The sequence below is a fragment of the Tachypleus tridentatus genome, chromosome 13 (genome assembly GCF_004210375.1).
Source record: "Tachypleus tridentatus isolate NWPU-2018 chromosome 13, ASM421037v1, whole genome shotgun sequence".
Taxonomy (NCBI): Eukaryota; Metazoa; Arthropoda; class Merostomata; order Xiphosura; family Limulidae; genus Tachypleus; species Tachypleus tridentatus.
Window position 1 is genome coordinate 247,102,211 of NC_134837.1, and position 144,179 is coordinate 247,246,389.

At 31.0% G+C, this 144,179-nt stretch overlaps 2 protein-coding genes and 1 long non-coding RNA gene across 3 annotated transcripts in view; all 3 read right to left on the bottom strand.

Annotated features, from left to right (window-relative positions):
• Positions 1 to 953: 953 nt before the first annotated feature.
• Positions 954 to 58,463, bottom strand: LOC143236502 (uncharacterized). Its single transcript, XM_076474801.1, has 7 exons — positions 58,403 to 58,463; positions 18,780 to 18,961; positions 12,281 to 12,361; positions 10,642 to 10,663; positions 7,333 to 7,458; positions 5,103 to 5,243; positions 954 to 1,102 (listed from the first exon to the last, which is right to left on the bottom strand). The coding sequence occupies exons 1-7, from the start codon at positions 58,461 to 58,463 to the stop codon at positions 954 to 956; spliced, it is 762 nt and encodes a 253-aa protein (XP_076330916.1).
• LOC143236504 (uncharacterized) lies at positions 58,409 to 61,561 on the bottom strand. Its single transcript, XR_013019576.1, has 4 exons — positions 61,551 to 61,561; positions 61,230 to 61,306; positions 59,136 to 59,276; positions 58,409 to 58,576 (listed from the first exon to the last, which is right to left on the bottom strand). It is a non-coding gene; the product is annotated as an uncharacterized LOC143236504 (long non-coding RNA).
• Positions 61,562 to 65,244: 3,683 nt separating this feature from the next.
• The window catches only part of LOC143236505 (uncharacterized), a 147,855-nt gene continuing 68,920 nt past the window's right edge, over positions 65,245 to 144,179 (bottom strand). The window contains exons 19-24 of the mRNA XM_076474802.1: positions 76,423 to 76,628; positions 72,338 to 72,530; positions 70,745 to 70,892; positions 69,332 to 69,507; positions 66,841 to 66,920; positions 65,245 to 65,505 (exon numbers count right to left, since the gene is read on the bottom strand). Of these exons, the coding sequence (XP_076330917.1) occupies positions 65,245 to 65,505; positions 66,841 to 66,920; positions 69,332 to 69,507; positions 70,745 to 70,892; positions 72,338 to 72,530; positions 76,423 to 76,628 (1,064 nt within the window). The remainder of the gene's footprint in view (positions 65,506 to 66,840; positions 66,921 to 69,331; positions 69,508 to 70,744; positions 70,893 to 72,337; positions 72,531 to 76,422; positions 76,629 to 144,179) is intronic.

A 144,179-nucleotide genomic window follows, 5' to 3' on the forward strand; every position in this document is an offset into this window, starting at 1 on the left:
ATTGCAATTTTACTTCCTTTATTTTTTTACGTAACTTATTTTTCACACTTAACGTGTTTTTGATTAGATATTCTGATATTTCGCCATTACCAATCAATAATCCAGAGCAACTAAGAAAGTAACACTCAGTAGTGACCAATATTAATTTTAGGCTCTCAACACTATTACTCGGAACAGTTGTTTTGCTTGTAGTGAAGATCGAAGCTGCACTCAGGGTCGTTTGTATTGTGCCCACCTAAAGTATCGAAATCCCATTTCTAGCGGTTTAAGATCTCACACATAACGCTATGTCACTGGAGGTAGAGGGTGTACTTGAAACAGACGTATACTTCACAGAACCAAAAATGATTCTTTAAAATATACTATACAAGATTCCTCTCCTAAACAGGTAGCCGTCTTTAGTCCGAATGACCGAAAGTAAACGGTTTATGTGAGCGTGCGCAAAAATTTGGGTCAACATTGAACTCTTTTTGTTCAATATATTTGAACGTACACCTAATATTCAGAACTCATTTTACACTCAATTGTAAGTTATAAACATTATCAGTGCATGAATTTAAAGGTAATTATGATTTTTATGAAATAAGTTTACTGTGTGAAATGTGTATATCTTCTATGCATTTTTGATGGATTTAGTGAAGTAGGAGTCCAGTAGGACACTTCCTTTGAAAATATGTTGTAGTATGTATTACTACAATCTGAGCTACATAAAGTGGAAAATAGCTAAACTATAACTTTTGTTAATAGTGCACTTTATTGTACAGATTGTTTTGGTCGAACGACACAGTTATATGTCTTTATATTTGTAATATCTTACTTATACAAAACATATTCTGAAAAAGGTACGTTGGGCAATACATACTATGTTTCGTTACAAAAGTTTGTTATTTCTTTAAAAAATAACAGAAAACGATGTAATTTTAAAAATGAAATGAAATACTTTCTTTAACATTTTATGACAAAATTTGATAACACTTACTCGAATCAAGAACTAATATTCTTGAGATCACAGGAACGTCTTCATAAGCAGTGAACCGAATGTGATCCATGACATCTATTTCAGCTCCGGCATAAAAATCTTTCCATTTTGTGCTGTTTGATGCTGTAAGAAATATGATCATTTTAGTGTTTTTTTTTTATTATTTTCCAGAGTTTTGCTGAGAAAAAAACTCTACTTACGTAACTTTGTTATTCTAAATATAATTCGATTTCATCAGAGTTATGTGATTTTACGCAATAAAGACAAGAACGCCACCACAATTTTAGTCTTGCAATCGAGAGTATTCTTGGACATTTGTTAATAGTTATGTTATTAAATAGTAACATAGTGAGAAAAATATAAGAACACTCTTAAATGTAAAGAGGTTTCATCTTAACTGAAACACTTTTAAAATATTATTAATAGTAAACTTTCTGTAAAAACGCACGTCGATTCTTGCTTTTTGTCTCGTAGTTCTTGTTTTACGAATCATATATATTTAAAAGAATGGACAACATCACATAAAAATGTGTGTTTACCTTTCTGTTGTAGACAATATCTTTTTACGTAAGAGAAAGTGAAAGAGAAATACGGCAAATAGTGCAGGAATTCTTGCCATTATACCTGTGGCTCACGTGATTGTTACATATAAGTTTTATAAAATGAACAGATTATTGTATAACGTATTATGTAAATTTGTAATCAATTAAAGAAATACATATATATACATATGTATATACGTAATTAGTGGCTTGAAATTTCTTTACTCATTTAGTCGTTTTGGCAAATGCTAATAAAGAGACAACATAGTACAGTTTGTATCCTGACTAGTAATAAAGAGACAACATAGTACAGTTTGTATCCTGACAAGGAATAAAGAGACAACATAGTACAGTTTTTATCCTGACAAGTAATAAAGAGACAACATAGTACAGTTTGTATCGTGACCAGTAATAAAGAGACAACATAGTACAGTTTGTATCGTGACCAGTAATAAAGAGACAACATAGTACAGTTTGTATCCTGACCAGTAATAAAGAGACAACATAGTACAGTTTTTATCCTGACTAGTAATAAAGAGACAACATAGTAGAGTTTGTATCCTCACTCGTGTGAATACCTCTCTTTTTTTTTCGAAAATATTGTTGATTGTTTAACGTCTTATAATTTTCATGTTAAGGTACGTCAAAAAAAATTTATTTGCATAACTCCTCGTATATTGGAACTGATAGCGCAGAGTGAACGCAGCTATTCAACAGCACCCTTCGCCCACTTTTGTGCTACTCCAATCGAATAATAATTTTCATACACATACATGTTTAAGGGTAATATGTAGGTTAAATTTTAATTATTTAGAAATATTAACGTGCGTTTAAAATCTATGCATAAGATTTTAGTTTCATAGAGTCGAATACATCATATTAATAGGCTTATATAACTTCATCACAATTCATACTCCCATACTCTTTCCTGCATCTTTGAACTACCCCTACAGTGCAGTTTCTATTATAAACGTCTTCATCGTAAGGCTTTTTGGCCAAAGCACAATACTTCTTCCTAAGAATATCTTCATAAGTATAAAAGAAATTTTTCCCAGAACCCGGTTTAACGGTGGGATCATACAAATATTTATAGAAGTTGAATCCAACGACTTGAAAAGTATGCACTCAAATGGAATAACATGAATATACCCCTTTCATTCTTCATCTGCTTTAGGCATTCAGTGATTTAACGGGAAGTTTCCACAGAAACAACCTTTTTATTATTTTTCCCCAAGAAGGTAATTCTGTACTGTTGCTCGAAGAACGTGAACTACAAAATTTTGAATCCGAGGACTCTCAGCTGTTACAAGAAAATGTCGTACTCTTTTTACCATTATTGAGGTATGTCTTGTTGCATGTTTTTGATGTTTTTTTTTATAGTCGTGGTAGCCATTGTTTAATACATTTTCATTTATTTTCCGTTACCATAAAGCACGAAAAATATTCCCATTTCGGAAACTCCAAATCCACAACGTTAACACAACCATGTGATCTAAGTATAGAAATATTCTGTATTAGAAAGGACCACTGTGTATCATTTCCAAAAGCGATCGAAAATATTATTCTTCAGTTTTTAACTTATCATAAGACATTTACGGATGAGTCGTGTGCTTTGAACATGACAGCCTAATGACGGAACTAAACATTGTTAAATTTATATTTTGCATACGTAAGATCACTGTTTGATAATTTATATCGGTCGTGGTTGTCTTGATACAAAATAATGATTTTAGTCATTAATTTATCCTGAAGAGAAACAAAAAAGTTACAAGACCGGTAAAATGAAAATCATAAAGGATTATACAGAACTCATTCTTTTGTTAATAACTCATGTCATTCGAATCCAGTTTGTTTTGTGTACTATGCATATTTTAAGATTTCAGCTCTCACACGTTAAATATAACAAATGACAACTTAACCTATCAAAATATCTTTGACAGCCCATCTACCAATGAAGTTATCTCAAATTTCAATCTAAAACATTAACACATTTGAAGTAACTGGTGAAAATATTTTGGTTTTAGTGATATTTTTAGTTTTTGGTCTAGCATACCGGTTCCGGATGCATCTTTAATCAATATGTCTCATGTCTAGTCGTTGCCAGCTTTCTTAATAAACCTTAATGTACAAATATATGATTTATACCCCGTTATAAAACTGTTCACTAACAATTTGCCGTTCAGTTCTACAATATTTTGCAGCAATTATGTGTAAAATTGTTGTCAAATTGAGTTATATATACATATCAAATAAGTCATAGAGTACCTTTAAATCTAGATATGTTTTTTTAAGTACATCATCATAAAAATGTTTAGTTAAAAAACACTTAAAAGTCCCTTTTCAATAACACATAAAAACATGATTTTGACGCAGGATGACATAACTCATTTTATTATTTAACGAAAGTAACAGCTCAAATTCGGTTATGTCAGTCATGTCATATGTTGATGTTCGAAAAGCTGAAGAAAACGCAATCCTTAGGCTATTTTCACCTGTACGTAGTTATTGCAGTTAAATGTAGTAAACGTTATCACAGTAAAAAATCAAGTTTCTGGTATTTCTTTCTTACACATACTTTGAATCCTTCTTATATATATTCGAATTTTTCGATGTATTCACTCTTCACGTTAAAATTATCTGTGGTGCAGGAAACCATTTTAAACTTTCCACCTTTAACCTCTTTTTCTATTTCTCTTAGTTTTACTGCTCTTCATCTATATCTCTTTAATAGCGTACTTTCAAGCTTAAATGTTATCCTAAAATAAATAGAAATGAAGAAGTAGGAACCCAAATTCTTACAGAGAAAATACTCTGTGCTGCCTTTGGTTATACTATAGAATTAATTGACCAGTATATGTTACGTTACTTAAATCAGTATAGATATATTGCATCTGTATTTACAACCTTGACTATTTTCTTGATTAGTTTTAATTGGTGACTTGTTTGTACTTTCACTGAAATAATTTAAAGACCTTTAGATCTGTTAAAATGTAATTTTGTAATTATCGTACGAGTACTTAAAAGACTTTCTTATCAATACCATGCAGGACATTAACCCGATATCTAATTACATACTATACGATTTATAGATACCAAAAGGTGTTAATTATCCAAATGAAAGGAGCAGACAACAAAATCGGCTATATTTGTCGAGCCAAGGTCTTAGATTTTTCTAATTTAATTTATAAAGCCATGAAGTAGATATCAAAGATTTCTTAGTTATTATTAGACATGAAGTGCTTTTGTTAATTCGCAAATTTCATTAAAGTATTTGAATCTTAAAAATAAAGAATAAATCATCAAATATGTCTTCTACATACGTATATTTATCAAATGAATTTAGTATTTTGTTAATGCAATCAAAATTTTATTATGACTAGATATACTATCATAAGTTAATTTTTTGTGTTCAAAGACAACAAAAATAATTTTTCTTTCCAGTTTCTGAATTTCCTAATACATTTTATCAGAATCACTTTTAGTTTCATTTAGAAAAAGACAAAATATATTAATTTAAAAATTATTAACCTCGCATTTACTATTTCTAGTTTTGTCTGATTTTAAAAAGAGTTCATACTTACGCAGATATTCCCATTGACCTTGTCTGTAATCAATACCTAAAACAGTAATGTTTTTCATATCTTTTTCTGACCAAAAGCTCTCTAGTTGAAATTCTTCATTTCCTGATGTAGGACCCACCCAGTAACGATCTCTAACGGTATCTAAAGAAATATATGTTTAATTGTTTTACCTTTCAGAAATAACAAATCAACATATTTTACTCTAGTCAAAGAAATGATAAAACTCTATTATATATGGCCTATCTTTCTTGGAGGAAACTTTTGTAAACTTTGGAGGGCACTATCATTGTGTATCATCTTTCTCAATGTAGAAAATAAAAGCTTTTATAGATACGTACATCAGTATTAACACTGAAGAGTTTTTAATAATTCTAGTTTTTTCTTTCTTTAGCAGACACGTTTTTGGGTATATTTGAAAAGGTTTTAGAGAACAATATCCAATCTTTTTATGGGGAAAGAACTTCTTTAGAATACAAATATGGTGTAGAAAATTTTCTTTTTCACAAATAACGACCGCACGCAACTTTTTGTTTGAAGTTAAGCAAATAGCTACACAAGAGACGAACTGTACTTTGCTCACCACGAGTATAAATATCCGTTTTATAGCGTTGTAAGTCCCTAAACATTCCGCTTTGCTATTGGGGGAATCTGATTTGTATGTAAAATATTTCATAATTCCACGTGAAGTGATTAGTTTAATATGTGCATATACTACACCACTTGAAATAATATTTATTTTATTTTTATCTGGTATAATGAAAGGTTTCAGAAAAAAAAAAGTATATAAGGAGCACCAGAAATCAAATTAAGAGCGGAAAAACCCTTGTATAAATAAACAGATCAAAAAGGCAGTTCATCTTGGATTATTTGTGGTAAAATCGCTTATATTGATCGATTACTCCAAGTGACAAAAACATACCCCTTTCAAACTGTTATGGAGAGAAGTGGTACACAGCGACCACATTTGTCACATGGACTATAATGTTTAAGTGAGAAAACACATTATGATGATATAATAAGTTGGCAAACAAAGATTTATAAACGTAATATTCATATTATTCAATGGCTTGATAATCTCTTTAGCAATATATAGCATAAAGTGGTTTATTTATTTGTTTGTTTGAAGTAAAACGTACCTTCAATATATTTCACGTTTTTTTATGTACGTGAATTTATTTCGAAATAGTTCTTCAAGAACAGTTATCTATTTCTGGTTCTTTATCTTGCTTGTAAATTTGACCTTCGTAGGTAAAATAAATGTTTTTTTTTTTTTTTCAGGGGTATCTTGTAAAGTTGATAAAACGTCTGTTATAAGATTGTCTTGTTCCAGTGTTTCTTTTAAACAGCTTAAGGCTTATTCAAACGGCTTTTTGAGGTAAAGAAATATTTAATGTCCAAAGCCACCAAAATAATTTTGTTTTAATTGAGCGTGCTAAATCCTACTACAAAGGGTGGAGAGTTTTATGAAACGATAGCAAGAGAGTTTAATCTCTTAACTAAGAAGTTAGCAACGTTTTGAACTGGAAACTTTATGCTGGGTATTATTTATTTTTCTGTTGTTTTCCTAACAACAAGCAAGTATACCTATAGTAACGTCATAATGTTTGAGTTGTTAACATTTAGGTTATTCAACAAAAATGTCATGAGCTTCATTAATATTTTATTATATAATTAAATATCAGCGTAAACGTAAGTCTGATAACATTAGATTACTAATTGTATCTCATTACTATTAGTATATATATGTGTGTGTATGTGTGACTCTGTAAATTGTTTTATGGTTTGCCGTTGCAAAAATTTAAATTATAGCTTCTACTTATGTCGTTAGAGTTACATATTAGTATTTCTAAAATAAACTTTTAATTTTTTTTTCTCAAATACTATACCAAAGAAATTGTTACATAAGTGGTTATATGTAAGTAAAATAGGAAATATTCTGAATGGATACTTTTCGTTGTTGGACTAAAAATGTTTAAGAAGTCAATTACTTGTTAAACTAATTGTGGAATTTGTTGGCTTCTAGTTAAGCAAAAAACTACACAACGGATTATCTATGACATGCCCATCAGTGGTATCAAAACACGATTTTCAGCATATCACTGGGTAAGGGCGATAATTTTGTAACATACGGAAAAGTTTGCTATATAAGAATTTATTTTGAATAAACTCTTTTTACAATAAGATTAATCAGTTGAAAAAAGAACTGACATATTTTCAAATTGTTACAAACCTGGACATAGTGTTGTGGTGTTGGGAGTTTCTTCCACACAATACTTAATTTTGGGACAGTATACAAAGTTGACTGGACAAGAGAATTTTTTGTAATGCTTCGTCCACACTTGATGGAGGGCAAGTCCTAAGGATAAAGCATCCGATTTCAAAACAGTAGAAAATTTCATTAAACGATATTATAATAGTTAAAGAAACTGTCAAAGAGTGTGATCATACTTTAAATAGTAATGTGAACAAATACAGGAAATCGGTTTTATAGACATTTTTACGATTTCTGTTGATATCGTCACAGATATAAGTGAAAAATAATAATCATGGGCAAGTGTGTGATGTGCAAATCAAAATCACATCAGTAATATTTGGCATTATTATGTAAAACTTATTTGTACTGGAATATTTATAGTTTTTTGAGAAATGATAAAAACAGCATTGTCCAGTTCCAAAGATATTTCTAAATTACAGTTAAAGGCACTTGGCTGAGTGATTTTATATTGATTGTGTTTTTCGAGTTGAGTTGAATTGTTATGAGGATAAGACTTTGCGACTTGTGTTAAGTACATTTAACAATTGACTCCACCTCTAAATACTCAAAAACAAGAGATTAAATACAAATGTTTTTAACAACTTTGCCATTTTTTGAGTTATCTGGTCACTCTGTTTTTCTAACAATATAAGGGCCCTGCCATGTACAATGCCCGCTTGGTTTAAAAATAACAATGTCAACATAAATAGAACATTTGTTTCTTTATTCGTTTGAACTTCGCGCGATGCTAAACGAGGTTTGGTTTAAAATGTACTCCCATCGAGATCCCAGCTCTGAACTTCATGATCTATTTATTAAAAAATGTTAAGAAATATCAGGCCACAGTTTACAATGATTGCTAGGTAACCAAGCATTTTAAACGAAAAAAAAATACACAAACTCCATCAGATTCCGACAGAGTGCCAACAATTATTAAGGCAAAGAACTTTAATACATAGTACAAAGATAATATTCAATATAACCCTTCTACCTTTGTTGACTAATTTAGCTACATACTTTTAAGTAGGTTTTTTGATATGAAATAAAGTAAAAATTCACAAAGTTCTATTTGAAACATGTCATTACAAACACATATCGTCGATTTCTTTATATGACAACTATTTTTAAATATTAAATTTAGAAAAATTACACCAAAACAGCAGCTGATATAAAGTTGGAGTTGTATTACCAGAATGATGTTACCGAAAGGCAATAAGTTTTCAGACGTAAATATTACATAGTATATTTATACACTCATATCATAAAGATCTTTTACTACCGGGGACTTAGAAGCTCTGTGATGTTATTTTTTTTTCTACTCAATGTCCTTAGAAAACAAAGGAGTATTGATCAAACTGGGAAAGCAGGACCACGTAGGGAAATATTAAAAATGATCATCCTCTAGTTTTAGGGAAAGTGTACAGCGTTTGGTAAGAGGTGACAATCATAAGGCGTGAGTGGCAAAATCTCTCCACGTTTACAAGCAACAGTAGGCAACAAAATCCAGTAAAACTTCATTCTAAAAGATCGACAAAGATATAAAAGCTGTTTATATGACATATTTATTGAAGCGTCATTTATCACACATGAAGCAGTTGGGTATCCATTCTAATCCATACACCAATAAACCGCGTGACCATATATTGAATGCATTATAAAAAGCCGTAGAAAAAATATAATGCATTTGTTCACACATTGACTTTATGACAAAACGTTTTTTAAACAAAACTTAGCTGCATGGATATTGTAAAATCAATAGTTCTTAGATAAAACGTGAATGGATGTAACGACATATATTTTAACGATGTAGTGTGTTTCAGATATATCTATCTGAATATGGACTTTTTCATATACAAATATATGCAATAATAAAGCTTTAAAAAACTATTCTAAGTTAACATCTTGTCAGAGCAAGAATGAATGAAGCTACATTAATATATTTTAAAAGTAATAAGCTATTTTTTTATTTAACAGAAAAATTAGATTTCCAAGTTTTTCAACTTCAGGTGAAATGAATAATAGAGTTTCTTACGACGTGATTATAGTTTAATCATATATAAGGTTCATAATGCTTATATATGGTATAACAAGATTTGATATAATTAAATCTTAAAAAAGAAATTCTTTGTAATTAACATTTATTTCATAACGAATTCTGTACATATAAACACATACACAAAGATATATATTGGTTAAATTGAGTTAATTCAGATAGTTTTAAAGATTTTCCTTTTAACACTTAATTTAAACACTAGGTTGAAAAAATTTATACCTCGTATATTTATGTTCCTTCACCTCTTTGTCTGCTGCTGAATTTGCTAAAGAAGGAAAATGAAGGTTCAAAACAGGCATTAAAATTATGTGGATAAATTATTAACGTATTTTATTCTGGATGGATGCAATTTTTACTATTCAAAAGTATTTATTTCTATACGAGAATAAATGCAGTCATTTTGGTTAGATACTATTTTTTTTAATTTGAGGCAAAAGTATGTATGAAGAAAGATACAAAAACTAAAAAAAATGGAGTTTCATCCATAGCATATCTTTGTGCCAATCACATATCTTTCGACATAAATTAATATATTTAGATGGTTCTCATTTACAAAAGAAAGTTTTAACTATTACTCAAAATAAACATGATTGAAAGTTCAATAATTGTTTTATTTTAGGTACTTTGTTTTATTTTAGAGCAAGCCTACATAATGGACTTCGTGTACTCTGTCCTCCTACGGAGATTCGAGCTCGGAATTTTAGGATTGTAAGTCCGTAAACTTAAAACTGTTTCCCTGGAGATCTTCCAGGTGCACATAAACATACAAGGAGGAATTTTTTCACATAAATATAATTCAGAAAAAACAACTGTTTCATTAGATAAACCAGAAATATGAATAAAATAGCTTAAGAAACGTTTACCATAATCACATTGACGTGTGACATAATTAGAATTTAGTGTCTACATTGCTTTTATCTTTGGTGAATTATTTATGTTGCATAATTATTTCAGTACATAATAACTTAATTTTACCGATATTTGTATCATGATTTATTTTTTACTAAAACAAGTGCCTGATAACAGCCACTTATCATCTAGCCCTTAAATAAATATTTCTGACGTATATTCATAGATCCCTGATATTAGATCTTAAGTTTTATTTTATTTTGTTAAACAAAGTTTTACAGTGAACTTTCAAAGACATACTTTACTTAGGATTTCTTTATCAAGACCTTAAGTATTTTGATAATACAATACACGTGTGATTAACATAGGAAAAATAATCTCACCTTCATTTGTCTTGTTGACACCCTATAAAAGTCATAAGAATTTATTAAGATTCAAGTGGTGAGTAACTAATACATACATATATATATATATATAATTTAAAATATGTAATATGAATAGAAGTAAACAACTAGTGTTCCAAAGACAAATATTGCACAAGACTTACTAACTGATATGAGAAAGAATGATTTCCTACAATATGTGTAAAGTATTTTGTAACCAAAAATACATTTATCTCATATGTAATGATATTAAGTTTGTTTTGTTTTTGAATTTTGCGCAAAGCTACAAAAGAACTATCTGCGCCAGCCGTCCCTATATAGCAGTGTAGGACAAGAGGGAAGGAAGCTAGCCATCACCACTCACCGCCAACTTTTGAACTACTCTTTGATTACCAACCAAGAGAGCGATTACCATCACATTATAATGCTCCCACAGCTGAAATGGAAAGCATGTTTAGTGTGACTGATATTCAAACCCATGATCATCAGATTACGAGTACAGCGCCTAACCCACCTGGTCAAGCTGGGCATTTATAAGATGTTCCAATCAAGATATCGAGAAGGTTTTTGATTGTTTGGAGAATGTTAACCACAAAGCTACATAATGAGCGACAGATTCTCTGCCAAATATATATATATATATATATATATACATATTTGTGTATTTACACATATTACCGTTTTATATAAATACACACACCCATATTCATAATACAAATTCTAAATTTTTATTCTGTTTTAATATGGTACAAGTGATAAGTAATATTTTTCTTGGAATTTAATAAAAAAACGAGGAAAGATGTCCAGTAATGTAATGTTATAGATAGAGGCACGAACTTTCCCCTTTCGAACTTTCATGCTGTATTACACTAATATTTCATCCAATGGAAACGTATACGTGTTATGTTTAGTAATAACGCCATTTTTGTTTGTCATTAACAATATGCAATCCACTATCTTCCTGCTCAGTTCGACCAATTCCTTATACCTTTACATTGAATTTTTAGGATGTCCAACTGATCTCTCATACCAAATATAATCGCGTTCTCAACTAACGTTATCACTGTGTGAAAAAGAAAAAGTATCAGTTAATGATTGTAAAGTAGGTCGAAAACTATAGTTTACTTAACACATTCACTCCCAAGATTATATTTGTGAAATTTCGCTCTGGTCCACTATTTTCAACAAGAATTAATAGTTGAAATTTTTGTGATTTTTATATATATGTATATACACATACATAATCACTTTTTTGTATTGTGATGTATATTATCTCACTGCTTTTCTGCCTAAATATTATCTTAAAACCATAGCAAAAGACACAAATATCTCTTTAAAAATTTAAAATACTGTGAATTGCAGTTGACTAGCATACATTTAAAAACATATTGTGCCTCACTCATATATGAATCATTCGGTACGATACCGAAAAACCATGTCGCTTAAGATAGTGAAAGTTTTAATTTTATTTTCGATAATTTGAGCTTTTTCATAAAAAAAATAACATTGACTATTATGTAATAATTATATCGGTTCGATTATAAAAAGTATTCCATTGCTTCCCAAGTTATATCTTTCATTATCTTGTAACAATATTTTATATACATATATTAATTTGGGTAGATGCTCATATACTTACGTAATTCTTCAAAGATCTTGAGAGTTTCACAAAGAGAAATCCAGGATCACATTCACATATTTGTCTCGTTCTTTGTTCTTCCTATGGTACATATGTTACATGAAATAATTATATTTGCTAAAACGATGAAATTTAGGGGAAAAATTCTAATATTGCATAAAAAATGTATCAGAATATCATTCTAAAATTCGAATGATTAAGAATTTGATGAAACATAGTTAAATGAGCGCCAACTGCCTCTGCAAGTGTAGAAGGCGACATTTCCAAACCCTTACGTCTTATGTCTTCAGTTTAATATATGTTAATTATATCATTAATAAGCCCTATATTATCTCGCACAAAAGATGCCGCCACAACTGAATTCATTAAAGATGATGAGGTTAAAGCTCCACGTTTTCTCAACTGATGGCGAGTCGTAAGGGGCGCGTTGCGAGGCTGCTTTTACACGCGGCCGTAATTATGAAATGGTACCAAACTAAACTAAACTAAACTAAACTAACGTGGCAGGGGTTCAGTTTAGAGAGAGAGAAATCAGAAGAGTTCTCTCTCCAACTGGGGTGTTCAGGAACTTTGTAGTTCCTCTTCGTCCCCTTTCGTGGATTGTTATTAAGATTAAGTGGTGGTTTTTTGTTTTGTTTTTTTATTATTATTATTTTAATAAATTAATTATCGTTATTATTCTTGATTTTTTTGGGTGGAGGCAAAGGCAGCAGTGAAATGGTACCAAAAATAGACGACGTATTTATAGGCAGCAATCACCCATACCATGCATTTTTTCAATATTAGCGAAATTAATCCGATTGTAAATTAAATCTTTTATAATTAATTCATCTTAAAAAGGTGCTTGAGACTAATTACTTAAATCAAATATAATTAATTCAGCAAATAATTTATAATTAAAACAAGTCTTGAAAAATAACTCTTAGCCATCATTCAATTATAATTAAATCCACTTCTAAAAACATTCTCTTAGTACTAATTTATTAATTCATTTATAATTGTTTTATCCCATAAAAGAAGATACAATTATTTAAACTTGATCAATCAAGTATTTTCATTGAAATGGATTATTATTTATTAATTTTTGATTTAAATCAAAAATTGTGTAATAAATAAAATTTATATAAGACAATCGTGAATAAAACGTTTATTATGTAATAATTAAAACGTTTGTTGGTATGTGACAAGATATTTTACCCTTATTACTCGACATTTTCACATGTTAAAACTATTATTTTAGCGACTGTCGTAAGGATTGTATACAAGTCATCAATATATAAGTTTAATCATTGTTATAAAACCATGATCTGTCATAAAAATTTTAAATGAGTGTCTTACTACTTATTCGTTCATTTTCTAGATAAGCATTTATCACCTACAAAGACATATAAATTTTGCCAAAAGTATGAAATACACTTTTTTTTCAAAAATCATACACAACGGATAATCGAATTTCAATTGAATATAATAAATGATCTAATTAGTGATTACTATTATTTCAAACGCCAAAATTTTCGGACTGTCTTTCGCTAAACACACATGCATATGTCTAAATGCCGTTTATTTTATACGTTCACAAGACTAACAAACTGATGTCTGTGTAACATTACTTCAAATATCAGAAGAAGGTATTGTTACCGTGCTCTGGACATACTGAGTGTCAACAAAACTTAAGAAACTAAATTACTAGGCATGACTGGCTCCTTCAACGTTACGAATAACAAAAGAGAAGTTCTGACTTGACCACGTGATTTGCACTTAATTGTACTGTAACGCTAACTTAAAAAAAATAGATGTAAGGTTGGTGCCACAGAAAATCATATGCTTAGAATGAACAAATAAGTTTTGCAGGACTACATAGCAAGACCATAAAATCAAGTGGTTAAAACTTTGATAACAATTCAGTGTTAATACGAAAAACGTTGGTTACTGTAATCATTTTATAACAACAAACTCTAATTTCACTTTCACCAAATACCATATCAGGTGTACAAAAAATACTCCTTCACCTTTTTTCGTTTGACTAATATTTAACCTTTTGCTATAACTAAAATTAATAAATTAAAATCAATGGCTTACTGATTACACATATATGTTCTTTTAAAAGTTCGATGAAAACATTGAAACTAACTCATAGGACCATACGATTTTCGCTTGTGTCAAAAGTGATAATGCGTACACTTATGCTGTAAAAGAAGGATCATGACATCATACTCTCAACACGTCATCAGTGGTATGAAATAAAAACCTGTCACTATTTTAAGGGTCGTCACATACTATTTTTTTAATTACTTTACTAATACTTAACATAGAAAGAATTATAAATTTCTATAGATAATTCACTTTAAAACGTACCATAAAATAAAACACATAAAACTTTGTAGCCTTAATTCCATGTCACTGAGAGCCACTGAATATGAAAAAAATACAAAGTTATTTTTGATAAGTAACATTTTAGTCAACCCTTGACGCTTCTCTATCCTTAGGTTATCTTAACATGGTCACTGACACAACACTTGAAGGTAAGGTATGTAGTAACTGCTGTATATACTTGTTTTATCACATTATGAGTCACATAGAAAAACACTACAATACTGAAACTTTAGTTGATAATCATAATAGTAATTCAACCTTTAGTTATAGATCAAGTAATTATTCTTCGACTATTCAAAACAATACAATGAATCATCAAGCTTCAATCAAGAACATTACCATAACATTAATATTAATATACAGTAAGTATCAAACTTTGATGCAAAATCTAAACCCTAAAAAAATATCCAGTGATGTTAGTATTAACAGGCCTATATCGCTACCAGTACTTAGAGTCTCTGATAAAAGTGTTAAAACACATCCCACGTTAATAATGGTATAAGAAATTTAAATTTTTGATAAAAATGCCCCCAGTCACTTCTTACGCATCCGGTTTAATCCATCTCTAAGTGCAATGTTCATTCCGATCTTTTGGAAATCAATCATTATTTGTATTGTCCCCATAAACGTTGATGATATTAGCAATCAAGCAAATTACAGGATTATGAGTATTTTAAAATGGATAGAAACGTTATATGAAAAGCAGTCACAACAACTTTACTGTTTCAGGCAAATCAAATAAATTATGGACTGACATACAAAAAAGTGTCCAGAAATGTCAAACCACTAATCACTCGGTCAAATTAACCGACGCTGTCCACCATAACTTCAACAAATATCATGTAACAACAGTCTCATTTCTTGATGTTTAAAATTCATTTGATAGTGTTTGGCACAATGGCCTTGGAAAGAAACTATCGAATAATAATAAAAAAAAATTATTCTAAAGCTAAAATAAACAACATCTCCCTCCTAAATTACATGTAAGAGTCCAACAAGGTTCTGTATATAAATTTTCCTGAATTTACTGAACATTTCGCTTCGCTTTATTGCAATGAAGTGGTCATTTGGAGTACGTCACTTGACCCGCGTATAGTAGCCCCCCCAAAAATACAAGTCTTCGTAAATTATATAACTAAATGATGTAATACTTGACAAATATTACTAATACTATTAAAAATTCAAATTACAGTATGCAGCTGTACTTAAAGGAAAGATGAAAAAGTTAATCAAATGAAGCTCATTCTCTATGAAATACACTAATTGAAATAAATTTAAGCGATAACATTCATCAACAGGTTTATATGGAATTCTCGTATTCAGGAAATAATTTAAAAATTAAACTAAAAAGTAAATTAACTGAAGATAATAGTTGGTTGAGCTAAAAGATGTGATGCTCAAACACATTAATAATCTTCAAAAATGTACATTAGATCATTTTTAGAATATAGTAGTGCCATTGCAAGCAACATGTTCCATAATTTATACCAATTATTGGGAAAAAAAAACACAGCTAAATGCAATTACAATAGCATACCGTCTTACCATTTACACACCAGGTTCATAGATTCATAATATCATTAAGATTAAACACAAAAAAATTAAATGTTGTAATTCCTGCTCAGTAAAATCAAGAAATTAGCTGAAACTTTCGAATCAATGAAAGAACACATATTCCTCTTCAACACAAATCAAACACTTAATAATACAAACAAACCATTATGAGCAAATTTTACTTTTCCCTAAACCCTCTCAGTAAAGTTGTAGAGGGCTCGACATAGTGCTTCATCTCACAAAATACGAGATCCATTCAACTTTGCGCAGCTTCTTCAAACTGCTTGATGCGGTCAACTAGAATTAGAAAGTAATCATTCGCTCCCAAAAAGCATTAAAACATTATCAATAAATTATAAAAAACATGAAATCACTTAGCCGAATGTGGAGCCAGGATAAATCCAAATTTCTGTACATTCTTGGTTTAAATCCAAATATCTACCTCGATAACGAATGAACACACTAACCAGAAGACAAAAAACAGAAAAACGATTTTAAGTGTAGTCTCCTACACTTGTGTTTTCAACAACTGGCAGTTGACGTCCTTTCAATTAAGCTTCGTCATGAGTACTCTGCCCAAACAATCTATCAAATGTTACGAACATGTTTCTGTTATTCAGCTTCATCGTATTTTGCACTTGCTATTTTTTCGAAGTTTGGTACTACACATACAATCTTCAAATTTAATCATTATATATTCTGTAGATGGTGTAACTAGTGGTAACTCATTTTGAAATATTTGGTCCATATATTTCAGTTTATAGATACACGGCCACATAGCCAGAATGATACCAGTCGTTCTATCCAAGGTTATGGAACGACAAATAACCTATATAATAAATGTTATCTGGGATTATTCCACTTGAACAGAGTAAATGTGGAAGTATATGGTCATAAAAATATTGATCTCTCATGGTATAACCAGGAAAAAAAAAAAAACTTGTAAATTTTAATTCCTCTTTGTGTTACTTGGAAATGCTAACTCAGCTGAAAACAATACATAATGTATCAGTAAAACGTGCTATAGTTACAATTACTGTCCTCACAAGTCACAACATATTTATTATTGATGAAACAGAAATCCCATAACCCGAGCGCTTTCGAAAAAAAGGAATTTTCTTCTTCAGGAGCAAAATGGTTATTTATATTTACTTATCACATTAAAATCCTTCGAAGAGATAAATTATATGTGAGAATTGTTTCAATAAATAAGAAAATATTTACCTTTTAATGTCATGTAATTCTAACTGCTCCTCTTGAAATGTTTTAATATTATAAAGAACGTAGTTAATGAAATGCCAACAAAAACTGTGTTAATGTACAATAAGCAAATGTATAAAGCTGATTTAGATCTAATGAATTATAGGTTCATCGTATTATTTCTGTAACAACAAGTTAACAACATTATAAAACCATAAACTGTCTTTTAATGTCTTAATAGCTTTCAGAGATCAATACTTTTATTTTTAAATAACATAAAATACATAATAGCATGTTCTCACTCAAGTATCATAAAACGGAATGATTAGAGAAAGACATGATTGCATTGAGTTATTCATGTCAAATAGCTAATTGCTTAGACTACCACAATCTTTCCATAATATTAATTTTTATAGTTAAGTTTCCGGTGAAGCATAACACTACTTTAATAGACAATAGAGTTTATTGCTTACCTGACCTGATACGGTTTGGTTTTTTCAATTTTGCTCAGAGTTACCCGAGAGCTATCTGCGCTAGCCGTCCCTAAATTAGCAGTGTAAAACTAGATGGAAGACAGGTGGTCATCACCACCCACCGCCAACTCTTAGGCTACACTTTTACAACGAATAGTGGGATCGACCGTCACTTATAACACCCCACGGCTGAAAAGACAAGCATGTTTGGTTGAGCTGGGATCCGAACTCGCGACCCTCGGATTAGAGTCGAACGCCTTAACACGCTTGGTCATGCCGGGCCCAATATATCAAGAATGATGCTCGGAACTTGCAACTTGGGCGTTGTTGGATCTTTAAGCACGACAATGACCCAAAGCACACATCGAAATATGTGTAATTTTGCGACCTTCGGATTACGAGTTGAGTACCTTAATCATCTGGCCATGCCAGACCCCTACCTGATACGTGTAATGTGAGTTTATATTTGTTTATCTCCTTTTCAGAACGATTGGTCTGGTAGATATTTTCTATTCATTAGTGTGAGTAGAAGTATACTCAATTTGTGAATTTAGTATTTTAGTATTATGTATTAGTTATACGGGTACATACCAGCGATAAACGTATTGTCGGTAATCCTTAATGCTGTTCACGACAATAAATAACTTTTTTAAAAATCCGTGGCCTCTTTAATACTCTAATGATAATTCGTTGGACAACGGTAATTACTACAAATGATAAACTTATCCAATAATTTTGTCTTCAACCTATAACTTAAGACTGTTAACTGCGAATCTGTTTCCGTTTGGAAAAAAAACAAAAAGTTCCTAATCAGTCCATTTATCGATACATTATCTCTTTCAACCTAGAAGTTATATGGTTTTGTATTAAATTAATCCATGTTTTAAAAAAAAACTTACTTTTCGAAGTAAACAAGTCTTCCAAGCGTCCAGCAACATGTAATGTTGATCCCAAAGATAAGGAGTCTGGTTCTTTATAACGATATCAACAGTGTCACGAGAAAAGGAAGGATGTTTATCGACTTTAAGGTTTCCAGAAAGTAGCATCAATCCATTTGTGAAATCATTTGATACTACTGCTACTGTAAATAAAATTGATGCAAGATATTTACAAATATTATACGTGGATGATTGTTATATAATCATTTGGTTCATACTTTGAAGACATTGGTAAAGAAAATATAAATAACAGAATAATACCATTTTTACACTTCTTTTACAATAAAAATTGTAAATGAATGAATTATATATAAATTATATAAAATATAAAAAAAATTAAAGTTATTATTTACACCTGCTTAAATAGGAAATTCTATATTTTAGATTTAAATTAAATAAAGCAGAAGTTAGTATACATATTTGTAACACTCAAAGTATTTTAAGCGATAGATAAATTAAAGTTATTATACTATGGATTAGCTTCATGAATCATAGCTTCGGGAGCGGCCGCCGAATCAATACAATTGTACTTAACCATACTACAGAAATATCTAATAAGGATAATGATCAAAAAGAAAACAATGAAAGCATCTATGCCTCTTTTTTAAGCAGCTGCCTTTATTAAATATCAAGGAGAAGTTTTTCCAAATTGCGTTGATTATATTGAATAGTGGGAGACATCCGGTAAGATGGCTAAATCATTGTTTTAACATACGTCCCGTAATTATGGGTCGACACGAGTTATCAAAGAGAAGAGCTGCAGTGAAGCCTAAAGATAAGTATTTTGTGTGTGCAAAACTTTTTAATACACTTCTGGAACAAATAAGTACAATTAATAAACCAATTAAAGACACTCTAAAAATATTTTATTCATCTGAGTTAAAAATCGCACGTGGAAAAGTAAGTGAAGATAATTACATAAATAATTATTGTAAATAACAATCAATAAAAAAACATTAATAACTGTAAGAATTTATTAGAAGAAACATGTTTCTTTATATAAATAATTGAGTTATTATAAATTTATTTCGAATAGTATCTATTACGTATTTATTTACGAGTTAAATCTTATTATATTATGTTTATCATTTTATTTTGTTTATTTTTATTTTTTAAAGTATGAAATATTTGTCTATACAACACAAGCCCTGACGTAGAAGGTAATTTATAATTAATTTTATTTTCGTGTTAATAATGTAAAATATCCCAGTAGAGAATTTTATTTTGAAAAATCAATACACGTTTTTTTTTTTTTCATATAACGACTCGCTGTGGATGAATATTCTTTTTTCTGAACATATAGAAAACAAATAGAACCTACCTACTATGTTCGAGTTGTCCTTAGATTTAAAACAATTTCCAGAGAATTTTGCTGTAAAGTTGTTTAGAAGATAGTGAAAAAAACAATAAACATTTTTTTGTTGTTTTAATTTTGAAGAAAGCCATTTTCGAAGTGGTAGACTAGACAGAAGGGAGTTATTACCATTCGTTTCCAACTCTTGGAATAGCCTTTTTCAACGAATAGTGAAATTAACCGTCACCTCATAACAGTGAAAGCGGTAAGGGATTGAGTCTCTTAATTCACAGACTTAGAATCGAGCATCCTAACTACAAGGCCATAGCAGGCCAAGAAGGATGAGAAAATTTATGAAGATATGACTCACTACTAGATTAAATTAAAATATTATGCAATTTGCGTATGTTTGCTTGTAAAACTTCAAGTTTGAAATTTAAAAAGAAAATTGTTAGAATAATTAGAAAATGCACAGACAGAAAACCTCAAGCAATGTCAAACTCGTAAGAAAATGAATATAGTAATAGTAGGACTAAAGTGTGATATATACGGCCGAGTAGGAATGGCCTCAAAGTCCTAATTTTGGAATCGTTAGTGTCTTATACAGATAACTGTTAAATGTGACTATTCTGTCAAAAATAAAATCTTCTCATTCATATAATAAGGTAAAAATTGGCTATTACTTAACATCGTTTTATTTCGTAAGTAGAAATTTACTGGGATAAATTTGAATTTATGAAAATAAACTACAAGGAGGATGAATGAAGGAAGCCAGATGTGTTAAAACAACAAATTATTATCAAAACGTATCTCCAGTTGTAACAGTGATACAGTAGATATTAGCAAATTGACGGATAAAATTAAATAAGAAACTATTGTTTTAATTTTATGGTAGAGTTAGGATAATAATATTTGACGTGTATTATCTATGTGAAATATAAAATAAAGATTATAATATTCAAATGATTTCTCGCCATAACTTAACTTGAAAGCGAATGTTTAATAAATAATTTGTTTAATGAAACTGAAAATTTATTTTTTTGTTCTCGCTTCTACAACTTTAAACTAATGTTAATGTAGTGTATACAAAATCTATAGTTTATATAGAACGTCAGTGTACAAAATGTGTTAAGTCAATTTCAAATTTTTCTAAATTTTTAACATTGTTTCCTATAAACGTTAAACTCTTAATTTTAACGCTAAGATCGATCAAGCGTTTGATATCCTCATCAGAAATTTAATACTAAATGCACATTAATTTTTTAGACGCTACTGAGAATTAATTGCCAGCAATATCACTGTTTTTCCTCTGAATCTTCGTAATTCAGTTAATTACCAAGAAACGATTAAAAATGAATTGCTATTCACTATTAATAGCCGAAAAATACTTGATGATCTACAGTATAAAGTCAATAAGAATACTGTTTTTCTTTTGTTATTTCAACTAATAAATAACGAAGTATTTTGTCATGTATTCACTGCCAAGCTAAAACAGTATGAAACTCCAGGTAATAATGAAACGAGCATTCTTATAATTTACCTGCAATCACCTAGTTCATCACCTCTATCAGAAAAATATAATATAATTACAGATAATATGTGTATACAGGTATATATTATGTGTATGCATAAAATGTTTGTGTTTACTTGAAGTCGAGCATAAAGCAACAATAGTCTATCTGTAATCTGTCTAACAAGGGTATCGAAACCCAGATTATAGCGTTTTAAGTCCGCAGACATACTGATATGACAGTGGGATTGTAATAGTTATCTACATAAAATTTTGGTCTAAAATGTTAATGCAATTTTCAACAACCACTTGAAAAACAAATATAAAAGTATTCTTTAAAACCAGCTCACGTCACATGAGTGTCTTAAAAAAAGCATTTCGTTCATCTAATGCCCTAAGCCATGTGATACTTTATTTGTCGTTTTCTATCTTTATAATAGTAAAGTATTTATGGAATAATTTCATGTTGGTCTTTTCACGTCCCTCAAAGGTCGGTGAAAACGTTGTTATATCAACCATTAACGAAACAGTAAGTATATTTTATCAAACAAAAAACACTGAAAATATTTTAAAAGCATTTTAATTTTTCAGCAGAAAGTGAAAAGTCGAGATATAAGTACTAATGGTGAACTGATGCATGAAGATGGTTACAGGTAGCAACTACATAATCTAACACAAGGCAAGTATCAGAAACATATATTGTAGAACAACAATCTTTACATGAGATGGTATACATACTTATAATTTTGAACACTTTAACCTTTATCAGTACACCTGAAGTCCATACGGACTCGACGATGACTATTTTTAAATATTTTTTATTGACCAGTTATATTTTTATTTATTTTTATGTAATTGTCACATTATTATTCTCTGATACAAAAAATTAAAAAGTTTGATGTTTTGCAATTGAATAATTTCTGTGAATAAAAAGTTGCTTTGGGTCCGTGCCTAAGAAATATACAGAGTTGGAGCTTCTATCTTCATCGGGCATTGTGTGGATTGAGTCATAGAGGTTATCCATTGTGATAAACAGTGATTACGTATTCACATCTATCCTGAAGTGAAGTAATGCGCACGAACTACTTCAGAGACATCACCAGACGTCTGAAATGCAGAAAGGGGGCAAATCTGCTTTTGGAAATCTAGGATTGCTTGACACAAGACAGCATGCTGGTCAAGGTGTTCCAGTAACAAAAAAACGATATTATCTTTTTGCCCAAAAATCTCTGACAGCAAAGTCCATTAAACCTGTGAAGCATGTAAAAAACCATGTCTGCGCTGATCACTCTACACTTAGTGTACGGTATGATGAGTGTTTCTAAGATGAGAAAATTTGGAATTAGTTTATTTCTGAAACAAAATTTGATGTAGTTAGACATCTTTGGGTACATTTGGACCCCAATCACATTGTCGTACAGTTTGGAGTTTTTTGTTACATATTCGAGAAATTTGTTTCTTTATTCAGTATTTTTATTAGTTTTAATTGCGAGATGTCAATTAGAGAAGAAGTGGACTTATAGTATAGAAAGCTATGTCAATAATGACAACTTTTTGTTTAAATATGAGAAAATGGATATAAGTAAATTTCATATTTTGAAATAATAAATCGCATATTATATACTTATGGTACTCAGCCTTTCTTACAATTTATCTGCACAATAGTGTTAGAAGCCAGTGTGCTAACTTTTTAACATATAGATCATAGCTTCAACATTTATGATCATTAAATATATGCGGGATCCGTATGGACAACAGGTGTATAGAAAGGTAGATATTTTAACGTATACTGATGAAGGTTAAGCTGTATTTCATTCATGTTATCATTGTTCTCGAATTTCTATGTGTACTATCTTTTATAAAGTATAGAAATGATATGCTAGAGAATTTGTCTGTTTAAGAGCAATGCCACATTAGACTATATGATTATCCATACAAATGAAATCGAACCCTGTTTATGGTTGTCTTTTATCTGAATATACTAGAAGGAAAGAGAATATCAACACAATTTACGACTAAAACTTATAATCACTGATGACGAAAAAACTCACTATGTAAAAACGGCCGGTTTGGGTTGATAAAATGTTTATGTAGAGAAGCGAACAACGTTTCGACTATCTTCGATCATCGTCAGGTTCACAAAGAAACAAAGAGGTAACTGACCGATAGCTGACCACGTATTTCAAGAGGATTGTGTAACTGAGTGTAGGAATGTAGAGGGCGTACTTAGATGTTTGATTATATTTGTTAATAAAGGTATAAAGGTGTTCCTTTGTATTGGTTTATTTTGGGCTTGAGTTGTTGAATAAGTAAGGCTTCTTTAATTTTGCGTTTGTTTATGTTTGTTTCTTTATTTAGTACAGTATACCCTCACCTGTTCGCGGTTCCCCATTCGCGGCCCCGCATATTCGCGGGTTAGGCTCTTAACCCTATCGCATCGTATGCCGGTATACCGGGCTAGCGTCATAACGTCATAAAAACGAATGCTCGGTAAACCGGGTTTTTGTAGGTCATAGAGACTAAAAGCGCTTTTCGAGGGTATGTCTGTATTTACTCTCTCAAGCAGTTTTATCGATTGACGTCTTTATCGAACAATTATTACTGAATTGTACTGTACTGTATTATTATTACCTGAACTGTGCGTACTGTATTTATCTCTCTAAGTTTGCTTTTAAATTTGTTCCACTTTCTGTCAATTCTAATACTTGTGTTGTACGCATAGAAAATGACTTTACGGTACAGTAATACAGTATGGGTAACTATACAATGCGGTGTTACTGTCCTCCTGTACTTACGTTTCTTTTTGATTAAAATATTGTTGCAGTACAAAATTAAAATGTGTTTACATTATCATTACTACATTAGTGAAATACATGACTGCATGCAATATTACTACATTATTACTGTATTAATGAGTAAGAGTGTCTTCAGAAAGTGTCTGGGAAGCATTTAGTACCGTATATAATCTCATACATAGAAGTTTTAAAACTGTATCCAATATTCGCGGTTACGTTCTTTACCCCCCGCGAATAGCGAGGGAATACTGTATTTGAGTGTTTTCTATGGTTATGCTGTGTTTATTTGATTTGCAGTGTTCGAAAACGTGTGAAGGTGACTTTTTTGTGTTCTTTGAATCTGGTTTCCATTTTTTCTATTTGTTTCTCCAATATAGAAGTTGTGGCAGTTATCATATTGTATTTTATAAATAAAGTTGGCGTGGTGTTTGTCAATGTAGTTTTGACATTTGTAGTATAGACCTAAGTTTTGTGTTTGGTTTTTCAATAAATTTGGTTTTAACTGGAATGTCATATTTTGTTAAATAAGTGTTCAATTCACATAAGTGTTTGTTATTTTTCTTCTAATGTCGGGAATATATGTTATGCAGCAGTATATGGTTTAGTGATTTTTTAATTCGTGGGATATATTTACTTGTGTTTGTTTGTTTGTTTTTTGTTTGTTTTTCGAGTTTCGCGAAAAGCTACTCGAGAGTTATCTGCGCTAGCCATCCCTAATTTAGCAGTGTAAGACTAGAGGGAAGGCAGCTAGTCATCACCACCCACCGCCAACTCTTGGACTACTATTTTACCAACTAATAGTGGGATTGACCGTCAAATTATAACGCCCCCACGACTGATAGGGCGATTATGTTTGGTGCGACCGGGATTCGAACTCGCGACCCTCGGATTGCGAGTCCAACATCTTCACACACTTGGCCATGCCGGGCCCTTTGGTTAGTTGATTTTGCTTTTTCTCTAGGTGTGTGCGTATAATGTTTTCTACGGTTTGTGAAAGAAACTTGATGATGTTGATGAAATATTGTTTTGTTTAATTCGTAGTTAATTTTATATCTGTGTTTATTTGTTTTCTTAGTGTGCTGAGTTTTTGTTTTGTTTCGTGTGCTGAGTCCCAAGGAATGTATAGTCCAGTATGGGTGATTTTTCTGTGGATTTCTGTTTCAAATTGTGAATCGGTTCTTGTAATTTTGAGGTTAAGAAATGATATTTAATTGCTTTTTCCTGTTCACATGTGAAGTTAATGTTGGTATATATAGAGTTGATGTGATTGAAAAAATTAACTATGTGTTCTGTAGATTTGAATCCCGCAATCGTATCGTCTACATATCTCTGCCAATATAGTGGTGGATGTAATGCTGTGTTAACTGCTTGTGCTCCAACTTGTGTCATAAAAATATTGCCTAGAACTGGTGATACTGGGTTGCCCATGTTTAGGCCATTTGTTTGTATAGTTGTAGTTGTTGAACATGAAGTTTGTCTTCATCGTGGTGAATTCTATGAGGGTTGCTAATTGGTTGCTTGGAATGTCTATTGATGGATTAGGGCCTCGGATATAGAGTTCTAAGGTTATTTTGCAGGCTTCAGCGGTTGGGACTTGTGTAAAGAGGGATATAACATCGAAACTGGCCATTAAGGCTTTATGATTAAGTTGATTAAGATTAGACTTGAAATTAAAAGAGTCTTTGAGGAATGAGCTGGCTGATGTTACATAATTGGAGAATGCCCATGCAATGTATTTACCAAGACTGTAATTAAACGATTCATATGTGGATATTATTGGTCGTAATGGACCGTAATTGGTCGTAATCTGGTTTATGAGGTTTGTGGATACCATATATTTGTAGTTAGTCGGTCTTGCGTAGATAGGAATAAAGTGATTTTGAAATTGTGTTGGCATTTTTCATTTTTAATAGTATTTTGTTTAGTTGCGTTTCGTGTGTCTTTGGTGGACATGTGTGTATTGGTTTAAATTTGTTTGTGTCTGATATTACGTTATTTATTTTTTGAGTGTATTTATTCGTGTTCGTTATGAATATAGCGATTCCTTTATCTGCTTTTAGAATTTCATGTTTTTGTCTTGTTTAAGGTTTTTAATGGAATTAATGTCTCTTTTTGTAAGATTGTTTTTCAGCTTTCTGTTTTGTGAAATTATGTTAATGGTTTTGTGAGAATATTCTTTGAAAAAATCGTTTAAGATGTTGTTTTTAGGTGTTTCTGGAAAATATTATTTTTATTTTTTTTCCGGGAAGTTTGGCTGTTATCCAATCTTCCCAGAAAAATTGTAGAAGTTGTCTTCTTTCTGTTGGTTGTTTTCTTGTTTTTGTTTTCTGTGGAAAGTATCTCAATTCTCCTGGCCAGGTCTTATAAACATGTTTTAATTTCTAAGGCTGGAATGTACTTAGGTACATATGCGGAGTTTAGTCTTTTGATAAGTTGATGTATCACATCTGTGTTTAATTGTCGGTCGGATCTGTTTATTATGAGGTTAGTCAACGATTTGTCGTGTTGGTGTCTTTTCTGTTGTTTACATCTTAGTTTCTCTACTTTTTTGTTGTTGCAGATATTTTTGTCTCTATCGTTCCTAGTGTTGATTTGGTTGATGTCTCGTTGTATAAGTCCGTAAATCTCTGGTTTAATGTAGCATGCCAGTTGATGATCGAGGTTCATTTCTTTGATTTGGTAAGTCATGGAGTTCTTTGTATTTCGTGTTCAACATGGCTTTAAGTAGTTTTTCTGTAAATTTTGCATTGATTACATTTTTTGATAGTTTTACCTTTACAAAGTTTGGGGTTAGTTGTTCCTTCCTACATTGTTGAATGAAATATATGTCATTTCTTCTATTGATAAATCTTTGGTTTACGTTTCTTAGTTTCTTTACGATCGTACGAGCGTGTACTGGTAATAGTGGCGAAAGGAATGTCAGTTCAAACATAATTGTTACATAGATAAGTGGGCCTGGCATGGTCAAGCGTGTTAAGGCGTTTGACTCGTAATCTGAGGGTCACGGGTTCGAATCCCGGTCGCATAAAAAATTCTAGCCCTCCCAGCCGTAAGGGCGTTATAATGTGACGGTCAATCGCACTATTCGCTGCTAAGAGAGTAGCACAAGAGTTGGCGGTGGATGGTGATGACTAGCTGTCTTCCCTCTAGTCTTACACTGCTAAATTAGGGACAACTAGCGCAGATAGCCCTCGAGTAGATTTGCCCGAAATTCAAAAAACAAACAAACATAGATAAGTACAAATGCATAAACAAAACACAAAGACTTACACTTCTCGTACAATCGCCGTGATAAAATAATAATCAGTGATGACAAGAAAACTCACTTGTAGAGAAAAAAATCAAAACTTTCTCAATCCAAACCAATCGTTTTTACATATGTATTTTTCTTTACAACTAGAACTTGGTCTCCTCGTGTCATATCAAAGTATATAATTTGACTAACTACCTTTATTAATCGATTAATGGCTACAAACTTCGACAGAAGATGTTTTATTTCAAATTTCTTACGGCTGCGGGATGCGAATATCAAACACGATGATCTGAAGCGCAAGAAAAACAGCTCGACTGAATTAATTTCGTCGGTTTATAATAAAATTGTAGATACTGTTCTCTCATCCTACGATACTGAAATATTGATTAGATTACCACTTTTCTCTAATCATATAATTATATGAATGTTCACAATTCCAACTTGTAAACATTGTTAATATTATCATCAAATATAAACCAAAGTGTGATCCGAGTGAGGTACGTTTCTTTGGATATCACAATGGTCGAAGTTTAAATATTCTAATTTACAAAATCTTGATCAACACATGCAATATCCATTTAAGTGAAAAATAACGAAATTTTAAATGTTTTGACTGATAAATAGAGATGTGATACTTACAACAATTAACGACTGCGAAAAAGACAACCGTCCAAGTAATGGCAATAAAAAATTCTTGCATTTTGACTTTATCACCTCAACTTCTGTTTAGTTCAGTTACGTACACCAATTTATATTTCCATTGTAATATTACACGAATAGATGTTCCAGGGAGAGGCTGGCACACTTTTTCTCGCTCTTCCATTGGTTAATATCTAAATGAGTTGGCGCTTCGGACTTTTCACATTTCTCCGATGAACTGACAAAGTGCCAAATGTAAAACCACCAGGTGGGCCCCTGCAGGTCATTAAGTAAAAACGATTTTCTATAATTTTTTGTTTCTGATGCTAAAGTATAAAAGACTTCTATCATGCAAGTTCATGAAATACATAGAACACATGAAGTCTCCTTCTTTGTCAGTAAATTACTTAATTTACGAGAACAAAAATTACACGTGCTTACATAAACAGTGAATTTCATTAGATAGACAATAATAATAATAGTACTGTTGTGCTACAGAAATAATTAGAATACGGCAATGTTTTTATATCTAAATTAATGGTCATCAAATAGACTAATAAAGAACATAGTGATGTGGCCTTTAAGGACGTATTAAGACTACAAAACTGTTTTAATATATCGTAATCAGCCTCTTTATACTAAGCTTAATTCTTTGTATGGAACACTGAAAACTCTATTTCGTTATTGTTTGACACTACATAAACTTGTTTCAGTTAGGTTTTTCAAAGTAAAGAAAGAAAAAAAAACATAATTTGAGGCAGTAGAAAAACTTCAAATGAGATATTTCAAACTTTCAGCCATGAACAAATGAATATAATGTATAATAATATTATATTCTTTAAATATCCTTTACAGATAACAATACTAAATTTAAAGTTCATTTACTGTTGTGGCTACATCATAGATAGCTCATTGTGAAACTCTGTTCATAACAAAACAAATAAAATCCTTTAACCAAGGTTTTAATGTTCACAGCCAATAATGAGAGTCTAAATTGTGAAATAATTTGGTAAATACTTCAAGTAAAAAGAAGAAAAGTTATTTATGTAAGGAAAATGTAAGTAGGAATAAGAATATATATATATATGTACTATTCATTTTCACTAATATATCTTTAAACTAATTATTACAGAGATATATTGAAGTACAATTCTATTGAAAATTGACGACATTTTTATTACATAGTACATCAGAAGAGGTATAATAATAGTTAGGTTCATTACATTGTTTATAAACTGAAATAAACTTTCGTTTTGCTTTATTTTTTAAAGCTGTATATTTCTGAAAACTTTCATGGAAAGGTTTAATCTGAAAAACATCTAAGTGTTTCAAACCCATTTCATGATAACATTTCGAATTTCGAACTATTAGCACATTGTTTCATATTAAATTGCTTTTGAGTCTACTCTTCAAATCCACGAGAAACGTAGATCCCCAATCACAAGATAAACGGATTCTCTCAAACTTTAAACTAAAATGTAAAAACATTAGAATTATTGAAATAAATATTAGTTTTTTATGTCTTAATTTCGGCAAAGTGAGCAATCCATAAACGTACTCAGAAAAGACAACATTTGACTTTTTTCTCCTCTAAGAATCAAGTTAACTTCCTTTATTTTAAGTATTATACAATTTTAGTTATTATGTTAAATTATTAATGGATTCTATATCTTAAGCTAAATAATATGAATTAGGTTCAGAAATAGATATACCTTCTCTAAGCCGCTTTTTCCAGAAATGTAGAAAGCAAATTAATACACATGTTTACAAAGCTCAAAATTATCGTTTCTTCACTTTTGCTAATCCTAGAATTTGTTAATCAGTAATTCTGCTATATGAAAAATCAAATATGCTGGAAAAAATAGACGTTAAACACAGAATGGCCTTAATTAACATAATTTACTTTCACGAGGTATTATAGAAGAATATGCTTTTCGTATTTTCAAAGATAAAATATACAATTCACGTTCACGTTTCCTTCTTCCTAAATAATTTTATTTTAGTCAACAATTCAAGGATATAAATGATAATTTCTATTTTCGGTGAGAAACACCAATAACGTTCACTTTTTAAAATGAAATCCTTTTTTTATGATACTGTGTTCTTTAGATTGAAATATACAATTCATTGGAGAAGAAGAAATGTTCATACTTCTGACCATTAAGTAAACAATTTCTCTACTAACTTCTTTCCTAACTAGGTGGTTATAGGTCTCCTAAGTATTTAGCAACAATTTTTATATGCAACTATTAAATTCATTTTTGAATAACTATATTTACTAATTATTATTATACGCTATTATCGATATATTATGTACTAATTTTAATAAGATTACTCCATTTAATATTGGGTTGAGGAATAATTCGTGAACGTTTTTCAAGTTAAAAAATATATTCATAAATGAAACGCTTTCGCAAAATATTTCATGTCATTTGGTAGATAATTTTTGCTCTAATAGATGGTGTGTTTGATTTTCATATGTCTTTAATTTTTGCTTTCATTTTCAGCTCATTAAATGGAATGTCAAGTGGACAAAATCGAGCATTTTCGACACCATCTGCTTTTCGCATTTAATGTCTTGCAATTTCGTTTAAAACAATGCATACTATATACCTAGGTATTACATGAAATAAAGTATCATAATAAATGTTTTGGGTGTAATGTGTTCATGCATTGAAGTATTGTATAGTCTTGCATGTAATGCTTGAATGAAATTATTTAAAAACGCTCACGAATTATTCCTCAACCTAATAATATCTAAACTATTAGAAAAAAATTAGAGAATGTGAGATGATATTTTGCATAATATACATTTAATATTATTCTTAACTTTATTTAATGCAAACTTAAGTTTATAAAGAAAGATTTCCATAAACGTAAATAAAATCACAGTCTATATTTTTACAATATGTTTATTACCTCAATAATTCGTTTTGCAGCATATTCAAGAGATATCGATATTCTACAAGTTTATTAATCCTGTTGAATCTGATTTTAATAAATCAGGATATTCCGATCTACACTCAACAGGATTAGTGAACCTGTAGGATATCGAAAGTTCTTAACGATGTTGCAAAAGCGAATTATTGAGCTAATAAAGTGAGATTATGGAAATACAGATTGTAATTTTGTTTACGCTTATACAAATACTTTTATAGTATAGCAAGTGACGTAGCTTTTCGAAGCATAGGGAAAACATAGGGGTTTTTTGGGTGAAATAAAAGTTCTGACCTGAGAATCTATCTCCTATATGTAATTCTTTGGAAGACCTAAGGGTACATACCAGAGTTAGTGACATTTAAACGAACAGTTTACCGGCTATATGCAGACATACACATAGAGTAAGATAATTCTGTTAAATAAATGTATTTGTTTGTTCGTTTTTTTTCTGTAATAAGCCCCAGAGGCACAGCGTTATGTCTGTGGACTTATAATACTAAAATTCAGATTTAAATACCAAACGTGGACAGAGCACAGATAGCTCTTTATGTAGCTTTGTGCTTATTAGCAAACAAACAACTCTACAATAAAAAAGTATTTCAATGACATTCATTGATAGAGGTTATTTAAGATTTGTAACCGGATAACATATCAAAACTTCGCTATGTTTTCGCTAAGTTTAGCATATTTACTTAGGTTTTACTTATTCTTATCAGACATTGGCTCATACCAATGTAAATATTACTTGTTTATTAATAAAATCTCTACATTATTGATTATTGCAATTAATGAAGATAAGTTTGTTTGGGTTTTCCTTACTAACGTGTCCGGCATGGCCAGGTGGTTAAGGCACTTGACTCGTAATACGAGGGTAGCACGTTCAAATCCCGTCACACCAAACATATTTACCCTTTCAGCCGTGGGGGCGTTATAAAGTGAGGGCCAATCCCACTATTCGTTGGTAAAAGAATGGCCCAAGAGTTGGCAGTGGGTGGTGATGACTAGCTGCCTTCCTTTTGTCTTACATTGCTGAATTAGGGATGGCTAGTGCAAATGGCCCTCGTGTAGCTTTGCGAGAAAGTTAAAAACAAACAAACAAATAATACACACAGTAGAAAGGTAAAATTTCCACCAAAATTGAAAACACTAGCAAGCAATAATAATAACTGTTTACATTGACACTTTACTGCCCTAGAGAATAATTAGCACAATAGTTTTTAGTAAAATATCAAAGTGATCCTGGTTGCACTTATCCACAGTCTTGTAAAAGGAATGTGATTGCTTTCAACAATAATTTCGATTAGCATGACTACGTTGTTAATTACTTCTCGTGTCTCATTATTAAATGACTCAGCAATAAGGAAAACTGAATATGATTAGCTCAGCAAAAGTGAATTGACCAATCATAGACATAAAAATTTTAAAACCATCTAGTGTTTCTGTCAAATTATACATATTTGATGAAATATGAACAGGAACAGGAAAATTAACAGGTATTTTTAAGGTTGAAAGCATCTGTCAAACAAAAGAGTTAAGTTACCTCACATGAATTATCAGGTTATTCAATAAGCAATTTGGATAAAATGCTTTCATCACATAACAATCCAAGACAAGTAATTATATAATTAAATTAACATTTCTGTCATTATAAGAATAACACGAATCTCATAATTTGTAAACATGGTTATTATTTTAGTTTAATATAGACAAAATGATGTAACATTGTGAAATGGGAAATATTTGATCGATATTTTGACAGTTTAGCCTCCGAACGTCTTAATGAAGTTAAGAAATTCTGGCTAGAAACTTACACTAGAGTTTTAAATTGATTTACTGATAAAATTACTTACAACTACAAAACAAGCCAGATAACTGTCAAAGTAATCGAAAAACAAGATTATTGTGTTTTCTAAACATCATCCTAACTTCTGTTTACTACTGTTACACCATTTTATTCTTTTACTGTAGTATAAATATTATTATGCTAAACAAACTAATGTACAAGGGAGGTACTGACACTTTTAATTCATTTTCCACTGTTCGTTAATCAGATTAGTTGGTACAATTACGCTTTCTCCGAAACTTTGTTTAAATAATAAAACGTCATACTCTTCAGGTGGGCTCATGTTAACCAACAGAACAAATAAGTTATTTTTGTTGTTCTTTCTGCATGACGCTTGAAAATCGAAAAAAAAAACAACAACTATTTTATGCAAATTCTAGAAGACACACGCCTACGTTTTCCATTTATCAACCGATCTAGTGCTTAGGTTACATGTTGGTAGACAAACAGTTTATATACAAAAGGCACAGTAATTACAGTTATATTTTGTTACAGCTGTTTTAACAGTCATTTATATTAGTATTGCTTAATTAGACGAAACTTTCTCTGTGTTTGATTCGATTTAGTAAATAGAGATGCATTTTAGTCTAATTAAGCAATACTAAAATGAATGATTGATAAAACATTTTAGCAAAAAAAATGTAAAATTCTAAATGCATTCATATATTTAGAACTTTACAATTTTTTGCTAAAATATTAGTTAACGTAAGTGTACTCTCCCAAGATCACCTTCTTAAAAGTTATCTTGTTATCTTCACCATCGAAGACGGACGGATGTTTTCTTCTCAGTGTGTGTTTGTCAAAGAAACTTCTCAAAAACGACTGAATGGATTTGAACGAAAGCTGATACACATTTTAGCTCTGACTCAGATTAGAAGTGATTAGTTTTTGAAGGCGCATGGTTACAAGCAGTTCACTAAAATCAAATAAAATATCTGTCTGTTAACAGGAGGTAAAATTTTTCATACTATTATTGTTTTATAGGTCAGTCATTTTAAGAAATTTTAATCAGTGAATGTTCTAAAACAAAAACTAAAAACCTTATTTTTAACCATTTTTCCGGCTAAAGACCACGCAGATCTCTTGGTACATTAATATTAAAAAAAATTGCATTTTAATATACCTCTCTGTCAATAATAACTTTGCAACTCTCTCAAATAAAGGAAGTTCTATTTTTAATGTCGACAAAATATACTCTGTCAAAAAACGTGTTGTTTAATCTATATACGTGACTGCTTTATGACAATCGTAAACATACTTCTTTGGTTACCTTGTTATGCGAGAAGAATCCATGTCATTGTCTCTACCTTGTTTGATATGAAGCTTATATCTGACAAAAACACAGAATAATTATACAAATAACAATAGTCTAGTCATTTCTGTCAAGTAGATCATTTCTTTTATTCCGTTAATCTTAAAGCACATTGTATTAATATGTTTAGTTTCATAATTACTTATTTATTTCCAAAAGTAACTTTCCCAAAAGCACTTTTTACTGATTAACATTATATTTTCACGAAATGTTGTAAAATACGGGAATTTTCTGATTATTATCGATTTCACAATCTAAATATTTTACTTCTAATATGGAACCTTATTACGGAGAGATGTGGCACAATATTACATTAGCTTTCTATTTCTTATGTTATTAATGTTCACAATCAAATTTAATAAACAGGTGTAGGAAGACGGTTATTGATATCAACTATATTATTGTTCCAGTCGTGTACAAGGGAAGTTCACAACAGAACAACTGCAGCTAAATACAAAATAAACATATAAGAAGGAGATATATGATTTATTAAAGGATATAAATTTTGTGTTGTTCAAATGATCTTTATTCGGAGTAGGATGTAACTGAAAATTGTTTTATTTCGTTCCCAAGTAGTTTTATCGTATTTCACGGTAGGATTATATAATATTCATCGACTACATGTTATACTAAGCCTTATTTATTTTGTTTGTTTTTGAATTTCACGCAAAGCCACTAGAGGGCTATCTGCGCTAGCTGTCTCTAATTTCCGAGTGTAAGACTAGAGGAAAGGCAAGTAGTCATCACCATCCATCGCCAACTCTTGAGCTACTCTTTTACCAACGAATAGCGGGATTCACCGTCACTCTATAACGCACCGACGGCTGAAAAGGCGAGCATGTTTGATGCGAACGCGCGACCCTCAGATTACGAGTCGCACGCCTTAACCCACCTGGCCATGCTGGGCCTATACTAAACCTAAGCAAAATTTGAAGGTACAGTTAAGATACATAACGTTGCGAGATACAATGTAGTTAACTGTACTGGATTTTGTAAGTACATTGTTAAAATATTTTCAATAAGAACACCAATTATTTATACCAACTGATAATGACTTTTTCCTAAACGTGTATTCTATGAATACTTTATATGGAACGTTCACGCACTAGCCATCCTCTGAAAAATCTGAGATACACAGATATGGTGTTTTCTGTAATTTTGAACAGAACGTTTTATGAACACAGAATATCATTAAAAAAAAAAGAAAGAAGAAATACCACTCACTAGGCATTCCGTGGCTTAACTGTAAGTTACAAAACATTCAACGCTAAAATTCGGCTTCCGATACCCGCAATGGGCAGAGCACATATAGCAAATTGTGTATCTTTGTATATAACAACAAAACAAAAACTGTGTTGACTCCTGTCAGTTGAAAATAGTATAGTCATTGTAAATATTATCCTTTAATTCATTTACCCTAAATTTATTAGTTATTGACAGTACCTTTAGAAACAAACAACTTTGATCACTTACTGAACATTTTTATATTGTGATTATCATGTTGTAAAGTACTAATATTAGTTCCTCATATATACTTACAATCTTATAAATTCCACTAGTGAAATACTACCGACGGAGTGGTTAAGACGCTCGATTTGTAATCTAATGGTCGCAGCGAATCCCCGTCGCACCAAACATGCTCGCCCTTTCAGCCGTGTGTCTGTTATAAAGTGACGGTTAATCTTACTATTCGTGGCAAAAGAGTTGGCGGTGGGTCGTGGTCACGAACCTCCTTCACTCTAGTCTTACACTGCTAAATTAGAGACTGCTACCGCAGAAAGTCCTCGTGTAGCTTTGTGAGAAATTAAAATCGAACAAACGCGTGCTGCGTCCGGTTACATGAAAAGTATGTTTCTGAATGAGGTACATGGATATCCGTTACACTTTCCAGCTTTTTGGTGTATAAAACGATTGAACATACGCGCTCTTTTATAGATTTTACAGTTGATCCATATCCCTTTTTTTTCTTAAATGTCATTAACTACAAGATATATTTTGTACTTAAAACTTTTAACTCCTTGATGTGATAATATCTTTGTGAAAATATACATAGTTTGCGTTGTAAAAACCTTAAAACTTCTTTATCAGTTTTCATTAACACCTTACAACCTACACAATTACAAACTGTGGTAAAATTTAGTAACAATACGGGATATTCCGTCGTGGCCTGTAACTGTAATATAGCTTTATTATTTGCATACTGAAATTCATATTGATATGACTTTCTTAACGTTTTGTATGTTACCAAAGCGTTGTCAAATTGTTACTGAACTTAAAATCAATTTTTAATATAATTGTAATTGCAGGCCTCATAATAAAGTTTAATTCTTAACAAGAGTTGTCCCCCGCTGGTACAGCGGTAAGTCTAAGGATTTATAACGCTAAAATCAGGGGTTCGACTCAGCAGATAGCCCTATGTGGCGTTGCTAAAAGAAAATACACACACATAACAAGAGTTTACAGAAATTGCTATTTTGTTAAAACGTTGCAATCGCAATGTTTCAACCAATTTTGTAAACATACATTTTCAAAATAATTTTACAAACATATTTATGATATGAATAATTGTAATTATTTCTATAAAACAACAGTACTACTATTATTATTGCGCTTTTAAGGAAATCCATTGTTTAGGTAAGCTTGTTTGCATGCTTGTTTTTAACTCTTGCGAAAAGCTACACGAGAATTATCTGCGCTTGCCATCCTCAGTCATCACCACCCACCGCCAACTCTTAGGCTACTCTTCTACTGACGAATAGTGAGACTGACCTCACATTATACTTCTCTCCCCACAGTTGAAAGAGCGAGCATGTATGGGTGAGGGAGATTCAAGTCTGCAACCGTCATATTACGAGGTCATTTAATTAATCACGTGTAAATTATGTATTCATAATTTAGGTAATCTGTTGGCAAACAATTAGACTTAATGTATTCCATGAACTTGCATGACAGAGGTCTTTCATACTTAAACATCAGAAACAAAGAATTACAGAGAAAAACATTTTTACTTAAAACTTGCAGCGGCCCTCCCGGAGTTTATAATATTTACCATTTTGTCAATTAATTGGGCAAATGTGAAAAGTACCAGGTGCCAACTCATTTAGATATTAAGCAATGGAAGAGAGAATAAAGTGTGCCAGTCTCTCCCTGGAACATCTATTTGTGTAATATTGTAATGTACATATAAATTGGTGTACGTAACTGAACTAAACAGAAGTTGAGGTGATAAAGTCAAAATGCAAGAATTTTCTATTGCCATTACTTGGACAGTTGTGTTTTTTGCAGCCGTTAAAGGTTGTATGTGCCATATCTTTATTTATCAGTAAATACCCTTAAAATCGTACTAATTTTAATTGCATGGGCATTAATACTTATAAATTAAAATATCTACACTTCGATCATTGTGATCTCCATACTTTGGTTTATATTTGATGAGCCCGGCATAGCCAAGTGCGTTGAGGCGTTCGACTCGTAATTCGAGTCGCCCTATCATGCTCTCCCTTTCATATGAGGTGGCGTTATAATATGACGGTCAATCCCACTATTCCTTGGTAAAAGAGTAGCCCAAGAGTTGGCGGTGGGTGGTGATGACTAGCCGCCTTCCCTCTAGTCTTACACTGCTAAATTAGGGAGGATAGCGCAGATAGCTCTCGAGTAGCTTTGCGCGAAATTCAAAACAACAAACAATTATATTTGATTATATTACTAACAATGTTTACAAGCAGTAAATGTAGAATATCATATAATCGTAAGAAGACAAAAATGTAATGAGATATATTTTAGTATCGTAGAACGAGAGATAGTTATCGACAATTCCATTCAAAACTAATGAAAGTATTTCAGTCGAGCAGGTTTTTTTTTGCGCTTTAGACGTTTGCAGGTTCTTCATAAAATGGAAAATATGAATACATTTATTTAATTTACATTAATCTGTAGAATGCGTTTGTAGTCTATATGGTTTTGGAACGGGAAAAACATACAACAGTATCTGTCATTTTCCAGTCCTTTACGGTATCGTCAAATATACACAAAACTGTAGATCTACGTGTCCAATATTCGCATCCCGTAATCTTAAGACGTTTGAAATCAAACATCTTGCTTCGAAGTTTATAGCCATTCGTCTGTTTATAAGTGTAATGGTCAAACTATACACTTTAGTATGACAGGAGAAAATCAAGTTTTGGCTGTGGATTGTTTTCACCATCTGCTTTCCATCCAGTATTGTTCCATAGTAAGACAGCTGTAAACTTACAAACTTACATTATTATTTCCTTCTATGCATGCATAAAATAATGTAGCTTTGCTCTGAAACAGACAAAATTGTAATATATCATTTCTAGACTTAACAAAAGATAGCACACATAGAAATTCGAAAACAATGGTAACGTAACTAAATTACGTTAAATTCAGCTAAAAGTGTTCAAAATTATATGCATGTATACCACATTTTTTAGATCTTTCTCTCGCGTAAGTGTTGTTGTTCTACAATAAACGTGTCTGATCTTTGACTTGTATCGAATTATGTTCTTGCTACTAGTAACCAGCTTCATACGTCAGCTCACCTTTAATAGTTATATTTCGACTTTTTAATCTCTGCTAAAAATTTAAAATATTTTGAAATATTCTCAATCTCTTTCTTCTTTGATAAATATACTTATTGTTTCGTAAATGGTTCATAAATGGGGTTTAAATCTGGTAATCTGGAGGGCCAGGGAAGAACGTTGATGTTGTGGTGTCTCAAGAAAACAGTGGTGAGTCGGACTGGGTGAGGACGGGCGTTGTCATGTTGAAAAACGTCGTTGACGTTCACCATGATGGGTTGCACATGGAGCCTAAGAATCTCGTCGACGTATCGTTGAGCCGTACGATTCCCTCGAATGTGCAAAAGGTCTGTTCTGGCATTGTAGGCGATGGCAGCCCACATCATGACGCTGCCACCACCAAATCTGTCAACATCCTGCACACAGTTTGCTGCAAAACGTTCACCTCGGCGACGGTAAACACGGGTCCTTCCATCCTGCCTACGAAGCATAAAACGTGATTCATCGCTGAACCAAACATGCCTCCATCGTCGATGAGGCCATACCCGATGTGCCCGAGTCCACTGCAGCCGTGCTTGACGATGTTCCTGGGTGAGGATGACGCCACTGACTGGACATCGAGGTCGGATTCCTGTATCTCGTAGACGGTTGCGTACGGTCTGATTGGAAATCCTACGCAGCCTTGGTATGGTTGAGGCAGTAGACGTCGCAGTGGTGGTCCTATCCCGAAGGTGACGTAACCGGATGTAGCGATCTTGTGCGGGCGTGGTCACATGAGGTCTGCCAGACCGTGGACGGTCACGAGTTGATCCATGTTGTTGGTGACGATTACATAGCCTTGTGATGGCGCTTGGGTGGACATTAACAGCTCTGGCAACATCTGATCGAGATTCGCTTGCTTCCAAGCGACCAATGGCGTTGTCGCGTTGTGCTTCAGTCAGTCTTGGCGTAACTGTATTGCGTGTCGGTGGCTTAACACTGAGCTGTGGAAACCGAGAACCCGTCACTTTTATAGGGATTTTGCACATGTTGCATTTGCAGAACATACAGATCTCTCAAACAAATTTATTGGACACACATGCGTTTTGGCGAGAAATCCGATGTTTTCCTCCGTTTTCAAAGTGCACAACTTTTATTGTCATTTTGGTTTGACAATCAGTGCCTTAACACGTGTAACATCACATACTCTGAGCTTGTAACGTTATTACATATATTTCTCTTTAAAATAACAAAAATATCCCTTTCGCGTTTCTTGTTTTGAAGAGTATATTTAGAGGAATAAAGTGGAGATTACCTTTGACACTATATATATATATATATATACTACAATCAGAATTTTTTCTCAGATTTTTACAGAGCTTCATACGAGTGTTTTAAGTTCTTCTAGTATTTTCATTGGTTATTCACTTCCAGTTCATGTTAAAATGCTACGTAAAAATACAGCATTGTATTAATCAGTAACCTTTTCCTTCTGGTAACTCAGCTCTAAGCTAAATATTGAATTTTAATACCTACTGTGGGCAAAGTCCACATAATCCATTATACAGTTTAGCTTAATAACGAACCCTCAATTACCCCTTAAGCAAAGTATGAAATGGCCTAGAGCATTACATGAATGAAATGGTGTTTTTATGACACTCTCTGGAGATGAACTGATTTTAAAAGAATATCTTTATATCTGTCTTTTACGTGGTTATTCAAAATTGCATCAAAATATTAGACAAAACTTTCATGTACAGATATCGTTTAGCCTTACACTGGCACTTCCGTATATCTGTGGACTTACAACGCTATAACGCTGAGAGACAGATTACAGATAGATCATTGTGTTACTTGGTGTTTAACTTCAAACAAACAAATAAGCACAAAACTTTTATGCATACATATACACCTATTATCTGTAATTCTGTGGTCCTTTTCAATAAGATTGATGGGCTAGGTAATTGCAAGTGAATTATGAGAGTGCTTCTTTCTTTATAACCAAGAGTTTCATACTGCTTCAGCCTTGGTAATTAACTGAATTGCAGAGGTTCAGAGTAAAATAGAGATACTGATGGTAATTAATCCTCAGTAGTGTCCAAAAGATGAACCTGTCTCTTGCATTAAGTTTCTGATGAGGATATTAAACGTTTGATCTATTTAAGTGTTAAAATTAGGATTTTAACATTTATAGAAATCAATAATGACGTTTACAAAAGTTTGAAATTGACCTAACACATTTACATTTTGTACTTTGACGTTCTATATAAATTATAGTTTTTTTGTATTTGTTAAATTGAGGATACTTTGCTAACGTGTAAGGGTTCACCACATGGATATTAGTGTATAGTTGTAGAAGCTAGTACAAAAAACAAACTTTCAATTTCATTGAACAAATTATATATTTAACATACGCCTTCAAGTTGAGTTATGGCGAAAAACCATTTGAATATTTTAATCTTTATTTTATATTTCACACAGGTAATACACGTCAAATGTTATTATAGTTAGTATCGTAACTCTACCATCCATAACATTAAAACAAAAGTTTTCTTTTTAAATTTAATTTTACCCGACAATTTGCTAATATCTACTGTATCACTGTTACAACTGGAGATACGTTTTGATAATAATTTATTGTTTTAACACATCTGACTTCATTCATTTATCCTCCTTGTAGTTTATTTTTAATAAAGTCAATTTTATCCTAATGAATATTTACTTATCAAATATAACGGTGTTAAGTAAGAGCCATTTTTGTTCCTTATTATATGAAGGAGAATACTTTATTTTCGACAGAATAGTTACATTCAACAGTTACCTGTATGATGCACAAACGGTTCAAAAGTTTGAACCGGAAAATATCCAAGTATAATATTTTTAAAATTTTTATATCAATTTTGTTTACAGTAGTATTAAGAGATTCTGGATATAGATTAGTGACAGTTTTTCAAAACACTAAAGTCGAAAAACATCCCTTCCTCCCTCGTGACACTGTGGAGGTTGTTAAAGAGAACCAGACCCTTTATCTTTGGGATCCGCATTACAGTTAGCTGGATACTTGGAAAACTTGTTTTCTTCGAAAAGTAAGAAATTTTTAAAACATGGATTAATTTAATACAAAACCATATAATTTTCGTGTTAAAAGAAATTATGTACCGTTAAATGGACTAATTAGGCAACAAGTGCACAGTTAACACTTTTAAGCAATGGTTTAAATAAAGCATTTATCGAGAAGTAGATCAGTTGTATTAATTATCGTAGTCCAACAAACTATCATTAGAGCACTAAAGGAGCCACGAATTTGTTCTTTTTGACATTTTATTAGCTGCATTCTTTATAATATTAAAATATTTCAAGAGGAACAGTTAAAATTACATGACATTAAAACCTAAATATGTTATTATTTATTAAAACACTTTTAAAATAGAATAAATTTCTTTGAAGAATTTTGATGTTACAAGAAAGTTAAATAACAGTTAAAATGACCAGAAAAAGAAACGTCTAACCTTCGAAAGCGCTAGGGTTATAGGTTTTCTGATTCATCAATAAAAAACATGTCGTGACTTGTGTAGTAAGTTAATGTAACTACTGTAGGTTTTGTTGTATAATACCAAACTTTGAAGAAGGACCAAGTGCAAAATACAATAAAGCTGAATGATAGAAACATGTTCGTAGCCTTTGATAGATTATTTGGAGAGAGTATTCATGACAAAACTTAATTGAACGGACGACAACTGCCAATTGTAGAAACACAAGGGCAGAAGACTATGTCTCTAAATTCTTTTCCTCCTTTTCAGTGATGTCCTTTTGTCTTCTAGCTAGTGTGTTTGTTCGTCATCGAGATATTGATACAAAATAAACATTTCACCAAAGATAAAAACAGTGCAAATACTAAAGTCTGATCATGTCATACGTCAATGTGATTATTGTAAACTATAAACTATCTAATTTATGTTTCTGGTTTATCCAATGAAACAGTTTTTTGTGAATAATATCTATGTGAAAAAATCTCTTGTTTATGTTTATGTGCACTAAGTAGATCACCAGTAGAACTGTTGTAAGTTTACGGACTTAAAATCCTAAAATTTCGGGCTCGAATCTCCGTATGGGGACAAAGTTCTGGAAATTCACTATGTAGGTTTGACCTAAAAAAATCTTATTCAATTTTTAGTAATGCTTACTTTGAGTTAACAGTTAAAACGTTCTTCAATAAATGATAGTCATCTGAATATATTAACTTATGTCATTGGTACATATATATACTATGCATCCATAGCCGTGTTGTTACAGCTAAGTGATTTTTCTTGATTAACTTTTGATAAACGATTTTGCATACACTGATATTAAAAAATGTATGCGTTTTCTTAAAAAATCGCACACCCTTTCTAAATAGATATACGTAACTATAAAAAAATATATAAACATGAGATCCAAAAGTGTAAGATTCTGATTGAAGCTGTTTATTTAAATTTGAAATTTACCTTGTCGAAGACCCGAGTTCTTTTATCAAATAATATTACATGAAATGTCTTTATAACTCTACCTGAACAATACAAAATAATAATAACAGTACCAAAAATAGATATGAATACTTAACATAAACATAAAAAATAATCATTTTGTGACTTAATCGTATGTCCATATATTCTTATTTATTCTTTTGTTTAAAACGGAATTTTTGAACTTGAATAAAATTAATACATTTTCTTATCTTTGTTATGCTTTTCTTTTCACTAGAATAATTTTTTGATTATTTTACTTTTAATTTTAATTGAACAGAACATTTCTGTTAAATAGAAATTATGTTTTACTTTGAATGAACTATGTTTAATAAATTACGAATTTTCGGTATAAGATAGGTTTCACCAAAATCTGGTCTTGATTTAATTACGCAAATCACTTTGGTGCTACTCAAGGCTAGCTCAAGGGAAGTAATAACCATCCACTGAGTTACAGACTTGTTTACAGGAGATATAAGATCACTGAAGAGATAACTATAGCAATAATGAAATGTCACATTCCAGGTGTAAATAAAGTCAGAATGCCCTGTGGTAAGTGTTACTTTTATTGAATTTATGTAATTTGTATGAAACTAATGTTTTACATCTTTTGTAATTCATAGCGACTATAAAATATGTCTTTTTTGTTGTCCATTTTTTAACTTATCTTAAATATACTTTAACATTGTCATTTTATATTACCGTACTCATTTCTCAAAAGAAAAAAAATTAAATTAACTTATGACATTCTCTGACAATCTATTTGGTTGATAATATCCAAATATGAGTTATTTTCAAGAGTTTATGTTATATTTTAAACAAATACAATTTTATTTTTGTCATATAAAAATATACCGACTTTTTTCTTTAAGTTTAGGAATATGAACATCTCTTATTTATATAACTTCCACTAACCACTAACACAGCGGTGTTTCTATGGGCTTACAAACTAAAAACAGAGCTTTGCTAACCGTAGTGGACATACTACAAATAGCCCATTGTCTAGCTTTGTGTTTGACTACAAACAAACATACAATTCCCAAAAAATGTTCACTTATATTTGTTGGCGTATTTGCTAACATGTATAAAAAAAACAAAAAACAATGTGTTGTCTGTGTTAACCATATTCTTGTGCTACTTACATATTGTTATACCTTACCCATTTTCGTAGTCCAAGGGTTTCCTGTATTAGGATTTACATTCCTTTGGTTCTTTAAAATTTATTTTCTTATCATAAATGTTTTAAAAAAGAGACTAGACATGCAAGATTTTAAACCGATTCAAGTGTCGTAACCATAAGGCCGACGTACTTCATACATGTGACGCGAAATGTGTAGTGGTCTCAAATAAGTAATAATTCTGTTTAAACTTCCATTTTTCGACTTAAATTCTCACTTGAGTGGAATGTCTTGAACGCTCAACAATAATGCAATCATTTTTACTGGCGAGGAAATAATGCCAGTTAGATTTCACTTTAGTTAAATTTTCTAGTGCAGTTTTTAACATGTAGAAATTGAACTTAACACCAAAATTGAGTATAGTGGAACTAATTTTATCCAGCAAAGAAGATAGAAGCAAGTCTTCAAGCCATAACGAATGCTATTAAGCTTCACTTGTCTGCTGACTGAAGAATACTAATAATGATCAAATGACTAGAGCCACTCTATATTAGCTGATCACAAGATATTTACAAAAGTTTCAGAATATAAGCACATGATTGTAAGTTCACAAAAATAACTCAATATGGTGCTATTATACAATAATATTTTAGTTTCCTATTTTAAATTCGAGTTCATTGGCATTCCCAGTTCTGGCAACCTTGGATGATACTATTCATTCCATATGTTCTCTACCATTATCAGTATCTCAACTTTGTGGAAGATCTGGTTTACTTTGAAGTATCAACTAATTTCTTCACTAATAAAGTTTATCCCGACTTTGTTTTTCATTTTTTACAACAACACATACGGATTTAGGTTGAATAAATGTTAACGGTGATGAAAATAACTGTCATCTTACTCAATCTATGTTATAGAATATTCCTAACAAACCTGTAAAATGTTGATATGTATTTATTAATCAGATTCGAAACCGAGTTAATTAAAGTTAAAATTAGTAGTATTGCTTAATAGATGATTTACAAATTTTCAATATTTACAAACATAATAATATTTTTTTCGTTACTAATAATATTGGAGTTGAAATTTCCAAGAGAAAAACCAGATGCTCCAAAATACAAAATAATTTACGGTTAAACAGTTAATTGTGCTTCAGCATGCTTTTATTTGGCCCGGCATGGCCAAGCGCGTAAGGCGTGCGACTCGTAATCTGAGGGTCGCATCCGAGTCGCGCCAAACATGTTCGCCCTCCCAGCCGTGAGGGCGTTATAATGTGACGGTCAATCCTACTATTCGTTGGTAAAAGAGTAGCCCAAGAGTTGGTGGTGGGTGGTGATGACAAGCTGTCTTCCCTCTGGTCTTACACTGCTGAATTAGAGACGGCTAGGTGCAGTGGGCTAACAACCTACTCACTCAAAAACCAGCCTGTCACAGAAACCGCAGTGATTGCGGCCCTATGATTCCTTAAGGAATCGAGTGGCAGATGATGATGATGATGCTTTTATTTAAGTCATTTATCTAGAGGTATAATAGTAGTCATTGAAATAACGCAATATAATCATTTACAAGATGTTTTATTTCAAATATAATTAATTATCAAACAAAATTCAAGAAACTTGGATACATAATTACAATATATTGAAATATTCAACGATCAACGTTGCATAATAATATACACTTACGTTTTTATTTAAAAAGCAATAGACTGTCCTAAAATATAGCACTCTACATATTTGACGTTCTCATTAGGAATGTGAAAAAAAACAGTTGCTGCACAACAGGTAAATTCACAAACGTGGTGGTCATGTAAATAATAGTTTACGTATTTATCACACACACACACCCCAGGGTCTAAGGAATATATACTCTACAATCTCTTTAAAAGTAAATTCAATCCGGACTTCCAAAGAGGGTGGTTTTGGTCGTATTTTTTTTGGATAACGTTTCGTTTGTAAATTGATACATTTTAAATTCAACTACAGCATCCTCAAATCTCGACACTAGCTAGTACTAAACTGTACTCATTGGGAGTAAACTCAGGATATGTCAATAAAGCCCAAATGCTCAGCATCATTAATTAAAAAATTGCCAGTCTTTTATGCTTCCGCTATCACCATTTTATGTTTAGTTTCCAACTAAGAAACTAACGATTTCTCCTTCGATTCGGAAAGTAAGGTGGAGCATCACGACAGTCAGCAGTAGGATGAGCAGTTAGAAACACTTTGAAACCAGCTACAAGCATAATATTGTACAGTATCTACCAAGATGGTGCTAAACGGTTCCTGAATACCTCTACGTGTCATTTCAAGGCTTCCATGCTTTCTGTCACCTTACCACTTTAAATCACTTTTCGCAACGTTGAAATAGTTCAGGAAATTCCTTCTTTTTAGCCAATAAATAAACAGGCTTAAACAACCTTCATTTCAAATAAATTAAAAACAAACTGGGTAGTTTTCTTTCAACAAAAATATCATTTACTGTTTCATGAAAGGCCTGTTAAAAATCGCGCCAACTACTCACTTTTTGATTTAGAAACCCTTCATCTGTATTTAAGATAAAATTATTTTTATTGTGCTTCATTATTTCTATAAGTTTTCTTACATTTATAGTCGTTGTATCATTCGCATAAATATTTTTTCCTCACTGATTAACATGATTAATATAATTTACATGCTCAACTATAGTGTAGTTTTCGCTTTTGTTCTTAACATTTTTCTTAAGTTATTGACTGTAAATTTTAAATTTGTTCTAATTAGACCAATATTAACACCATCACACTCACATTTAATTTTATAAATACCCATTTCTCCATTAGATTATTTTTATCTTTAGTTTTATTTGACATTTAAACTATTCGTCACATTACTGTAGTTTGTTTTTGAATTTCGCACAATGCTACACGAGAGCTATCTGCACTGGTCGTTCTTAACTTAGCAATGTAAGACTAAAGGGAAGGCAGCTTTGTTATCACCACACACCGCCAACTCTTAGGCTACATTTTATCAACGAATAGTGAAATTGAATCACACGTTATAACGCTACCACGGTTGAAAGAGCGAGCATGTTTCGTGCGACGGGGATTCAAACTCGCTACTCTCAGATTACGTGTCGAGTATCTCAACTACCGGCCATGTTGGCCCTCATGACTATGGAAGTTTGTATTTATATATTGCACAGCAGCATTCCTAAGGACAACGTGATCGATGTCAAGACATATAGAGTGCTATTTTTATAACCGTTGAAGGTTTTTTTTAAAAAAATTGTATATTATATATCGCTGAGTTGAGTATTTTGATGTATTATAAATCAAGTGATAATGCAAGTGAACACATGATTTTTAATGACAATGTATTTTCATAACTATTAGACAAAAATAACCAAACTGCAGCTAATATACACATGATTTGTAGAAAGCCAGGAGTTACAGCGGAGAAATTGAATGAGTTAGCTTTTTAAGTGAAATCAGGTGTATCAGGTAATTAAATTACATAACACACATAGAAATTGTAACAAACCATGATGATAGATATGTTTGCTCTATAGAAAAATGAATAGCTTAGTGTATCTAAATAAAGTAAAAAAAGATAAAAAAGGTAAATTGATATGGTGGGTCAAGCATTGTACTTTGCAGCATAAAAGAGATATGCAAGTATTTCCAGTTCATGGTCAAAGACACTGATAATGTACGGAATTAAGAGGATTTTAAACTTGAAATCACTAGCCGAGAAAATAACCTTAATTAGAGACCAGTGACACTCACTTTTGCATTAATATAAGTAGGATATATTATACTTGTCCCATTTTAATGTGAAAGAAACGACCTACGAGTTTTCATGACTAGAAACCTATTTTCTAGAAAACACACTTGAAACATTTCTTAAATTGTTAGTGAAAAATAGTTTATTTCAAATGAACAATGTTTCGACAAGCTTATGCCACCATCAATCATTGCGCACTTTATATTTAGTTACCTTATGTGAGGAGAGAAAATAATTTTACTGTAAAAAAGTACCTTTATAAATTTTATTTCTGCCACTTCAGAAATCAGTACATCTCTCGAGTATCGAATTCTGAATACATTCTCCGTCGTTAATAAAATTGATTCAAGTGGTTTCATGTTATGAAGAGTAACGTAATATTTACATTAATCCATTCTCAAATTTCATTCTATAAGCTTGAATTAGCCTCTTAGTAAATGTCAGAATCGTCAACTTACAATAAACCTGAGTGTTAATACAGAAAAATATTTGCAAATAATGAAGGAATTTCTGTAGTAGCACTACTTTCGTAGATGACACACAAAAAAACTTGGGCCTGTGACAACCCTAAATCCTTTCTGGAGAATTACAAAAGTGTCAGTCTAAATTATAGCTTAAATGGAAATATGCTTTCTCTGTCTTTTTCATTCGTGAAAAATGCAAAACAGAAACACGACACACTATTTGGAGTTATGGTTTCTGAGTTTTGCAGCAGTTTCTTAATTTTTCTCAGAAAGTTCATTGTGAATAGATTTTTAACACATCTTTCCGTAATAGGTTCTTGAATTATCAATAATTATCAACTGAATTATTAATTGAATTATTGATAATTTCTGCTTGCAAAAGCACAACTGAATTTTGAAAATAATGCTTTGGACTTAAAAAAAAGAATTAAGCAAGAAATATCTATTCACTCCAAATCTATGCAAAGAGCAAGAGAAATGGTTTAGTAATAAAATGACTCATTTGATCTTTATTCAGTCCCAAAAAGAGATGACATAGCTAAACATCAAAAGTCACGGTACACTCTTCTTCTGCACATCTATTTTAAAGTTATTGTTGTGGCGCCATATATTTTACAAGACAGTTCTCTTTCAGAATATCTTAAATGTCACACGTACCAATCCCAATACATTATGGTAATGAATAAATACATAATCACTGCCGTTACTGCAAAAAGTTTATTTCAGGTACACTTTTAAATTGAGTAAGTAAAGATAACAGTGAGTTAAGAAGCCAAATTAAGGTAGCAGCATCTCGCAATATCACTCTGGCTGTCTAAAAATACGGGTAAATGATAAATACCACATTAATCGTTTTCCAACTTTCAACCTGATTGTGGAAATATACATAAACGAATGAAATGGTCTGGGAATTGATAGACTACAATTGCTTATAGATAGTGGTACAATTTAGTAAGTAAGGTTGTAAAACACGCGGAATTTGTTTTTCAACATTAAATTGAGATATGTTACAGAAATAAGGTATCACTTGTTTTAAAGAATGTTTGATTTGTTTATACACACAGAAAATGGCACTGGTGTAGTCAGGTCGACTCCTGAATTTTAAATAGTAAATTTGATTAATATGTATGTCATGTTATATTACTATTCTAACTGTTTTAAATAACGTGACTAATGTTTCATTTTTTGCAATGTAAATTAAATAAATAAATAAATATATGTATATATACAAGTGGAAAATAAATTTAAAATGAGAAAATGTAGGAATAGTTGCAACAAAGTATAAAGAAACAAGGTAGAAATGGGCGTGGTTTAATTGCTTGTTTTTTGATTTTTTAATTTTGAGTAAATCTACGCGAGAGATATCTGCGCTAGCCGTCCGTAGTTTAGCAGTATAAAACTAGAAAGTAGGCAGCTGGTCATCACCACCCACTTCCAACGCTTGGGCTACTCTTTTACCAACGAATAGTAGGATTAACCTTCACATATAATGCTCCCACGGCTGAAGGGATAAGCTAGTGTTGGTGGGCTACGGATTCAAACCCACGACCCTTTCATTACGAGTCGAGCTCTCTAACTGCCTAGCTATGCCTGGCCCCGCGTGTTGTTAATAATACTTTCTCCGTTCAGTCTCACAAGGAAAGCACGTCCAAGAAATGGTCCATGCTTATTTCGTTTATTCCTTTTATCGGTTATTCACAAAGCCAAGTGAACTAAACCTATGAAAATTGGTTATACTTATTATACAATGATTAGACGTTTCTGTGAATTGAATTACTTTAGACAACACATGTATGTAAGTTATGTTTATAAGTCATAAGAATAATCAGATGTTTGTGTGGACCCAAAACTTGTACGCTTTTTACAGCTTGTTCCTTCTTTTGCGTTTTTATGTATGCTTTTTTTCCTATAGCAAAACGCTTCCCGCTATTACAGCGGTATGTCTCCGGATTTACAACGCTAAAATCAGGGTTCGATTTCCCTCGGTGGGCTGAGCAGATAGCCCTTTGTGGCTTTGCTATACGAAAAAAACACACACACACACACTTATAGCAAAACCACATCATGCTATTTGCTGACATCCTTTTGCAATTGTGTAAGAAGGCAACAGGATTGCGTATATTTTTTACACAGGTGTATTAAAATATAAAGGTAAGCACTTGTACAAGGCTTGTGTATGTAAGTAATAGAATCGCTACTGTCAATATGAAAGAAGAATCACAGACATTTTTCTATGTATCCATAGGTTGTATTATCATGAACACAGAAAAACGAAATAGTCATTGACCCGATGTTGTACACACCCCCTTGTTATGTTTTATATAGAAAGTTTTATTCCTAGTGTTTCACATTTTAAATATGTTTTCAATTGTTCATGCACTTTTTCAAAAAAGATGACATGACATTATGTATTATTCATTGATAACAACAGAGTGGATATGAAATATATTATTAGGTAACGTATTAAGTGCTTCATAATAGCAAACTTGTTTTACTTTACAAAATATACAATAAATTCTTTACAAAAGATCGTAGCTTTTCTCTGTGGCCCGGCATAGCCAAGTGGGTTAAGGCTTGCTACTCGTAATCTCAGGGTCGCGGGTTTGCATCCCCGTCGCACCAAACATGCTCGCCCTTTCAGCCGTGAGGGCGTTATAAAGTTACGGTCAATCCCACTATTCGTTGGTAAAAGAGTAGCCCAAGAGTCGGCGGTGGGTGGTGATGACTAGCTGCCTTCCCTCTAGACTTAGATTAGGGACGGCTAGTACAGATAGCCCTCGAATAGCTTTGCGCGAAATTCAAAACAAGCAAAGCTTTTCTTCTAGCCCAGACAAAAGAAGCATTTTTTACACCTAAATTTCCAGTCAACACTATTACACACCAAGAAAAAACAAAAGACTGGAGCACTCATCAACTGGTAAAACATATCACTGTAACAGAAGTAGTAACTGCTATTTACAACACAAAAAACAAAGCCCCTGGAGAAGATGGTATTCAAGCTATCCTCCTAAAACAAGGCACTCGGAGATTATATGAACACCTAACAGCGTTATTTAATCTCTCACTATCAGCTGGATATATCCCCGTTTCTTGGAAGGAAGCAATAATATTAATGTTCCAGAAAGAAGGAAAGCCAGCGAATAAACCAAACAACTACCGCCCGATTAGCTTAACCAGTTGTATTGGAAAGTATTAGAGAGGATAATTAGTAATCGTCTGTCAGTTTACTTAGAAGAAAATTCAAAATTACCAGAAATTCAAAACGGATTTCGAAAAAACCGCCAAACTACAGACCACCTGATTCGACTTACAGAATCAATTACCGACAGCTTCAACAAAAAAGAATGCACTGTAGCTTGCTTTCTCGACATTGAGAAAGCATTTGACACAGTGTGGCATAACGGTTTACGACATAGATTGCTTGAAATGGCATTACCCCAGGAAACTATTCGCTGGCTGTCCAACTTCCTGGATAACAGAATGTGTAAAGTAAATGTAAATGGGGCCCACTCAAGGTCCTTTTCACCCGAAGCAGGTGTCCCGCAGGGAGGGTTTGTTAGCCCCTATATTATTTATCATGTACGTGAGTAATATGCCTCTGTCGGACCTAAATTTAGGTTATGCATCACAGTTCGATGACGATGTAGCAGTCTGGAAAAGTCCCCCACTCCGTCAATAGCAGCAACGAACCTACAACCAGTCCTAAATAACATCGAAGAATACTGCCAGAAATACAGAATCAAAATTAATATTCCAAAAACCCAAGTCATAGTATTCAGCAGACTGAATAAGCTGAAAAAAGATCCACCAAAACTCTATATGAATGGATCACTTTTACTGACTGCTACTTCTGCTAAATTTCTAGGTCTAACCTATGACTCAAAATTAACGTGGCTACCACATATTAAAAATGTACTGATACGAATCTGGAAAAGAGCAAACTATGCAAGAAGTCTTTAGGTAAAATCCAAGGAACATCACCAGACAACATACTTAAAATCTACAAAACGTACATTAGACCAACAATAGAATATGCATCAGCTGCCTGGATTAACATAGCACCCACACATGTACAGAAATTTCAACGTATACAAAATTCTGTACTAACTTCAGCATATAAAGTACCACGTAGCACCTCAACCACATTCATGCACAAGTATGCAAACATAGATACAATAGCTGAAAGACTCTTGCATAATTCTCTAAAATATTTCAATAAGAATTGGCATAAAAATGACTTAATATGTGATCTCGACAGATATCACGTACATGATGTAAATGGTCCTAAATACCTCTCCCCTATTAACATATATTTAAGAAATGTAACACAAGCTGGCCACTAAGCACTAGACATTTAGTCCTTGTTTTTTTAATTATTATTTTCTTTTTTAATCATTATTATTATTTTTTTATTATTATTATTGTTTTTTGTTTTTTTTCTCTTTTTGAATTATTATTCAAGTATTGAATAATGATAATTATTATTACTTTCTTTTCTGTGTGAGTGTTTGTGTTACTACAAGTAGTAGTAGCATTCTCTCAATCGAGAAAAAGGAGAAAAATACAAAGAAAAAAAAATATATATGTAAATACAAAAAATATATATATATGGAAAAAATTAAATGAAAAAAAAAACTTTTGTTCGTCCATGTATGGACTGAGCCCTGAAATGCACCTGAGTATGATGTTATACTTTTACTCTGGCCCAAAGCTTTAAAAAAAAAAAAAAAAACCCTAAAGACAGATGCTATAATCGTTCGGGAGGGAGGAAGAGGTCAAATGTACCTGACCCTCCTGGGTATTTAACAACATCAATACCCAAATACCCACACAGTCAAACTAGCCCAGACAATGTACTCTCAAGCTTCCTTCAAGGGTCAACCCACGTTGGCACATACCCCATACTACTCACATTGTTAGTTGACCATATTTACTCAGCATACGGAGCTTTTCTTTTTGGGGATGTTTAGTATAGAAAAACAGTAGCTACTTTTTTATTGTGCTATTGTTCTAGTGTAAGTCCCTATGCTCTTATAATGTGGTAAGTGTGTTTGCTACATAACTAGAAGCGTCCAACAATACCAGTCAGTCAGTGGGATTGAGAAATTTGTGGTTTATCACTTCAAAGTGTTTTTCAAACACCTTTGAGGATTTTTTAAACTGTAAACATGATTAAATAGTTGACTATCCGTTCTACTCATACTATAAGTACTACTGTACATATGATAATCTTGAAATTATGAAAAAATGGCTAATGTTTTTATAAACTCATTTAATTTACACTACACAAATAAAATGAAAGTATCATAAGAATGTCAATATAAGAACTAAGAGAAGAAAACTCATTGTTATAAAGAAAATATCATTTTAAGTTTATTATTATAAGAATCTGTCTCTTGAGTGGAAATTAAAATGATTGGCTATCTAATCTATTCTATAAATAGAATACCTCACATGATTCTTATAAAATAATATTATTAACTGCACACACCTAGCGTTTACAAAAGATGAATCTTTCATTTTCAGGGTTAAACTGGAGAAAAAAAAGAGAAAAAGAGACATCTTTCGAAAGCTCTCAGGTTATAGGATATTGTATTTTCGTGTAAAATAATAAGAATTACTACACTACATTACCTTTGGTTAATAATTGTATGTTAAAAACATGTGAATTTGATAAAAAATTTCTATTATAAGTGCTTTAAAAATTCAGCCATGAACGTCTGTTACCTAATATAAGAAATATTTTGAACTAAAGTATGCGCTTATTGTTCAAACTGTCTCTTTACCCAAATACATTCAACTTTTACACGTGCATAGCTTTACCTTTTACAAATGATATGAATATGCATCTAACGAAGCAACAGCATCTAAAAAATATTATTATTACCATACATCAATTCAAGACTTTTATTTTAAGCATTTCATGTGAATGTGATGTATATTTCTAAAAAATAAAGCTGTAGAAAGGTAAAAAGACTATTTCAACAGGTTTCAAAGACGCTTGAATGAATTATTACGAGATGGAAGCTCTCTTCCTAATATATGTTGTTTGGAATAACCAATGACGTGGTTAATCTGAGAATTATGGTATAAAACTTTAGATATAGTTTCGGTGTGACATAAAAGTGTGGTACTTTGCTATCACTTCTTTCATCATTTTCATGAATAAATGTGCATCATTCTCTTATTGGTTTCTGTGTGTAAAAGGTTATGGATCAACTTGTAATAAATTGTTACATAACGATTTCGTTGTGAAGCGAGAAGTACTAGAAATTAAAATCATTAGACTTTCAAAATTACTGGAATATCAATATTTTTAGTCTTTTAACAATCTGGGCTCAAACCAGAGATTTGAGTTCTAGAAATTGTTCAGAGAATTTGTTAACGTGTTCATGGATCTAAATTGTAATTTCAGTTATACAGAAATTATACACCATCATATACACACATCGTATATCTGTCCAGTAAACATATCTCCCATACAGGCTCCCTCAGAAAGTTGAAGCATGTTTCAAGTGTTGACTTGAAATGGGTATTGAAGGAATGGAAATAGAACGTTCAGAATATTTTATTTCACTTTTAGGACGAAGTAAGAAATAGCAATAATTTGTTTGAAATTTATACTCTAAACGTGATAACTGAAATTGCATTCTTCCTGTGATACATACGTAAAAGTAAATATTTATGTGCAGTGCATCGAGAGGTGGCGATAGCTCATTTTGTTATATCAGGCTTCTTATTGAAATAGATAATAAAATCATCCATGAAACTGCTGTAAACACAATAAAAGGAGGACTATGTGAATTCTGGACCAAAACATTTGGATTGTGTCACGTATCTGCTACTTTTGAAAAGTTGATGTAGCTTACACAAAACAATTGCTGCAATAGGAGACAAACATTTCATTCCTGTGGATAAAATACAATCTTTGGAGTCATTTTCTTTCCCAAGTAATACAATTTAGTCTAAATATTTGAACAGGAAAAAGGTAAGTTAACATTCTAAGAAAAGGGTTTTCTGAATTATATACTAGCTACGAATGGAGTTTACACTAGTCCTACAAAAACTGCACTAATAAAGGACTGGCTTCAATGTGATATCAGCTTCAGCTGGGAAAACATTGAAAGTGTTAATAACAATTCGTGTGTCTTGAAATGCAGCTTGATAGTGACAATATTTAGTTATTGGTATTATTGTTGAAGATGAAGTTAGTTCACACTTTATGTGGATGTTAAAACCTAGAAAATTAAAAAATAAACACGAAAATTTAATAGATCAAAAAAAGTATTTTTTCTTCTGCATCAGACCATACATATATATATATATATATATATTTATGTGCCTTGCTCGTATCTTGTATAAAATAAATGTCAAATATCTGTTTACTACAGTATTATAATCTAACGATCAGATGATTATATTTAAAATAAATTTGTTGTTTCTTGAATTTTTTTCTTTTTTCATTGTAATTTTGTCCACAACGATAGATTTTGGGAAAACCACTCAGTCTAAATTTAAATAAACAACAGTTTTGAAAGTTATTTTATAAATTTTCATAGATCTATGTTCTCGTTACTAAGCAAAAAAAGAATTCATGTTAATGTGTTAACAAGTGAAGTTCTTTAAGCTATTCATGTTTCCAAGACTTATAATTTACCGTTAATGACGTTCATTTTTTTTCCAAGTTCTTCGTAATTTATTTTTCTCAGCGCATATGCTCTTGGTTACAGTGGTTAACTCCTTAATTTACTCACATTCAACCGACAGTTCGTATCCATATCAAAGTATAGGCTATTTCCAAATATGTTCCAACTAATCGTTTACCTTAACGTCTCCTAGGATACACTTATTAATATTAAATGATTATACATCCAATAATGACCACTATTTAAACTGATTCAGTAACTGCCTTGATTTTTAAATAAATTCAAATCAAGCATTCAAATATAATAATGAATCACAAGTGTGTATATGTTCAATAGAACAAACACGTTAACGCGTTTTATTAGATATATTATGATTCAAATGTAAAACAATCAACATGGTTATCAAAAACAAACACTAAACTGTCACTCAATTCGTAAAGTGTTAAATATATGAGAAATATATCAATCTCTATTGAATGTATCATCACTATAATTTAGTATGTGCTCTTACAACGCTAAAAAGGTTGCTTTCCTAAATTGTTATTGTGAAACAATGTTTTCAGGTTTCTAGTGATTTACTGACTGTTTTGCAATATTTATACGATTTTAGTAGCAGTTAACTATTGCATACTAATTCATCAATTATCAGCTTCAACCAAGTATAACACTACATCATGTTGTGTGCTAAAATGTAAACCAATCATGCACGTCTTGTGAAGACAGTGTTCATTCCGGTAGGTATGGAATTAACACCAATCCTTTCTCTTCGTTTTATCTTCTTCCTCAGTGTTATTATTATGCTGCACATCAGGAAACTTACTACGACTAGTAAAGATACTAGAATGTAAGTAATTGTACCATCTGTCGTTTTGTTTTCTGAAAAACACAGAAAGAAGATTCTTTTCACTTTGAAATTAATATAATTTAAGTTTAGTGAATTAGTTTTCTTTTACTGAACCAAATATATATGGTCTTTGTTTATTACGCTCACTGCAACTACAGAATAAATATTATGATTAAAAATTATATTTTTCGGTAATTAATACATACTTTTGTCAAATATTTGTAATATATTGGAAGTAATTTAAAGCTCAACAGACTTGAAAAAATTACAAATAATTAATTTATGGAAGACAAAAATATTAAAAGGCTAGTATTAATATTTCTTGTTTCTTGCATAAATAGTGATATAAAGTAGAGATGTGTATATCGATAAATATACGTTTCTTAATGAGTTTATAGACATGTCTACTCTTCAAGTAAATTACTATATATATATATTTATTTAATGATAACTTTTCTTAATATCATAGCTATTGCCATACCTTTCATTCAGAAATTGAACTACTCAAGTAAACAAAATAGTCATAATATATCAAATTATTGTTATTTTAAATTAGCGATTTTAAACGGTTTACTTTAATTTTATCTGTGTTTTCACATTCATTAATATGTACTGGAGTTGAACTGTTCATAACAGTATTCAATATCTACAGTTTCAAATATTAACTTTGTTATTCTCTTGACAAATTTTACACATTCTAGCAATATTTCATCCACTATCTTCGTTTAGTGCAATTTGAAAAGGTACTTAACAAGTTCATTGATGAATTATTTCACTCTAACTGATAAATTTTGAATTGGTGACTGGATGTTGATGTGTTATTCTAGATAATGGTTATTGATTAAGTGAATCACTCAAGATTTACAAGCGAGGAAACTGAAAGTTTCATATTTTTGACATATTTATATAGACAGATATACGTGTTGTTTTAAGTTCATTTTCGATCTTGAGATAAATTTGTCAAATATCTAAACACTCTCTCCTCACATTAATATGCTTCATATACATAAAATATTAGTGAGCAGTGGTTTTACATTGTAAACCATTCTCAGTTTTTGTTGACATAATATTATATAAAAATAATATTGTTATGAATTACACTAACGATGTTTTGAAGGCGAGAAACATGAGGGTGAAAGTACTTACCCGACAATGTAGGTAAAATCTTATTTTTAACAGAGAATAGATGAGGAACTACTTCCACCATATTGCCGTTTTGGTTTACTAGGCGTAATTCCTTGTTTCTTACAAGCTCTTCAAGTCGACTTAGAACTCTAGAGTTGTGTTATAATTTTATGACAAAGGTGACTACTTTGAAATCTGAAAAGAGTTGTAAATTTTTGTAATGTACAATAGTGACACCTCATGTTCCACAGAATTAAACTAAGTATGCGTTTTAAGTTTCTACGAAGTATCACTAAGGCATAATTAGTTTCGAATTACGTAGTGTTCAAATTTACATGGTGACTACCTACAAATATTTTTTGGTTGTATATCATCACACACTAGCAGATAGAGTTTTTATATCACATCAAAAGGAAGGCTTGCAAACAAAGAGAGAATATGTAATATAATTTTATACTATGGTTAATACTACTAATTTATTAAGCACTACTTCAGTGTTTTTCAGTTTCTAGTAGTTTTTGAAACAGATAGACAAGAATACTGTAAATTTAGGATTCTTAGAGAAATGACTTGAATATTGTGATATGTTTGTTTTTTCTGCAGAATTTTGTTTGTATTTTATTACCTGTGGTAGTATGCTAGTCTTCATTTTAGCTACTAATACTTCTCTAAATACAACTAATTCATATTTTCTCTTTTTCTAAAAGTCAAACCTTCAGCATGTATGGTTAATTTTAATTAAATCGTGTTTTACCTGATAATAACTCAAATTCCATTATTCTTGACTCTTCAACCTCCAGGACAGTAGCTAACTGATATCTCATATGTAATTCTATCTCTCGATCTTCTGCCTTGATAGTAGCATTGAAACCTAAGGTCACTTTGACTGCTTCTTCTAATGGAGGAAGTCAAAAACATTTTAACATTTTCATTACAGTTACAGCCTTTGTTTGATAGAATAGGGTACATCATGTACAATGGACATGAAATGTTAAATGACGAAATGTGACATCATTTTGTAACACGTAAATAAGTGCATGTAATGTTTGATTGTCTAAAATATCATATTAACACCAGTAATTCTTATCTCCCTTACATGTTTTGATATTTTTCATCAAAAATGAACGTGGTACTGAACATTCAGTTGGATCCATTGTCTGGACGTTTGAAGAATTCTGTAATATTGAACATAGTGATCTTCGTCAAGAAGAAATACTTCATACTGATAGTTTCACAACACAGAAATGTTTATTTATAAAAACACAATAAATAATCCAACAACAAGGTAAATGTGTCGAACCGATCAGAGAAATTTGAAAGTTTTAATCAAAAGCTTAGGTTTTAAGTGGAATTAACATTTGTGATGGATGGCTCATAGAATGTCCTACCAACTGTGTTATTTGTTTCTTTGAATTTCGCGCAAAACTACACAAGGGTTATCCGCGTTAGCTAGCCGTCGGTAATTTAGCAGCATAAGACTAGAGGAAAGAAAGCTAGTCATCACCACCCACCGCCAATCCATTATCAACAAATAGTGGAATTGACCGTCACGTTATAACGTCCCCATGACCGAAAGGGCGAGTATGTTTGACATGACGGGATTCAAATCCGTGACCTTCGGATTACTACTCGAGAGCACTAACCACCTGGATATGGCGGTCCCACTCACAGTGAATGTGCTAAATTGTGGTATAGATCCTTAATTAATACTGTAGGTTATGGATATAAGTCTTAATTTATTGGAATGAATCACAGCGTCTGTCTATACCTAAATCTTTATGCCTTCCTCTTCTCGCTCATTACACACAAATGATATGGAAAAAGAGTACATTAGCGAAAATACCTCGAATGCTCATACTATGAGATTTCAATCTCATATTCACTTGTTTTACAGGGTATGTATCACCTAATGTCAACAACAATCTTTTAATGGTGTGTATTTAGCTTTTTTATATTTCATTAAACCTATTTACACGAAATTCGAATAGAAATTGAAAGTAAACAAGAGATAATCTTCAATAGTCTAGGAACTTGAAATCCTCTTAGATGGGGTTAGAGTAAATTAGTCTAAGAGATATTTATTTTTACTCCTTTTATTAGCTGTGTATTTGCGCGTCAGCAATTCCTAGTATAGGGCGTGAGTACACCTGATTCAATTTCATTACACATTAGTATCTTTACCACTCTATTCTCAAACTGACATTTTGTTATAGACAGGATTAGAATAAATTAATTTATGAGACCTTGGGAGTAGCCAAGTGTATCAATCGAAAGGGCTTGACCTCCTGAATCCAAAACTAATTAAGTTGTAAACTGGTCAAGAGATGACGGGGCTATGAGTTAATGGTTTGTAAATGAAAAAGAAAATAAAAACAACTCAGTACTGATCTATGAATCACTCTATACCGTATCTAAAATGTTAATTACCAGCTAAAGGAATATTCTCGTATGACACTTCTGGTAATTTATTATATAGTATTTAACGAATCATATTTGTAAAATAAAACATGGCTGCTCCGTACATGTTTACAAAAGTGTGTATTATCTTATGTACTGCAAAACTTAGAGGTAACTAAAATGTTGTGTATATGAGATTTTAAAGCAAGACTATTTAAAAGGTCTTCTTCTAAAACGGAATGAGCCACCAAAATTATTGGATATGCTGTTGTAATCACATTCATTAGGATTTGTTGTGTGTCTTAACTGAAAATAAGTTTAGGCTTTAACGAGTCGTAATCACCTCAAATAAACTCGTCGTTACTTACATATCATGAACAATCACTTTTTTCAATATGAGTATACATCCACTATTATGTTTATTAAATGCTTGTTTAGGAATCCTACGTACCTAGTGATAACTTCTTTAATACATGCGAAATTATTTCTACGTAAGTGGAGTCACGTTTTTCAGACCTTTTAAAAACCCTGCAAAAGGAAACATAAGTGTTAAATAAATAAAATGTATAAAAAACACTGCAACTGTTGGTGCTAAATATGATAATAAATTTAATATTCTATAAAAATCTAAAAAAAAGCTTAAACATGAATATATAATAACAAAGACTATAACGTTTTATTGAATTATTGTGGTAATTTTTCCATGGAAATAACGGAAATGTAGAAAGAATTAAAATGTGTTTTACTGGTATTATTTACGATGCTTATTAACTTTGAAAACATTATTAGCCATTTCGGTAGTTGTTCAACGATATGATTAAGAGGATTGTTGGTTTACAAAAATTATAAAATGTTCTCTAGATACTTTCGAACTTCCGCAGTCAATGATAATTTTTAAGGCTTATAACACCAAAACATGGGTTTCAATAACCGAGGTATGTTATTTTCACTTCAGAATATAAATAAAATGTTTTCATAAGTTTCTACATGTTTAGAAAAATTGAACCCAACAAGAATTGGAACTAAAACACATTTCCTTATGCAAATTTCAGAAGAGAAAACAGCAATTCTGTATTCTAAGTAATTTGTAAACCCTGCAAATGACTAGGGGCATTATTTAAGGAAGACTAGCACGCTAATGACGCTACTGTATTATTATTATTAATATTACTAAAAATGTGTTGTTATCCAAAGTAAAGAAAGAGAAGGTTTTGAATTATTGTTCGGTTAAGAACAATCATTTGTGATTAAAATATATTTTAAAATATTTAAAGCGGTATGTTAGCTCTGATACCTTCAGTAATCAGACCCGACATGGCCAGGTGGGTTAAGATACTCGACTCGTAAACTGAGGGGCGCGGGTTCGAATCCTCGTCGCTCCAAACATGCTCGCTCTCTCAGCAGTGGGGGCGTTATAATGTGCGGTCAATCTCACTATTCGTTGGTAAAAGAGTTGGCGGCGAGTAGTGATGACTAGCTTCCTTCCCTCTAGTCTTACACTGCTAAATCAGGGAAGGCTAGCGCAGATAGCCTTCGTGTAGCTTTGCGCGAAATTCAAAAAACAAACAAACCTTCAGTAATATTGGAGAAACAGTGCTCTTTTTTATTTTGGCGCTAATAAGCGTTATAATCAGCAAAAATTCTTAAAAATAAAGGATTTTTAAAAAGTAATACTTGCCCTATGTATTTTTTTATGTGACAGTTGCATTCAAAATTTCGCTGAACAAATTTAACATTCAGGCATGGTACTGCTTCCCAGATATTTTTGTTCCAGGTCACACACTAAAAGAAAGTAAATAATGTCTTGTTAAATATATTAAAAGAATTGCACATTACGTATTTATGTTGTAGTTTCTACTACAAGAGATCTAAAATTTATTCATTAATAATACAAATTATTAATATATGCTTTCGGATTATGTGTTAAAGGCAAAATCTTTTATAATCATTCTGCACGTAGAAACCTCTCTGATACCGTGCCTTCAACTGTTAATTGTACATAATATAATTTTACATTGTAAAAAAAAATAGGTTTTGGAGACCACCACACTTCATCCAAAATAAGAACAACAACACAACGCTGAAAAGTACATAAACCATTTTATGAAATTATATTTGTATAAATACGTATAAACTCAGTTTTTAACACCACGAGGTTTTGTATTTCTTGTATAGCTAGGAATTGGGATTTTCAGCATGAAAGAAAATAGGGTTAAATGAACATGTCAGCGGTATTTAACTTAGTTTCTGATGTAACTGTTTCTAATTTTAATATATTAACTAAAAGGACCCACCGTTACAAGGAATTTGTATGACATTTTACAGTGCACAAACATATGTATACACAGAGCGTATTTAATGTTGAACCATCTATCCTGCTAGATATTCTAAGTCAGGTCTACTGATTATTACACTTAACGCAGTTGTGGTTCACATAAAACAATGTGACAAGTTTATGAAATGTTTGATATCATAATCTCTTGACGAAAGTTTCAGAATGTCTTTAATGCTCACTTGAAGCGATTCATAGATACTAATTCAGTGATAAATGCTTCAAATCTTTAATATATCTTATTTATTTCATACATCAAATAAGTAAAATTTAACATAACACATTTAATACTGAATGTTGTATTTCCGTTAATTAATGAATATAGGTTTTTTGTTTACTATTACCATATTTTATGTTGTTGTTGTTGTTTATGATAAAGTAAAGATTACTTTCGTGTGAATCCGTTTTAATGAAAATTATGAGAGTGTCATCAGTCATTCTGCAATTAAGATTATGTCTATAGTATGTATGTCAATGGCAAGTTTCAATTTATCGTGCTTGCATAGTTTCAACCACATTTCATAGCATAAAGAAGATCTCTCACTGAAAATTTTCAAATTTAAGCCAGAAAGGAAGATTTTCTTCAGAAATAAATCTAAAACATTTGTGAAAAAATGCGGAGGCGGGGAGCATTGAGAAAAGCTTTCTCTCTCGGTGTTATATACAGTTTGAACGTTGGTAATCACGATTTCTTTGGGTTCTTATCTTTGGAATATTTCAGAATTTCAGTGACAGTGGCACCTATCTATTTGCTTATTCTACTAATGTAGTTTAACCTTGCTGTTTCTCGACTTTTTTATTCTCTTCAACTGTGTGGAAAGGTTGTATGTAATTGTTATAGTTTGAAGTTCTTTCTTTCTCATTATGTTTTCTGGGAAACTCAGTTGTCTTTCTCTGATGGTTATGATTAGCTTCCTCTGTGTTTCTGCTCTTTTCAATAATTCCTCATTCGATATATTGTTTGCCAGTGGAACCTGTAGCAAGAAAATCACATTTCTGTTGCTTCAAGTCGCTTTTCCAACACTCACTGCTATATGTAATGATGGAGTACCATAACATATATAAAAACGTAAATCTAATAATCAGAATAATTTCTAATGAAAGATAACGTAAATGAAGTTAACTTTCAAAAAGAATATATATAGAGAGAGATCAAAAGAAATAATTAAACAAAAAATGAAACTATGTAGAAATGAGTAATATTTAATAATGCTGCCTATATTTTAGCAAAACGTAGACAAAAGTTAAAAATACATTATGCTAAAAATAAATCGACAATGGAATTTAGCAGGTTCTAATATGCACAAAAAAGCCTTTTAAAACTGACATGTCTCTGTGAGGTGGGTATGGCAAGACGATAATGAAATAATTCAACAGAACTTTAGAACTATTGGTTTTTGATGGGTCTACCCTTTCAATTCGTTTTTACTTTTAACTCTTGTTTGTTTCAAGTTAATTATAAAGTTACCAAAGAGGATACTTGTGCTATGCCCCCGATGGATATCAAAACCCGGTTTCCGGCATCGTAAATCTGCAGACTTCAATATGTGAGTATCATACAATTTTAAAAATGAATAGGTTGACATGAGTAGTATACTGCTTTGTTCTGAAAACTTGAAACTAACCTGTATTTCATCCACTTCTTCTATACTAGTCAGATTTGGGAAAGATATTGTAACACTTTTATTCTTGAGTTCGCTTTCTAAAGCATTGTCAAAAGTCCACATCTTGAGGTGTACAATATGACTCAGCGGTTGTCCAAGAGATGCCTTTCTTAAGTCACTTATTTTCAGAAAAGAAGAAGGTAAATGGATACATATAAAAGCGTTGAAACTGTAAAGACGACATATCTCTTCATTTTTGCATAGCCAGGAATTTATGTCACCTCTTAATCCACTCTTCTGAAATATCAAAGCTACGAAATTAATTCAATGGGGAATGTTTAAAAAAAAGCTAATGAGAATGATTTTTGTTAACAGAATGTTTCATGATACATTGCTTTAAATTATAATCCAGATTTAACACACAAAAAGATTAACAGTTCCGAAAGGAATAATATCTGCCATTTTAAATAAAAATATTTTTTAATTTTATATTCTTACTTCATTTTCTTATAAAAGAGCTTACCACATAATTATATTTTCTGTTTTTTAGAGATGATAATATTGAAAAGTTCATTGTTCAAGGTTGAGGTATAAATCTGAGTGGCATAAATTACTGTGTTTCCAGAGGTTGTTGACAGATCTATTGGAGAAGAGTAGTCATTCTCCACGCTGGTCAGCATTAAGGTGAAAAGTTCTTCACTGCTGTCTCGTTGGCTCGTCAGACAGTTATATCTTTCGTATGACGTTATTTTCTTCTTCAGCAACTCATAAGCCGTTAGGAGAATTTTTATCTGCAATTGTTAAAGGTATTTGCACAATAATAATATATCAATTCTCTTTCAGTTTGAGATAAATCAGCTCATTGAAATCAATAAAACGTTTTTTTTGTTAACAATGTCAAAAGGCTATTACATTCCAAGTCAAATATTTTTATGTCTTCTGTGCTTGTTTTTCTCAGTAATAAGATAAATACTTTAACAGATTTTACATAAAAAAGGTTGAATCATGGTTCATATATCTGGATTGTCATTCTGACTGAAAACAAATAAACATGGACAACGTTTCTTACCTTAAACTTATCAAATTAAAGTTCTGAAAAGTCGTCTACATTTAACTCTATTTCTATATATTTTCTCTCAATCTTCGAAACGTCTGATGAATACACGAAGTGTATAAAAATACTCTTTATATGAAGGACATGAATTCACCGCTCGTAATTAATTACCCGAATACTTTTAATCATTATATCAGTAGGATTTAAGTACACCTGTGAGCTAGTACGACGACAATACTCTTAATAACAGACCGTTGAAACAGATGTTTAATTTATTTAACACAAAAACATTAAAATGGAAGGATGCAATCCTAACGTTTTTAAAAGAGGTCCAGGCCAATTCTGGGTGTAAATATACAAAAAGTGAACTAAATAAAAAAGTCTATCACGAAAAATTACATTTCATTAAATGAAATATACAAAAGGTGAATTAAATAAAGAAGTCTATCACGAAATATTACATTTCGTTAAATTAAATGCCCCCGATGGGTCAGGAGAAAAATAGAAGGTATATTACGATAAACATTAGAAGTCAATCTGTCTAAGAGGAAATAACTCAAATGCCCAATTATGTTTTCTATCTATAACAATTAAAAGAGATTAAAAAATCCAAAACAATAAATTTTAATACAGATGCATAGTAAATAATTAACAAATTATTAGTAATAGATATAGTCTGAAAAATGTTTCAACTGCTATAACGAATTGGTTTCCATTAAAAAATGTTCTTTTTCCTTGTGGTAAAGCAATAAGCCTCAAGGAATATAATGTTAGAAATCGGGTTTCCATTCCTCCTTGTTGGTGCAGCAAGGGTAGATCATTGTGAAACTTTTCATAAATGAACAATCAAACGAAAAAACAACCCTTTACAAAACTAAACTATTTTAGCATGATACAAATTGCACATTATTTAAAATAATGCAGTCGTTTTTTTACTTCCATGGTATTAAAAATTCGTATAATGGATTTATTTGATTTTTTTTTAATATTTACAAGGAGGGAAAAATAAGTTCTGTGAATTCGCATATTTAAAAAGAAATTTATTTTACAAAGGTCAAATACAGAGGCTTACTTCTTCTTCTGATAAAGAGTAACAGTCAGCAACACCTGGACGAATTAAGAGGCTGGTACCCGCCGATATCTGCCAGAAATCTATGAGAGAAAAAAGAACATTTAGTCTGTTTATATAATATTAAATTGCGGAGTAAATATATTGAAGACTACGTGATACGCGAGTTTTTTCTTAAATCGATCGACAGGGAAATAATTCAGTGTGACAGAAAAAGCTAAAATATACATAACCATCAAGTTGGTTTTAAGCTATTTTTACAATGGCTTTTTTTTAAGTTTTATCATATATGACTTTTTCTAACTCAATTGTTTCTGTCAAAGATCCTGTGTCAATTCCGACTAGCCTGTATTTATTTGTTGTATAATAAATTTGCACTATTATCTTTTAACTTTATTCATATAATCTATTCAATAAATTAAGTAACTATCAATATTAGTATTTTAATTTAAACTGGATCGACAATATTATTTCTCAAAGAATCAGTTCTTTTCAGTGTTTGTGAAACAAATGCCTGAAAGCTACTTTAAAATTATGTAACTGTACTAAGAAAATCAAACTGTGGCTAATGTAAATATATGAGTAAGAATGCCAATATTTTTGAAGTCATTTTTTTCTTTCTTACTTATCGCTCAAAACTAGTCATAATTTTATACTATTACTGAAGTATTCATTTTCAAATCATTAGTTACTATCTAAAATATTAACTTTTGGAAAACAAATCCATGTTTTAAACTGTTAATAACAAAATTTTATAAACATAATGATTAAGTTTTCTATATGAAAAACTGCACATTTAGAAATAAAGTTCACAAAGTTTGTAGAGTTCGGTAATTTGCTAGTAAAAAATTCTCGGAATAAGCATATTAAATATCTTATTGTGGTACTTTATAAACGTATGTTATTGTGAAAAGAAAACTTTGTTTAAAGAAGTTTCATCGAAGTAGCTGAACAAGTATACTTGTTATGAGAATATGTGTATATGTTTGTTTGTTGTTAAGCGTCAAGTTGCAGAAAATCCTATCTATGCTGTAACCATCACAAGTATGGAAAGCTTTTTTTAAGCGTAGTTATACTTACCTCTGGGCCACTGGCAGACAATAATGAAAATAAGTATCATATGTCTATAAATACTGTTTTTTTACAGGACAATGTGTTTATTACAAAAGATGTCATTACATTATTAAAACTAAATCCTTAATTTCAATATTCTATACCCTTATTCCACAATAAATGAATGTTTTATAGATAATTTGAATACGTATTACATCCTTTCTCTTCTCACCAAGTTTTCCTTAATATTTAACTTACTACAACAAAAACTAGTTTGTCAATGTATTGAGAAAGAAAGTATCTTAGATTGTTTATTATTTTCTATGAAAAAATACAAGCTGAATTAAGTAATAATAATACACGAAAAAACGTTTGTTATGAAATAGGAACGACTAACATATCGTTTGGAATAATGTAATTTATTAATTAATTCCTAACAGATTGCCAATGTTTAAATTACAAGATAAATATTAAAGTATATCAGCGAAGGAGGTACGGTTGTAATAGCAGCAATATAGTTGTAATTTCTTAACGTAATTCAATATAAGAAAAAAGAAGCTAAGTCATTAGATGAAGTAAAATTAAATAATTCTTCAGTGGGTCAACTGTAAGATTCCAGACGTATGGGACTGGTTCCTTGCGGTGGACAAATGGTAATAAATTAATTCAAGTAAAAGTAAAAATTGCTTGTTGGTGACTATGATCTTAATTTTGAATAGAAAAGTATTCACTCTTAAAATACAAAGAGTAAGATAACGTAAAAATAAACAGTCTCAGTCCTATTTCTTTCTACTGCACCCTATTGGTAAGATAAATATTTATAATCTAAAAATTGAATAGAGCATAAATATCCCATTGTGTTGCTTTGTGCTTAATAATAAAAAGCAAACAAAATGTTTTCACTGTACCTTTATGAATTAGATTATTTTTTTCTATATTTTAAAGACAATTAAAATTTAATTCAAGTAATATGTTTATAAAATTAAATATATATATATTTCACACTTTCATTTCAAAAGATATATTATTTATAAACCAATATTTCTAATTTCTATTTATAATTTCAATATAAAAAACCATTCAACTCAAAACTGTGTTTATCTTCTTTAAGTTGAGGTCATCTACAAGAAAAATAGACATACATTTGTGTGTGTTACTTAAGTACTTGACCAACTTAATGCTTGCATTCTAAGTTTCCACCAAGTAATAAAAAATATGTAATCATTACAAATGTCCTACTGAAGAAGCAATACATGGAATACTTATAAAGCTCTAAAGAAGGTAATAATTAAAATCAAAGCTTTAAACTTACTTTGCTGAGCACAATACCTTTATTTACGTACTTTATGGATACGTTTTCAGAAGCAATGTTTGAAGGAATAACGAAAAAATCTTTAACACTTTATACAAAAGTTTTTCACCAAAAATATCTCACTCTTACCTGAAAATGGTGACATTCTACGACACCGTTTGTCTTTTAATAACTCAATCATTACAAGAACTAGTCGATGTAAAGCAGTCTTTATTCTATCTGACATAGCTTCCCTCAAAAATATATTCATTACGTCTCTCACAACATCAAATGCTTCATTTACAAGATACGGTACTCTGAAAAGACTACAAAATATAGAGAAAATATTCCAACTATCAAGTTAATAAATACCTAAGACGAACTTGCATCTACAATTTCTCTTTGCTACTAAAAGTGTTATAAGCGAATAAATACGTTTAGAAGTATTTTATACATAATAATTTTTTTCTTATTTAATGAAATATAACATTCTACAACAGGTAAATGAACCAAGAATATTATAGTTTAAAATCATTTATATTTTTACTTGAAATATGTTGAACAAATAAAATAATTAAGAGTCAATACGAACCAATATTAAATTGTACGATTCAGCATTTTTTAGTAAATCGCTACTGGCAGGTGCAAGTATAATAATATATAATCCAAAAAGTAAGTTGATTTCTTTGTGTCCTGTTGTGTAGAAAGCTACACAGTAAGTTATCTGTGTTCTGTTTCCCGCATATATCAAAATTTGTTTTCTATGTTTTAGGACGTAGACATTGACTGCTGAACCACAAGGGGCCTAAATAACAATAGAAAGACATACCAGTACCAAATAACTGATTTACAGAATGCCGCAAGATTTATTATCCACGTGATTTTCTTGATATTTAATCTGCTCAAATTGCTACCTCAAGAAAGCGAGATCAAAACCAATCGCCGAAAAGTAGCCTGTTATTTATTAGACATAAATTAATCTTGACAAAGAATACTTTTGCCCATCTTAATCTTACACCATTGTTACAGATCAAATCATAAGTCATTGGTAAATCATTTGTTGCTTTTTACCACAACGGTTTTGTTTTCGATTTATTGTCAGAATTGGTGTTTGCAACAATCAGTAGAATAAGACACCAAGGTAAACAAGTTAATGAGTATCAGTTTAGCTCAAATTCATTTTGCATATGTCAAAACTCTTTTTTTCTTCTGAGATTAAAGGACATATTTACAACGTTATAGTTTTGAAAACAGTCTTTGTTTTGGAAATTTCATATTGTAACTTATCACTAAGTTAATTATATTTAATTGTGAGAAAGAAAAACAATCAAGAGACACAATCATCCGCCAACTTCGATTCCGGAAATGGTTAGAAAAATTAGCATCGATGAGTTATTCTAACGAATCTTAAAGATAAGAAAATTAAGATACTTTAACGCTCTTACAATGAATTAGGTAACTTAATATTGATATGGTTTTGTTAAACGTTCCACATCTATTTTATAGGAAAAGATGATAATCTTCAACATTAAAGGAAACATTAATGTTGTTAAGAACATTTACCTTCTGCTGTAAAATTCAAGAATAATTATAGTCGCTTTAGAACATAAGTTCGTTTGCCGTTTTAACAAATCCAAAGTGGAAAGATCCTGTCTCCATTCAAACGTCTTCATAATAACGCTTGCCAGGGCCAAACTACGTTGGAAGTTACCTGTTTATGGGCATGTATATAAAACATAGATATTATTCTTACCTGCTAATTTAAGAGTACCAATATAATTTTAGTGGTATTCTTAAGAGAAAGACAATGAAAATGAAATAATGAAGGACACTGTTGCACAAGAAACCTTTCAAGGTTGTAGAAGTTCAATTGTGCTTTAGGTTGATTACCAAATTATAGCTTTTCCGGTCATTTGGTTCAAAGAAATTGATAAAACAATGTGTCCCTCAATTCGTTAAATATCCAAATTAAGGGAATTCTATGCTTGGATTCTTAGGTTTATTTAATCCGTCAACTTAAACCATTTTAGCATGAAATGCAGTTCATGTTGATAAATGTTATTGTTTTACTATAAAATGTCTTGTTATTTGTAAACATATTAGCGAATACTGATAGGATTTTTTTTTCTTTTTATGATTTTTTCGGCATTGATATATTGTAAATATTTTATGAACGTTGTGTTCATTGGCGATGAAAAATGTCAATAAAATTACTTAAACTGTAATGGAAAGCTAGAGCAGTTACTGCTAATTTCATAAATTTATAATAAAACTATATAATAACAATATTTCTATTAACACTGAGTCTCAGTTTGATCTTTAAAACACACAAAACAAAGAAACAGGATATGGATAATACTCACGTTTGTTAATTTCTTTTTGAAGTTCATTTGCTACATCTGTTATCCCACTGTTGGTGTCATTGTATAGACACTGGACGGTCACTGAAGTTGATGAGCCAGTACAAATTTTATTCCAATTGCATACATAAACAGAGAACAACAGCATTTCTTTCATATTTCGTCCTGTTTTAAAATGAGGCACATTTATAACCATATAGTGAGTTATATAACAAAATGATCTATAGGACTACATACATTCGCTACAACATTATGCTAAATTGTAAGGCGTGAATTGCTTGTTGATTAAACGATTTGAGAGGCAAATTGTGAACAAACATTTATGGTTAAGCTCGCAATCAGAACGAAATTTAATTTGTGGAAAAACTATATTCACTTTCTACAGCTTAATTACCTTCAAAAAAGAAAAATATCCACATTTTTCTAAACTAAAAATATAATTGTCTGGGACATTTGAAAACTGCGAATTTCAAAAGACTGTTTAAGAGAATTTTTATGTTACACAGGTGGTTAGAACTTTTCACTTCTATTTTGAGAGCCGCGGGTTTGATTCCCCATCACATCAAACATGCTCACGCTTTCAGCCATGGGGACATTATAAGTTGTGGTCAATCCAAATATTCGTTGTGTAGCCAAGAGTTAGCAATGGGTGGTGATGACTAGCTGCCTTCCTTGTAATCTTACACTCGTAAATTAGGAACGGCTAGCGTAGATAGCTCTCATATAGCTTCACGCAAAATTCAAAACAAACATAAACTGCCTCTCTAATACACAAAGCAAATAAAACAAAATTTACCACAGGGCATTCTCACGTTATTTAAACGTGGAATGTGGCCTCTCACGGTTGCTATGGTTATCTCTTCAAGAGTGCGTTGAAACCGGTAGACAAATCTGTAGCTGAGTGAATGGTTGTCAGCTTGTGTGAACCAGTCTTCAGTAGCATCCAATGTAAATGGTGTAACGAAAGCAAGACCAGATTTTGGTGAAACCTGTGTAATACCGAAAATTCATTATTTATCAAAATATAGAGCGTTCAACAAAAAGTAAAATAAGTGCGCAATAAACCAGTAAGAACTGAGTGTTATATCATCATAAATATATTCTGATGAAAAAAAGAAGTAAAAGAAAAGATCTTTAAGAACATTAATTTATTTCATGCTTAGGAATCAGTGAAATACGGACTTATTTAAAATATATATTTATTAGTTTTTAACACAAATATAATTTTATACCAATCCTATTAAAATTTTAGTACTTTATTATATTCTTTTATAAATATCTAAACTACTCAGGTAGTTATAAAATCCACTTGTAAAACATATATTAAAAATATCTTAACGAAGATAAAAATCAAATATATACAATATCAATCAATATTTTTTTACATTGGATCATGTGGTTATTATTTTCATTGTTACACGTATTTTTTATAAATAGAGTGTAAAGGTTTTTGTTAACTTATAAATGTAACTGATTTACTGTTATATGTTTATTTTAATACCTACACTCATATCAGTATAGTTTTCTGTTTTTGAATGTGATGTATATTTTTAATGTGTATTGCCTTAATCCCTCTTTTTCTCGAAATTTGCAGAAGACTCGAGATTAGGAATTAATAGTATTTATCCTAACAAAACGATAGTGAATTTTCGAACATTGTGGAAACTTCGAGAAACTTGCCTGATTCGTATAAACATCCGAGAAGCAGTAAGAGAAGATCATTATTATTATTTGTCAGCTGTAATCGGTGTATTATAGGCCTCGGAAGCTATAATTGTTATTAACACCTATTGATGCGAAAACTGCAGAATTTGACCAGGAATGCTATATATTCAAATATTACGAACCATTTAACTTCAGTGAATTACCCACAGACGTTAATATTTCGACGAGGACATTAAATATATTCTTCGGTAAAAAGCCAGCGTTGTGAGGTCAGTCTAGCTAACTAGCTTAAGAAAAGTGTAACAATATCAACTCGGAATTAATTTTCCCGTCATGGATATAACACCGGATATAAAAATCAGTATTAATGTTAGTTTGTTGAACTGTTGTACATAAACAATAATTTTTAGTAACTATTAACAATAACCGTTATTATAAATTGTATTGATTTTTGTTTGTACAATAAAATATATTTATGTTAAAAAAGAAAATTATGTGTATCAAACTTGTTGGTAAATAACATAAATCTGATACATATTAACATTTAAGAAATAATTAGATAATTCAAATTTCCATTTATTTAAAATAGTAATACATAACGTACGTAACATTTTAACTAGGAAACTCGTCCAAGAATAAAGTATCATACCTAACATTAGGTCATTTTAGTTCTGTATAAATACCCAGCCCGACATGACCAGGTGGTTAAGGTGCTCAACTCGTAACCCGAAGGTCGCGGATTTGAATCTCCATCACACCAAATATGATCCCTCTTTCAGCCGTGGTAAGGACTAGCTGCCTTCCCTCTAATCTTACACTGCTAAATTAGGGACGGCTAGCGCAGATAGCCCTCACATTGTTTTGCACGAAATTAAAGAAACACAAACAAAACAAAAATACAGAAGCATTATTCAAAAGAAACCAATACAACGAATTACTGTAACAGCGGAACTCCCACAAATAAGTCTATTTTGCTTACTCCATTACATGTTCATTCACATTTACAATTTATAAAGAAGACTCTGTGTGTGTTTGTGTTTCTTAGAGTAAAGCCACATAGGGCTATCTGCTATGTTCAACGAGGCAAATCGAAACGGGTATAGATGACAACATTATTAGTTGTGTAAAATTTAATACTATAGAAATGTAACGTGGGTGTTTTGTTAATTTTATTACGTATCAGAAATTATGTTTTGGAATCATATTGTTCAATGTTATTGAGGATCAAAGCACTGATTGTATATCTGCATTTATCAATGCAGCTGAAAATGTTGTGTACATAGCAAGATAGATGATAAACTATATATTTCAATATTTTTGAGAAAGCTCAAAATACAAAAAAAATACAATTACAATTCCAGCGATTTTCACATAGCAGGTAAAAAACAGATCAATTACTTTTGTGGGGAACAAACAACAATTTTAAGCTCATTGAAATGTACACAATAAAGTTCACACGTATAAGTAAAGAAATATAAATTCTTAAATATCTCAGATTTGATTTTTTGATGTAATTCATTTCATATTTGATTAGTCATGTATCACATTTAACTCTTACTCAAACAGCTTTCCAGAAGCTGAACTTTTGAATTGATTATTTATTTTCATTTTATGTTTAACTTCATTACAAATTCACTATCACTTGTGTGGTTATCATCAGATAACTATCGTATATTGTGTGAACTACTCGAGCATTGTGTTCTATATTGTAGATGCAGATACATTTCGTGATGATGCAATACTGTCTAATTATTCTTTCAGAAACTATATAACTGACTGCTGCATCAACTTTTTTCAGCTATAAAGGTTTTTACTTGGAGTCAGTTTTGAAGCTTGTCTTCTACAACACATGTGTGATGCTACCATGGCCAAGTGTTGCGAGTAAACTCTACGGAAAAAGAAGTCATTGTTTCTTTGAATAAAGATGGACTTTCAACAAGGCAGATAGTGGAAATCCACTACAAGAAACCACGTTTCGATACACGTGATAAGCAGAGCACAGATAGACCATTGTGTAGCTTTTTGCTTAACTACAAACAAACAAACAAACAAACAGATCTCAACCCTATAAAAACTGCTAAAAGGTAATAGATAACAAAGAAAAGCATTTAGAAACTGCGGATAGCTCTAAGCTGCGTGTGACAATATGAACTCACTCCAGCCTACATTAAGTCCCTCGCCCAAGTTATGCGACATGAATGGCAAACAGTTAAAAAGGCCAGGTGGGAAACAACGAAATATTAAAACAAGGAACAGACTTTGTGACTATATTTATTTTTAAAACGACACTGATTTGACAAGCGCAAATCTTTAAGCTCTGTTCGTTGAAGAATGAATAATTAGTGATTGCGACATTTATTTTTAATTCGATTTGCAAGTAGTACGAAAACACAAATCTTGAAATATATAGTCAGAGCTCAGCATGTAATAGCGCTTAGACTGTGTAATTTATTGTTTGGTGTACAATAATTTAGTAATTTGATTATGAAGAGATTACGTATTTGCAATTGTATCTCGCACTGAAACACATTCCATGGACGACTACTAAAATAGATTCTCAGCAAAGTCCGTCTGAAGTAATGATACTGGGACAAATGATCAGAAAAAAAAAAAGGAAGAGAAGAAAAGCTTTTAATCTTAATATAACCGATATTATGGTCAATTTTCAGAAATCTTTTGTTTTTAATGAACAAAAGATCAAAACCAAGCAATGACCACAATGTACAGTATTTTCCAATGTTTCCCTGAAGATGGCTGTATATTAACAATCGAAATGTAAAACTATTTAATCGTTAGTTTTAAAAAAAGAACAAGGAGTGATTTGTAATTTTGGATTAGGTGATTTATTTTTAATGATATTCACAACGACTGATATCAAATCGCCACAACTTATCAACACTACAAAGAAAATGACTTTTTTCTTCACATAAGTTCTAGAGTTAAACGTTATATCTACTTATTCTGCTGTACTTGTACCCATTAATATCGAACAGTTATTTTGTGTCAATTATATTAATAAACATTAAAATAAAATATTAAAAACTTCTTCAAAAGTCAAAAATTTTCAAATATACATTACACAGTATTTTTATTGGGTTGTAGACTATCTTATTTTTTTATTAAATCACATGGGTTGGAGATGGAGTAACCCAAATATCGCTTTCTTATTTATTTACCTTAATGACTTATTTTAAAATAGAGTCTTCAGTTTCTTACCTTTAAAACTTCGGGCCAGGGACCAGTCCCATAGAGCACTTCCACACATTGATCATTATATGATAAATCGTTCTGGCTCTTAATAGTAAAACATTTTATTTTCTTAAAGTTATTATAAATTGAAGAGGAATAATGAAGAGGCATAGATATGAAGCCAAAGAAATTGATTATTCTATAATCCTTCAACTCAGGAGTAGCAAAAGAATCTGAAAAAAATATTGACAAAAGTAAAAACTTTTCTTATTTCACGATGCAATGCTACAAAATAAAAATATTAATTATAAAGAGCGTTATAGTCCTTGAAGACACATTTAGCCATATTTTTTCTGACAATATACTTGCAAAGTAGTTTCCATTTACTAAGTAAACAACTGTACGACTCTTATGCCAAAGTAGTCTTCACCTTGTTGCTTAATTTCATATATCATATAATATGCAATAACAATGGTTTCCCAGCACCCCTTTAATCGCCCTATTACTCAGAAATCCGTTGTTGCAGCATATATTTACTTAACCACTGTGTCTTTTCATGGAGCATCATCAATATCCCATTCATTCTCTATCTCTTTGGGGTATGCAGCGGTTGAATGTGAGGTACTGCTAAAATCTTTATATTGGTGAGCAAATAATTGATTAATTTCTTTTTCAGAAAGTGATCATTCTTGGTTACGTTACATACTACAAGCGTGGCTTAGACTTGTGGACAATTTTGTACTAAGCTATGCATTCATACGTTCTCACATGCAATAGGATACCAATTTCTTATTTTTTTACAGCAATATTTCTGGATGGTCCTTACAGCCCAAGCTGATAGATATTCATTTGTTTTCCAATGTCTTTAAGTACAAGAAAAAGGGCCCCGCTTTGAAAATTCTAACTTTTGATTTAAATGCATCTTTTGATCTACATACATGAAAATATTTGTTTTAAAAAAGAAAATTGTGTAAATACCATAAATTTGAAGCCTGTTAACATTTTATTAACTTCTAAATATAAATTAATGTTTAATTCAATTAAAGCTATTTGAACTCGTAATACGTAACATAATAAATTAGAGGCTTGTCTGAGATAAATTATAATACGTAACACTAGCAACACTTATTTTCTATAGCGTATTCACTTGAAGTACAAAACATACTACACAGTTAAGACTCGTAAGACCTTGCGATTGTAGAATACAGGTATAAACAAACTTTATTCTGTAATAGATATTGTTAGAAGTCGCGTACGTGCTTATTTGATTGAACGTAGCTTCCAATCTTAATAAAATTTTAGATAATCGACAACAGAAACAAACTTAGTTTATAAACGATAATGTATAATTATTGTACTTCAACAGTAAGGTTAAATTGTGCCATTTTCAGACAAAGGTTTGTAACGTGTCAGTTAAGAACATTTAGCGTAGAATAATTTTTCATAGTAAAGATAGTTTCACTATGATCGAGTTACTTCTACTTTTAACTTTTATGATATGTAATAAGACGTAAACACTAGAAGAACTTTACTGATACATGAAATATCCGCTCTACGATTTCATTAAACAACAAATTATGTACTTGAATGATAACAGAATTATTTCTTTCTGGATATTGTTGATAAAATAGTTCACAAGTTAAGAAATTGATATTTATTTCACATATTAAAAAGCTACTGGCCGTATGTTATAATTGTTCATTAATGTTTCAGACCCAATATTCATTTATGCTCTGTACAGCTACGTTAATGACTGGGATCCACTGTTTAAATTATTCAAATTTCGTTGAAAAAAAGTGATACCTTTCTTAATTAGTTACAACTTTCTATTTTCCAAAGTCCTTGAACTGCCAAACATGAGTATTCAAATTATTCCCTTAAGTTGTTAAAGTAACGTTAATTGTCGTTGCTAGTAGGAAAGGCGTCAGAAGAATCAGGCATTTTTCATGTTTTTATAACAGAAGTTCAGCTGGCACTGTCTAAATTTACGAACAATGTTAGGAAAAGTTTGAATTTTACTGATTAGTGAGTGTAAAATGGTTTTGTTGCAAACCATTGTTGAAATACAAGTAAACATTCTTGTTTATAAACTATACAAAAAATCTTACATATTGAGCTGAAATGAACAATAGTAATATGTACATAATTTACAAAAGTTGTATGAAAGCTAATCTACTCTTTTAATTTACTTGAAGTTTTGTTAAGTGTCTGTTATATTATTTGCATATAATAATGATTGAATGCTGGGCTATGACGAAATGTGACTTTTATATAAGAAAATCATACAACAATAATTTGTAATTTATTATTGTTATATATTATATGATCTCTCTATAAAATATAATTGAAAAATTAATGCATCGTATATGACTGAAACATTGTTTGAAAATCTGTGTTAAGAAAATATCACCTTTGAAATCGTCAATGAACAATAACTAGATTTATGATTAAAGTTCCTTTTAAAATTACGACCGTCAACGCTTTAATCGGTTGTTTTATTGGTGAAAAATGTATTTGATGGCTTCGTAAATTAATAAGTTTAAATGTTACACCATAGATAAAGTAAGGTTTTAAAGGATACGGAAATAGATACAGATGATTAAAATGGTCAAAAGTTTTCTAAATTTGCCATCAGCTAGCATGTGTCAGTGATGTGTTGAAATAATGACCTACCAGCCCAGTTATTATGTCCTTAACTTTTATTGAAGAAGAAAGTTTATTTATACCTGCATTGATATGTTTCAATAGAAATCAATTAGCTAATTCATCAATACACAGTTTTGTAAAAATACTATCGCAACAATAGTAATAGTTAAAACACAGTTATTTACATAAATCTTTTAAAATTTAGCAATCAACTTATAAAGCTAAATATTAGATTTAATTAAATATAAGTATTCTTTATAGGGGAATAGAAATTGTATTTTAATTATAAAAAATAATTTGCGATAGTTGTTTATATTTACAGAACATCAGAAAATGTAAAAAGGTATGATTAAATATAGAAACAAAAACTATTGTCAGTACCTTAAATGTTTACGAAATCTTAAAAACACGATCAGTCGTCTCGTTCAGAATTTATGAAAACGAAACATTATGTATTACAAAAACATTTCGACCTAACATAAAATATTTTACTAACACTAACCTCCTGCCTCCCGACCCCCAAGTGACACAGCGATATGTTTGCTAATCGGGTTTTGGTACTCTTGGTGGGCAAAGTACACATAGCTTACTGTGTAACTTTGTGTTTATTTATATACAAAATCTATCCTCGTATAGAAACACATGTAATATATAAATAATAACCGTAAACATAAGAGGTTTGTTTTGTTTGTTTGTATTTTTGAATTTTGCACAAAGTTATTCGAGTGCTATTTGCACTAGCCGTTTCTAATTTATCAGTGTTTGTTAGTTTTGGAATTTCGCACAAAGCTACTCGAGGGCTATCTGTGCCAGCCGTCCCTAATTAAGCAGTGTAAAACTAGAGGGAAGGCAGCTAGTCATCACCACCCACCGCCAACTCTTGGGCTACTCTTTTACCAACGAAAAGTGGGATTGACCGTCACATTATAACGCCCCCACAGCTGGGAGGGCGAGCATGTTTGGCGCGATTCGGGCGCGAACCCGCGACCCTCAGATTACAAAGCTCACGCCTTAACGCGCTAGGCCCAATTTATCAGTGTAAGACCAGGTGGAAAGCAGCTAGTCATCAGCATTCACCTCCAATTCTTGAGGTACTCTTTTACCAACAATTAGTGGGATTAGTTGTCACTTTATAACACCCCCGCGGTTGAAAGGGTGAGCAAGTTTGGTGTGATAAGGATTTAAACCCGCGACCCCCCGGATTACCAGTCGAGTACCTTAACCATTTGGCCATGCAGGGCCTAAACATAAGAGAAGACAAGAGAAAATTTGTATGCACTTCTACAGAAGCACAGTAACACCTTTCACATGTAGAAACACTACCCGCCTCTCTAAAATATAAGTTTACCAACCAAATCTGCAAAAAGTAAAATGTTTTCTCAAGAACTAATTCATTGTTATCAACAATATAGAATACAAATAATAGTGTTACATGTAATTAACTATGAACATTCATCCTACGTTGAGACAGCCAACAGTCTTATTGAACTATCTTTTTATAGAAACACTATCCGCCAAGATATTCACAATAGAATCTCAGTGTAAAAAAAATTCCTTTTATAATCTTTCATTTGTTAAGTGCTTCGATTTTTAATATAATTATAGCTTAAATACGCTATTTTTAGTTGGTAATATGATATAGTAATATAATATTTAACTGTGGTGTTCCAAAATGTAACTTTTTCTTGGATGTTTTACCATCAAAAATAAAAACACTAGTTTCCAATTTACTGCTACAAGACAAACGCGTTTTGATAATGAAGACCATAATATTTTTCAGGTCAAAAAATAGTCTGTTTTACTTTGGACAACAATAAGATCATAAAATATTCAGATTTTATTAAGAGTCGCAAAGCTGTTAATTACTAACCAGATATTTATATTATTTCCTGTACGATTTATTATTAGTAGCTATCATATATGCTGTTTGTTTGTTTTTACTTGTTATCAGGTCAGATAATGTTTACGAAGACTTTTAAGAATCTCTCTGTTGTCAAATTAATTCGATTAAAACAATACAAAATTCCCCTACCGACACAGCGTTATGTCTGTGGGCTAATATTGCTAGAAACCGGGTTTCGATACTCGTGATAGGCAAAGTACAGATAACTCTTAGTGTTTAATTCCAAAACAATAAATCACTCAATCAATCAATGTTAAATGATATCATAAAAGGTAAAAACTGTTGATTTCTCTAGCTGTTTGATAATTGTAATGATGCATAAGGCACAAAATAAAACACATTAAAGTTTATAATTTTACTTTACTGATAACTCTTAGCTCTTCCTTTCTTTTAAACATTAAATTTGAAAAGATCTTATATCTATTCAACATTTATAAAAAAGAAAACATTTTGATCCAAATCCCCATTTTACCATTAAATTATAAGCTCTTGGCCTTAATCAACTAAACTATCAGCAAAATTTATTTTTATAATTTGTAGATAATATCTTAAACTTCAGACCAAGGGAATTTTATCAAGTATGATACTTTTCTTCCAAAAGTAACGACCAAAGTAATGGAATTAGGAGAGCTGCTTTCTGTTACCCGCTTTCAACATCCAGCTCTTAATATCCTACTACAGTGTTTCACATTATTAATTAAATGATGGTCAATAGCCGCAGAAGTATCTTAAGGACCAAAGTTGAAAGCCACAGTTCAAAGTAGGAACTGGGTATAATTGAAGAAAGGGCTCTTAATATCAGCTTTATTGTAGCTGTTGAAATACAAATGTCAGCTCAGTTTATGTATTACTGCAGTAGTTACTTCCATTTTGTGTTATTGTATTCCTCCAAGAGAGTTCTAGCGCACTCACTATGACATATAAGACACTTGTGTCTTATACACCACACCATACGTATTTTGGGCTATAGAAAATTAATAAGTGAATCAATAAGTCTCTCAGATATGTTTAACTAATTTGTTGCATTGATGTAATTAAGAAAAGATTTCCAATTCTTACCAGTTTGATCTAAATAATGACTGTTAAGTAATAAATAGGAAACACTAATTCAGTTAATTAATGCTATCCAAAGTATATAAGATCAACAAAAAGTTAGCTTAAGAAAATAAACCCAACAATTACTTTAATGATATTGTAACAAGACTGCAAATAAAACAATTTATATTTCTTACTTTTTGGTTTATGTTGTTATCTGTATTAATAACTTCGTCATTGTTCTTGTGTTACTAATGTTTTAAAACAGACCTAAGCGAGCGGTGGCGAACAACTCAAATTGACATTACAAAGAAAGTTGTTCAAAACAAAATACTTAGTCCTTTAATATTGCTCTACGAAGGTAATAACATTTTTGCTTGTTTGTTTCTTTAAAATTTCGCACAAAGCTACTTGAGGTCTATCCGCGCTAGCCGTGTCTAATTTAGCAGTGTAAGACTAGAGGGAAGGCAGCTAGTCATCACCACTCACCACCAACTCTTTAGCTACTCTTTTACCAACGAATAGTGGGATTGACCGTCACATTATAACGCCCACACAGCTTAAAGGGCGAGCATGTTTGATGCGACCGGAATTCGAACCCGCGACCCTCGGATTACAGTCGAACGCCTTAACCCACCTGGCCATGCCGGGCCTGAGATTTTTGCAAAGGAATTCAAAAACGTACAGCAAGTAATGTGTAGCGTAAACGTTTATCTTTCCGTCGAAAAAAAAAAAGCGTGCGTTGTATATTAAAAATTTTGATTTATCACGAAAATATTTGTAATATATGTAATAATATTCGTAATTTTTTATAAGTTATAGATATCATAAAGAAAGATGTAAAACATAAAATATAAAACCAATTACCTCAAAAAATTTATATGTAAGTACGTTACTTTTAAAATCTGAAACTTCAGTATTTTAGTGTTCTCAGAGGAGCACCGGGTTGTTTGAATGCCTAATTACCTAAGCAAAACTCGAAGTTAGCTTTTAAGTAACTTCTTTTGAAAAGCAAAATGATATAATTTTATTTTTACTCTGTGATTTTAATGTACATTTGCTTAACATGCCCTTAAATTTTATGTTACTTTATTGTTACATAATTTAAAAGTTTTGAAAACACTATTTTTGCTTTTTTCCTAATTACGCAAACTTACGTTGTGAAGATGATAAAAAGATTAATGAAAAGTGCTTTCATGCCTTTATTTACAAGAAAGATACCATTTATTGAGCAACTCGACTTGAAACAAGATCTTTTTCAACAATGATAATAAATCACACGTATTAATATAACTGTCATAATTGACTAGGTGTTATTAAATGCTAACCAAGCCAGTATGATGATAAAATAACATTATTCGCTTGAAAGCGGGAAAGTTACAAAATCGAAAGTTGCACAGTGCGAAACGCAACCAAAATAACCAAAACAAGTGTTACGGTACTGCAAAATCTTGGTTTCTTCTATGATCGTTTGCAAGAGTTTGGTATCAAATGATTATCTAGTAATACGTAACTGGCTGGAACAAGGTAAGAAATATATATTCATATTCTAATCATTGGTTTCTTTTGAATTTTGAGCAAAGATATTTGCACTTGTCCATAACTTAGCAGTGTAAAACAAAAGGGAAAGAAAATAGTCATTACCACCTACTGCCAACTCTTGGGCTACTCTCTTACCAACAAATAGTTGGACTGACCGCACTTTATAACCTTCTCGCGGCTGAAAGGGCAAACATGTTTGGTGTGAACGGGAGTCGAACGTGTGACCCTCAAATTACGAGTCGAGCGCCTTAACTATCTAGCCGTGCCGGGCTTCAGCAGCTGTGACCAGCTCTAGAACGCAGAGTACTATGAAGTCCAATTAACTTTAAGAGCTGAAACTGTTCTCAGACTTATAATTTTTTTAATGTCTGGCTTCCTAGAATTCTTAAAAAAAACAAATTAGTAGACAAAGAATCTTAATATATATTATTCTCATAATGCAGGGAAAGGACGTTCCTTGTATGCATATCGTTTTCCGATCAATAAAATGCAAATAAACTATTCCACTTTTGCGTCCTTACAAAAGTAGAATTTAACTTCTGTTGATGGAACATTGACCATTTACTTTAGTAAAAAAAGGATCTTGTTTATTTTAAAGCAAAGCTATACAATGGGCTCTCTGCACTCTATTCATCAAGAGAAATCAAACCTCAGATTCTAGCGTTATAAGTATGTAAGTTAAACATTGTTTTAATGAGGGCTCCAAAGAAAAAAGAATCAATGCAAATATTTGACTTAAGTAATAATTCTACAGATAAAATAGCAGGAATATAACTGATATATGTAAATATGTGATATATAGTGAATAATAACTCGTGTAATTGCAATGCTTGGTAAGAAATAATGTATTTATTTTTACATTTACCATTGTATTTTAAAGTGAGAGACAATTTAAATAATAATTATTTAACATTTAACACAAATTTATACTGCGAATCATTACTATAACTGATATGTAATATTTTGAAATTACTGACGTAACAATTTATTGGATTTTTTTATGAACTAATATACTGAGCCTGAAGTTATGAACTACCGTGGAGAATTCTCTTACACAGATTACTGAAGACACAACAGAAATTGTTTTGAAGAATTAAATGTTTAAATGTGAAAGTATTGAAAAGAATCAATGATATATTTGTTTCAGTAACCAGAAGAACACACAAACAGGTGATGATAACACAAGACCTTAGACAGTACTACTTTGTAAATAAAGATAAATATTAAACACCATAATGTCTGCTTTAGACTAAGTACATATTACAGTAAGTAACTTATTCAGATTGTACTTGCCATTCACAGATTTCCCGGAACCTTCATACAATTAGTATGATAGAAAAACACTTTTACAAGACTGATGAATTATCCAATGAAATCTTACACGGTGTTTTCCAAATCATCAACGCACTCAAAAGCAAAAAGAATATCCAACAACAATTAATGACAAACATGAAAATAAAGTCATGGCATACTTTATTTAGTTGATTTAGCTATAACTTGGACATCATGTATGTTTTTCATGAACGGAAATGTGAAACTAGTTTCAAAATTCTGGTAAACTAAACCTGTTCACGGAAAAAAGAAACCAACTCGAAGTAAAAATTTATTCTCGAGACGGATGGTATGGGTATTAAAACCTTTACTAAAGTAATGTACAGAACAACAACGTCTCGACCTTCTAAGGTGATCTTCAGGTTAACAAAGAGAGTTTGCGGAAACTGAAGATGGCTTTAGAAAGTCGAGACGTTGTTGGTCTGTACATTACTTAAATTAAAGTTTTAATAGCGATACTAGCCGTCGTGAGAATAAACCTGTACTCCTTTCTAAGCGGAAAATGAAATAAAACGTGGTATTGTATACATAACACAATATATTTCAATTTATACACATTTCTACCTACCCATATCAAATTGTGATTTTTAAAATAAATGAAATAACAATAAACACATGGTATTTGAAGTAATTGTGAAAACATAAAGGTGATACAGATACAAGCTTGATAAACAATGAGGAATTGCAATGAAATAAACAACATTGGCAAAATACATTGTTACAGAAATTACAAAATGAAAGTTAATAAGTTATACAAACAATAATGGTTTGCGTTTGTTTTAAATAGAACAATTTATTTTGTTTCCTGCTGCATTAAGCTTATGAAGTATCTGTATTGATACTCATGTTTCAGACGTTTGACCTTTACATGCTACCAAGTAGGTCCATAAAACATTAGTATTATTCATTTTGGTACTTAGTGTATGTTGAGACATGTTTACAATACTCCATTGCCCTCTTTTCTTAAGGATATAGTCTACCATTTTTCCTGTATAGCTTGGGGTCACTGTTTCGTTAGACGATGAATTGCTACCAAACATTTCTTTTTTCTTGATGGAATGCTAGGAGGGATAAAAGTCTGAATGGTGTCATTGGTTGTGTATATTTCACACTGATGTGCAACCCACTCTTGTATTGATCTAAAAAACTCTTCTGTGTTGTCCATGATACTATACTCTTTACCATCCAACAAATTATTATTGTCTGCTATCGAACATCTAGAATTTTTATTCTTCTGCAAACTATCATCAATTTATTGCATTTTGATTTCAATTTTAACCTTTCGGTTAAGCTGTTTATCGTAAGGAGTATCTTTAAACAACTAAACATCAATTTACAAACTTCATGCTGGAGTTAACATTCGCATTCGTAGCTACAGTTAGGTAATTAGTAAGAGCTATATTGAAGTTTCATATGTGATACGAAGAATATATCCTGTCATTATTTAACAATATATATGTTGATGAGTTCCACGAATCATCTTCAGGTTTCACACAACTTCTACTGAAACATGAGATTTTTGCTTTAATTAATTACTTCGGATAGACTTCAACAGCCAAATACTTTGATTTTATACTGAGATCTATGAGTTTATTTATCACACTACTTGAGAAAATCAAAACTGGCTGAATCTATTAGACATAATATTTGTGTGTCATTATCTGATTAATTTGGTGAGAGCAAATAACTGAAAAAGTTATTTACTCTTATGCCTTTAATTTTCATGCAATGGTGGTGGGGATGGGCAGTTGATAACATCACATAATAATCGTATCTTTACCACATATTAACACATATATATTTTATACGTATGTGTGTATTATTGTACATGCTGAGGTTATCTCAACGACTGCCTGATACCTGATGGGAATTCACCGAAGTCTAGACCACTACTCATGTTAATGTCTCAATAGCTAAGTTACTCTTCATCATTTAATTATATTTAAAGCCTTATGCTTGACTATTTCTCACCATCACAAAATGAATATATGCATGCATTCAAATTCCAGCATTAATTAATTACGTGTGATATATACTATGTACAATTCTACCAATATGATAAACATACTATCAGCAGGCCGTTAATGTCACATACAAAATTCTGCATAATTCAGGAAAAACAACAACTATATTTTTCTCTATGGTTTACTATATCCTAGCTTAGGACATATCTTTCTCACTGTACATTAGGAATTCATGTATAGGTCTTATATAATAGTGTAAAAATCAATACTGAAAATTTAAAACTACGAAAAACAACTTTCAGCTGGATTTTTGTGTATAGACATCCCGTCAACGTTTGATATAAAAGTTCATCTAAGTGATTAGAAGGTATTATAAAACCTTATCAATTGTTTCCAATACTTCCAATTGTACATACAGTAAAATCCGATTGATGTATTGTGACTATTATGTAACATATAGAACTTTCTATGGATAACTCCAGACGTTCAGATCACATTGAGCTGTCTGCAACTAGCTATCATGTCAAGTCATCCAAATTTCTAATCTTCTATGTTTTATACGTACTAATTCTTCACAATGAAACCTTATTGATAGCTTGAAAATAAAAAAACACTATTCTCTTACCCATTAACGTATTAATCGAATTACCATTATGAACTGCAAATCTAGACACTGCATCCTCTCTGATCATTCCTACATTCATGCTGCTGTAACATTGGTAATTCCTCATTTGATTTATTTCAGACGTCCAAATAAGCATCCTACTCCAACTTTTTTCTGAAAAACAAATGTACAATGTACACGTTTTTTTACCGAATTTTACGTATTTCTACGTATTGTACCAAATTAACACTTAAATTGTATTCATCACTATTTAACAAGATGTTTAAATGGTAGCCACTAATATAAAGAGAAACAATATGCAGATCAAGATATCAATAGTATTGAATACATTATTAAGTAAATTACTTAAAGTTTGAAAAAAAAATGTGTTAGTTTAAAAGTAAAGATTGCCAGAAATATCTTACGTTTATGGAGCTGCTTCTATTAGTAGAATACAGATTATTTTGAAATATTTTCTATTAGATTTTACAGTTTTGAGAATCACAATTTGAAAACTATGCACATTGAGCTCTTTTTTTTCGCATTCTTACCACTAAGTAAAAGCCTATTAGTAAAATTATGTTGATAATTGATACATATTGGAATATTAAGAGTTATGAAATGTCCTTGAAATTCACGTTGATTTGGAATCAGAACTAAATAAAGTAAAATTTTGTCTAGCTATTTCACAACTGCGTAATTTTCTGGTTTGAATTTCGCGCAAAGCTACACCAGGGCGATCTGCGCTAGTAGTCCAACCGTCAATTCTTCGGCTACTTTTTTATCAACGAATAGTTGGATTGACCGTAACATTATAACCCACCACTGCTGAAAGGGCGAGCACGTTTGGTATCAACGGGATGCGAAGCCGTGACCCTCAGAATACAGGTCGAGTGCCTTAACCATCTGGGTATGACGGGTCTGTAATGTTCCGCCTAAAGCAAAATATTTGTCATTTTTAATCAGTTTACATATTTTATTAATAACAAAAATATTACGTAAAAAGAAAGTATTATGGAAGTATTATGATTATAAATTACCGTTTTTTAAACACATACATTTATGAATTATCTTATAAAAGTATTTCCTACCTGCAATATTTCCATAACTTACCGTCTTAGCTCGCAGTCATAAAACTTTCAAATGGGACTTTATATGTAGAACCTACGCAACCTACTACAAATTGAAAAAAAACAAAAACAAAACGCTGATATTATGTAAGTTAGATTTTACAAAGAACAATAGAATATTTTCAATTGCATAAGTATTAAACCCCTCTGTTATTGCAACCATAAATAAGTTCAGGTAGAAAAAAAAATAGTTTGAAAGATCACAAGAGTGATATAAGAGTATCTGTCTTTATATGATCAAATTGGTTAAGGTTGACTTCAGTGTTACAACTCATATAGTTATACAACAAACAAACCATGAAGATCAAGAAACTTTTCAAACTAGTCAAGGATAAAATTGTAAAGAATTAGCATCTCTGATTATATCTTTGAATTCGGTAAATCTCCATTAAGAAGTGGAATTTACTTCATACTACCCATTTTCCATCCAGATAATACCGTCTTTTTAGCATAAGCAGCGATTAAAGCAGAAAGGTGTTTAAAGAAAAGGACTTTAAAAGACTTGCAAGGGTCTGTGTCTGATAGGGAAATCAGTGTTCGAACATCTAACGTATCCATGTCCCTACACAAAAGTGGTCTATACGGAGGAGTGGCAAGAAAGAATTCATTATTGAAAAGGAATTCTCTTAAATCCTGTATGAAATTTGCACACAAAAAAGCAAATCATCAACACTGTAGATGTGTTGCAGAAGTTTTTGTGATCAGGTAAAGCAGAAATTTTAACTTTTGATCTAAATTGGAAGTGTTACGTCTGGCGAAAACCAACAGCACATTAGCGAGTCAACAACCTTCCTACCCGTCAAGAATAGTGGTGGCATGATCAAGTTATTGAGACGCTTCTCATCTTCAGGAACTGGGAAGCTTGTCAGGATTGAGTGGAAGATAGATGATGTAAAATAAAGACCAATCCTAAGGAAAGCTTGCTTGAGTGAGCAAAGAATTTAAAACTTGATCGAAAATTCACATTTCAGCAGGACAATGTTCTGAAGTGAATGTTATGGAGTGGTACAGTCAAAGTCTTCACTTGAATCTTAAGAAAAAATGTGATGTGAATTGAAGATTTCATTTAATCACCGCTGTACAACAAATTTATCAAAATTAGATCGGTTTTGCCAGAAAGAATGAACAAAAATACACAATTTCATTGTTAACAGCTGGTACAGATCTATCCGAAAAGACTCACATCAGTAGTTTTGTCAAAGGTACTTCTACAAAGTATTGACTTCGGTTGCTGTATACTTATGCAATTTGCCAATCTCAGTTCATACATATTTTCTTTGCAGGTTTAATTGACATTCAACCTTATTCACATATAAGTGTTAAGTTTCATCAGTGGAGTTCAGAATATAAGTAAGTTTGCTAAATAAATTGTCTACATTATTTGTATTTCATCAAAATGTGACATTATCAGTTGGGGTGAAATATTTTGCAAGTCACTGTGTACATATTCAGAACTCAAGCTATACCACGAATATACTGCATTTATTTTGATTAATCCTTCCGAATATTGACATTCAAATTGCGATTTCTCAATCTGTTTATACCCATGTTTTCTGTTTTTGCTCAGTGTATAATGATCTTATAAAATATACTGTTTTAGGTTGGTTTTGTTTATTTTGTCGACAGAATGAAGAAATATTATTCCATATGTACGAGCTATGAGTGTTTTACTTTAACGATTCATGTTTGTAATATTATTTGTTACTATGGTAATGTAATCATTAATGTTTTAATGTTTGCGATATTGTATTTGTAGCTACAGACAAAGCTCCTCCATTTCGTAAGTCTGTCCAGCATATTTATATCATTGATGTTAATTGATCTGGTAGAGCATGGCCATACATGGCAATCACGGATGTCTCTATCCATTAGGATCAGGTTTTCTTGCTAGATAGCTTATAACCTTTATTAAATCTTGGTCATTATAGTTCCCCATAATCCTGACATTATCTGAACGTAACATCAGAGCAAAATCTGTTCCAAGTACACTAGCAAAAGTAGTAACAGTTAGTTATGTACAACATATATTAGCATCATTATATCTCTTCACCTCACATCATTACAACCAACAATGAACTTATCGATTTCGGCACGATATCCAGAGATTAACCCATTAATCATTTGTAGAAACATGAAACCTTAACTTCTCTGTGAAGAATACAGGTGTCTAATAACATTGATGCTTATCCTGAATATGTACACACACGTCAAAATGTGCAACCAAGAGTATGGTTGAAGTACGTTTTATTATCTTTTCTCGATCTGAAAAAAAAATTTTCTTTATGGTTATTAGTCCAGTTTGTATCATAAAATCCAGATTCAGACCACAAATTCTAAGCATTCGAATCTTAATTGTCATGTTGTAGAAGATATCTTTCAATAGGTCACGCTGTTGATGTTTTACAAGTTTTTATTTTTATTTTGAGGCTATAAAGATCGATCACTTGATGTTAGGTCTAGAATTTTCAAAAAAAAGATATAGTTGCACCATAATAATTTGTATTTGAGTTGGAAACCTGCTCTACCTGTAAGTAACTAATATTTGTTCAAAATTTCTGACCAAAATTTAAATAATAATCAAAACGCAAATCTAAAGAATACAAATTAACGTTATCTTTCATTTACGATGACGCAAGAAATCAATATATAACAAAGGGAGTTTTTGATTTTGGAGTTGTGTTTCTGTTTAGTTTTCAGATTATATTAAATAATCATCACTGTATCTCTTTAAAATGTGAATATTACAAGACACTGTGTATTAGTGTATTATTCAGAACGAATAAAGATCACCTATTTGGTATATTTTTGATTTTATCAAAGGTTTCAACATAATATATTTCAAAAGTTACCAGAGAAGCCTAATTGTTTGCGAAATGTATATATTATTTAAATACATAATTTCAACTATCACAGTAGTTTAATGACCTAATTAAGTATCTGAAAACTTGAGTATCTTTTAAACTGGTGAGCTGGGTATTACCAAAAGTTAGCGTTTTGGGTTTGAGTCAGAATGGTCCAGCGAAGATGATATTTATTTTATTCGTAAATGTGTTCAAAATGGATAGGCAATTTCATTATTCGTTTCAAAACGCTACACAAGGCCCTTATGTTGGTGGGTGCTGCGCACTGGCTTCTTTCCAGTTGGTGAGCTCAAGCCAGAAATAGGCATATGTAAAACTAAGTGCTTTATAGTTTGGCTAATTATACTACGTGTACATTAGGCATTGTACAGGTTTAAAATAGTAATATTTCAAGTGGCTGTGTAGTATAAATATTTACAGGTGGTTTGAGCATGGTAAAATTGCGTGCTCGGATTGAGAATCCGATGTCTTATAATTGTAAAAGTGCACTCAACATTGGGACCGTAGGGACGGCATAAGTATGAAGGTTAATCTCATTATTTATTTAGACGAGATTAGTCGATGCTTTAGTGAAAATAATCTCGACTAACTACCTTCCTGCTACTTTATCAGTTCAACATTAGAACCAGTACGTCAATAACAATTCGCGAGCACACTGAAAGAACAAACATCAAGCTTAAATAAACAGAAAAAATCATCATATATTTATTAATTCACAACTCGAAACAATAAGTAGATGAGTTTTTTAAGGAAGCTTTTGAATTTTGTATTAATAAAAGACAAATTAAAACATAAGTAAGTGAATAATACAAAAGGTACGTACCTTTTCGTAAAAGCATATTTGTTAATACGCATCTATAAACACGCTTAGACTTTGTTTTATTATTAATGCAAATAACTATGAGCAAAAACAGTCTTGAGAGTTAGAGGTAAATCTATGATATAATCAGATCAGATTATAACTAGCATCCATAGTCAAAAGTGGCTGATTTAATCACTACGACGACAAATTTCGTGATTAAAACGAATAACTCTGCAACTGTATTCATATGAGATAATTTAAAATAATATTCTACATTACATGAGCTTATTCATATTGATCACTTTCACAAGATGTCTTTTATTATAATAGTAAGTTTAAATATATTCTTTAGTTTGAAAACCTATTCGAGAGAAAAAACTCATTAAAGATGTTACCAGAACATCAAAATATTACCAGGTATTCCTGACAACTTAAATTATTGCCAGTGCACAAAGTTTAAATAGGAAAAGAAAGGTTCAACCTTACCAAATTTCATGATTGACGACAGAAAGATCCAAAAACATTTAAATTGAAACACAAACTCAATTTACACCCCACATCCCAAAGGAAAAAATATGTAACGAGTTTTTCTTTATAAATTGTTATTGTGCTTCACTCTTGGTACTAAAAGCTCCAGAGAGTTGGAGCCTTGCATTCAATTACTGTCAAGAGCAGTTTAATAGCTAAAGTTCATATATGTAATTGAGAGATAGAGCTCCATAAGCTTGGTATGTGTTATAACGTTTGAATTCAAATAGGAAACTTTTGCAGTTTAGTAAACCCTTATATTTTCTTTGTTGTTATTTCTGTGGCAATTTGGTCTGCTTTGATTTATCAAAAACAACAGTAGAATACATTGAAAACAAATATTTGTAAATAAAATAAAAGGTTGTGATTGCGTGTCACTATCGTTGATATATATATATATCATAGACGACAGGGTAGAAATTTATATATATATATATATATATAACAGTAAACATCTGGTTTCGATACCCGCGGTCACAATAGCACAGGCAACCTATTATGTAACCTTGTGCTTAATACCAAAACAAACTAATACGAATAGTCTTCATTAGCAAATTTAATAGTTATTAAGGTAATATGGACGTTATATTAAAATAAATAAAAGTGGTTTTATAAAGTAAATTTTTGTTTAATTTTATAAGCACAGAAATTGTTAATGTTTGAAGATAGTTAAAATTTTGAACTTAGTAGGGTGTTTTTAGTATACTAGAAATCGGGTTTAGATACCTATGATGAGCAGAGTGAAGATAGACCATTGTGTAGCTTTTACTTAATAACAAACATATTGCTAATCTGAGATTCTTCTTTAAATAATTGACTTAAGACGATGAAATTACCGTTATAAAGGTAGATATTTTATTATACATTTCATTTAAAAGTAGTAGATTAATTCATGTACTTATTTCTCTGCTAATTATATGTGTTACGAAAACACTTCCTGTACAGACAACTGCATGTATTGTGAATTGACTGAAGAATGTATCTATTTCCAGTCACTTATTTCAAAATGAAAGTAATTGAACACTGTGAATACGTAATGTTTATTCTCTCAAACATTAACTTCCTGATAATTTCTTTTAATTTTTGTTACATTTGAGTTTTGTGACAATGTTATTTTAACATGTCTGTTATCAATTCTTTCTGGATAGAAAGTTAGTTCAGTTACTTTGTTATATGTACTGACTCTTGCTCAATAAAATCTTAGAAACTTAATCAATGCTAGAAACTTTTAGGAAAGTAATTTTACAAACACCAGATGTACCTTTTTTGTAATGAAGCTAACTGGTGCTGAGAATAAAATATTACAACGTTTGTATTAAATAGCACAGAATATAGGTCTTTGGTCAATATTTAGCTAATAAAAATATTGCTTTGAATACCATTAGAAAAATGAAGAAAAGTTAAAACAACTTACAACCTGTTGAGTAATGATAGCATTTTCTAATTGTTCTGCTAATATATGAAAATTGAAAGCTGGTTAAGTTACAGTAAATAGTAAGATAAATACTTCTATAAAACATGTGTTACCAAATTCTTAGAATATTAGACATAATTTATTCTTGTAAAAAGACCAAAAGGAGAAAGACTTTCGACAGTTTGTTTGTTTTTGGAATTTCGCACAAAGCTACTCAAGGGCTATTTGTGCTAGCCGTCCCTAAATTAGCAGTATAAGACTAGAAAGAAGGCAGCTAGTCATCACCACCCACCGCCAACTCTTAGGTTATACCTTTACCAACGAATAGTGGGATTGACCGTCACATTATAACGCCCCCCACGGCTGAAAGGGCGAACATGTTTGGCGCGACCGAGATGCGAACCCGCGACCCTCAGACTACAAGTCGCACGCCTTAACACGCTTGGACATGCCGGCCCCGACTTTCGACAGAAACACACCTTTAATATTTAAATATTTAATATTTAATTTAATATTTAAATAAGAGTAATAGAAGTCTTTGTCGGCTGATTCTGATTAAAAATATTGCTTTTAACTTATTCTTCTATGGATCAAACCCACTTACTTAATGCTAGAAAAAAAACACAAGAAGAATTAGAAATGCACATCAATAAATGTTTCAAAATGTTTTATCGAAATGGTGGAAATAATTTAAAAGAGAAAAGAAAATATAAGCTATTTTTAAAAATGCAGAAATACATGAAGGAACATTACAAATATTACCAAGAGCTATGAGCAAGTTACGGAACAAAAACGCAACTAATATTTGAATACTGCTTGATTAATACGTTACTGCTTCCGTAGATAAAACTAATAATAACTTATTTATACTTTACAAAGGCCAGTTAAAAATGGCAGGAAGCCAAAAGTCTGAGATATTTGAATCCTCCAATGTGTATTTGCGACTCTGTCACCTGTAAATAGCTAATTATATAATATCTAACGTATAATTTATCTAAATAATGTCTCTTGGTAGTGTGAATTCTTTTCTCATCATTCACTAATCACAGTTATTTTATAATCACATTGACTGCATTATTGTAACAGTTCTCTTAAAACCGTTCTTCTTGTAAATTTCGCGGTCATTGTTCAAAACTTCTCTTCATAACAAACAACAAGTTAATTTTATTCAGTGCATAAATAAACCCTTAGTGTAAAAAGTGTCTCCTTGACAGGCTTTACATAACAGAAAAATACTAAATTTTGTGAATTATTTACGCCTATTTTAACGATTGAATTAAACTTAAATGAGAACGACACTGAAAAACAGGACGTACTATAGAAGAAAAAGTGGACTTGGACTCTGTAGCTCACAAAATTCAGAGAAATCGACTACGATCGAGTATCTGACAGACACTTGGCTTTTATGATTATGACCACAACTTTGTAAATAGTACAGAGTTTGAACTGTACAAAACGAACAACTCAGATAACGAGGTATTAAAACACGCTGAAGCCAACATGCGCGATATTTTGTTAAAAATATATTAGTGCTTTGTGACAATCTCGTATAATTTGTGAAAAATACAATAATATAAATTATTTTGACTACCAGATTACAAAAATAACTTAAAACAGTAGAGTTCTTTAAAGGTCAAAGGCTCCTTAGAATATCGAAAATTGATCTTTTATATTTTCGTTGTCATGAGTACCTCATTGAATGTGAAGATGAAACTAACGATTTTGATACAAAAACAAATTAAATGTCTGATTTTATAAATCTCTGTACGATCTTCTTGTGAATTAATTGTAACAAACACAAATCTCTTTAAGCAGTGTCGTGATCTATTAATACTTACTAATAATTAATGATTTCACAAAACTACTAAGCCCATGCGTCTTCGTATCTTATTTTAAGCTACAGATCCACAGAGAAGGTAGCCAACCAGTCAGTAGCATCCTTTCACTTATTATCCATGGTAAGGATTTGAGTGTCATTCTTATAATCACAGATTAAACTGATGAAAATATTTTGTGGTATCGCAAGCTTGACAGCTTTGATACACAGCTTCCTACCATTAGACAGTTGTTTTTACGATTGTATTTTTAAAGGAGTGATTCTGTATCTCAATCAACAAATTATTGTAAGATGTACAGCTTTTATTTCAAAACGTCTTATTATTATTTGACAAAAATGCTTTCCAACAAATATGGAGAATATCTTTGGCTAGCAACTTTGGTCCACTTATAAAGAAAACTATATTGAAGCTTTAAACACAAATAGCGATTATGGATGTTCTAACGATATTGTTTATCTTGACATACATAACTTTCTTAATTTATTTCTCTGTTCTTATTTAAAGTGCTTTAAAAATAAATTAGCCATGTAACGAAGAATTAGAAGGAATGGATTAATGACAGTAACAAATACTGGTAAACAAACAGCACATATTACTCAATCAACATTATAATCTTCCCCTTAGCAACAAAGCAACAACATTGTTAAATACGGCACTTTAATACGGTACAAAGATCCTAAGAAACTATATATGTTACTTTAGCTAGAAAATGTTTTTTTTTCTCTGTGTGACAAAAGCTATGCATTTCTTAAAGAGTACGATTAACAATGCCAAATACATATGTTGTGTTTATGTTTAGAGAGAAATATAAAAAAATAGGTTTAACTCTTTCCATTTTAAGTTAAAATATCACTCGGTATTTATTTAATATAAGTTGAAACAGAAATATTAAATTCTGAGATACTTATTTGTGTAAATATAATCTAAGAATTTTACTAAGAACAATAAATACATACCAGGAGTTGAAATTTACTGTCTTTTATGTGGGAATTACACACACGAAAGTTTGTTTTGGCTAATCGTGTAAAGGTACACCTTGAGTATGTATACTAACCGTCTCTAATTCTATATGTAAGACGTAAGTTCTTAAAGTTTTAGTATTTCAATCTAAGAAATTAAATAAAAGTACAATCGTTTGAGGATAAAGTGTAGAATACAATTTATATGTTGCAATAATACTATTATTTACTAGAAATCTAAGTGAAATAGTGTTATTTTTGGAATTTTTAATAATAGTTGCATTCCATTTTAAGATAATTATTTGACGACCCAAGTGAAGCGATTTTCAAATTTTGATTGTAATTAGGTCGTTTTTAATTTTACTAGGCGTGTGCAGTACAGAGTTTGAAACATTTTAGGGATTTCCATTTCTGATTAATTCGTCCTTGTATTCACAGCCTACTATTTATAACTGACATATTGGTTATCCAGTATAAGTGACTTTTCAGCTACCATCTGTATATCCAGGAATACATAGGAGTATGAGTTTAGATCTAAACATATTTAAAATTCTGAAGAATAATTTAATTTGTAAGTAAAAGTTTTTAGTTATTCATTTAATTTCTCTCTATTTTAAACCTATGTTTCCTGAAAAAGAGGAATAATTAGACTTAATGGACATTTTTCTCCAGTATTATATGCTATAGGGTATTTATTTCAGCATTAAGAAACAGAAAAATGTTCTAAGCTCTACTGAGAAGGCTGAGAACAAGGTTTTTTTTAAGCGAGTTTGAAATAATACTGCAAAGCAAGTACTAAAGTGTTTATAAAGTTTTTTTTTCTTTTCCTATATCAAATAGATGTTATAAACTGCTCATTTGATCTATTTATTTCGATATAAATAAAAAGCAATTTTTTGTTTTGCTCATTTTCACAAATAAGCTTCACGGTGATAGATTGCTTAGAATCTAAATATTATTTAAAGTGGTCAGAGCTTCGAAATATTAAAAATGAATGATGAGAACATCTTTCATGTGGGGCCGATTTCTATTAAATGGGGCAGATGCCAAGCCAAGGACAATCACAGTGTCAGAGAAATATGATTGTTCTTATCTGTCTTACAAATGGCCCCATTTTCACGCAAAATATTTGGTCGTAGTTTTCACCTCGACTTTAGGGCAGGTTTGAATAATGCTTCCAACTGATGATTGTTATAACTAGTGTTTTGTATTTTATTTAATTTTTTGGAGAATAGTTTCTTTAACATGTTGGCTTTCACATGACCCATTGGTAGGTTGTGATAGTCTACTAGTAAGACTCACACAACCCACTGGCGAATCTTGCTCTATTTTCTTTTTAAAGGGTCACTTATTGATTAGGACTCAATGGGCTATAAAAACAGATGAGAGTTGAATATCAGGACAACATTTCTTTTCTTAGTCCACCTATTTGTCTTAGGTTTTGTGTTATGTTTTATTAACTTGATAATTGGATATAGTACATACAAATAGACTAGGGAAATAACTTTATTTAGACCTAAATTAATATAACAAAAGTGAATTGCGCAACAAAATTGTTGTTTTGACATAGTAAATGTAAAAAAAATGCACAACAAAGATTTTTTTTTAGTGAAATGTTATGTAAATTTTCCAACATAGTTTTTTCAAGAGAGATTAGAAAACAAATAAATCATTTCACCATGAAAATAAAAATAATCAATAGTAAGAAAGCAGTAAAAAGTGACAGTCAATATTATAGGTATAATTTGAAATTATTTGACTTAATGTCTTTTATTGAGACAAGTAATACATAGAGCAGGGCTACCTTCACATTCATCACAGTAAGTGTGAAAATACGAACTTTCAGTAGACTTGTCTCTTTTAGTGTAAGTCTTCATAATATGTGTCGGCTCTTCTTGGTGTTGTCCTTGGTGCTACTGCTGCTTAAGTATTTACTTGACACAAAAATTAAATGATTGATTTTCGAGACTCATGTATTTGTAGTATATTTTTGTGTGCCTTATTGAACAATATCAAAGCATTTACCACTTCTGTGTTCAGCAAAAACTCAAAGACAATCTTATGATACAATCTAATGTTTTTCCTAAGTGGCGAGAAATAAATGACATTTGATCGGATACGTCTATTCCTTGTTTTATTATATTGTAATTGAGAATTATTTCTGTTTTTTTTTTTTTTACATCCACATCATTGATTCAGCTTCTAGTTTCCTTGAACCTCAGATCATGCTTCGTTGAAAACTTAAGAACAACATGTTTGCTTTTTTCGTTTTGCAATTACAATTCCACCATCTTTTGGCGACCTACAATTCATCTCTTCTTTAGTTTTGCACTTATAATTTTCGTTCGCTTGTAATGTTCCTACAAGCTGGGTTTTATACTTTAGCAGCTCCTTTGCTAAATCGGTTGATGTATAGAAATTATCTGTAGCGGTTGTTCTCCCTGCATCCAGATAGTACTTAACAAGATCAAGGACTATTTGAGTTGCATGGGTAAATCCATCTAAGAGACACCCTTGCTGTTGATGTGTATAATCGTTTTTTAGCAAAACTAGCGTTGGTATAGGGGATCATGTAGTTCATACACTTTCAAAACATATTTATGTGCCTTTCCAAGATTATATTGACGAAACACTAGGCGATCTCACCATTGACACCATTGTTTCATATACTGCAATGCATTCATCTGAAATATTAGCACTTGTAAAATATTTCGAGAATCTCAAGCAACCTTCTAATTTATCCTAAACGATCTCTCCCAATTGTTTTATTATTTAAAAGTGAACAAATCATAGAAATGCTTGAAACATATTTCTTGACATTATTTGTGGCATGTAAGAATTTCTGTAGAAGAGATATTTCTGCCAGTAGTAGGTGATCTTTTTGTACCTCATAAGTTTCATGTACATAATAATTCGAAGAAACGTTTTATTTTATCACAGTTAGTGTCTTTCCACATGCTTATCTTCGTGTCACTAGCTGCTTTAGTTTGGTGACAAATTAGATTTGTTTCTTGAACTATAAGATCATAAATTTCATCATCATCCATAAGCTCATACGAGTCGAATATCGTTATTATAGCATTTGTAGACGATCTGGATCAATAAATGAAAAGGTCTTTTGTATGGAAAGATTCACTGGGCGCCATCCATAAGAAGGAATATGTTGCTGGGCAATACCGTTAGTTTCAGCTTCGGTTTCAGATTCTGTATTTTCAAAATCTTCAGATTTGAGGGCTTTTTTCATCTTCTGAGTAAAAAGTGTCGTTACTAGAAGGTTCATAACCTGAATTTTAAGAATCTTTATTTTCAGTATCTGAATTTTTCTCATTTTCCGAGGAATCTGATCTTGATTTTCTTTTTTAGAAACATAAAAAATATTTACTGCCACAACAAATTGGTTGGAACACTTATTTAAAGTTGTAAAAAATATTAAAATATTTGAAAAACAGAAAAAATTGTTATTGTACATAAATTAACATGCCAAAAAATTATGCTTCTTAAATTCTAGCACAATTCAGGAGTTGGTCGCGTGGGACAGTAAGACTAAATACATTTTTAGGTCCCAAGCGACCCACCCATGGTTCGTGTTTCAAAAATGACCTTTATAACGTCTTGGATTTATATATAATGTAATATAGAAATGCTACATTTTTCCTAAAACAAAATTGTAAAATGACGAGTGGGACCCTGGAAAGTATCGGTTTACGAGCCAACATGTTAACTTTCTTGATTTATTTATTTGGTTTTGCATTTCGCGCATAGCCACACGAGGGCGAGCTGTGCTAGCCGTTCCTAGTTTAGCAATGTAAGACTATACTGACGGCAGACAGTTATCACCATCCACCGCCAACTCTTAGGCTACTTTCTACCAACGAATAGTAGGATTGACGTTCCCATGGTTGAAAGGGCGAGCATGTTTAATGCGAGGGAGATTCGAAGCTGCGACTCTCAGCTTACAAGCCGAGCGCACTAATTATCTGGATATCTCGGACCCAAGATTATTTGAATTGTGTATAGAGTATGTTTTCGGAAACAGATTAGTTTGGTTTTTTTTAATATTGCGCAAAGCTACACGGGAGCTATCTGTGATTCTCATCCCTAATTTAGCAATGTAAGACTTGAGGGAAAGCATCTAGCCATTACCACCCACCACCAACTCTTGAGCTCCTCTTTTACCAACGAATAGTGAGATTGACCGTTACATTATAATGTCCTCAGCGTTGAAAGGGCGAACATGTTTGGTGCGACGGAAATTTGAACCTGCGACCCTCGGATTACGAGTCGAGTGCCTTAACCACTTGGCCATGCCGGAACGTATTAAATTGTACACATACATAAAATAATATCTAAATATGTTAGTTGTTACAATATTTAAAATAAATATACACGAATTAAGAAAAAAAGTTAGATAAATAACAAAAAATAGCACAACTTTGCACACAAAAATATTTTATTTCTTTCAACAAAAACTCATAGAAGAAAATAATTTTCAAGTCATATGCTGTATGAATCACGATTTTTGTAACCTACTTAAATTACAGATTGTGCCTCATTATTCATTAATTAAATAATAGCTCGAAATTTCACATTTTCTGCCCATATGAAAAAACACAGCTACAAATGTGAATCACGATTACCTGACAACTTCAATATATAGATGTTTAATAGCTGTTTTCATGGACGAAATTTATTATATAGGTTTCTTTTACGAAGAAACAAAAAGTCTTTTCATCGTGATTACTACAGGCTGATAAATATTAAAGCAATATATATGCAAAAACGGATCGTTTTGGTTGAGAAAATATTTTACATAGAAGAGCGAACAACGTTTCGACCTTCATCAGTCATCGTCATGTTCACAAAGAAAGAAGTAACTGACCGGAAACTGACCACATGTTTGGAAGGGGTTGTGTAACTGAGTGTCGGAATGTAGAGGGCGATGTTAAATGTTTGAATATATAATTTTATTTATTTTATTATATTAATATAGGTATTAGGGCGTTCCTTTGTATTGGTTTATTTTGGGTATAAGTTGTTGTATAAGTAAGGCTTCTTTAATTTTGAGTTTGTTTATGTTTGCTTCTTTATTTAGTATTTGAGTGTTTTCTATGGTTATGTTTTGTTTATTTGACTAGCAGTGTTCGAAAACGTGTGAAGGTGACTTTTTATGTTCTTTGAATGTGGTTTCCATTTTTCTACTTGTTTCTCCAATATAGAAGTCGTGGCAGTTATCACATTGTATTTTATAAATAATGTTGGTGTGGTGTTTTTCAGTGTAGTTTTTACATAGTATAGACCTCAGTTTTGTGCCTGGTCTTTGAATAAATTTGGTATTAACTGGAATGTCATATTGTGTTACTAGTTTTTGCCAAATGTTGGTTATTTGTTTGCTGATATTGGGAGTATATGGTATGCAGCAGTATATGGTTTGGTGATTTTTTGATTCGTGAGATATATTTACTTTTGTTGGTTGATTTTACTTTCTGTCTAGGTGTGTGCGTATAATGTTTTCTACGGTTTCTGGAGGAAACTTATTGATGTTGATGAAGTATGGGTGATTTTTCGGTGGATTTCTGTTTTGAATTGTGTGTCGGTTCTTTTTATTTTGAGGTTAAGAAATGATATTTGATTGCTTTTTTCTGTTTACATGTGAAGTCAATGTTGGAATGTATAGAGTTAATGTGATTGAAAAAATTAAGTATGTGTTCTGTAGATCTGAATCCCGCAATCGTGTCATCTACATATCTGTCCCAGTATAGTAATGACTGTAATGCTGTGTTAATTGCTTGTGTTTCAACTTGTGTCATAAAAATATTGGCTAGAATTGGTGATACTGGGTTGCCCATGCTCAGGCCATTTGTTTGTATACAGTTGTGGTTGTTGAACATGAAGTTTGTCTTTATCGTGGTGAATTCTAGGAGGGTTGCTAATTGGTTGCTGGGAATGCCTATAGTTGGGTTAGGGTCTCGGATATAGAGTTTTAAGGCTATCTTGTAGGCTTCAGTGGTTGAAACTTCTGTAAAGAGGGAAATAACATCGAAACAAACATAAAGAAACGCAAAATTAAAGACGCCTTACTTATACAACAACTTAAACCCAAAATAAACCAATACAATGGAACGCCCTTATACCTATATTAATATAATAAAATAAATGAAATTATATATTCAGACATCTAACACCGCCCTCTACATTCCGATACTCAGTTACACAACCCCTTCCAAACATGTGGTCAGCTTCCGGTCAGTTACCTCTTTCTTTGTGAACCTGACGATGACCGAAGAAGGTCGAAACGTTGTTCGCTCTTCTATGTAAAATAGTTTCTCAACCTAAACGAGCCATTTTTGCATATATATTTCTCTACAAATGGGTTTTCTCGACATCACTGATTAAAGTAATGTTTTAATATACTTTTGTAGCTTTAACGTATGCAATTCATATATTTTTACTTTCCTTCAACTAGCTAGTTTTCCTGGCTTTATTCATCTTAGTTTTGCTAAAACACTATTTGATGTGCATGGAACTGCACAAAGGAGTAATTTATAAATCTGTGAGAATAGATAATCTAAAAACAAAAGTTTTCGTACAGGACTAGTTGAATAATTTTAATACGTGGCCTTCTGATGGTTTAGTTAATCCTAATATTATTCTTAAAGCAAAATTGCTGTTTCCGGAATTAAATATTTCAGTTTCCAATGCAGATCTGTGTTTTGAAAAGACAAGAGTATTACAACAAAAAATAAATCCTGTTTGCTTTATTTATTGGTTATTAAAGGGAAAGCTACATCTCTACCGTGCCCACTACGAGTATCGAAACCGGTTATAGTCCTCTAGACTTATCACCGAGGCACTACTAGAAGAAAAATAAGAAAAAATATTGAAGCAAATCATTTTAAGGACATTTAATGGTTGAGATTCATCAATGTAGCTCAACGTTACTTTCAAGTAAAAAATTTAAATCGAACTTTTCAAAACTAAACAATGAGATTTAGCTGAAAGAATTGTTATTATTACTATCTAGTACATTTAAAAAAAATTCTTTATTTGTTATTTTCATCCTTGACGAAACTTTTATGACACATAAACTAAAAAGATGTGACTAGGCCAGATATGAAGGCTCAGGTATGTTTTCAAGTTTATTATTGCACATTCTTTTGATATCCTAAATGATAAGGAACTAATATTATTCTACACAACGCGACTTGACGTACAGTAAAAGTTTAACATTTTCTCTGGTGAGAGATTAATCATATATTTTTTTTATATTTATCTAAATTTACTTTATCTATTATTTATTTGTAAATTTTTAAATAATGCAGGAACCTTAAAATTATAATACCTATGCATGAGGACTTTGTTTTTTACACAATAGAATAATATATTGAATTTTATGATTTCTAACTTCATAAGATTTTATTTTTATTTCGAAATAAATGTTTTAATCTTTACTATATTATTTGAAATGTTAAACATATATAGATGCCTTATAGGCATAGCATTCAATAATTTACCTTCATCATTATCATTTCTTAAAGCTTATATATGTTGTATAATTCAATTTATAAAGTTGTTTTGTAAAACGACTACTGTAAGTTATTCTTAATTTATGACTTCTACGCATGGGAATGTTTATCATCTGCTACCTACACATACACATATGTGACTACTCTTATCTGAATAGCAAGACTATTTGTCATAATTATAAGGCCTAGCTATCTGAATTGTGTGGTATTTTGACATGGGATATTTCAAAATCGATTATGCAAATATTTATTCGACTTTATAATAATATAGATCTTTGAGTCAGTCTATGTATTTTAACATTAATTTGCATTGCAATTCAAAAGAACAGATATAAAATATTACTTTAATAAACACAGAGTCGTTTTAACAAGTTGCCACAACCTAATGTGTGTAACAAAAATAAGAGCGGGCATACGTATCAAAAAACTGCACAGTATATTCCAAGTTAATGGTGCTACAGCAGTTGCACAAGTAGTCAAGGGCATAAGAAATCCATTATTATACTAATTATTACTACACAGATAAACTTTAAAACATGCTTTCGACTCAACTCTTCAATTTTACTGCAATGATCTAAAATAATTATCCACTAAAATTACGGTTTAACAACAACAATATTTTATTAAATTATAACAACACTCGGAATAAAATTAAGTACTTACCAAAAATACATTCAACAAACAGTTGCATGACCAGAACCTAATACTAATGTTAATCACAGTAAAATGTGAATATCAATACTAATAACTTAAAATAATGGAATCAGGAAAATTCATATGTTTGTTTTGAATTTCGCGCAAAGCTACACCAGGGCTATTTGCGCTAGCCGTCCCTAATTTAGCAGTGTAAGAATAGAGGAAAGGCAGCTAATCATCACCACCCACCGCCAACTCTTGGGCTACTCTCTTGCCAACAAATAGTGGAATTGATCAGGTCATTATAACGCCTCCACGGTTGAAAGGGCAAGCAAATTTGGTACGACGGGGATTGGAACCCGCGACCCTCAGATTACGAGTCGAACGTCTTAACCCACCTGGCCATGCCGAGCAAATCAGGTAAAATAACCAGAAGAAGAAAAAAACCTAATTGAAAAAGAAAAAACAACAAATACACAATATTCCAAAATTTCTCTTTTATTTTAATAACAATATAAATAGCAATATTTCACGCACTATCTCGTCACTCAGTTTGTTGTGCTTGTAACTTAGATATTTATTCACTCAGGACACGAAGGTGCTTTTCATGTAATCATAAATTTACATAATATTTTGCTATATCAATATCTGTACATCACCGTTAGGGAAGCTGATGTTAGTTTCATAATACGTATATATTTACTCAAAATAAAAGTATTCAGCTAGAAAATGAACTGACGTTTTAATATAACTAAAATTCATAGAAAACTCAATGATAGAATGCATAATAAATGAGCGATAAAGAAAATCATAACCAAAAAATTGAAATTCCCTATCTCACACTACTTACCTAGAAACTGTATGGGAATGACTTATTACGTAGTTGCTCTTATCGTTGGTAATATATGTATCTACATAAGAATGAGAAAGCATTTTGATTTCTATGTTAGAGACTACAGTATTCATGAATACACTGGTGAATCAGCTGAAGATTGTTGGTAACAGGCAGATGCATCCTTGGCGTTTCAACTCTTTATCTTGGTAATAACAATGACACACTTTCCCTAAGTAATGATTTAAATTGTTATTACCTGGGTTTTCGGGATAGCAAATGATTTACGTTCGGTTAAAGATTTAAAATTATAAAAATCATTTAACTAAGAGCATTTAATAAAGAAAGCAAGCTATTAGAATATAATGACCAAAGTCATACGTAACTTGTAATATCCATATATAATAGATTACCTAAGGATTTCTTACATTTTTCACCTAAAATTTAGGACAAAAACTAAAGAAAGAGGAAACGTATAAAATTGAACGAGAGAGTTTAGCAACAGAATTAGTATTACAGAGTTTTCATGGCTGTATACAGTTTTTACTGGGTTACCTGGATTTTCCATGCTTTATGAGGTTAGGTATCTTGGAAGAGCTTTCAAAGACTAAGAATGGTGTATTGTTCTATCAAAAGCATTAGAGTACACTGCTGTGTGTCACACCCTAATCAATGCAAGTATATTCCATGGTCTATTTCCTATAGATTTCAATGATTAAGGTTGATTTTTTAAGTCATAAAATATATGACTTAGCCAGATTGTTTGAAAAGCGAACTTAGAGGGAATAGATAAATCAACCTTTTTGTTAGATAAATTAGTAGTCAAAGCATAAAATGCTAAAATATTAAAGTACGTAAATGTTTAAGAATACTCACATATACAAAAGGCTTGCTGAATTAGTATCATTTAAAATAACAATAAGTCATAGATGCTAAAAAAACGGTTGCACAGAAATCATTACATTTCTTATATTTGTAACACGTGTGGATAACGAAGATATGACATTAACCACCCCCTACGTTCTCAAAATAGGCAAATATACTCACTATTTAGATAGCTTAGTAATAGGCGAAGTACAATATGTTAAAATTGAACAAAAGATTATGAGTTGCTGGATTGGTACTTTTACACCGAATGCTACCTTATATAAAATATACAGTAAGACATCAGACTTAGTCAAAGACCGAAAAGGTCCACTTAAATGATTTGTTACTACAAACTTGAAATTATCAATTTCTCCATAACTCTTATAAAACACATACCCAAAGTGCATAAAGCGACTTTTTCGACAACAGACTCGATCCTTAGAGCCTTGTATCTACATTTCAGAACGTTAACCATCAAACCTCTTCAGTACCAATATATTTATAAAAATATAGAAAAATGACTGCCGAGTAACTTAGTAATATATTTAAAACTGCAAATCAGCTTTTAAGAATTTACTTCACGAAAGTTTTTAAAGATGTATATGTTGCATTTAAGTTGTTAAACCCGTCTTGCCTTGGTGCTGAAATAAAACATCCACTTTTACTGCATATATATAAATACTATTCTATAGAGAGAGTGATAAGAAAAGAATAAAGTACCCATATATTTTCTTTTAGCAATAATTCAAAATAATTTAAACTTCTTAAAATGATCAGTATTTAAATATTGGGATCAGGTATTTTAATTAGTTTAGTTCAATGGATAAGGAGTAATAAAAAAATAGAATGAAATGGTAATTGCACGACATGCTTGCGTACTTTTTGGGAATCCCTTTCACTGCACACTTGGTATGAAATGAAACTGTAATTTTTATCCAAAATAAAAACAAAAATAAACAAAATTATTTATGTCCTTTCTACTTGTACAGTTTATTCGTTATGCATGAAATATTCGCTCATATTACTTTTCGCCGGAAATAAAATTGGTAAATGTTTTGCTTTATCCTGAACATTATGCACTTTTACGTAAGATCTAGAAAATTTCATTTTTTCTCTATGTCTACATTTGGGTTCAGAGCGAAACATTTTAAAGGACTTTTAGTCTTTGTCCAACAATACAAAGAATCAAGTGCAAGAATTATTTCCAACGTTTGCTCATAAATTTTTAAACTGCTTTAAAATTTCTTTCAACCTGTATTTTACCATTGCTTGTAGCAAAGGGAAGCACCTACAAAATGTAACCACGATAAATGCAGAGCGAAATAGTTCTCAACCATCAGTTTTTGAACCAACACTGCTCTACAGGCAGATTTCAGGCCATCCACAAGACGATCGAAAAAAAGTGTTTTAAAACATAGCTACTGAAATACACTATTTTATAATATTATACAACAGTATTTGAAAGCAGTTAGTATTATACGAAATTTTCTGTGAAATTCTGAAATCAGAACTTGCTGGTCCTTATTTGGGAACCACTAGAATAGCGATCACTGTACTGAGTACTTTAAATACTAGAAACACGAACTTCTAGCTGATTATTATTTGCTTCTCGCAAATTTTACATATAATAATCCTAGCGTGAACAACATTAAGCAATGAATTAAATGTGTCTGTATTTAGTTTTTTGCAGTAAGCAAGTATCTATTTGTTTCATCACAGACCAGTGTTAAATGAGAGAAAACATCGACTGATAAAATAATACCTGCGATCATTTGGTCACTCTCGTTCGCAAAGCTCATTTCATATAACTCAGTTCAGCAGAAGAGAATATCCAGTGTCACTCTGCTTTCGGTTCTTCCTCTTACGTTGTCATAGATACAAGTGACACACTTACCAATCCCACGTAGGTTACTTGGTAATGTGTGTAATAATTTGAGTGGCTTCCCTTTTATTGTCTATTTAAACAACAATAATTGCGTACATGTGTTTTGGGTTCGTGTATTATTACATCCACGTAGGAGAAATCTACTCGAATACGCATGAGTGAGCGAAAACGAAAGCTAAAACACTACTTTAGTTTAAATATTAGGTGATATCTCAGTTCGTAATCACAGTATAGAACATTTATCTCATAATTTAGAGTAATTTGATTCAAGTATTCACATTGTGAATGGTTTTGTGTAGATTTATCATTTAATTTATAATGCTGAATTGCACTGAAATAATGGAGGGAAGTCCAAAACGTTTGATTTCATTTTAGTAAATTTCTGGTGAAAAGGTTTAGATCATCACCTGTGACAAATTTTGCTTCAAGATATTGTTCAAGATACTTATGCAATACAATTCAATTCAATGTGTCATATTGCACACACTGCGTGGTACTGAAAGTAAAAGTTGACACAGCACTGGCTAATAATAGTATTACACTCGTCTGTAAAGAATTTAGCAATGTCAAATCACTACATTATCACTTCTTAAGATAACTGATTCAATAGTTTATAGTTGTTGTTTGTATCAAGTCTAAGCTGGAAAACAATTGCGTGTAAGTTCCCCAGTAGGAACAAGTAGTTTGACTCATGGTCAGTAAATTTTAACCGAAATGTATGTATACCATTCGTTATCAGAGAAGACCGACGTGTCATATAAACCTGCTCTACTTAAAAGTATTTTGTGAATGAGTAAAGTGAGGTTCATATTTTACACCTATATTCTTTGAATTTAACTTTTGGTATTATTAAGAATTAACTAGCACAACAGGTACTCTTCTCATAGATTTCACACTACTCTGATAGCTGGACAATGATTCTCAGGTCCAAAGTTACTAATGTTGGCTCTTTTGCTTACGTTGGCTTCAGTAATCAGCACAGGTTAATAGTGATATATTTACTGTTATACCTGTGGTGTCAATGTTGACACTGAATATCAGAATACCTTCTATTTTAGTAATAAAATTTGAACAATTCACGTCTCTAAAAAATGGTATAGCAACACTTCTAATTCTTTACTATCAATTATGACAACAGATTACGTAGTGTTTTCTTAGTGTTTAGAGCGTTTTCATCCTGTATTAAGCTCAACTTTATACTGTTACCCTGATTTGTTTTCCAAGAATATTTTTTATGAATTCTGGGTTTATATTCATACTTGTAATACATAGTTTGGAGCAACAAGAGATAAATGGAGCAGTTTTTGGTGTTCGGTAAAAATAAATGATATAAAATTAATAATAATAATAATATAAAAAAGTAAGAACAGATATAGTTTCAAAAGAATCAAAGCCAGAGGTTTGAAATTTAATAAACAACATGTTCATTGGGTAAAAAATCATTAAAGGAAACAAAAGGAGCAATAATTAAAATTGAAATTACAAAGAAACGTTTAACTGAGAAATATATGGAATTAAGAAGAAAGATATAGAAGTTTTATTAATAAACGAAAAATATTATGTATTGAATAGTACAAATAGTACTAGAAGTAAGTAATTTGTAACAGATAGATCAGTGACTTATTCATGATCTTCAGGATGTTAATGAGGTCAAGGAAGGAGAAAAATATGTGTTTTTTACGGAGGACAATTTATTAACTATGTAATACAGAAAGAGCGGTATTGGATATAGGAAATAGGCCAATAATTAACTTTGGTTCAAGCTGTTCTTAATGGGATAGGCCGTTCTAGAGTAGAAACTAAATAATTTCCTTTATTTTTTGTTCCGCTTAATGAATGTTAATGACGGTGCTAAAGGAAGGTTAGAACAATTATTAAGAAGAAGAAAATTTTTACATCAAAGCTTTAAGCGTAGAAACCGTCAAATCGCTTCTTTATCGTGCTAGTTAACTATACGAACGATACGTTCTTTGATTATGATGGACATGCTAAGTAGTTTTATTTCTTAAAGCGTGAAATTACTTTATTACGAACTTTCCGAATAAATATTATTACATGTGTGGCAGTTATAAAATATATTTAATATTCGTAGAAATGTGGATCGTAAAAATAAAATATGTATAGTGATAATGTGATAGATAACTCTCGAGAATAAAAGTTCTGAAAATTCGTGATGGTTTATTAGTTGAAACTTTTAACAAAAGACAAAATTAGATATGCATCTTGGTGTAATATATAATCTTCAAAAAAAGAAACGCAAAAAGGATATTTTTTTATTTTAAAGAGAAATATATGTAAGAACGTTAAAAGCTCAGAGTATGCGATGTTACACGTGTGAAGGCACTGATTGTCAGACCAAAATGACAATAAAAGTTGTGCACTTTAAAAACGGAGGAAAACATCGGTTTTTTCGCCAAAACGCATTCGTGTGCAATAAATTTGTTTGAGAGATTTGCATGTTCTGCAAGTGCAACATGTGAAAAATCCATATAACAGTGACGGGTTCTCGGTTTCCATAGCTCAGTGTTAAGCCACCGACACGCAATACAGTTACCCTGAGACTGACTGAAGTACAACGCAATTGGTCGCTTGGAATCAGGCGAATCTCGATCAGATGTTGCCAGAGTTGTGAATGTCCACCCAAGCACCATCACAAGGCTATGGAATTTCACCAACAACATGGATCAACTCGTGACCGTCCACGATCTGACAGACCTCGTGTGACCACGCCCACAGAAGATCGCTACATCCGGTTACGTCACCTTCGGGATAGGACCACCACTGCGACGTCTACTGCCTCAACCATACCAGGGCTGTGTAGGATTTCCGATCAGACCGTACGCAACCGTCTACGAGATTCTTAGGCCCATGTGCAACCCATCATGGTGAACGTCAACGACGTTTTTCAACATGACAACGCCCGTACTCACACAGCCCGACTCACCACTGTCTTCTTAAAACATCACAACATCAACGTTCTTCCCTGGCCCTCCAGATCACCAGATTTAAACCCATCGAACATCTCTGGGACGAGTTGGACCGACATCTGCGACGGCAACAACCTCAACCACAGACTCTACCTCAGCTTGCAGCAGCTTTGCAGGCTGAGTGGATAGCCATTCCACAGGATGTGATTCGTCATCTCATCGCTTCCATGGGCAGGAGATGCCAAGTAGTTATTGATGCTCACAGGGAGCATACTCGTTATTGACGTTGAGTGACGTTAAACTTCAACTAGTGAGCGTGGACTTCGCCTTTGCAGACTTTGGATGCTCAGCAGTGAATGTGCGAAGTTTCACACATGTCATACAGAACTACCCGGAATAAACTTGTTAACAATTTGTCTCAAATTTTGCCTTTTGCGTTTCTTTTTTTGAAGAGTATATAATTTCTCAACTTATATAAACGTTTTTATATGTTATCGTTAGATGAGTTGTTTTTGAAAAGCACATCACTTTCTGAAAAGGAAAAAAAAATGCTTCCTGTGTTTATTTAAACACACAGCTAAGTAGATTATTATGCAACTACTTATTATTGTGAAGAGATAGTAAGAATTAACTTTGAACAAAATTCAAAATAACAACACCAATATTTGATGTGCACAATAAATTTATTTCTATAAGGTTAAATGAAAAAAAAAACAAAAAACACGTTCTGCATGTCTCGGTCGATAAAAAGAATTGGAAAGATTATGGATAATGTTGTCTGTTGAAACATAAACAATGTGTTGTTTTTTCTTTTAATCTTATACAAATTATTTTTTGTGTATATGAAATGTTTGTTGTCGTAATTTTTTTTAATCTATTAAAAGTACGCATAATATATGTCAGGCCAAAGTATTGAATTATCTTTTACTACAAGATGGCGCACTTGTATGCTTAATATGGGTTTTGAAACGAGCAAAATTCTTGATGATCAGAAACTCACTTGAAATAAAAATGTATCTCACAATGGCTGTTGTGGGTATTAACATTTTTATATGATATATCCTGATCACTAAACGTGTTAATACCCATAGCAGCCGTTCTAAGAAACAAAACAAGCAAAAGCTCCAAGTTACATGAACAAACATGTTGAACGCAAAATATTCATACTGTTATTGTTTAAAAGCTTGGGATATTTACCAAATATCTCATGTATCATTCAGTCATTATTTAAATCAGCTCTTTTAAAATTTCTGATTTTATAAAAATAAAATCGATATTTTTGTTTCGTTCAATCCTACTATATTTCTTGAGTAAATGCAATGTTTTTAAGGATTTATATTTGAAATCTCACTTATTTTAATCTATTAACACAGGACATACTTTTAAGCTCATTAAATATATATATAGTTTTAAATATAATAACATGATGTAACTTGAGACAGACAAATCAAACATCACATTCTTAAAATGGCACATTGATTTTGCAAGAAAAAAGATTAGAAAAAATAAGTTATCTGTTTATAATTTAATGTTTTCCTTCTATGAATATGAAAATAGTGCATGTTATTTCTTTAGTTCCCTTTCTAACGAGTGCTTAGAATATAAACAGGAAATCTCTTCTCTTTCTTTTATTTTCTTCACACCCTGAAGACATCATGTAGAGTTTATACGATTCAGAATATTAAAGTGAAGAAACGTGATAAATATTACGTATATATAGGCACTTTTGATAGGATTTACTTAATTTTTAATTCTCTGTGATTAATTACACAGCATAAAGAATATATTTTTGTTGGTTTGCTTTTAAGAACTGAAACATGTGATATCTGAAGAGTATGTTAATATTATCATAGAGAGTATTTAGTAATGCATTTCCTATACTTTTTTCTTAAAATGCACAACCAATTTATATGTATATAAAGCATGCTTTTGATTTAAGCTGTCATACTTTATATGAAATAGAATAAAATGTATGAAAAATAATAATACCTGTTGGAACTAAGTGAGTATCTTCTTGATGTCTTATGATTTGTAAAGTTATATTTCTGTTTCGTTTTTTTATTTTTCTGTGACCACATATTTTTAGTACTTAATGAGAATGCCTTCACATGGCTTCGCTCATATGCCTTGATATGAAACGTGAACAATTTATATAAGTATGTAATAATAATCGCTTGATATGAAACACTGATAATATTAAATTGACCCCTTGTCTTTCATAAATATGTTCATTAGTTCAAGTTATTTTTTCAAGTGTATTCTTAACATAAATACCATCTCAGCCACTAATATGTCTATCCTAGCACAAGTGGCCTTAAATTCCCTGATATCGAGCAAATGAATTTGTTAATACTGGATGAAACAGATATAGTGTGGTTAACATATTATTCACTTGAATCCAGTCACCACATATCGTCTGAAGATGTTACAATGTTACGGTCAATACTACTATTTAATATTAAAAGAGTAGTTTTATTGTTGGCGGTGGGTGTTGTTGACTAACTGTTTTTCCTATAATTTATAATTTCAAAATAAGGAAAGACTAGCGCAGCTTTGGGTGAAATTTAATAAACAAACAATCGTCCCTTTCACTGAGAAGTCATTACTAATAAAGTTTAACCAAATGTAACACTTGAAAGTTTTCAATATCAGTTTAACACTGTGACAACTCTTGTTTGATGTATGGCATCAATAATATCATACTTACCCTGCAAACATCTTTTTTGTTTTGTAGAACGTGTTTATTTCAAAATTATGTATAATTTAAGTAGTTTTAAACTTTTTTATTATATATATTGAAATTCAAGCTGAAAAACCTCAAAATACATTGATAATGTGGGAACATTAAACTGTCAAACACATGACAATTAACTTTGAAGCACAATTTAAATACTTTTAAATTGACTGCATTATCATGGTTAACATAAAACATTATTATTATTTCTGAAATCCTTTTTTATTGGAAATAGCAAAGAAATAGTTTGTTCTACTAAAGATGTTTTTGATAGAGTTAGAATATAATTGTTTATATTGTACAAAGCGTACATTAGATCACAAAATAAGGTTAAATCTATAACTGTATGCGGTAAATACATTAACCAAAAACGTATCTTAGGATAAACTTACTCATTAAGTACTCAGCTATAACATCAAATAAATGTGATTAAAAGGTCAAGTTAATAGCATTTTTCAAATTATCTACCACATCCATGTCATCACTGAATAAAGTCTGAATAAGATAAACAGTTTTCACCCATATACTTGATCAGACGCTTTGTATGTAAGGTTAACAGAATTAATACGAATTTACGATCACGATTCTTTACCTTTTGACGTGAACAGCTCTAGCCTGATCCTCTGACCTCATGTATTTTTGCATAAAATGAATAAATTTAATTTAACTCGTTACTAAATGCTTAATAAAAAAAATTCAAAACTGATTCTGTAATAACCAGTGTCGGGTATAACGTTAGTAATTTATCCTAATATTTTATCGTGAATAATTATAAATTTACTTAATAAATAAGTGAATTTTTTTGCCTAATTATGTCTTTAGTCTATAAAATTGTATCGTTCAAGTATATGTCTATAATGTATATACATATTTTTTTTTAATGAAAACCCTGTGTAACGTAAGTAATCAATCAATTTGAGTATACAACGTGGAAATTTTAATTCTGACTCTGTTGAAACATTTCTTGTTAAGTGTTGTGAATAGTTATAATTCTAATTTGTAGTTATCTAATTTGAATTTAACTTAAAATTGACAGTTTCAATAAGAGTCTATAAATATTTCGTGTTGTACAATGAGAATAGTTTTACTTAGCTCTTAGACCAACTTTGAATTTTTTGCATTTTGAATATTTTAATATATCTTCGAGATAATGTCTGTGGATGTTATAAATAGTTTATAGCCTGATTCTTTTATCACTTATTTGAATAATAACCCATTTAGTTGTAACCGTACCTTATGATCACCTCAGTTGGTAAATAATGCAATACTTTTCATTTTCTCATTTTATTAAACATCTCGCCTACAACACGAATAGAGTTAATAAGATTCTATGATTGAATGTCGAACGTATAACATGAATTGCTTTATCTAATTCACTGGTAAAATATCGTGTAAATATTTTATCTTGTTGTAATTATAATGTTTTTAATATATAATTATAATGTACCTTTTTAATTATCAATAATTAGTGAATAGTTTTAATCAAATTCCGTAATAATATTGTTTCACATACTTCTGTAATTCTATTATCTTTACTTTGTAAGATAAATTATTATAACGTGAATATTTGATTAGATATCTAATATATCGTTGTAACTATTGCAAGCCCAACTATTTCATCTGATGTATCATGGATAACGTGAATAGCAATATTCTATTTCTAAAAAACTATTGCGTTATGTCGGTGATACAAATAATTTGCCTTTCACTGTCTTTTTTATTTTCTAGATATGGTAAATGTTTTCAATACGACTCTGTTGCCATTTCAAGTACATCACATTGATATTTTAACTTTATTCTGTTTGACGTTTCACATTATTTGACTTTGTAATTACACCGTGGGCTAGTTTATCCATTTGAAAACGTTCTCAATTGGAAATAAACGTAACTGTCCATAATTCAAACGTAATTTTTCAAGGTAATGATAGCTTTACTCGAATTTCATTTTCTAAACGAACAAAGAATATCTAAGGCAATTGAATTTAATACCTGTTATAAAGTGTTTGTATGATAGTGAATTTTTTTAGACTTCTTTTTTTTTCATTACAGAGTCATTATAGAAACGTGTTAAATATGTCTACTTATTCATAAAATTAGGCCACTCTTCAAACATTTTCTCTTCATACTTCTTTCTTAAAACTAAACATTGTCGTTTTCAATTTTTTTTCACAAATTATATTATTTTAACCATCCTCGCAACCTAAATAAGTAATATTTTAACTGTGTTAGCTTACGCTGATAAAAAATAAAAGCTGATAAGGTTTTAAATGTTATTGTCAACATCTTACATGAAAAGTTTCTCTGTTGAAATGGTTTGACAAATTTTTCAGATGTATGATATGAAAAGAACGAATAAAAGGAAACGGTTTAAGGGCAAGAAAACACTGTACGAAAGGGGATAATTAATAAGCACAGAGTAAACATGGTGAACTGGCAAATGTTAAAAATCTTTAGAATAAATTTATTTGTTTTTGCTGATTTTTGTATTGAAAAGCACTGTGAAAGAAGTCATTAGAAAAGTTGGTAAATGGTTCAGGATTTATTATTTCAAAAGATTTAAAATAATTGGGAAAATTAAAAATTGATTTTAACGTTTAAATTTTGTTGCACCAAGAAAAAACTGTAATGATGTTACGTTACACAGCATTATTGAAAGTAATTTAATATTACAATGAAACATGGTCGGTGAACTCAGCAGATACCTCGATGTGGCTTTGCTATAAGAAAAACACGCATACATACATGAAACATGAACATAATAGTATAATTTTCTTTTCATAATTACGCAAAATATGGTGGGTAAACTTATTATAGATTTTAAGGAACGTCAACTTTGTAAAAGAAAAATTAATGTAACTGAAACAGGCTAGTGGTTAGCGTGCGGAATTGTATATCACAATGTCCAGGATTCGAACCGCGATAGCACTGGATATATTCTACACTTTCAATTGTTAGTGTTGCATGAGAAAAATAATTATTTTATTCCATTCAAAGACAGAAAAATACTTGTAGCAGTAGGAGCTATAACTAGCTGCCTTCTAGTAATTCTATATTTAGGATAGCTATAATTCAATAGTATTATTCTATGTATATATATGGTATTGCTCAAATTTAAAATACCAATATGAAATAAAGCATGAATTAAGAAAGAAAAATGGCATATAAATACAATGAAATAATCTCATCATAAACCACGTAGCTGTAAATAAGACAGAGATTGTAGCATTGGATTACTCGATAAATAACACAGTATGAACAATTTATTAAGTTTAAAATAGACTAATTTGATGAATTAGTATTTACTTCCCATCAGAGTAAGATAGCTGGCAGGACCTAAACTAAAAAAAATTAACCTAGTAACTTAGTATAGCTAATTAGATAGATATATTTTTATTATGTTGTTCCTTTAAATAATAATAGTACATTATTTAATTAAGAAAACAAGTCGAAGGTAAACCTCGAAAGGCCTTTGAAAGTCATACTTCTTTACTTAAAATTCTGAAATCTTGAATTATTTATTATTTCTTTCTATATTTAGTCCTTTCTTAAATTTATTTTACATTTGAAGTGAATAGCAACCTTTTCCCAAACTTCATGAAATACACTTTGTTTCATTAAGTTATAAAAAATGAGCCTTCAAATATTTGTAGAGCTTTTATACCATCCGAAATGGTAAACATAGTATTTTGTCAAATTTATTCTGCTTATTTAAGATATTTAGGTTAGTCTTCAAAATGAGTGTTAAGTAAAAAGGTAAAACAATATTTATAGTATAAATATAAAGTAATATGGAAAAGTATTAAAATTGTGTATATTAAACATTATAACCAATACTTTTAGAGAACGTGCAATGAGATTAATCCATTTAACAGTTATTTTTACAATTGGATCATTTTATTCGAGCATATATATATGTCTTCCGAGTTTAAGATTGTACTTTTTAAATGATTTGTTCTACCTCCAGTTTTAAGCGTAATGTGGAATTTTTTAATCGTTCTATTTGTCTCAAACAAGAAATAAAACACTTCTTTTTTAATTACACAATTGTAACTAACTAATCCTTTAACTGAGTTAGACTTAAAAGCCAAAGTCTAAAACATTTCTAACATATACCTCATCAACTACAATACATAATTTTACTCCTTAAATTAAACTATTATTCGTCACAACTTTTATACGATCCAGCGAAGTTTAGTATATAATTTTGAAATAAGACGTATTAACATCACAACCAATGATGTTAAATATTGCAAAAACATCGACATAAGTATGTAAATATTTCCTCTAATGTTTGAACGACAAATTTATGGATTCGCCCCTACCCTGGTGAATGAGCGGTAAATCAAAGCTTTTATAACGACAGAAATCGGGTTTCGATACCAAAATTGAGTAAAGCATAGTTAGAAAATTTTATAGCTAGGTATTTAATAACTACTAAACAACAAAAGAAAGTAAATATTTCTAGACGTTGAAATATATAGATTCAACGAATTAACATCATTAGTTTCTGTATTTGTTCTTCTATTGTTATCGGTATTATTTGTCCCAAAATAATTATAATAAGATAATTGAATGTTTAACATATTTTAACAATTTTGCAAATCATGTTAAACAAAAATGCCACCTGTTCTATATATATATATATTTATTAAATTTGAAGAAGTGAATTTTTAAAATGACCAATATTTCAAGCCCCACTCTTGTTTGGATAATTTTATATACTTGAAATGTCCCTAATTACTTAATTTCTTTTCTTAGAAAAATGTAACTAGCCACATCAGTTAGGACTCCATGTCACTCCTAACTTCTTTCTTTCAAGTGAAATACAAAATGTATTCATTTCTTCTAAACAGCACTTAAAATATACCTTCATCTTAAGTCAATTTTGCGTAGCTAAACATTTCTGTTAAATTTTGTTATGAGCAACACAATAAGTAAAAAAATAATTCTAGCAGCATTTAATATTTCAATTTTACATCAGATTCGAAATTATGAAACAGATTAGTGTCTTGAACTGATCTCAGATTCTAGATCTCAGTGAATTAGAGTATTGATGAAATCATTGGAGTGGAATCCGCTTGGTGTCGCTAGGTGCGCACAGATCAGCTGATTACGACGCCATTTCCCGATGGCAGATATCTTCATTTGTGTATTAGCTACGCGGTTTTAAGTGAAGTGCGATTTTTTCGTTTGGTGGATTTCAGAATGAATGACCTGAAGGAGCAACGACTTGCTGTGAAATTTTGTGTTAAACGTGAAAAATCTGAGCCTGAAACTTTTGCTATGCTTAACACGGCTTACGGTGATGTTGCTGTGAAGCGTACGGCATGTTTCAAGTGGCATGAACGTTTTAAGAATGGTCGACAGTCCATTGAAGATGATGAGCGTCCTGGACGTTCTTCCACGTCAACTGACGACCCACACGTCGACAAAATCAACACCCTGGTGCGGGCAAATCAACGTCTGACTGTCAGGGAGCTTGTTGAAGAGTTTGGGATATCAGTTGGATCTTGTTACGTGATTTTGACCGAAAAATTGAAGATGCACCGCGTTGCTGCGAAATTTGTGCCTCAGAACTCGTGCGTTTTTGGCCAAACACTCGATGTTTCCTTGTTCCTCAAACTCAAAACACCCTTGAAAGGAAGAATATTTGAGACGATTCCCGAGATTAAGGCAAATGCGACGAAGGAGCTGGAGGACATTACAAAAGAAGCGTACCAGGACTGTTTCAACAAGTGGAAACACCGTTGGGATAAGTGTGTGCGTTGGGGAGGAGAGTACCTTGAAGGGGTCCCAGACCTGTAACTTCTAAATAAAGTACGTTTTATGACGTCAGTCCGCGTATTTTTTGAACAGCCCTCGTATATATATATATATAACAGAAGGTATTTTGTTTATCATGATTTGCAAAAGTGTTAACATTATTAATTCAACATTCAATAATATTTTAAAATTATTTTGTGACAAATAATATCGCTATCCACAGCAGAACAATAACGGAAGCTAGTGGTGTTGATACGTTCAATCTATATATGTCTGAAAATACTTACTTGCTTTCAATTTTAATAGTTATTAAATACACACCTACACAATTTTCTAACTATGCTTTACTCAATTTTCATATCGAAACCTAATTTTTATCTTTACAAAAGCTTTAATTTACCACTCATTAACCAGGATGGGCGTGAATCCATAAAGTTGTCGTATGAATGCTAGAAGAAATACTTATGTCGATGCTCCTTGAATATTTAATATTACTGGTTGTCATGCTATTATATTTTATTTTAAAATAATATATTCAACTTCGCTGGGTCATAGAAAATAATTTTATGAATTGTTAAATTTTAAGAGAAAAATATACATTGTAGTTGACGAGATACATGTTAGAAATTCTTTAAATCTTGGCTTTTTACTCTAACTCAGTTAAAGAATTAGTTAGTTACAATGGTGTAGTCAAAAGAAGAAGTGTTTTTGATTTCCTGTTTGAGACAAAAATGATGCTTAAAAACTAAGCTTATAATTGGACGTACAACTCCGAAGAAATATATATGCTCGAATAAAAAGGATTGTTAAAAGAGTTAATGTCATTCTACAACAATTTTTATGTGTTCATTAAGTATGGAGTAATTAAATGATTTCGTTCTTTAACGGTATTGGTTATAATATTTAAAATATATAATTTTAATACTTTTCAATATTATTTTACATTTATATTATAAATATTGTTTTACTTTATTACTTAACATTCGTTTTGAGGACTAACCTAAATATCTTAAACAAGCAAAATAGATTTAACAGAATACTCTGTTTAAAATTTTGGATGGTATAAAAGTTCTACAAAGATTTGACAACTCATTTTTTTTATAATTCAATGAAACCAAGTGTATTTCATGAAGTTTGGGAAAAAGTTCTATTCACTTCAAAGGTAAAACAAATCTAAGAAAGGACTAAATATAGAAAGAAATAATAAATAATTCAAGATTTGAGAATGTTAAATAAAGAAATACGAATTTCAAAAGGCCCTTCGAGGCTTATTTTCGTAATGAAATAATGCATTCTTACTTTTTAAAGTAACAATATAATAAAAATGTATCTAATTAGTTATACTAAGTTATCAGGTTAACTTTTTTTAGTCTAGTTCCCGCTAGTTATCTTATTCTGATTGGAAGTAAATAATAATTCAACAAATTAGTCTGCGTGTGTGTTTTTTTTTCCTATAGCAAAGCCACATCGGGCTATCTGCTCAGCCAACCGAGGAGAATGGAACCCATGATTGTAGCGTTGTAAATCCTAAGACATACCGCTGTACTAGCGGATGCACAGATTAGTCTCTTTTAAACTTAATAAATTTTTCTTACCGTGTTATTTATCGGGTTTTCCAATGCCACAATCTCTGTCTTATGTACAGTTATTTGTTTTATGATGAGGTTATTTCATTGTATTTATACGTTTCTTTTTCAGATTAGTATTTTAAATATGAACAATACTTTATGCATACATAGAATAATTGGCACGATAATGTGGAACTTAAGTATAGCTATCCTGAATTTAAAATTACTAGAGGGCAGCTAGTCAATAGCTCCTACTGCTACAAGCATTTTTCTGTTTTTGAATAGAATAACATAATTATTTTTCTTATGCTGCACGAACAGTTGGTCCTGTTATGAGTCCAATGACTTAATCATCTAGCCATCTGGTTCGAATTTCCGTCACACCAAACATGCTCGCCCTTTCAGAGGTGAGGATGATATAATGTGACGTTGAATCCCACTGTTCGTTAGTAAAAGAGTAGCGACGGTGGGTGGTGAAAACTAGCTGTCTTCCCTCTAGTCTTACACTGCTAAATTAGGGACGGCTAGCGCAGATAGTCCTCGAGTAGCTATGCGCGAAATTCAAAACAAACAAACGCAAACGGCTGAAAGTTTAGGATGTGTCCAGGGGTAAAACGGTTCGAATCTTGGAAATATTGATCTATAATTCCCCATGTTTACCACTACAGTGGTAAATAAAAAAAAATATTTTTTCTTAGAAAGTTGACGTTTATTTGAATATATAAGAAGCTATACTTCCCAATTTCTGAATAGTTATAAAAAATAGTTATACTGCTATGTCCATGTTTCATTGTAATATAACTTTCAATAATGCTACGTTACAATAACATTGTATCATTACAGTTTTTTTGATACAACAAAATTTAAACGTTGAAATCAATTTTTCTGATTATTTTATGTCATTTGAATTAATAAATCCTTAATCATTAATCAACATGAATAACACAATTATTCACAGTGATTTTCATAAGAAAACAAGCAGAAATATATGAATTTATTATACAGAATTTTAATATTTGCCAGATCACGAAGTTTACTCCATGCTTGTTATTTATTGTCTTTCGAACAGTGTTTTCTTGTCATTAAATCATTTCCTTTTATTCGTTCATTTCTTGTCACACATCTGAAAAATTTGTCAAAGCGTTTGAATTGAAAAAAAAAGTCTACGGATTCATAACACTAAAATCTGGCATTCGATTTTCCTCGGTGTTCTCAGCAGATACCCCGAGATGTGGCTTTGCTATAAGGAAAAATACACGCACATAATATTTCTTTCAAAGTCAATGTATAATTGTAAGAGTTTAATATTTAATTTGTCTGTCTCAAGTAAAATCATGTTAATATATTTAAAGCCATATAAATTTCATAACCTTAAAAGCATATCATCTATTAATAGACTAAAATTAGTGAGATTTCAAATATAAATCCTTACAAACTTTACATTTACTCAATAAATACAGTAAAGTTAAACGAAACAAAAATATATATTTTATTTTTTAAAAAATTGTAAAACAGCTGCTTAAAATGATGACTAAATCATACAAGATGTATTTGGTAAACATCCTAAGATTTTAAATAATAACAGTATGGATATTTTTCATTCAACATGTTTGTAATTGGGAGCTTTTACTTGTTTTCAAACCCATTTCAAACATACTGATACGCCATCTTGTAGTAAAAGCTAAAGTTACTTCAATACTTTGGCCAGACGTATATTATGAGTACTTCAACAGACAAAAAAAAATAACGACAACAAACAACTAATTTCTATAATATTACAAGAAAAATGTATTATGTATGTTTCAATGGACAATATTATCCACAATATTTCCAGATTATTTTTATACACCGAAATATGCAGAACATAATTTTCATTTTATCTTATTGAAATAAATTTATTGTGCACATTAAATATTGGTGTTGTGATTTTGAATTTTGTTCAAAGTTAATTCTTACTATCTCTTCACAATAATAAGTAGTTACATGATAATCTACTTAGCTGTGTGTTTAAATAAACACAGGAACAATTTGTTTCCTTTTGAAAAAGTAATGTGCTTTTCAAAAACAACTCATCTAACGATAACATATAAAAACGTTTCTATAAGTTGAGAAATTATAGATTATACCAAAATACATGTCAAATTTTGTCTTCTGTTAAAAGTTTCAACTAATAAACCATAACAAATTTTAGAACTTTTATTCTCGAGAGTTATCTATCACATTATCACTATACATATTTTATTTTTACCATCCACAATTCTACGATTAAATATATTTCATGATTCCCAAACATGTAATAATATTTATTCAGAAAGTTCATAATAAAGTAATTTGACGCTTTAAGAAATAAATCTACCTAACATCTTTATCATTATCAAAGAGCGTATCGTGCGTACAGTTAACTAGCACGATAAAGAAGCGATTTTACGGTTTCTGAGCTTAAAGCTTTGATGCCGAAATTTTCTTTCCTTAATATTTTTCTTACCTTTCTTTCACACCATCATTGACATTCATTAAGCGGAACAAAAAATAAAGGAAATTATTTTGTTTCTACTTTACAACGATTTATCCTATTAGGAACAGCTTGAACTAAAAGAAATTATTGTCCTATTTCGTATATCCAATACAGCTGTTACTGTATTACATAATTAATAAATTTACCACCATAAAAAACACAGATTTCTTTGTTTCCTCCACCTCATTAACATCCTAAGGATCATAAATACATCACAGATTTATCTGTTACAAATTACTTATTGCTAGTACTATTATATTATGCACTACATAATATTTTTCGTTTATTAATAAAACTTCTATATCTTACTTCTTAATTTTATAATTTTCTGAGTTAAACGTTTTCTTGTAATTTCGATTTTAATTATTGCTCCTAAGTTAATTGTAATTATTTTTCCGCCATGAACATGTTAATTATTAAATTTCAAACCTCTCACATTGAGTCTTTTGGAAGTATATGTTTTTATTTTTTATATTATTATTAATAATAATTTTATCTACTTTATATTTACCAAACACCAAATACTGCTCCATTTACCTCTTGTTGCTCCAAACTATATATTCCAAGTATAAATACAAACCCATAACTGACGAAAATATTGTTGGAAACAAATCAAGGTAACAGTACAAAGTTAAGTTTAATACAGAACGTAAAATGCTCCAAACACTAAGAAAACACTGCGTAATCTATTCTCATAATAAAAAGTGAAATAACTAAATTAAATGAAAAGATTTATCAAAGCAGTTATCAAAATTTAAGCATACACCTAAAATCCAGTTACTATATTCAACTTGAAGTGAATAAAAATTTAAAATACCTTTGTATATATATATATATATACACACATACATTTCTTTAAAACTTCATCTTATGATGTAACAAAACATTTACAAAATAATTACTTTTGCTTAGTAATCTTATTACGAATTAACCACAGTTTTATCTAGGTTTATAAAAAATAACAACTCGGAAATCGTATATTATCTTTTTATATTATCTATACTATTTTATTTTCTCATGACTGATATTTTTAAAGCGTAACTTGAAACCTTTAATCTTATTTAAAATTAGGGTGTCTTAGTTTGAATAGCTTTTGATGAATGTACACCCAGGATCACATGGAAGGTCAACTAATTCGGTGGTACTAGCAAAATGGTGTTTATAAAAAAACAGTAACGACATGAGAAAAAATTGGAATAGAAAATATCTTGACACCTACACTTCTGAGAATATATAAATGTTGATGTATATTTTATGTTGGCTACTGAAAAAACCAAGAAACTATGTGACTGTTGTTACAGCTGTTGAGTTTATCACTAGTTTTGTAATACTCTTTATACTTGAAAATGACTTTAAAAATATCACAAATTTTTGATATTCTCCAAAACTATTTAACATTTTTAAATTAACTTTCGAAATTATCTTTCTCTCAAACATTCTAAACTAATGTTCTAGTTTATTATAAATGAATTCACTTTTTATATTTGTAAATAGGCTTGCTAAAGCTTAGTACATTTTGTTATTGTTTGTATTCAAACAATAACTTTTGGCTTTTAGCTTTGTACTTATTGTCTTAGGTGTTTATAAACGATTAAGTAAAGAAGAAACTTACTAAATACTTATAAATACTTATGCTTTTTTTACCAAAAGGATATCATCAAGATATCAAAGAAACGAATTAAGCATTTCGTCACACGTTTAAACTATAACAAAGTTTAATTGTGTTATCTTATTAGTTATAGTTAATGAGATATCAGACATTAATTTTGATGCATTTTCTCTGAAGTATTAAAAAAATGCAAGAACTTAATTTAATATACGAGGGCTGTTCAAAAAATACGCGGACTGTTTGAATTGCGCGGCTGCAGTTAGTTCCAGGGGAATCCGCTTGGTGTCGCTAGGTTCGCACAGATCAGATGATTACGACGCCATTTTCCGATTGCAGATATCTTCATTTGTGTATTAGTTACGCGGTTTTAAGTGAAGTGCGATTTTTTCGTTTGGCGGATATCAGAATGAATGACCTAAAGGAGCAACGACTCACTGTGAAATTTTGTGTTAAACTTGGAAACTCTGCGACTGAAACTTTTGCTATGCTTAACACGGCTTACGGTGATGTTGCTATGAAGCATACGGCATGTTTCAAGTGGCATGAACGTTTTAAGGATGGTCGACAGTCCATTGAAGATGATGAGCGTCCTGGACGTTCTTCCACGTCAACTGACGACCCACACGTCGACAAAATCAACACCCTGGTGCGGGCAAATCAACGTCTGACTGTCAGGGAGCTTGCTGAAGAGTGTGGGATATCAGTTGGATCTTGTTACGAGATTTTGACCGAAAAATTGATGATGCACCACGTTGCTGCGAAATTTGTGCCTCAGAACTCGTGAGTTTCTGGCCAAACACTCGATCACTGTTCTTCCCCACCCCCCCTACTCACTTGACCTTCCTCCTTGAGATATTTTCTTGTTCCCCAAACTCAAAAGACCCTTGAAAGGAAGAAGATTTGAGACGATTCCCGAAATTAAGGCAAATGCGACGAAGGAGCTGGAGGACATTACAAAAGAAGCGTACCAGGACTGTTTCAACAAGTGGAAACACCGTTGGGATAAGTGTGTGCGTTGGGGATGAGAGTACTTTGAAGGGGTCCCAAACCTGTAACTTCTAAATAAAGTACATTTTGTTTTATGACGTTAGTCCGCGTATTTTTTGAACAGCCCTCGTATATATATAATAATAATATATATTAATACACATATCAATATACAAATATATGCAATATATATCAAAAAAGGACTGAGTTGACATTGTATAAAAAGCAGATAATGCTATGCGAGTAGGTATATATTATGTACATTGAGTTCATATAGTAATTGAATTAAATGTCGTTGCTATAGAGCTTTATTGGATGGATTGCTATGAAGTTTGAAATTTTAACTTTAACACCATTAAACTTAGTATGACAATGCAGTTTAAAATGTGTAACAATGTTCATATTTTTCATAGTTTGAAATATAAGAAATGCAAATTGATAACCAAATGAACAGAAGAAATAGGTTTTTTTGGTCTCTTCATCAATCGCATAAGAACATGTAAAAATATTGTTGTTTGTGTTACGTATTACTACTTCAAATAGCCTAAAACTGTTTTGAATTGTAGTTTAGTGTCAGAGATCAGTTAAATGTCGATATGTATTATATTTACGATATTTGCCAACAATATTGGTACACACAATTTTCTTTCTTAATACAAACATATTTTTATATACAAACGGTAATACAATTTATAATAACGGTTATTACAAATAATTATTTATATTTAAGAAAGTTCTACAAACTTACAAGTAAAATCTGAAGAGTATTCTATCTATTATGGAACTGAATATTTTATCAACGGTTCATTAATTTCAAGTTATATCGGTACAGTTCACTTAACGGGTATATAGCTAGATCTAGACAATCACTACTATTTTACATACACACATAGTAGGTTGTTGGTTCTTATGCTTAAAATTATTTTACAAATTTAGTGAATAAGCGATAATTTCGTAATGCACATTTAACAATATAAGCTACACACATTTGTAAATATATGTTATACTAAAACAAACATCGATATTAAAATAAATATACATTCGAATATCTGTCACAGATGACACATTGAACATGTGCTTTGACGAATTACTTTCAAATTCAAATTAGTAATAAAATAAAAAATTCTACATATTTTCAACAATAGCGCCATCTACTACAAAACGAATGTCAAGAAATTCAGTAGTGTTTTTTGCTATGGACCTAACGTTCTTAGTAATATGTCAAACAATTTAAAATAAACTAATATTTTGGTTATTTCAACTGCCTTGTAAACTTTGTGTACAGTAATACAAAAAGCTCCCCGGTGGTACATCAGTATGTCTGCGAATACAAACCGCTGAAAACCGGCTTTGGTTACCCGTGGTAGAAAGAGCACAAATAGCCCATTGCATAGCTTTGTGCTTAGTTTCAAATAAACCAAACAGTACAAAAAGCAGAATTTATCAAATTCTAAGAAAGGTGATACAAACAGAATGTAGTTCAGTACGTTAATATTAATACTTTATCTCATGTAACAACGAAATATGTGTTTCTCATTCACCAAAATATACCAAAATAATTGTCTTGAAAAAGAGCAGGAAACATATTTCTTAAATAAATTGGGAAAAATAATTAGTATCATCTGATATGTAAACGTACTCCTGTGTATGTGTGTGGCACTTCCTTTTACACAGAAATTCATTAATTTTCTTTATGAATAAAGGAAATTTCACGTATACTGTTAGACCATGTAGCTACAGTAATACACATTTATGCAATTTCTTTCAATTAGTAAAATATTTTTAAATGCCAAGACACTGGATCACCAGTGGCACAGTAGTATTTCTGAGGTCTTATCCCGCTACAAACCTGGTCTCGATACCTGTGGTGGGCAAAACACAGATAGCCCTTGTGTAGCTTTGCGCGAAATTCAAAACAAACTAAACCAAACAAGAACAACGAAGGTGTCGTGTCATTATCTATGTTGCCATTTAATATAACGACCCATTATAATAAGTGTTATGCACTAGAACAGTCACAGATAATAAAGATATAATTAGTAGGTGAGAGTGGTCATTAACAGTAATTATATTGTTATCTGTGGTTTCCATAAGTAAAAGGTTTTCTAATATTACCTTGAAAATATTTAATTTCCGGGTATCTATAGATTTGTCGTGTTTACCGTAAAATAATGTATCTGCGAAAAACCATTTTATTAATAAATCTTTTCTGTTTATTGAAATATTGGTAAAGTCGTAATTCTACAAGTATTCCTTTCCAGAGTCTTTAGTTTTCAACTTCAAGATTCGATCGTCACAGAAGCAATAATTTATTGTTAAGTGCTTTCAATCAGATTTACTTTATGAACATACCAGTGTAGAAAAATCTGCACAAATGTTTCTCTCATCAGTAGAGGATTAGAGGTTTTAGCAAAGAGATTATTAGAATTTTAATATATGCCTTAATTGCACCTAAATGGTAATCGTAGACGTATTTTTAATGCCTGTTAATGTAATGTAGTTTCTGGTGACTACATGTTTTACGTGTTTATTGTATTCACTCTGAGTTTCAAGTTAAATTACAGTATAATTTAAATAATACCATAATTGTTAGTTACCCATTATAATATGTTTTGTTTTTTCAGTTATCTGCCCCGAAAGGGAATATTGGTTACTATAAATTGAAGACCCTTGCTTTCACACTGGAAGTATTCAGAAAAGGTATTTTGTTTTCTAAACTTTATGATGCAGTGTTATGGTAAGATTCTAATTACTGTATCTAATAAGATTTGTGTTGTTACGTCAAATTATGAATATTGATATGACATGCATTACTTAGCTTTTATTCTATAAAAGTTATGTTATATAAAACAATTTTGTAACCTTACCGAATTGCAAGTCCATTGCATCATATTTGGTCATGCTCTATTTGACGACAATACATTTAAAAAATAACCTTTCAACATGCCTTCCAATTACAGAACAAAGCAGGTTCTATCATAAGGCTGCCAAGTCTAAAGTTCAGTGTTCAATCATTTTTCATAGGTGCTTTTCATAACCATATACTATACGAGAGCGACGATTTCTGATCACTTGTTTCAACAGTCCATTAGCACAAAAATCCATAGGTGTTGCTTTGTGAGTTGACTGATATTCAATAAAATGAATACCATTTTCATTCCATTCTTCAAGTAACTTGTGTCACTTTTTCAGAAATAGATTATTGTTCAATATGTTGTGTAGTATTGTGTTTGTGAATCCTCAACTATTTTAACTTGCTGCACATCGCCTACGACGGCTGGAAGTAGAAGTTGTAGCAAGTCTATATATTTGAGTCGAAAAGGAATGCTTCATACCTTTCCCTAAAGCGACCACTTTTTGGTGTAATTACACTATCAAAGTATCGCCAAACAATGTCAAAATATAGTTCTGATATAGGCCGTTACATCTAGTGTTTATGTCGTTTGTGACTGACACGTAATTCGCTTAATACAAACATTCATTTATTGGTATCAGCTGCGAAAATAAAAGAAATTATAGATAGATTCTTTGATTTCAGATGAATACTTAAATTTAAACAACAAACTCATTTTTATTCAACATAGTTTGTATTTTGACACCAGTATTTTTGTTAGTTCTGTGTTGCGAACTATTAAAATACTACTATATTTCAGTCCATTTTTTCTAACATCTATTTAATTTATTTGCTTTAAAGCATTCTACTATTTCTTTTCTTATTCTGTAATATGTAACGTTTTTGTTTTATGCTATTGCACGTTGTCGGTGCTGGCATTTGTAAATTTCACAACGTTTAAATGATTTTGAATGTTTTAACTATTGGTATGAATATTAATTATATACTTGTTTCGCGTGATTAAACAAGTAAAAGTAAATGTTTTACACAAATAAGATTTACTTAAGCCCTTGCAAGAAATTTTACACAACTAAATACTTTAAACTTATAACTTTCGCATATAATTTCGTTCAATTTTTCCTAGCAGCTGGAAATATAATACATAACTAGGAATGCAAGCATCTCCAATTATATATTCTTTATAACAAGATAGCTATTGCAAGTTTAATAAACTACGTAAACAAATATTTCTTAGAATTGTTATAGTAAATAAATTATTTTTTAATACTGGAGGACTACCTGCAATAGCAGTCCGTAATTTAGCAGCAATAGTCTAGGGGATGACATCTTATTAATACTAATGTCCATAGATGATGTGAGCTTATAGACGTCGCGATGTACTGTAATTTGCTTGAAAAAGAGAGCTTCAGTATAAGTATATAATAATAGTTATTGCTAGCCATGTGAAATATTACCCAACGTTTCAGTTTGTGCTGTACTGATTGTAAGCCGTATGCAGCATTTTTGAGCCTTAATGAACTATATATACATCCTGTATCAAGAAAAGGACAATATTTCGTTTTTCTTTTGATATCCTCGGAGTCTATAGAAACAGCTTGTCGTCTTATCAGATTTGTTTGATTGAAGTAAAAGCGGACGAACAGCTTTCACCACATCAGCTGCAACCAAACTGTTTAAAAACTCATCCAAACTACGATTAATTATTCTATTTATTTCAGTAGTACAATAAATAGTTTATTTTGACTGTATTTTGGAAATTACACTCGTAGAAAGTTTGATGGTCTAATTTAATGCGATTAAAACTTCCTGAACATACCAATTTACTTGGAGTTTAAATTCATTGAAGTATTTGTTGTTTGGACGATCTTATATGCAACTAGGTTGAAAAATATGGACTAATATTTATTCTATGAAATATAGTGAAAAATATTTTGTATCTCGACTTTCAACCTTTTGTATGCTGAACATCTAACTTCAATGAAGACCAAGTTTTTTAATATATTACTTCCAACGAGTAGAGAAAAAATCAGGTATTCCTAATACGGAAACTAGTAAAGACATCAAATGCGTCAATTATAAAATTTTAATCATAGATTGTAATTATTCCATTTATATTGTTAATTGTTCATAAATATTTTGAGGTGCAAGTTGTCATACATAATATGTTATTATGGAGAAATTGCTTTCGACTACACGAAATAGTGTAGCGCCAAAAATAATCAAATTATTCTCAAGACGGCTGGTATGGGTATTAAAATTTTATTAAAATAAAGTAGAAGAACAATGTTTTGACCTTTTGAGACAATTTTCAACTGTTGCATATGAGTCATGTGTCTTGGTAGCCATCGAGTCATGAACTTGGGGTTCATATTTTTATAGTTTTATGTTAATTGTATTTGAAGTATTGTCTGATCAAATGGGCTAAAAACAGTTAAAATAAAAATTTGCTTAAGATACTTTTCTACTGTTAGTTTACAACTGAAATCTCTGGCTCACAAGTGTTTTGAAAATATCTAAACTTACTTTGATGACGCTCTCGTTCACGAAATTATGACTCTCACTGAAAATGAACTGTTAAATTCAATTTCACATGTGAATAGTTACCATATTTATTTGTTAAATCATTTTCTACTGCAGAACGGGTCGCAACTACCGATTTCGTATTACCAGTATTTATTTATACCAAGTTATAATGTCACGCTAAATAAGAAAGGTTCATTGAATTCTCTCTAAAACATCACATATATCAGTCGCAACACGTTTCTTGTGTACGTAAATTTTGAACGCTTTCAAGTTCACAGTGGTCATTATTTTATTCATGAAAGTTACTCTTAGACTTAAAAGCATAAAAATTATTCCTGTCTTTCATATTCCTATTGCTATGTATAATCCATTTTAGCGTATATCTCTTTTACTAAGACACAGCTTATAGTTCTTATGAAATACTTATATATATTTAATGCTTTGCATAGAGTGCAAGGTTAATTGATTATGATTCAACTGATTTTCGGTTAAATTTTACATACACAAGCACTGACGTGTGTATGTTCATATTGTTAGTTTGAAAGAACATGATATTGTTATAGTGGCGTGGTATGAATAACATCTACATAATTTCTAAAAAAAAGTGCATCTTCTAGCAGAAATTATCTCTCATTCTTATTAACGCATAATCAGTAAGTTAGATTGAACTATTTGACTAATATTTAGTTTATTCAATAGAATAAATATGAGAGCGTGTTAAGACCGCTTACTTTAGTTTGTGTCTTGAAAAACAACTGATTTATGGAGTGTGTTTCATTACAGCAAAGCCACATCGAGCTATCTACTTAGTCCACCGAGGGGAATTAAACCGCTGATTGTAACATTGTGTATCTGTAGATTTACTATAGTACTAGCGGGGAACCAAGGGAAAGGAAATATAAAACATTTTTCGACAAATACTTAATTATTTATAATTACAAAAAATTAAATGTTTGTCGTTTCCTACCTATTGATGCTGATTGTACATTACAAAGCTACAACATACGAAAAGTAGTCAAGCTTTTATCATTAATTTTCTGTTTGGATTGAATACCCAATAATTCCGATATGTTAAGACAACCAAGACCACCTACTTAATATCAATAATAGTATTCTAATCATTGATGACGAGAAAATCCACTTGCATAGAAAAATATATATGAAAAACGGCTGGTCTGGGTTGAGAAAATTTTTATGTAGAGAAGCGAACAACGTTTCGACCTTCTTCGGTCATCGTCAGCCGCTTTTACATAACTAATAGTATTCTGTTTCCTTTTTAAAGAGAAAAGCTAAACAATCTGTGTTTTGGTGCCCGCGAGTAATGAACCAAGATTTATAGAATTTTATGCCCTCAAAAGTATTTGATACATCATAAGAGTAAGAACTGCTACGAAAAAATTATACTATTTGATGATGTATGTATATTTCTTTGAAAAAATATGTAGAAGTTGAAGGTTTAATACTTCTGATTAATAATGTTGATAATAATGAACAAATGTACTCTAGGACAATTTCTAAAAATACAATATTCTAAACTCAGAATTATTATTATTGAGTGATTTTTCATCTATTCTTAAAACTGTTCAAGACTTGTAATATAGTAACATTTCACCAGTCACAACAACTTACATAGAACAGATTAGAAATTAAAAGTTTGTATCTGAAACTTGTAAATAGGATATTTGGAGAAAACTTACACCTATAAATGTTTAAATTAAATTATCTAATTTAGCTTGTTATTCATTACTGGTTTGAGCTATCATATTAACAAATCTAACTAACAGATGACGCTAAATCAAGAGTGAAAACAAAATAGCGACTTAGATATGCAAAACGACTCGTTTGGGTTGAGAAAATATTTTACGTAGAAGAGCGAACAACGTTTCGACCTTCTTCGGTCATCGTCAGGTTCGCTCTTCTACGTAAAATATTTTCTCAACCCAAACGAGTCGTTTTTGCATATATATTTCTCTACAAGTGGGTTTTCTCGACATCACTGAAATAGCGACTTGAACTTAGTACAGTGTGAATTACGTTTCGCAAAAATAAATACCACTTTAATTCTAACGCTTAATATCTCAGGGATTTCGCTGTGGTAATACAATACACATATATCTACCTTTATTAATGAATATAAATTTTAATTATATATTCTCTATTCTATGATTTGAAATATCGGCAATTATAACATAAACTCACTTGGTATTACTAAAAGTCTAGAACTGGTTTCAAGCTGAAAATACACTATTGTAAAATTTGAAACTCTTTACTAGAATTGTTATTTGAGGTTTTGATAAGTTCGATCTTCATTTTATTATATTATGAAAATGACTCATATTCTTCTAAAGTAATGTTGAGATTTTTTTTTCATAATTGTGAAACTTGAAGAAGAAACATTAGTGCTGAATTCTATTGTATTGAAGTATTTTATTTTGGATTCATAGAATGAATTTTAGTAGGATCCACTCGTAATGGATAATTTTGAAGAGAACTTTATATCAAAGTATGCTACATGCAGTTCAGGCGAAGTTAATAACCTCCTCCTCTAAAAAACTAAAAAACGTAAATTTTGGGGAAAATATATCTTTATTTTAGCATTACTGAAGTTTTTAGTCTACTTTCAACTCACTAGATGGAAGGAACGCTTATAAGAATTTCTCAAAACATCAAACAATTCTATTATAAAATCTTACTTGCACAAACGATGACCTCATTTTCTTTGCATCGTTATTTTATTTTAAACACTATTGTTCTTAAACATTTTCATCAAGGATTAACATCACCTGTTTGTTTGTTGTAACAAAAACAAAAAATGCTAGAAAATGTCTGCTCCTGTCTAATAGTGATAATGTTTTAGTTTCCGTTCACGCCTCATACGGAAACAAAGTAAACTACTGGTATGGGTATTGAAACTTTTTTTTGTTACATCAAATGGGTTTCTTGTCATCACAAAAGGAAACTAAGCAATTGGCTGCTAATAAACGGTGGGTGTATTGTAAAAGTGATAATTAATCCTGTTACTAGGTTTAAACAATGGATACTGCTAGCTAATAGTTCTCTTTTCTAACTAAACCTTTGGGTCTCTCATCGAGTCGTTTAGCCTATGTGTTGCATGATGTGTCATTCAGGTTGAAATTTTCAAATACATGATTATGTCAGTACAAGCTAATGTTGTTCACTTTAAAATAGACATTAAATGTATGTATAGTACATATAGTAGATATAGCATGTAGCATGTCAAATACTACAAGGAAACGTAAATGACATAGTAACGCAAGTAGTATTAGCTTGTATTGTGAATCAGTCTCCACTCGTGAGATACATACTTTTATTATGATCACGCAATTCGTACAACATAAAAAAATCGAACTGAAAATTCAATGTATTCATATGAAATGTTTCATTGACAGTACATAAAACATAAAGTTCTATTCCATTTCAAAGTCCTTACAATATAGTTTATAATTATGTATTCATTATTTGTTTATTTGTCGTTAAATACAAAATTACACATTGGGTTATCTTTGCTGTGCCCACTGCGGGTGTCAAAACCTGCTTTTTTGTTGTTACAAGCTTTCACACTTACTGCTTTGCCACCGTGAAGCATTACTTAATACATAAATTAGAAGAAAACCCAAAATTAAAACTATATGCCCTGTCAATGCCAATGTTTTAGTAATTAATAAATAGAAAACAAAATCGTAAACAAAGAAATAATAGTTAGTTAAAAAAGAAGCAATAAATCTGAAAATATGAACAATAGATAAAAAGAAAAAATAGGAATAGTTTTGCTTTAACTTCTCAAGCCTAATGAAGTATGTGACATATTTTGTTCTTAGCTGTAACCTTATATTCATGGCACTGCTGTAACAGAATGGGATTCGACATCAAAATCACACTTTAAATAAACGATTGCTAATGTTATCACATGGAAAATGAATATAATTTCTAAGTCTTCATACAAAGCCACCTATATTTTTTCATATTATTTTTTAACACTTGCAATAATTGTCGAAACTGTAAACTGTATGTTTTTCCCACCTCTTATAAAATTATTTTTTGCCAGTCCTCTCTCTATATATACATATTAATTGACATAGTACACATATATATATACATATATTTATAAGGTTTATAGTATTAATTCTGATAATTCTGCTTAAATTGGAATGTAATTGTTTCCCTTTATAAACTATAAAGCAAGACGGTTAACAATCTGGCGTATTATATAAGTTTTCAAAATGAATTAGTTATAAGATTAAGTATATAGCAGGAACTATATTGGTAAAAGTTTTATGATCATTTTTTTTATTATTATGAGAATTAATTTATGTTTAATTTCCCTGGACAAAGGGCTGTTTCATATATGACATTTTACCAGATGTGATACAGCAACAGGAAACTGACTAAGAAGAAATACGTGAAGTTTTAGCTCAACCAGTTATATGCTTTTTGCTTGATGAAATAAGCTTTCAATCCATGCCTATTTCTTTTGTTTTCGATTTAAGCTGTAATCAAGTGAATCTTGTCTGACTAATAATACATCTACCAATCCACCAGCCGTACAAAGAATATTGAAAACAAATTCCCATATCGAAATTGGGAAATCAAGCATAATATAACTGTGAAGTTTCTTGGATCGAAGCTTAATATACTTTTAATATTTCTCAATATATCGTATGTTTTCTGTGCAGATCTATAATGTCTGTTAATTACGACTGAAAACGCCTGCATACTGGTATATTCACTTTTACTTATGACAAACACACGTGTGGTAAGCAATATTAAACACAAGCGCGAAATATTATCTGTGTAGGCAAATTCCTGCAATAATTTAACGAAATAGCGACAGAAGTTTTATTTCCTTTTTTTTTGTGAAAATGTTTAGTGCCAAATTATTTAGTAAAGTAAATAAATTCCTAAACAATCTATCGAATTATCTACAGTTTTCCTCTGTATATCTTAATCTTTTGTACTACCAATTCGCAAAATGTGAAAACTAATGTAAAAAACATATAGTTTAATCAAGAACATTTTCCAATTTAGCGTACAATGCATTGTAAGGCTTCAATTAGATGACAAGATAAGTTAATAAATGGCATTGATAAACCTTTATATATTAAGTATATTAAAAAATATGAAAAGAAAAACTTTCTTTCAATCTTGTTTTCCTCAAATTTTACCAGAATTTCTTCTTAAGTTACATATATATGTGTGTGTCTATATTTCAACTTATAAAGGAAATACAGCACCAACAGCCAGCAGCTTGATACCGAAAACAAAATGCATAAAACTTAAATAGTACGTGAATGAAACATAGATACAAGATCAAAGTGGAAACACCAAAACAATTCAAAGTAAATATAACAAGAATATTAAAAACTGAGGTAATACATTGCATCAAATAACCTATATCTATAAATTTCACATTCTTAATAGCATTCGAACTAGAAACATATAATTTAGAATTGTAAGCAAAACCAACGCTCAGTACAAATTTTAACGTTTCACATCTCAAGAAGAAACTAAAAATTACTAGAAGCAATATTTCTAAATCGTCTGAACGCACATAAGCGAAATGAAAATTCCTCGATATATGTAGAAAACAAAATATGCGTGGCACGGCATGGCCAGGTGAGTTAAGGCGTTCAACTCGTATCTGAGGGTCGCGGGTTCGCATTCCCGTCGCATCAAACATGCTCGCTTTCTCAGCCGTGGGGGGGCGTTATAATGTGACGGTCAATTTCACTATTCGTTGGTAAACGAGTAGCCTAAGAGTTGGCGGTGAGTGGTGATGACTAGCTGCTTTTTCTCTAGTCTTACACTGTTATATTAGGGAACGGCTAGCGCAGATATTCCTCGAGTAGTTTTGCGCGAAATTCAAAAAGCAAAGAAACAAACAAAAGAAGCGCAATTTTAGACATTCAGTTTCATCTGAAAGATGATTGGCTGATATGTAGAGAGCAGATTGGAGTCTAAAATTCTGACGGAAAAGGATAAAAAGGACTACAAATTTGACATAAATTAGAAGAAATGCATACTTAAGATATATATGCGATTAAATATTAAAACACTAATTTTTAAGTAGCTCATACGATCGATTATACTGAAAAGAATGAAAAATCCTTACCAAGGGAGGGGAAAACGTCTTCATCAGGAATATTTTCAAGTAAACTTCTTACGATGCACATCATTATTGATAAGATCAACTTACGTATCTACTTCAATGTGAGTGCTATGGCAACTGTCAAGTAATTATTTCTTTATAGTATTAACAGAAAATCGCACATTTCAAGAGGACAAACCAGTACTTTTCTCTGTGTTCCTGTAGGCCAGCCGAATATAAAGGATCAAGTGATAGAAAGAGAGTCATTTAGCTGAAAGATATTAGGAAAGCTAGAATTAGGAAAGGTAGTGCAAGAAACTAGGAATAAAAAAAACCTTAATCGCTGACCCTCAGATTTGATGAGAAGACCATGACTGATTGATGAAATAATTACAAACGGTCTAATTGGTTCATAGGTAAAGTATATGCTGTGCAGCAGGTAATCCAATATCCAAAAATAATAATATGTTAGTTAGTTTTTATGAATTAAGCACAAAGCTACACAGTAGGCTCTCTGAGATTTGCCCATTACGGGTATTGAAACGAGTTTTTTTTTAAATTTTACGCAAAGCTACACGAGGGCTTTCTTCGCTAGCAGTCCGTAATTTAGCAGTGTAAGATTGGAGGGAAGGCGGCTAGTCATCACCACCCATCGCCAACTCTTGGAATACTCTTTTACTAACGAATAGTGGGATTGACAACACATAATGACATCCCCAACGCTGAAAGGGCGAACATATCTGCTGTGACGGATATTCGGACCCGTGACCCTCTGATTACGAGTCGAACGGCTTAACCGCCTGACCCTGTGGCAAGATAATGATGAATAATATTTTACTTAAGTCCATCAAGTTTCATTAAAATTTAGTCCTTTGAGACTAACATATAGAGGAAAATTCGGACCTCATGTGAACACAGATATTTTATTTGAGTATAGTGACCTGCCTGAAACGTGAATTTTGAAAAACTAATCACTTCTAAGTTGAGTCATAGTTTTAATGTATATCAGCTTTAGTTCAAATACATTCAGTCGTTTTCGAGAAATTTTGTTGACAAACACACACAGAGAAGAAAACATAACATCCAGCCATAAAATACAGTATACAAATTGATAATAATTGTGAAGTCTAAATATGCTTATTAATAAGGCCCTCCATAATGTTTGATTAAACTAAGTAAATATAAATACATTTTTAATTAATTAAGCAATACTGACTTGAATCACTGTTAAAAACTTCTGTGATACAACATGACTGTAATTACTGTGCCTTTTGTAAATCAACTGTTTGTCTAACAATATGGAACCTTTCTACCAGTTCTGCTGATAAATGGTAAACCGAAGTGTGCTTCTTATAGGATTTGTATAATAAAGTTTTGTAAAATGAAAGAACTTATTTGTTCTGTTGGTTAACACCAGCCCACCTGAAGAGTATGACATTTTATTATTTAAACAAAGTTTCCAAAAACATGAATGTACCAAATAATATGAATAATGAACAATGTAAAACGAATTAAGAGTGTCAGTGTATCCTTTGTACATTAGTTTGTGTAGCATAATAATATTTATGTTGCGATAAAAGTATAAACTGGTGTAACGGTAATAAACAAAAGTTAGGATGTTGTTTAGAGAATAAAATAAACTTTCCCACGACAACTCGATAGAAAACTATCTGGCTTTTTTTAATAGTTGTAAGTTACTTTATCAGTAAATCAAAGTAAAACTAAGCTGTAAGTGTATAATTAGTATTACTTAACTCCAGCAAGAAGTTCGAAGTCTAAACTGTCAAAACATCGATCAAATAATTTCCGATGTTACAATGTAATATCATTTTCTTTACACTAAGTTATAGTAATAAATATGTTTGCAAAATGTGAGATTCGTGTTATTCTTATAATGATAGAAAAGTGTTAATTTAACAGTCCTTTGAATTTCATCAAATATACCTAATAGTGAAGATTCATATTTTCACAGTTACATTTGATGGTTTTAAAGTTTTTATGTATGTGATTAGTTAGCTGACTTTTGCTACGTTATTAATATTCAGTTTTCCTTATTGCTGGAACATTTAATAATGAGACACGACGTGTAACTAACAACGTAGTCATACTAATCGAAAGTATCGTCGAATGCCCTTACATTCCTTCCATGAAGCATTGGATAAGGGTAGACGGGATCACTAATATTTTCCTAGAATACTACTGTATTAATAATTCTCAACATAAGAGGGCAGTAAAACGTGCCAATTTGAACATTTATTATTATTGCTTGCTGGTGCTTTTAATTTTGGTGAACATTTATTATTATTGCTGCTGGTGCTTTTAATTTTGGTGAACATTTATTATTATTGCTTGCTGGTGCTTTTAATTTTGGTGAACATTTTGCCTATGTACTGTCTATATTATTTTATACGTAAAAATTATTCTTTCAAATGATCTGTTGTTTGTTAGTACAACAATATGAATAAGTCATAGAAAAAGAAATATATGTTAAATATAAGGCTGCATATGTGTCTTTCCAACATTTTATCGTAAAATCGAGTATTTGTTTCATTTTCTTTACGTATCATAAAGTTCAAATACATAATGTAAAATCAGAATCTAGCTTTTTTTTTACCAAAAATCACCAGTATCCTTATAATAATGTGTGAACTCAAATTATAAGTGTTTGTTTAAGATTCATAACATGTAACTACATGTTATATATATACATGTATATAGTAACTACAGTGATAGAATTTTTGTTTTAAATACAAATTAGAAAGAAAAAATCAGTGTTATTATGAATTTAGAAATATCGATTTGTGTTGAGAGTTGTAAGAAAGTGTCCGGTTTTTGGTCAGTTTTAAAAATTATTTGATTACCTTGGGAAATTCAGTAAGAAATGATTGGAGTTAGCGACAATCCTGTGGAAACTAAAAGACACTTCTTATAATATGAAACGTTATAATTCGAAATGCAGGAACAGAGTGCATGGTTAAAACGAAAGAGACAAGGAATATAAAAGATCTGAGTTCAACAGAGAAGAGATAGAAGATCGTGAGATGTGATAAAATGAAATTCATAATGAAGTTTTGAAATGTTATCCAGATATAAATCTATAATCCAATTCTATTTGTGAATGTTATTGAAATACTTCTTTATTACAGAGTTGTTTGTTTGTTGTGAATCATGAAGCTACTAAAAAGACTATTTGTCTTCTGTTCTTCAAAGACATACCACTGTGTCTCTGGGGGGATTATTTTAGAGAAAAAACAAATAACAAATACATTTATTTGAGAAAAGTATCTCACAACTTCTATGTCACTCAAGGAAGTCCTATGCCCTCTTCCCTGTGCTACGAAAGGTTACGTCACCTACTAAAATATAAAATAATTTGTATAAATGTAAAAAAAAATTACAACCTAAATTTCCATGATATAACTTTATTAGTTCAATAATTCGCTTTTGCATCCTTGTCAGGGAATATCGAGCGTCTTAATCGAGCCGTGTATTAGTATTGTTTGTTTGTTTTTTTAATTTCGCGCAAAGCTACACAAGAGCTATTTGCGCTAGCCGTCCCTAATTTAGCAGTGTAAGCCTAACGGGAAGGCAACTAGTTATTACCACCCACCGTCAACTCTTAGACTACTCTTTTACCAACGAATAGTGAGATTGACCGCCACTTTATAACGTTCTCACGGTGCGACGAGGATTCGAACCCTCAACCTCATATTACGAGTCGAACGCCTTAACCAACCTGGCCGTCGTATGTCAGTAATCGTAAACCTGATAATGAAGTTTAACTAATTCGAACAGTTTAATGAAATAATTTTTTTTATTAAAACGTTACCATCGCGACTCTTTTACTTTACATGGTGATTAAAAAACAGTTAATGTGTATTCATATTATCTATTTTTCTGGATGTGATGGGACGTGTTCAATATGTACATTATGGTTAGTGTATAATTCTTCTGTGCTTTCCACTCAGTTGTATTCCACGTATTAAATATTCACATTTTAAGGAGAACTACATTGATGACTATATCTACAAACAAAATAAAGATAAAGAAAAAAGAAGAAAAACATAGTCCGAGTTATTATTCAGTTTATTATTAATCGTATTTTTACGTACAACTAAATATTATCTGAATAATTTTAAATATTAAAGTGTAAAATTTGCTTATATTCAAATTTATGCCATATGAGTTAATAATGCTTCATGAAGCTTTGACATATACTGCATTTTCATAAGTATTTAAAATAGCATTTTGTTCCATTTTAAATTATTTGTTTTGTCATTATTTCCTTTTTCTGGTGTATTTTTCACCATAATTCTATCAAAAGCATGAATACATAATTTAGCACGTAAAAATTTAAAGAGGTTTTGCCTATCTATTATGATCAAAGTGTCATTGTTTTAAAATTTATGTTTGGAATTATGTATATTGCAAGTGTGCTTAATTTTACACAGTCAGTTTAATATTATGTTGTTTTATGTTCAACTAATCTTTAATTCGATTATTTTAACAACTAACTTCTTCTCTGTTGTTCTTTTGAGATTTCAAATAGTCTGATATAGGTTTTAAGTCTTTATATTTCACTAAATTTTTACTTGTGTAAAATTATTGAATTCATAAAATGTACACAAAGTACTTCTGTAACTATATATATGTTAGTAACACGTTTCAGTTTCACGGAGGAAACGTAGACACAAGGCTGTGTTTAGCTACTTATAAACCTTTTGTATAAAGTGTTTCTTTAAAATCTTTGTAGCCTATTCAGAGTACCGTATCTTATAAACGAAGGATTTGATACCTTGACTGATGTATTGAATATATTTCCAAGTGAAGTTATGTCAGATAGAATAAAAGTAGCATTGCATAGATTAATTGCTGTAATGGTTGTACTATTAGAAGAAACACAAGGTCGTAGAATGTCACCATTCGCAGGTAAGTTACTTTTAGTGAAAAAATACATGTTCCTCCAAATATAAACTCCGAAATCTTTTTCAGAAAGTATTTTGTTACAGTATTGTAATATGTAATTTCTGAATTTTGAATTTATGTATTGCCATAATGTATTCTTTGCAGCTTTGTAAACAGCTTACATTTTAGTAGCGTCATCTACGATCATTCCTTACTTTATAATAGCTGGGTGTATTATTAAACATACGGTGAGAGAATGATTAGAGTTAGGTCAGTCAAGATTTTAAATAAAGCAAATTTATGGATATACATAGATATAAAAAAGTATAATGACAGATTTCTTCAATCTAGCGACACTCAAATATAATTTTTGAATTCATTATTTTTCGTTATTATAACTTATGGAAACAGAATATATTATTTTAAAATTATTTTTCATTTGAAACGTACACGGGAATTTGTTTAGGGAATAAGACTTCAGCTCTTCCATATAAGCAACATTTATATGTTCGTAAACAAACAAAGATAACTTATTTTATAAAATATCAGTAATAAACAATTTTTTGAGTTTTCCTGTCAAACAAAAGGCTACACAATAGACTAACTAATCACCCAAGGAAATCAAACCTTTTTTATGTTATACGTTCTGGAACTAGTGTATATTTTAGTTTAATTCGATATGAATGAAATACCTTCTTGTTTCTTAAAGTGTAATATGCCTAGTGATACCTCAGACCTTCTTCTATCGAGACAAAAGTATTGAAATTTAATTTATATGTAACTATTTCTTGATTTAGTTTTGTTTGTTTGTTTTGGAATTTCGCACAAAGCTACTCGAGGGCTATCTGTGCTAGCCGTCCCTAATTTAGCAGTGTAAGACTAGAGGGAAGGCAGCTAGTCATCACCACCAAGCGCCAACTCTTGGGCTACTATTTTACCAAAGAATAGTGGGATTGACCGCACATTATAACGCCCTCACGGCTGGGAGGGCG

Bases quoted from the DNA above. Each gene is read 5' to 3' on its own strand.
- LOC143236502 (XM_076474801.1), bottom strand. From the start codon at position 58,463: ATGGTGGAAGTAGTTCCTCATCTATTCTCTGTTAAAAATAAGATTTTA. The intron at 18,962-58,402 runs GTAAGTACTTTC...TTTTATTTACAG, and splicing joins GATTTTACCTACATTGTCGG to TAGCAGTAGTATCAAATGAT. The intron at 1,103-5,102 runs GTAAGTATGAAC...TATTTCTTACAG, and splicing joins AGGTCAATGGGAATATCTGC to CATCAAACAGCACAAAATGG.